At 55.5% G+C, this 133,384-nt stretch overlaps 11 protein-coding genes and 1 long non-coding RNA gene across 33 annotated transcripts; 5 read left to right on the forward strand and 7 right to left on the reverse strand.

Annotated features, from left to right (window-relative positions):
- Positions 1-2,378: 2,378 nt before the first annotated feature.
- TMEM39B (transmembrane protein 39B) lies at positions 2,379-13,165 on the forward strand. 3 transcript variants are annotated; one of them, XM_039729149.1, is made up of 9 exons: positions 2,379-2,442; positions 5,692-5,875; positions 8,739-8,958; positions 9,226-9,309; positions 9,836-9,990; positions 10,684-11,020; positions 11,452-11,639; positions 12,454-12,574; positions 12,765-13,165. In XM_039729149.1, the coding sequence occupies exons 2-9, from the start codon at positions 5,748-5,750 to the stop codon at positions 12,999-13,001; spliced, it is 1,470 nt and encodes a 489-aa protein (XP_039585083.1). In that variant the 5' UTR covers positions 2,379-2,442; positions 5,692-5,747; the 3' UTR covers positions 13,002-13,165. The 3 variants fall into 3 exon arrangements, with proteins under 3 accessions (XP_039585083.1, XP_039585085.1, XP_039585084.1); XM_039729151.1 differs by lacking the exon at positions 2,379-2,442 and adding an exon at positions 4,986-5,092; XM_039729150.1 differs by lacking the exon at positions 2,379-2,442 and adding an exon at positions 5,012-5,129.
- Positions 13,166-20,061: 6,896 nt separating this feature from the next.
- LOC120511747 (basic proline-rich protein-like) lies at positions 20,062-22,006 on the forward strand. 2 transcript variants are annotated; one of them, XM_039729242.1, is made up of 2 exons: positions 20,062-20,726; positions 20,774-22,006. In XM_039729242.1, exons 1-2 carry the CDS (start codon positions 20,373-20,375, stop codon positions 21,551-21,553), a joined length of 1,134 nt encoding a protein of 377 aa, XP_039585176.1. In that variant the 5' UTR covers positions 20,062-20,372; the 3' UTR covers positions 21,554-22,006. The 2 variants fall into 2 exon arrangements, with proteins under 2 accessions (XP_039585176.1, XP_039585177.1); XM_039729243.1 differs by having other exon boundaries at positions 20,062-20,714; positions 20,762-22,006.
- Positions 22,007-26,259: 4,253 nt separating this feature from the next.
- MARCKSL1 (MARCKS like 1) lies at positions 26,260-28,084 on the forward strand. Its single transcript, XM_039729074.1, has 2 exons — positions 26,260-27,402; positions 27,569-28,084. Exons 1-2 carry the CDS (start codon positions 27,274-27,276, stop codon positions 28,082-28,084), a joined length of 645 nt encoding a protein of 214 aa, XP_039585008.1. The 5' UTR covers positions 26,260-27,273.
- A 3,444-nt stretch (positions 28,085-31,528) lies between these two features.
- Positions 31,529-46,590, reverse strand: HDAC1 (histone deacetylase 1). Its single transcript, XM_039729177.1, has 14 exons — positions 46,478-46,590; positions 43,400-43,512; positions 42,868-42,985; positions 41,431-41,505; positions 39,986-40,124; positions 38,690-38,831; positions 37,856-37,948; positions 37,465-37,573; positions 37,236-37,376; positions 36,260-36,368; positions 36,042-36,172; positions 34,592-34,738; positions 34,445-34,508; positions 31,529-34,061 (listed from the first exon to the last, which is right to left on the reverse strand). The coding sequence occupies exons 1-14, from the start codon at positions 46,524-46,526 to the stop codon at positions 34,034-34,036; spliced, it is 1,458 nt and encodes a 485-aa protein (XP_039585111.1). The 5' UTR covers positions 46,527-46,590; the 3' UTR covers positions 31,529-34,033.
- Positions 46,591-47,372: 782 nt separating this feature from the next.
- Positions 47,373-57,771, reverse strand: LCK (LCK proto-oncogene, Src family tyrosine kinase). Its single transcript, XM_039729176.1, has 14 exons — positions 57,749-57,771; positions 57,032-57,158; positions 53,780-53,886; positions 53,598-53,679; positions 53,427-53,517; positions 53,250-53,348; positions 52,625-52,728; positions 52,400-52,549; positions 51,721-51,873; positions 50,362-50,541; positions 49,520-49,596; positions 49,271-49,424; positions 48,865-48,996; positions 47,373-47,799 (listed from the first exon to the last, which is right to left on the reverse strand). The coding sequence occupies exons 3-14, from the start codon at positions 53,879-53,881 to the stop codon at positions 47,597-47,599; spliced, it is 1,527 nt and encodes a 508-aa protein (XP_039585110.1). The 5' UTR covers positions 53,882-53,886; positions 57,032-57,158; positions 57,749-57,771; the 3' UTR covers positions 47,373-47,596.
- A 759-nt stretch (positions 57,772-58,530) lies between these two features.
- On the reverse strand, positions 58,531-60,014 carry FAM167B (family with sequence similarity 167 member B). Its single transcript, XM_039729178.1, has 2 exons — positions 59,647-60,014; positions 58,531-59,303 (listed from the first exon to the last, which is right to left on the reverse strand). The coding sequence occupies exons 1-2, from the start codon at positions 59,908-59,910 to the stop codon at positions 59,040-59,042; spliced, it is 528 nt and encodes a 175-aa protein (XP_039585112.1). The 5' UTR covers positions 59,911-60,014; the 3' UTR covers positions 58,531-59,039.
- A 973-nt stretch (positions 60,015-60,987) lies between these two features.
- LOC120511748 (myotubularin-related protein 9-like) lies at positions 60,988-67,137 on the forward strand. Of its 6 annotated transcripts, none has more exons than XM_039729246.1 (11): positions 60,988-61,605; positions 61,769-61,827; positions 62,031-62,139; positions 62,918-63,107; positions 63,648-63,821; positions 64,921-65,138; positions 65,792-65,953; positions 66,033-66,174; positions 66,252-66,472; positions 66,553-66,704; positions 66,823-67,137. In XM_039729246.1, the coding sequence occupies exons 1-11, from the start codon at positions 61,424-61,426 to the stop codon at positions 67,005-67,007; spliced, it is 1,794 nt and encodes a 597-aa protein (XP_039585180.1). In that variant the 5' UTR covers positions 60,988-61,423; the 3' UTR covers positions 67,008-67,137. The 6 variants fall into 6 exon arrangements, with proteins under 6 accessions (XP_039585180.1, XP_039585178.1, XP_039585181.1 ...); XM_039729247.1 differs by having other exon boundaries at positions 61,351-61,605; positions 62,927-63,107; XM_039729244.1 differs by having other exon boundaries at positions 60,988-61,827; positions 62,883-63,107.
- A 2,470-nt stretch (positions 67,138-69,607) lies between these two features.
- LOC120511688 (serine-rich 25 kDa antigen protein-like) lies at positions 69,608-73,711 on the reverse strand. Of its 5 annotated transcripts, XM_039729115.1 has the most exons (5): positions 73,520-73,711; positions 73,173-73,227; positions 72,880-72,939; positions 72,526-72,594; positions 69,608-70,017 (listed from the first exon to the last, which is right to left on the reverse strand). In XM_039729115.1, exons 2-5 carry the CDS (start codon positions 73,174-73,176, stop codon positions 69,701-69,703), a joined length of 450 nt encoding a protein of 149 aa, XP_039585049.1. In that variant the 5' UTR covers positions 73,177-73,227; positions 73,520-73,711; the 3' UTR covers positions 69,608-69,700. The 5 variants fall into 5 exon arrangements, 2 of the variants coding, with proteins under 2 accessions (XP_039585049.1, XP_039585048.1); XM_039729114.1 differs by lacking the exon at positions 73,520-73,711 and having other exon boundaries at positions 73,173-73,296; XR_005629803.1 differs by lacking the exons at positions 72,526-72,594; positions 72,880-72,939; positions 73,173-73,227; positions 73,520-73,711 and adding exons at positions 70,183-70,233; positions 70,958-71,326.
- Positions 73,712-74,448: 737 nt separating this feature from the next.
- Positions 74,449-76,825, reverse strand: LOC120511689. The gene is made up of 4 exons (XR_005629804.1): positions 76,299-76,825; positions 75,991-76,050; positions 75,640-75,705; positions 74,449-75,206 (listed from the first exon to the last, which is right to left on the reverse strand). It is a non-coding gene; the product is annotated as an uncharacterized LOC120511689 (long non-coding RNA).
- A 13-nt stretch (positions 76,826-76,838) lies between these two features.
- On the reverse strand, positions 76,839-91,797 carry LOC120511687. Of its 10 annotated transcripts, none has more exons than XR_005629795.1 (7): positions 91,647-91,797; positions 90,902-91,110; positions 86,973-90,061; positions 78,241-78,296; positions 77,911-77,985; positions 77,557-77,622; positions 76,839-77,083 (listed from the first exon to the last, which is right to left on the reverse strand). XR_005629795.1 is itself a non-coding variant. In XM_039729111.1 (5 exons), exons 1-5 carry the CDS (start codon positions 85,581-85,583, stop codon positions 84,041-84,043), a joined length of 288 nt encoding a protein of 95 aa, XP_039585045.1. In that variant the 5' UTR covers positions 85,584-85,613; the 3' UTR covers positions 83,827-84,040. The 10 variants fall into 10 exon arrangements, 2 of the variants coding, with proteins under 2 accessions (XP_039585045.1, XP_039585046.1); XR_005629796.1 differs by lacking the exon at positions 78,241-78,296 and adding an exon at positions 86,656-86,711; XR_005629794.1 differs by lacking the exons at positions 76,839-77,083; positions 77,557-77,622; positions 77,911-77,985; positions 78,241-78,296 and adding exons at positions 83,827-84,051; positions 85,984-86,064; positions 86,348-86,407 and having other exon boundaries at positions 86,973-88,313; positions 89,362-90,061.
- Positions 91,798-95,145: 3,348 nt separating this feature from the next.
- On the reverse strand, positions 95,146-123,603 carry KIAA0319L (KIAA0319 like). Its single transcript, XM_039729059.1, has 20 exons — positions 123,419-123,603; positions 118,933-119,591; positions 113,741-114,014; positions 111,640-111,741; positions 110,680-110,777; positions 109,490-109,577; positions 108,386-108,478; positions 107,690-107,822; positions 106,601-106,829; positions 105,748-105,871; positions 105,077-105,209; positions 104,084-104,232; positions 103,630-103,781; positions 103,317-103,455; positions 102,850-103,009; positions 100,831-100,973; positions 99,758-99,880; positions 99,174-99,264; positions 98,727-98,818; positions 95,146-96,808 (listed from the first exon to the last, which is right to left on the reverse strand). The coding sequence occupies exons 1-20, from the start codon at positions 123,558-123,560 to the stop codon at positions 96,621-96,623; spliced, it is 3,312 nt and encodes a 1,103-aa protein (XP_039584993.1). The 5' UTR covers positions 123,561-123,603; the 3' UTR covers positions 95,146-96,620.
- A 1,263-nt stretch (positions 123,604-124,866) lies between these two features.
- NCDN (neurochondrin) lies at positions 124,867-128,535 on the forward strand. The gene is made up of 6 exons (XM_039729061.1): positions 124,867-125,116; positions 125,483-126,469; positions 126,614-126,840; positions 127,016-127,240; positions 127,469-127,611; positions 127,890-128,535. Exons 1-6 carry the CDS (start codon positions 125,015-125,017, stop codon positions 128,354-128,356), a joined length of 2,151 nt encoding a protein of 716 aa, XP_039584995.1. The 5' UTR covers positions 124,867-125,014; the 3' UTR covers positions 128,357-128,535.
- Positions 128,536-133,384: the final 4,849 nt, after the last annotated feature.

Here is a 133,384-nt window from a genome sequence, read left to right on the forward strand (position 1 = left end):
TCCAGGCGGGATTTAGCCCTGGAGCCTGCCAGAGCTCATTTGAGATCCCAAAATAACCCCTCAGCAGCAGAATCAGCCAAAAATTCTGGGGTGAGGCAGGGCTGGAGATTCCTGGGAGTCTGAGTCACCTCAGCTACCTGCAGAACCTTCCCTTTCCTGCTGGAATTCTGCTCCCAGGTGCCAGGGCTCTCCTCCTCTCCCTGTTTTCCCAAAGGGCTCATCCACATCTTGTTGTTTGTAGCATTTTGGGCAAGACCCCAACCCAGAGAAAATCCCCCGTTGTTCTTGGCTCTGTTCACGTCTCCTCCCTGGAAGTGTTTCCCAACAAAATCCTGGTTTTGTCAGGCTGGGAACACCCTCCTGCTCCGTGTCTCAGCATTCCCATCCTGCCAGGCCTTTTCCCTGGGTGGGAACAGCTCCTCCAGGCTCCAGGGCAGCCCTGGGCTGTAAAACCCCAGCCTGGCTTTGCTCTGAGCTGCCCCAAACCTGGATTTTGTCCTGAGTGGGGAGTGAGCCCAAGGAAAACGCTCCAGCTGGAATTCCAGAGGTGTCTCCAGCAGCTTTCCCTGGAAGGAGCCTCATCCCCTGCCCCTTCCTTACCCCTGCTTGCCATTTTCTGTTTGGATTGTTTCAATAAAGCCAGTGGCTCCGAGCTTCATTCTTTGGGATCATGGATTCAGGGAATGCTCCGGGGTGGGAGGGACCTTCAAGCTGCTCCAGCCCCATGGCAGGGCCTCCTCCCACTATCCCAGCACTCCAGGGATGGGAATTTCCCAGCTTTTCTGGGGTTTTTATCTCCCAGCCTCACTGAAAGCACAGTGGTTTGGTCTTTTAGCTCCAAAATTCCAGCTCGGATCAGCTGAGCTGGAGAGCACAGCTGGATTATTCCCTGTCCACATCTGAACAAATCTGAATTTTATATCAGAGCAGCTGCCACGAGCAGAGCCAGGAAAAACAGCTGGAATGTGCATTTTTACCTCCTTAACCCCTCCTGCTGCTCTCCCAGAGAAAATTTGGGATCAGGGGGATTCCAGCAGCCAGGAGAGACCCTGGAGGAGGGGGAGGAGGAGGGAGAGGAGAGCAGGGAATGCTCCAGCTGGAGCTTTTGGGGAGGAAAACTTCTCAGGGAATTCCTCCTCCATGGATCAAGGAATTTCTCCCTCATGGATCAGGGAATTCCTCCCTCACAGATCAGGCAATTCCTCCTCCATGGATCGGGGAATTCCTCCCTCATGGATCAGGGAATTTCTCCCTCATGGATCAGGGAATTCCTCCTCCATGGATCAGGGAATTCCTCCTCCATGGATCAACCTGCAGCGCCTCGGCTGCGCCGTGGGTGCTGAGGGGGAGGAATTCCCGCAGGCTGGGCAGTGTCCAGGGGCTCCCAGCTGGCATGGAGATGTTTTTCCCTCCTTTTTCCCCTCGGGAAGCTCCCTGGTGTGAGCACAGCTCAGCTGAGCCCTCCATATGTTTCCATGGGAATGTTTTTCCACGCTCCTTTTGCTCCTTTTGCCAAGAGGGAGCTGATTCCAGAGGATCAGTTCGAGCTCTGTGTGCTGTGACTGGAAAGGGGGAATCTGCCAGGTTTTTTTTGGGAGTGTTGGAGAACACCAGAGCCTCCCTTGGATCCTGGGAACTCCCTTGCATCTCCAGCTGCCTGTTGGGAAACTGAAATGTAAACTGTGGCCTGATGGAGGTGTTCATTTTACCGCTGAATTTGGGATTTTACCACTGATTTTGGACCAAAAAAGGCTCATCCATCACGTTCCAGATATATTTTTTGGCCTGACTGGGTTTTTAGGGATCTCCTGGTACCTTTGGAGGATTCTCTTAAACATCAGTTGTCTGGCCACTCCTGATTTTTGATGACTCAATTTAAGTTGAAAAAACCCTCCAAGCTCTGTGACCACTCATTCCTTGGACACCTCCAGGGCTGGGCACTCCAAACCTCCCCGTGCAACCAAAAAAATACCAAAAAATCAGCAAACTTTGCCTTTGTGCAAGTCCATTCATTCCAGAGCCGCTTTTCCCTGCAGCCTAAGCAGGGCTGGCTCTCAGCTTTGTGTAACCATCTGTGCTGCAACAAAACCGAGCAAATAATTGGGGAAAAAAAACCCAAAATTGCGAAGACGCTGCAACCCCTCCAGGAGCCGCGCAGGTGTCAGGGATTACTCATTCCCTGCCATAACGATAACGGGCTGCGGGGACAGCTCTTCCTGCCGTTCCCGGGGGTGACACCGGGGGGTGACACCGGGGGTGACACCGGGAGGTGACACCGGGGGTGACACCGCGCTGGGCGTGGCCGCGTGGGCGTGGCCACACCGGGAGGGGGCGTGGCTTCCTGCGCGTTCGCGCCTCGCAGCATCTTGTCCCGCGCCGGCCGCCGTCGCGCCCCGCCCGCCATATTGTGCCCGGCGCAGGCGGAGCGGCGGCCGGCGATGGGTGAGGGAGGCCGGGCCCGGGGCAGCGCGGCCGGGGGGGAACGGGCGGAACGGGCGGGGGGAACCCTCCCGGCAGCCGGCGGGGAGCGCTCCGGGCGGCGGGCGGGGCGCGGGAGAGCCCCGAGGCTCCCCCGGGCTCGGGGAGCGCCCACGGAGCCCTCCCGGAGCCCTCCGTGGTGCTCCCGGGCGGGTCCTGAGTAACCCGGTGGGGTTTTTAGAGCCGCCGAGGGTCCTCTCGGATTTTGTGCAGCCCCACCTGTGCCCCCAAATTTCTCCCTCAGAGCTCCTTGGCCCCCAGTGTTCTCCTGCAGCCCCCCTTGTGCTCCCAAATCTCTCCCTCACAGCTCCCCCAGAGCTCCTGGGGCTCTCATTGTTCTCCTGCAGCCTCACCAGTACCCCCAAAATTCTCCCCCACAACTCCCCCAGCGCCCCTTGTCCCAAATCTCTCCCTCACAGCTCCCCCAGAGCTCCTGGGGCTCCCATTGTTCTCCTGCAGCCCCCCTTGTGCTCCCAAATCTCTCCCTCACAGCTCCCCCAGAGCTCCTGGGGCTCTCATTGTTCTCCTGCAGCCTCACCAGTGCCCCCAAAATTCTCCCCCAGAACTCCTGGGGCTCCCATTGTTCTCCTGCAGCCCCCCTTGTGCCCCCAAATTTCCCTTTTGCAGCCCCAGCTGCTCCCCCAGAGCCCCCGTGACCCCAAATTTTACCCCCAAATTTCCCTTTAGGGCCCCCACGTTTCCAGTTTCCCTCCTGGAGCCTCGTGGCTCCTTCCTGCACCCCAAATTCCCCCCCGTGTGTGCCCTCACAGCTTCCACTGCTCCTCCAGAGCTCCTGCAGTTCCCAAAAACCCCAAAAAACATCCCAAAAAACAGCAGCTCCCTGCAGATGCAGCTCTGGGACGGGGATTTTGGAGAATTCCCGAGCTCACATCAGTTTTAAAGCTCCCTTGAGATCAGTTCTAAACCTTCAGCACACATTTTGTTGCTCCAGATGCAAATTCCAAAGCTGGAAGTGATCCACCAGGCAGAGGAATGTGCCCGAGTTTCCCTCACAGCTCAGATTTCACTTGCAAAGGGGATTTTTTTATCACTGCTGTGGATTCTCCTGAGGTTAACAGGATCCAGAGGAAGTTTGAAAAGGCTTGGGATGAGTTTTGTGTGTGGCAAAGGAGCACTGGAAAAGCTTGGCCCCGTTGACCTCAGTGCCATCAAAGCATAAAGCAACAAATGCCCTAAAAATGTGTTGTTTCTTCCCATCTCAAAGAGCCAAAAAAATAAAATAACGATTTAAAAAGCTGTACCCTTCAGTTCCAACACAAAATGATACCAAAACAGCCCAAATTTCTGAAATTTTGGGGCCAGTTGTTGAGTGTGGAAAACAGGGGTGACACCACAGGGATGCAGATGGAATTCCTTGTGAAGTGATGAATTCTCAGCCCCTCCTTGAGCTGGAGAAATGTGGGAGACAGGGAAAAAATAGGTGAAGAAATTGGGATTATTATCCTGGAGCGACAGGCTCCATCAATGAAATTTGGAGAAATTTGGATTATCCTGGTGACAGCGAGGCCTGGAATACTCCATAAGAAATGCTAATTAATCCATGCTAATTAATATGGAAAACAGGGATGACACCACAGGGATGCAGGTGGAATTCCTTGTGAAGTGATGAATTCTCAGAAATGTGGGAAACGGGGCAAAAATAGGTGGAGAAATTGGGATTATTATCCTGGAGTGATGAGCTCCAAAAATTAATTCTGGAGAAATTTGGATTATCCTGGAGTGATGAGCTCCAAAAATTAATTCTGGAGAAATTTGGATTATCCTGGAGTGATGAGCTCCAAAAATTAATTCTGGAGAAATTTGGATTATCCTGGAGTGATGAGCTCCAAAAATTAATTCTGGAGAAATTTGGATTATCCTGGAGTGATGAGCTCCAAAAATTAATTCTGGAGAAATTTGGATTATCCTGGAGTGATGAGCTCCAAAAATTAATTCTGGAGAAATTTGGATTATCCTGGAGTGATGAGCTCCAAAAATTAATTCTGGAGAAATTTGGATTATCCTGGTGACAGCAAGGCCTGGAATGCTCCATAAGAAATGCTAATTAAGAAATGCTAATTAATGCATACTCACTAATATGGCAAACAGGGATGACCACACACCCTGATGATTCCCCCACAGGGATGCAGATGGAATTCCTTATAAAGTGATGGATTCCCAACACCTCAGCAAGGCTGGAGCTCCCTGAGGTGACCTGGAGAAATGTGGGAGGGCAAAAACAGGTGGAGAAATTTGGATTATCCTGGAGTGACAGGCTCCATAAATGAAATTTGGGGAAATTTGGATTGTCCTGGAGCAGTGAGCTCCAAAAGTTAAATTTGGATGATGCTTCCACCACAGGGATGCAGGTGGAATTCATTATAAAGTGGTGAATTCTCAGAAATGTGGGAGATGGGGCAAAAATTGGTGGAGAAATTGATGCCTGGAATGCTCCATAAGAAATGCTAATTAAGAAATGCTAATTAATGCATACTCACTAATATGGCAAACAGGGATGACCACACACCCTGATGATTCCCCCACAGGGATGCAGATGGAATTCCTTATAAAGTGATGGATTCCCAACACCTCAGCAAGGCTGGAGCTCCCTGAGGTGACCTGGAGAAATGTGGGAGACAGGGCAAAAATAGGTGGGGAAATTGGGATTATTATCCTGGAGTGACAGGCTCCATAAATGAAATTTGGGGAAATTTGGATTGTCCTGGAGCAGTGAGCTCCAAAAGTTAAATTTGGATGATGCTTCCACCACAGGGATGCAGGTGGAATTCCTTATAAAGTGATGAATTCTCAGAAATGTGGGAGATGGGGCAAAAATTGGTGGAGAAATTGGGATTGTCCTGGAGCAATGAGCTCCAAAATTTAAATGTGCAGAAATTGGGATTGTCCTGGAGTAATGAGCTCCAAAATTTAAATGTGCAGAAATTGGGATTGGGGAGATGGGGCAAAAATTGGTGGAGAAAGTTGAATTCTCAGAAATGTGGGAGATGGGGCAAAAATTGGTGGAGAAATTGGGATTGTCCTGGAGCAATGAGCTCCAAAATTTAAATGTGCAGAAATTGGGATTGTCCTGGAGCAATGAGCTCCAAAATTTAAATTTACAGAAATTGGGATTGACGGGGTGGCGCCAGCGAGCCTCCACAAGAACCACTAATTAAGCCCCGCTAATTACCCCCTGTCAATGTCTCCCTGCAGTGGTGAGGGCTGAGCCCAGCCCGCAGTGAGCAGCCAGGACCCCCAGAGCGCTGGGCATGGCCGGGGGACGCCGGGGGCCCAACAGGAGCTCCTACTGCAGGACCCCCCTGTGCGAGCCCGGCGCCGCCGGCGCTGCCGGCCACTCCTCGGGCTCCTCGGTCACCGGCGTGCGCTCCCGGACCAGGTAGGGCACCTGCTGGGCTGGGCTGGGCTGGGCTGGGCGTGCAGCGTCTCGGGGTCCTGGGTGTTAAAGCTCCCCCTGTTCTCTGACCTGGAAGGTCGTCCCGTTTCCTGAGCTTAAAGCTTGTCCCGTTCCTTGAGCGTAAAGCTCGTCCCATCTCTCACTCTTAAAGCTTGTCCTGTTCCTTGAGCTTAAAGCTCGTCCCGTTCCCTGAGCTTAAAGCTCGTCCCATTTCTCAGTCTTAAAGCTCATCCCATTCCTTTAGCTTAAAGCTCATCCCATCTCTCACTCTTAAAGCTCATCCCGTTCCCTGAGCTTAAAGCTCGTCCCATTTCTCAGTCTTAAAGCTCATCCCATTCCTTTAGCTTAAAGCTCATCCCATCTCTCACTCTTAAAGCTCATCCCGTTCCCTGAGCTTAAAGCTCGTCCCATTTCTCAGTCTTAAAGCTCATCCCATTCCTTTAGCTTAAAGCTCATCCCATCTCTCACTCTTAAAGCTCATCCCGTTCCCTGAGCTTAAAGCTCGTCCCATTTCTCAGTCTTAAAGCTCATCCCATTCCTTTAGCTTAAAGCTCATCCCATCTCTCACTCTTAAAGCTCATCCCGTTCCCTGAGCTTAAAGCTCATCCTATTTCTCAGTCTTAAAGGTCATCCTGTTCTCTGACCTTAAAGCTTGTCCCATTCCCCAGCCTTAAAGCTCATCCCATTCCCTGATCTTAAAGCTCATCCCATTCTCCAACCTCAAAGCTCGTCCCATTGTGACCATAAAGCTCATCCTGTTCCTTGATCTTAAAACTCGTCCCATTCTCTGATCCTAAAGCTCATCCCATTCCCTGATCTTAAAGCTCGTTCCGTTTTCCAGCCTTAAAGCTCATCCCATTCCCTGATTTTAAAACTTGCCCCATTCCCTGACCCTAAAGCTTTTCCCATTCTCTGACCATAAAGCTCCTCCTGTTCCTTGACCTTAAAGCTCCTCCCACTCCTCTCCCTTAAAACTCATCCCATTCCTCTCCCTTAAAGCTCATCCCATTCCTCAGCCTTAAAACTCATCCCATTCCTCCATCTTAACGCCCATCCCATTTCCCCCCACCTCCCCCTGTCCGGGGTTGTTCCAGCCCAGCCTTGGGCACTCCCAGGGAAGGGGCAGCCACATCTCCTCTGGGAATTCCATTCCAGCCCCTCCCCACCCTCACAGGGAGGATTTTTCCCCAATATCCCACCCAACCCAACCCTGTGGGACTGGGAAACCATTCCCACCTCACTTTCCTCTTAACTCCCAGTTCCCTTTTCCTGCATCCCATTTGTCCATCCTTGGAATGAGGATGGGTGTCCCTGAGACTCCTCAGGACTCCCAGGAGAGTTCAAAGCCCTTCAGTGACCAGGGAATGAGAAATGAAAACAGAGACAATTTTATATCCAAAGCCAGCTGGGGCTGTTGCATCCCCAGTGCCCTGAGGATGCAGGCAGAGTTTAGCCCAGGTGATGTGGCTCTGTGGGGTTTTTAGGATCAGCTGGATGCTGAGGCAGAGCAGGAGGGAGAAGCCAAGGAGCAGCAGCACAAACAGGAGGGTTTTTATTTACTCTGCAAAGAAAACATTCAGTCTGCCTCAGCTGAGGGCCCTGAGTCGGGATTTTTAGGGATACAGTTATCCAGACAAGCCATTGGGGCCATGGGAGGTGGAGCAGTGCAGCTTTGCTGGGAACAGCACACACCCAGAGCCTGATCCCAGGCAGGGCACACACAGATCCACACCCAGCCCACCTCAAGGCATCCAGAGCTCTGCTTGGTGCAGGCTCTGAAGTGACAGGACACAGGGAATGCCTTCCCACTGCCAGCTGGGATTTGAGGGAGAAATCCTCCCCTGGGAGGGGCTGCAGTGGAATTCCCAGAGCAGCTGTGGCTGCTGCATCCCTGGAAGTGTCCAGGCTGGGCTGGATGGGGCTTGGAGCCACCTGGGATAGGGGAAGGTGACCCTGCCCATGCCCTGGATGATCCTGGATGTCCCTTCCAGCCCAAAGCATTCTGTGATTCCGCTGTTTATCAGTCCTGAGGATCTCAATCACCATGAGTTTGGGAATCTGGGCATTTCAGGGAGACAGCTCAGGCTCCTCAGGTTTTCCCCTCACTCACGGCCTTATTTTAGGTTCTCCATCTCCTGTTTTAAGCCATGGCCTGATCCCCCTGCATCCCCCTGGATCCACACTCCACAGTTTAATCTGGGGATTTACAGGAACACTTTGTGCTCTGCAGTTCCTTTGAGGCCCACACCCAGATTCTTTTGCCTGTTTTTATTTAGAGATTGCAGCTCAATCTGGGAGATATTAATTCCCTTTGATCCAGAGGATCAGTCTGGGATGCTGTGCCTGCTCACACAGGAAGAGGCTCCCCTGGCTAAACTCGTTTTTCCTCCTCAGGTGAACAGAAGGTGAAGAATGAACAAGGGCTTGTGTGTAATTGCTCTGCCTTTCATGTTCAAGCACTCTTAGATATGTAAACACCAACTTGAGCTCTGAAAGCTTCCAATTAATTAAGAGAGCCACTGAGTAGCACAACACAACTCTGGGTCTGAACAACACAGGGGATTTAATATCAAATGTCCTGGGTCCAAATATTGCTTTGTGTGGGCAAATCCCTGCTCACATCTGCCTGAAATTTCTGATTTATGCCAGCCACTGATAGCTGGAGTTTCCCCATCAATCTCAGACCTGTGGAGGGGAGCTGGAGGACATTGCCCTGCTCACCCTGGCTCTTGGCTCCCCTGGCAGGAGTGGCTCGGGGACAGGCCTGTCCAGCCCCCCCCTGGCAGCTCAGAGAGTCATTCCAGGGCATTGCCCTGCTCACCCTGGCTCTTGGCTCCCCTGGCAGGAGTGGCTCGGGGACAGGCCTGTCCAGCCCCCCCCTGGCAGCTCAGACAGTCGTTCCCCTGCGGCACTGCAAGATCCCCGAGCTGCCCGTGGAGAGGAGCGTCCTGTTCGAGCTGCAGCTCTTCTTCTGCCACCTCGTCGCCCTCTTCGTCCACTACATCAACATCTACAAGACAGTGTGGTGGTACCCACCCTCCCACCCTCCTTCTCACACCTCCCTGGTAAGCACCAAAGGGCAGCTGCAGCTCCCAGGCTGTCTCTTGGAGCACTAAACCTAAAGTTTGTTGTATAATGTTTGATAAAAACTGTATCTGACCCTTCAGGGTTTCTCCTGCCAATCCCTGTTTCCCACATTTTGGGCTCTGGCTGCCTGCTTGGCGTTCTCTTGGAAGAGAGATTCTCCAAAGAGAATAATTTGGGACTTAATGTGTTGAATGTGGGTTCCTGGTGCTGATGGAACTGGAATAATTTTGGTTTTGTCCCCACAGAACTTTCACCTCATCGACTTCAACGTGCTGACGGTGACAACCATCGTCCTGGCACGGCGGCTCATCGGTGCTGTCGTCAAGGAGGTAAAGTCAGAGCTCTCCCTCCAGGGGATTTGTAAAGCTCTGTGTCCCTTTTGCCATTCCAAACCCCTCCATCCTTCCCTGAAGACCTCTGTGATCCAAGTCAGAAGCCCAGGAAAGGTTTCCAGTGTGAGGAACAGAGAGCTGAGCTCCCAGACCTGCTGGGTCTGTGTCCTTCTCTGACTGTCTGAATTTCTGTCTCAGCCAGACTAGTGACTGATTCCCTCCTCCCTTTTGCCTCTTTCCTGCTCTCTCCATCATTGCAGCTTTCCCCAGGGAAGAGTCGTGGATGCTCACTGTGGAAGAAGCATCCCATGGTGAGCAGTGCCAAGACCTTACCTAGAAACTCTCTGAGCAATGAAGCCCAAATTCCAGAGGTTTTGGGGAGCCCAGGTTCCACAGAAAGCCTCCCTGTCCTGGTGTCAGCTGGGCACTGCCATTTCCTGTTTAGCTATGATTTTCCACACAGTTTTCTCCTTTAAGAAGAGGGGATGGCCAGCTGTGCCCAGCTCTGTCCTGTGTCCCACAGGCTTCCCAGAGTGGCAAAGTCTCCCTGCCACGCTCCATCTTCCTGGTGGTCACTCGCTTCGCCGTCCTCACGGGCACGGGCTGGAGCTTGTGTCGCTCCATCATCCACCTCTTCAGGACGTACTCCTTCCTCAACCTCCTGTTCCTGTGCTACCCGTGAGTATCAGGGCTGGGGCACCCACCCAAAATCCAGGGCGAGGCTCCCTGCAGCCCTGTGGGGTTCTGAGCTGCGAGTCTGCAAGGCTTGGAGCAGCCTGGGCTTGTGGAAAGTGTCCCTGCCCATGGGCACAGAGTTTATCCTGCACCTCTCCCTCCTCTGTCACATTCTCTGGTGGTAGGACACGTCTGTGACATTGACCCCTCTTTCAACTTGACGTGAGCATTAATTATTACTCATTATTGCTGCTGAAAAGAGTTGTGTGCTTTTCCCATGGCGCTCACAAAACTCAGGGCTTTGTTTTCCCTTAGTTCCTGGGTTCTTCTGCCAGGTGAAGGGATTCAGACAGCTCCTGGTTTTTGTTACCTATCAAAAGGAAGTGTTTGGAGTGGAAATAGCTCCCTCCTCCCTGGTAAATGCAGGAGGAAACATCCCCAGAGATTTGCTGCAGGGGGAAACATCCCCAGAGATTTGCTGCCTGTGTCTGAGCTCAGAGCTCTTTTTGGGAGTTTCCCTTTGGAATCCTGGAATCCCAGACGGGTTTGGGATTCATTCAGCAGTGGCAGGGACACCTTCCCCTCTCCCAGGTTGCTCCAAGCCTTGGACTCCCCCAGCTCAGAGCCCCACAGGGGGATTTGGGCTGGTGATGCCAGTGGGATGGGGTGCAGCTGCTGAGCTCTGTGCTTTTCCAGGTTTGGGATGTACATCCCCTTCCTCCAGCTGAACTGTGACTTCCGCAAGGCCGGGCTCTTTGCTCAGGTGGCCAACATTGGCCCCAGGGACACGGGGGAGGTGACAGCCCGCGGCAGGGACTACCTGACAGTGCTGAAGGAGACCTGGAAGCAGCACACGAGGCAGATGTACGGCATGGAGGCCATGCCCAGCCACGCCTGCTGCCTGTCCCCAGACCTCATCCGCAACGAGGTGGAATTCCTCAAAATGGACTTCAACTGGCGCATGAAGGAGGTGCTGGTGAGCTCCATGCTCAGTGCCTACTACGTGGCCTTCGTGCCTGTGTGGTTTGTCAAGGTGAGGCCTGGCTGGAGGTGACACAATGAGGGAGGACAGTCCTCACTTGTGGTGACCGAGTTCTGAATGTCTGGTGGCAAACGGGGTGAGGCTGTCCCTGTGCCCTGAGGGGCTGGTGCTCCATCAGCTGGGCATGGGGAGCACCAGGAGCTGCCTCCCTGGTTTTGGTGATGTTGGCACAAATATTTTGCATGGGGAGCACCAGGAGCTGCCTCCCTGGTTTTGGTGGTGTTGGCACAAATATTTTGCAGGAATTCTCCATCCCCCATCCCATGTGGGCTCTTCCTTTCCAGGCAGGATCAACAGCTCCACGCAGAGCCCTCGTTTTTCCTGCCTGCCTGAGTGCTGTGTGTGGTGATGCCCTGGGCAGGTGAGGCTGTCCAAACTGTCCCACGGTGTCCAAACACTGTCCCACCTTGCTGTCCCCCCAGAACACTCAGTACTACGACAAACGCTGGTCCTGTGAGCTCTTCCTGCTGGTGTCCATCAGCACCTCGGTGATCCTCATGCAGTACCTGCTCCCTGCACGCTACTGTGACCTGCTCCACAAAGCTGCAGCACACCTGGGCTGCTGGCAGAAGGTGGATCCAGCCCTCTGCTCCAACGTGCTGCAGCATCAGTAAGGAATTCTCTTTTCCTTTTGCTGGCTGGGTGGGAGCTCAGCCTGAAAGTAAACCAGAGAAAAGTGAGAGCAGAGTTGTTGGCTGGCACATCCAGCAGCACAGACACTCTGGGCACTGTCCCTGCCAAGCAGAGCTGATTTTTGGCAAGGTGCCTGCTGCTCCTGGCCACGGCTACCTGCACTTTGTCACTGCCATAGTGACAATTCCAAACTGGGAGCAGAATTCCAGTACTCCTCAGTGCTGCTGGGGAGGCAGCAGAGCCCAGTGCCCCATGCAGGTGGGATTAAGGTATTTTTTGTCCCCTGTAGGTGGGATTAAGGCATCCATTGTCCCCTGCAGGTGGATTAAGGCATTTTTTGTCCCCTGCACTGGCACATCCAGCAGCACAGACACTCTGGGCACTGTCCCTGCCAAGCAGAGCTGATTTTTGGCAAGGTGCCTGCTGCTCCTGGCCATGGCTACCTGCACTTTGTCACTGCCATAGTGACAATTCCAAACTGGGAGCAGGTTCCAAACTGGGAGCAGTGCTGCTGGGGAGGCAGCAGAGCCCAGTGCCCCATGCAGGTGGGATTAAGGTATTTTTTGTCCCCTGTAGGTGGGATTGAGACATCTCTTGTCCCCTGCAGGTGGATTAAGGCAATTTTTGTTCCCTGCAGGTGGGATTAAGGCATTTTTTGTCCCCTGCATTTGGGATTGAAGCATCTCTTGTCCCCTACAGGTGGGATTGAGACACCTCTTGTCCCCTGCAGGTGGATTAAGGCAATTTTTGTTCCCTGCAGGTGGGATTAAGGCATTTTTTGTTCCCTGCAGGTGGACTGAGGAGTGCATGTGGCCTCAGGGGGTGCTGGTGAAGCACAGCAAGAACGTCTACAAGGCCGTGGGTCACTACAACGTGGCCGTGCCCTCGGACGTGTCGCACTTCCGATTCCACGTAAGCTCCCCTCTCCTCCCTGGAGCAGGGATAACTCAGCAGGATCCTGCTCCTGGGGGCCTGGACACCTCGGGCTGAGGGAGCTGGGGGTGTCAGTGCCCAGGGTGGGGTTCAGGCAGCCCAGTGCCACCAGGGTGACTCCATCCAGAGCTTCCACCTCCACCCGGCGCCTCACCCTGCTCTCCCACAGTTCTTTTTCAGCAAACCACTGCGAATCCTCAACATCCTGATCCTGCTGGAAGGAGCTGTCATCTTCTACCAGCTCTACTCTCTGATTTCCTCGGAGAAGTGGCACCAGACGATCTCCCTGGCTCTGATCCTCTTCAGCAATTACTACGCCTTCTTCAAGCTGCTGCGGGACCGCCTGGTGCTGGGCAAGGCCTACTCCTATGCTGCCAGCAGGGACTCAGAGCAGAAGTTAAATTAAAACAATTGCACTGATGCTCTCAGCCTGTTACAGAACAAAGGAAAATGAGAAACCCTCAGAGCTTTGTATTTTTGTTACCACTGCTTTTTTTTTTTTGTTGTCGTTTTCTTTGATAACTGATGTAATTAAAAGGAAAAAAAAAAAAAAACATATTTTTTTACTCCGTGCAAGTTGTTTGTGTGTTTGTTGTTTGGATCCACCTCCACCAAAAGGTTTGCTGTTGTTTGGGTGTAAGGAGGGGTTTTTTTGATGCTGCTGAGGTTTGACAGGGGTGGAGAGGGAGGAGGAAGGTGAGAGTTCAGGTGTGTTGAAGCTCCCAGCTGGGTTCCTTTAGGAGGGGGTGAACCCTCATCCCGTCCTTTGGGGGTCCCCAGGAGCTCCTGTGCCCCCTCCCCATGCTCTGTGTAGGGAAAGGTGATGTCATTTCTCTAAAATGTATATTTTTAAATGTGTAAAAGATGTGTGTTTTTAAAGATCCCCAGCTTCTGCAGCACGCTGCTTTGAGGGGTCCCCTGTGGATGTGGGGGCACGGGGGGAGCTGGGGGCTTTGAGGAGCCCCAGCCGCTCCCCTTTGCTCCTTTACCCGCGGCTCGGGTGCTCTCCCCAGGCTCCTCCTGCCCAACCTGCCCGTCAGGATCGGGGGAGGAGGAGGAGGAAGAGAGGGAGGAGGAAGAGGAGGAGGAAGGGAGGCAGCGCATCCCGAGAGCCCCGGCCCGGGGCCGGCCCCGTTGCCTGGAGCAGCGCCCGTGCGGCCGCTGAGGGGGCTGCGGGCTCCCCCTGCCCGCGGGAGGGTCCCGGGGGGTCCCAGGAGGGGTTCCGGGGGTGCTGAAGGGGTCCCGGGGGGGGCTCGGGGGGTCCCGGCCCCGGCCTTTGTTCCGGCGGGGCCGCGCGGCCGCCAGGGGGCGCCCGGCGCGCGCGCTCCCGGTCCCGATCCCGGTCCTGATCCTGATCCCGGTCCCGGTCCTGATCCCGGTCCCCTCCCCATCCAGATTCTGATCCCGGTCCCGATCCTGAACCCGGTCCTGATCCCGGCCCCGATCCTGATCCCGGTCCTGGTCCCCGGTTCCATCCTGATCCCCGTCCCCATCCCGATCCCGATTCTGATCCCGGCCCTCATCCAGGTCCCTGTCCCGATCCTAATCCGGTCCCGGTGCTGGTCCCGGTCCCGCTTCCGACACCGCTCCCGATTCATCCCGGCCACGGCGGGGGAATTCTTGCCGCTGAAAGCGGATCCTGGTCCCGGTCCTGATCCCGGTCCTGATCCCGATCCCGGTCCCGGTCCTGATCCCGGCCCCGATCCTGATCCCGGTCCTGGTCCCCGGTTCCATCCTGATCCCCGTCCCCATCCCGATCCCGATTCTGATCCCGGCCCTCATCCAGGTCCCTGTCCCGATCCTAATCCGGTCCCGGTGCTGGTCCCGGTCCCGCTTCCGACACCGCTCCCGATTCATCCCGGCCACGGCGGGGGAATTCTTGCCGCTGAAAGCGGAGACCAAACACCGGAGCGGGTCCGGGGAACCGGGACCGGGAGCAGAACCGGGACCGGGATCGGGACCGGGACCGTCCGTGGCGCCGGGGAGGCGAAAGGGGGTGTCGGTGCCCGGCAGAGCCCCGAGGGACGGCGGGGACACGGCGGGGACAGGGCGGGACCAAAGGCCACCGGAGCGGAGCCGCCGCCGTTTCAGCGCTGCCGTCAGCGGGGCAAAGGGCGAGGAAGAGGAAGGAGCAGCGGGGACAGCGAAGGCTGGAGAGGAGCCAGAGGCGGGCGAGCCCACGGGATTGTGTTTCCCTCACCCCCACCCCGCACCGGGACCGGCGGGGAGCGGGACCCCAATTCCCGGGGACACCGAGGGGCTCCGCTGCTTGGAGCGGCTGCGGAACCCCCCGAGCCCCCCGGCAGATCCTGCGCGTTTGGGGGGCACAGAGCGGCCCCCCCGCCTGTCCCTGCTTCCCGTGTGACCCCACAGGACCGAGCCCGGTGTCCGGCCGGGATTTCCAGCCGGGTGGGGCGGGGGGTGATGCCGGGGCCCCGGCACGGGGGGAGGAAACGGCCGTGTCCAGCCTTTCCCGAGGATGAGGATTTCCTTCCTCCCATTGAGCGGGGACCCTGGGGTTAGCACGCAGCCGTGGGACACTCGGCCACAGGACGGGGGGCCTGGCTGGGAATTGGGGGGCAGAGACCCCCGACACAGCCCTGGGGGCATCTCCCTTATTCCCCTCTGCCTGGCCGCGACCCCGAGAATGCAGGAGCTGGGTTTGGGGGGGCACAGGATGGAGCCACGCAGCCATTTCCTCCTCTCCTTCCCTTCTTCCCACCCCGAGAGCGCTGCGGATATTTCGGGGGCGAGAAGAAGCTGGACGCGGGGCTTCTCGGCTTTCCCAGAAACGCAGCCGGGAGCAGCTGTCACCGCCAGCAGTGACACGTCTCACTTCCCTCCCGCCGGGGCTTTCCCAGGCCCCCGGGCGGGGACCATGTCCCGGGGGAGATCCCGCTGGGAATTCCCCCGGGAGCCCCACGGAGGTGGCTCCGCTGGGGGCTCAGCTGCCGTGGTCGCCCCGGGGGTCCCGGGCTGCCCGCCGGGGGTCCCGGGCTCCATCTGCCGCTCCCCGCGGCCGCTAATCCCGGGATTAGCAGCCAGATGCCAGGGGCAGGTCTGCCGCAGGTAGCGAGGATCCCTCGGGAGGAGCTGCTGACATCAAAGTGCAGGAATTATGGCAAATCCCAGCCGAGCCTGGGGTCCCCCGGGCAGCGGGACAGCGGGGACAGGGAGCTCCATGCGCCAGGACACGTCTGGGGTGTCACACAGAACCCCAGGACAGCGGCCACGCTGGAGCAAAATTCCCGGCAGAAATTCCCTCCATGTGCACACCCAAAATGGGAAAACTTCACCCTCCTGCTGCCCGCCGGGAATCCCCTCCCGCTTCCCAGCGGATGCGGCTGATGGGAAGTGCTTGTTTTCCCCTAAAAGCCGTCCCAGCATTCCCGGGAGGCCGCGGCTCCCACCCTTATCCCAGTTCCTGGGACCTCCCAGCACCAATTCCTGTCTGGTGCCAGCCCAGCTGGGCACAGAGGAAGGATTGCTGGATCCTGGAGTTCTGGGTGATGCTGGGTGGTTGCACCCCGCATTTCTGGGTGATCCTGCAGCTCAGCCCCTCCCTGGGGACCTCCCAGTTCCGCCTCATCCATCCCAACCCCCAGCCCATCCCTGGCTGCTTCACTTCCAAATCCAGCACCCAGCAGCTCCTGATGTGGACGAGGAGGTGGAAAAGGACAGGAACATCCCCCAAAACCAAAGGTGATCCCACCTGGGCTGTGCCACCCAGAGACTGGCAGCTTTAATTCCTCCCTAATAAAGATTTTTTTACATTAATAAATCCAAATCCCCAAAGTGGTTAATTAAGGATTCATTTACCCACTGTCACCACACACCGCAGCAGGCTTGGGGTGACACCAAGCTGGAAAAAAAGCATCAGGGAGGGAAAAATATCCCAGTGCTGATCCTGCCAGCATCCCCCGGGCTGGGGGACCCCTGAGCACCCCCCCGGGCCCAGAGCCACGGGGTCGCCTCGAGACACCCAAATTTTGGAGGTGCTGCACTGAGCCGAGCTGTCCACAACCACCCCGACCTCACCCAGGGCTCACCTGGCCCAAACCTGCGCCCCACAAGCCCTTAATTAGCATACCTCATTAACAATCACACCCATGTCCTCATTTCCTCCCTCAAACAAGCCCGCGGTGGGGACCCCGGAGCTGCAGGGGACCCCGAGCTCTCCCATCCCCAAAGGCGGGCAGGGAGCGGGGACAGCGCCCCGGGGCCCCCCGGACCCCCGGACCCCCGGACCCCCCGGCTCCCCGGGCCCCGATGGCCGCTCCGAGGCGGGGGCCAGACGGAGCCTCCCGCCCGCGGTGCCCCCTCCGCTCCCGCTGCCGTTCTCCCCGGCAGCCGCTATAAACACGGAACAGCTCCGTTCCCGAGCCGGCGGGAGCAGGGACGGCGGCTCCCGCCTGGGGACACCGCGGTGACATCCTCGGCGGCGGGACGCGGCCCCCACGGTGGTTCGAGCTGAATGTTCCCGGTGATCTGAGCTGGAGGGGCTCAAAGGTGGCGAAGGGAGGCTCTGGGGGGTGTTGGGACATTTCCCAAGGGTTGTGGAGAAGAGGGGGGGCAGCGTCAGGAATGTCGCCCACCCCCCAGCGGGGTGTCCGGCTCTGTGGTGGCCCCATCTTAATCTGAGCCCCAAAAGTCCTCACGGAACTCCAGAGGAACACAAGAAACCCCAAGCCCACCCGAACCCCAGGAGTTCTGTGTCCCTGCTCAGACCCCAGCCGGGCACCCCACGGGTGGCAGTGCCACCTCCACGGCCACCACAGGGGCGTCCCAAGGGTCCCGTTGCCCGCTTTTGGGGTGTCCCACGAGGCTGCGAGTCCCGAGGTGTGGCCGGCACGGGGCACGCCGGGACCCGCCGCCCACGAGGGGCGTTCGCAGCCGGGAGCGGGCGAGTTTCGGTGCCACGGCGGGGACAACGTGCGCCGGGACAGCTCCTGGCCGGGGCCAGCCTTCCTCCCGGGCCACCGCGGTGGCCTCGGGCCTTTCCTCCGCTCTTCCTCCGCTTTTCCGCCGGGCCCGGAGCCGGGGCTGCCTTCCTGCCCCGGCCCCGCTTCCTGCCTCCTCCGCGCTCGGCATTCCCGGCTTTTCCATCCTCCCGGGGCTCCTTCCCGAGCTCCACACGGGGGGACCTGGCCTCCATGCTGTCCCCAAACGCTGTCCCGGGTCCCTGCGCCCTCCTGGAGCCCCCAAAGCCCCCGTGGGACCTGTCCCCAACGCGGGCTCCCCGTTCCACCCGCAGCTTCCTTCCAGCCCAGCGGGAAAAGCATCGACTCTGCCCCGGGGCTCCCCCGGGGAGCGGCCACCCCCCGATCCCATCGCTTTTGGGGATCTCCCGCTGACCCAGCTCCTGATCCCCGCTCAGGGGCTGGGAAGGAGCCGGAGCTTCCCCGGAGCATCCCCACCGCAAACACGCGGGTTTTGGGGAGCTGAGAGCCCCTCGGGGCTCGGGGGTGCTGCTGAGGGCAGAACATCCCCACGCTGGGCCCGAGGGTGTCCCCCAAACCCGGCCGTGCCTCAGCCCGGTGGCAGCGGCAGGACGGGACCCGCGCGGGGCCCCCCTGCCCAGGCAGCCCTGAGCAAACAGGGAAGTGAAAAATCTCCTTTTCCTTCCCCCCGCCGGGCTGGGTGTCACCGCCTTGGGGTGACCTTCCCCTGCACTCGGCCGCCTCGATCCCCCCTCTCCTCCCCGCCGCTCCCTCCCGGCTGCGGGCTGGGCCGGGCTCCTTATCTCCCTCGCAGGCTGACGCAAGGTTTGCTCGTTCTGCTGCTCCCAGAGCCCTGCTGCTCGTGGTGTCACCTTCCCCCGAGGGTTCAGCCCCCCGCGGGTCTCGCCACCCCCTCCTGGGCATCTCTCCGTGCCGAGAGCAGCCGGGTTTCCCCCCGGTCCCGGTGCCGGGAGCGGCTGCCGGCCCTCTGCTCCAGCCAGGAATAAGTGGATTAGGAGCCGATCTCGTTATCGCTGCTGGCAGCCTCGCAAGGGCCCTGGGATGGGGACAGTGACGGCGACAGGGCTGGGGACAGCGGCGGCCGGAGCCCGGCGCGGGGTGGGACGCGGCCGCAGGCGCTGAGAGCCGGGCTCGGCTGCCTGCTGCTCGCAGGGATGCGGCATCCGGGCTCTAATGAGGCGGGACGGTTAATTAGTCAGTGTCAATTTATGTTAATTAGTCGGCCGGGGAGTGGAGACACTGCTGGCTCTGCCACCTGGCTGGCACCGGGGGGACACGTGTGGGGCCGAAGGTGACAGGGCGGGGACGGCTCCGAGGGCGCTCCCAGCGCGGTGAGTCAGGGCTGAGACCCCGCAGGAAACCCCAGGGATTTCCAAAGCGCCCTGGAAAGCCCCGCGCTGGGATTTCCTCCCTCTTCCCGAGGCTCTCTGGGTGACGGCAGGCCGGGAATGTCGGAGGGGAAAGGATGGGAAGCAGGGATCCGGCCAAGGAGTGGCCCCGCTCGGGCAGGGATGGAGCAGCTGCGTTGTTTACTCAATCCAGCTTGCGCTGCTCTTCGTTCCCGGGCTTTTTTCCTTCTCCAGACAGGGCTGTGACCGCAGAAACAAAGGCAAAACTTTAATCCCGCAAATCCCCCTCTCTTCCCAGCGAAGGCCGCGGGTGTTTGTCCCTCTCCGAGGGGACGCTGGGGTCGGACCCCGCCCGGGGGCTGCCCGGGGGCGGCTCAGCCGCAGCCAGAGCGGCTAAAAATATCCCCGCGTCTTCACGGAGGTGCTGCAGCCGCAACCAGCCGTGCAAACCGGACCGAAATCCAGTCAGCCGCATGCGACAGGAGCTGGGGACGCGTCCCCCCGGCCCCGCGTGGCTGCCGGGGGGGACACGGGGTGCTGGGAGTCCGTGTCCCCCCCGCCGCCCCCCCGGCTTGCTGCCATCTGCTCCGGGTGTGTTCGAGGCGAGGAGGAGCCGCAGAAAAACCAGGTCAGGGCTGTGATGGCAGCGCCGGGGCGAGGCTGTGCCCGCCTGCGAGCACCGTGCCACCCGCCCGTGCCACCCGCGGGACACCCGGCTGGCACCGAGCCAGCGGGGACGGCCCTTTGGGATGTCCTGGCACCCCGGCGGCAGCTCCCTGCTGCCATTCCCTGCTGGATCTCGCCCCGCCGCGGCGTGCCCACACCCTGCTGCCAGCGGCCCCGTGCCACCCCCGCCCTGCCCGTGCCACCCCCGGCCCTGCCCGGCGGTGCAGCGCGACTCAAACCCCGCCAGCCCCCCAAATCTGGGCAGCCAGAGCAGCGCAGCCCCTCCATCCATCCATCCATCCATCCATCCATCCATCCATCCCTCCCTCCCTCCCTCCATCCCTCGCTCCCTCCCTTCCCGGGGGGCTCCCCGTGCCCGCCCCGGTGCCCACCCGAGCCCCGCCCGTGCCCGCGCGGTGCGGGTGCCAGCCCCCGCGGCAGCTGCCTGCATTTCATGCATTTTTAAGGAGAAGAAGGTTAGTGGGTCACTCCAGCGCCGCGGGCTGTTCTCCGCCGGAGCCGCTCCGCTGCCGAGCGCGGGGGCTGGGCCGGGGGGGCGGGCAGGTGGGCAGCACGAGCCTGGCACGGCCACCCCCGCTGTCCCCGTGGTGTCCCCGCGGTGTCCCCGCTGTGTCCTCGTGGTGTCCCCACGGCTGGGAGCAGCGGGATCCCGTCCTGCTCCCAGCAAGGAGAGAGCTGAGGGGGGGTCTCCGCAGCCCTCCCGTGGGGCTGGGGGCGCTGGGGGGCAGCGCCCCGAGGTTCGGGGTCCTGGGGAGGGGAAACGGCCGCGGCTCAAAGCGAATGAGGAGCCAGAGAGCCAGAAAAAACAGCGGCGGCTTCGGTGGCACCCGCGGGGCCCCCCGCGCCCTGCCCGCCCCTCCCGGGCTCGGAGCCCCCGGGATGGGGGCACGGGAACCCCCCGGGGGAGCCAGAGCTGGGGGGACACGGGAGAGGGGTCGGGGGGGTTGGGGTGGGGGCAGATGTGGGGTGAAGGCAGACCTGAGGGAACCCGAGTGTGGGGTGAGCCCAGAGCTGGGGGAGGTCAGATGTGTGGGGGATCCCGATGTGGGGCGAGCCCAGGTGTGGGGCGAGCCCAGACACGGAAAAAAACAGATGGGGGGGGAACACCACCCCAGAACCTGGGTGAACCCAGACCCGGGAAAAGCCGGACCTGGGTAAAACCAATGTGGGTGAACCCAGACCCGGGAAAAGCCGGATCCCAGATGTGTGCAGATGCAGATGTGGGGTGCCCCCAGGCCCTGGGTGCGATGGCAGCGCTGCGGCCCCGCTCTGCCCCGGCTCCCCCCGGTCTCCCCGGCTCTCCGCGGTTCCCCCGCACCCCCCGCATCCCCCCGCGCTGCCGTTGCCATGGTTACGGCCATGCAAGTCTGCCCGAGCTGCATCCGCCGCTGCATCCCAGCGAGCCGTGGGGGCGGGGACGGCCCCGCTGCCCCCCCCCGCCCTCCCCCACAGACCCCAAAACCGGCTGGAGACCCCTCCGGGAGCTCACCCCGAGCCCCTTCCAGCGGGACCCCCCGCGCTCACCCCGCCCTGAGAGCCGAGCGGGGGTGAGCGGGGTGGGAGCAGCACCCGACTCTGGAGGGTCCAAAACCCCTCCGTGCCCCCCATCCCCAGGGGGTGGGAGCTCATCGGGCACGGCTGGAACGCCTGGCAGGGCAAAACGCTCCCCAAAAACCGCGGCCCTCCCCCCGGAGCCACCCCCGAGCTCTCCGGGGGGAATTCTGCTGCCGGCGGTGAAGCAACGCCGGGATAAAGGGAAGGAGGGGATTTCTGATGGAAAGTTGCAGACAGCCCTGGCAGGGCCGGGATTCCCCCCCCGGGTTCTGCTCCCGGCTCCCCCCTCGCAGGGACCAGCCCCTGCCCCACCCCGCCCGCGGGGAATTTCGGTTTTCCAGGAATTCCCGGGGGTTCAGGCAGGACCTGGGGAGAGGGAGCAGCCACGGGAGCGTTGGGGGTGTTGATGCTGCAGGTTCCTGATGAGGTTTTGTAATTAATATTCCATCGGGACGAGCGGGGCGGGAAGTTCGTGGCTCTCGGGGATGATTTCAGTGCCACAAACAACACCCCCATCACCTAAACGCTCCTCAAAGTCCCTTCCGACCCAAACCGAGGCGGTTTTAGGCGCTCAGCATCCCTCCGGTGCTGCCCATGGCGACACCCAGGGTCGGTTTGGGTGTCCCTGTCTGTCAGTCCGGCCCCTTCCCCCCTCGTCCCGGGCACGCAGCGGCCTCTTCTCCCGTCAGATGTCGCTGAAAGGGAACAATGCCACGTATTGTCTGTCCCCGCTCGGCGCTATCAGCCCCGGCAGCGCAACAAAAAGCCACATTGACTCGCGGGGAGAAAGGGGCCCTCACATCCCGCTGCTCCCGGGGGAGGCAGCGCGGCCCCGCAGCGCCCGGCCCCGCTCCGAGCCCCGCTCCCCGGCCGGCAGCGGCCACCGGCCCCGGGGGTCGGGCAAAGGGGGCGGGAGGGGTGTGGGGTGGTGTCCTGCTGCCGGGGGTCTGTGGGATCTCTGGGGTCTGTGGGGTCTGTACAGTCTGTGGGGCCTGTGGGACCATTGGGGTCTGTGGGATCCGTGGGATCCGTGGGATTTGTGGGCGGGGTGGGGTCCATGGGATCCCTGGGGTCTGTGGGATCTTTGGTGTCCATGGAACCTGTGGGATCCATGAGGTCTCTGGGGTCTGTGGGATCCATGAGGTCTCTGGGGTCTGTGGGATTTCTGGGGTCTGTGGGATCCATAGGGTCTCTGGGACCCCTGGGGCCTGTGGGATCCATGGGGTCTCTGGGATATCCGCGGTCTGTGGGATCGCACCCAGCGGAAGCAGGGCTGCCCGGGGGTCGGGCAAAGGGGGCGGGAGGGGTGTGGGGTGGTGTCCTGCTGCCGGGGGTCTGTGGGATCTCTGGGGTCTGTGGGGTCTGTACAGTCTGTGGGGCCTGTGGGACCATTGGGGTCTGTGGGATCCGTGGGATCCGTGGGATTTGTGGGATCTGTGGGGTCCATGGGATCCCTGGGGTCTGTGGGATCCATGACGTCTCTGGGGTCTGTGGGATTTCTGGGGTCTGTGGGATCCATAGGGTCTCTGGGACCTCTGGGGTCTGTGGGATCCATGGGGTCTCTGGGATCTCCGGGGTCTGTGGGATCGCACCCAGCGGAAGCAGGGCTGTCCCTGTGTGCCCTGCCCAGGTGAGGCCACACCTGCAGAGCCGCCCGCAGCCCTGGGCCGGGGCCCCGGGGGGGTCTGGAAGTGCCGGAGGGATCCCAGAGACGCTCCAGGGAGAGCTGGGGGTGCCCGCCTGGGGAGGAGAGGCCCAGAGCTCCTCGCAGGGGCTCCGAGAGGGCCGGAGGGGTTTGGAAAAGGCCGGGAGTGACAGGAATGGTTCCCCAGTGCCGGAGGGCAGGGCTGGCCGCGATGTTGGCATCCCAAATCACACCCACCCCTCCCGTCCCGTGGCGTGCGGGAGCCAGGAAGCAGCACGGGAAAAGCTGCGCTTGGAGCGAGCCTGGCTTTTGTTCGCACTGTAAACTTCCCTCTGGGCCGGGAAGGATGCTCTGGAAGCTGTCCCTGGCCGGGGCAGAGCCCTCCCAGCCCCGCTCCCGGCTGGATGCTGATTCCCGGCTTTCCCAGGCAGCCCTGGCAGCCCTGCAGAGCTCCCGGAGGCAGCTCAGGGTCAGGCAGCCCTTATCAGCCGGGACAGGGAGATAAGGAATGTGGGATGAGCAGGATGCCCCGGCCAGGCCCTTGTGGGGGTTCCTGTTCTGGGCCAGGCTGGGAAAGGCCATGTGGGGGTGTTGATCCCCAAAATCTGCCAAAACTGCCCCAGACCATGGCACGTGGTGTCCCCATTGTCACCCTGGGGTGCACAGCCCAGCCCGAGGGTGGGGCTGGAGGGGTTCGGGGTTGGGGCATGGCTTTGTTTGTAAAAATCCCAACTGTGACCCCAGGAAGGGCAGAGGGGCTCCGGGATAGGACGGGAGGAGATTCCTCTCTCTTCCCTCGCTGTGACTCTCAGGCCGAGCAGGGGAGGGGGCGAGGGGCTGGGAGGGCCCGGGGCTGGGGCCGATCCCTCGGGATGATCCCACGGGAGGGGAGAAGCCGGCCCAGCAAGAGCGAGCGCGGTTGCAGGAGGCGCTGGTTGCCATGGGATCTTCACAACCAAAAATGACGGGGCTCTGGCAGACACAAGAAGGGGCCCTTTCATGGTTTCTATGGGAAGTCAGAGCCTCTCCACAGCCTCCCGGGCTGGAGCCCTGCCCAGGGCAGGAAGGATTTGGGGACACTGGTGCTGGGCCCTGCAGAATTCCCAGCAGAGCTTTGCGTGGCCCGGGAGCGCCTCAGAGGTCGCTGGGTGCCACGAGCTGTGCCCAGCTCCTGCTTGGTGCAGGGCAGAGATGCCCTGCTCCTCCTGCTGGGCCTCGTTCCCAGCAGGAATCCCCCAGCACGGAGATTTTCCTGCTGCAGCTGGGGAAGCTCGGCCCCTTCGCCCTGAACCCCCACGGGATGCACACCTGGAGCATCCCGGGCGAGCTTCCACATCCTGGGAAACCAAACTGCTGCAGCATGGAAGGGACAGCCCCAGACCCTACAGGGGCAGCCCCAGACCCCACAGGAACAGCCCCCAGACCCCACAGGAACAGCCCCCACAGGAACAGCCCCCAGACCCCACAGGAGCAGCCCCCAGACCCCAAAGCACTCTGGGCTGTCCCCAAGGGCTGTCCCCGTCCCTGCCGTGGTGGCAGAAGCCTTCACCATCCATCCAACTCTCCCTGCTGGAATTCTCTCCCCGGAGAGCTCTAATGAGTTAATTCCCTCGCTATTTATAAATCAATGTGGAAATCCCTCTGTTTTTATTCCCAGCGCTGTCGCTCGCCCTGGCTGGGCCCCTTTAACTCGGGATAAAATCCCGGAGCGGATGAGCCGGGCCCATGAATAAATAATTGCGTTAATTCCTCGTTAAGGGCTGGGAGAACGGGGCAGGACGAGGGGCTGGGCCGGTCCCTCTGTCCCTCTGCAGCTCCCGGCTCTGCCCTGCAGCCTCCCGGCGCTTAACACCCAATAAATTAATAATCAGCCGCAGTTTAAGTAGGTCTGGAAAGTGGAAAACAACATCCGCAAGGATCTGGCGTCCCCCCGGGCTGGCGGGCAGGAGCAGCAGAGATTTGTCTGCCTGTCCATCTGCTGGGGGAGCGGACAGACCGTAATCTGCAAATTCCTGCCCCTTCCAAAGCCCCGGCTGGAGCTGGAGCCGCTCCTGCCCCTCCCTGGAGGCAGAGACGGGGACAGAGCCAGCCCGGGGCTGGGGGGCACTGGTGGGCACTGGGAGGGTTTGTGCTGGGATTCAGGAATTCCTGGTGGGCACTGGGAGGGTTTGTGCTGGGATTCAGGAATTCCTGGTGGGCACTGGGAGGGTTTGGTGGTGCTGGGATTCAGGAATTCCTGGTGGGCACTGGGAGGGTTTGGTGGTGCTGGGGTTCAGGAATTCCTGGTGGGCACTGGTTTGCGCTGGGATTCAGGAATTCCTGGTTTGCTCTGGGAGGGTTTGGTGGTGCTGGGGTTCAGGAATTCCTGGTTTGCTCTGGGAGGGTTTGGTGGTGGTTGGGTTGTGCTGGGGTTCAGCAATTCCTGGTTTCTGATGGTTCCTGTCCTCCAGCATGGGGTCAGCACGTGTCCCCAGGCACACAGGGAGCTGGGAAAGGTGGGAGCTGGGGAAACTGGGGGCTGGAAAAGGTGGGGAAACTGCGAGCTGGGAAAGCTGGGAAAGCTGAGAGCTGGAAAAGCTGGGAGCTGGAAAAGTTGGGAAAGGTGGGAGCTGGGAAAGGTGGGAGCTGGGAAAGGTGGGAGCTGGGAAAGGTGGGCATTCGGAAAGCTGGGAAAGGTGGGAGCTGGGAAAGGTGGACAAGCTGCTGTGGACGTGCCTGGGCACAGCACAGGGAGCTGCAGGGCTGCCGTGGGCGCTGCGGGGCAGCAGAGCCGAGCCTGCAGCAGGGCAGGACGGAGGGCAGAGCTGGGCACGGCCCGGACCCAGCGGGAGCTGGAATTGATGAGCACAGCCCTCGGGCAGCGCTGCAGGAGAGGCCGGGATGGGAGGGACGGGGATCCCTCGGGGTGAAAGCTGCTGGGAAAGGCTGCCAGGAGGGCTGGCAGGGTTGGGGTGTCCCTGTCACCCCCAGCTCTGCCCCCGGTCCTGCCCAGCCCCGCTGCAGGTTGTGCTTCACGCATCACATCCCTGTCCCGGCGCTCTGGGACACGGGAGAGGCGTGGGGTGGGATTCTTTGTCCCCTCTGGCAACACCTGGAGAAGGTGAAGCGTCCCTGGGGCGGCTGCTGAGCCCAACCCCATAAATCCCCTTAAATCCAAGGAAACTCCTCCCCACAAGCACCGGGAACACGCTGGTGTCCCCAGCCCGGCAGGCAGAGCCACGCTGGGGCTGCCACCAGTGGGAATGGTCCAGGGGGGACGAGCTGCTGGGGCCATTCCCATGTGGGGCTGCCGTGGCTTTGGGATGGGAGATGGGAATGGGGCTGTCGTGTGGATTTGGAGGAGCCCTGAGGGGGCTGGAGCTGGTGGAGGTGGGTTTGGCACAGCCAGAAGAGGATGGGATCCATGGGATGGGGTGGGATGGGATGGAATGGGGTGGGATGGCATGGCATGGCATGGTATGGCACAGCAGCACAAGGCCTGTTTGCATTCCAGGATGAAGTGCAGGTGGGAAGAGAAGTGTGGATTCACCGTGGGTATTTCCCAAGGCTGCCGGGACACCGGGAAGGGCTCCCCTGCCCTTTTCCTGCCCAGCTGGGAACACCAGCCTGGAGCTGGGACTGGGAACAAACACCGTGTGCCCGCCAACCCCCCAGTCCCTCCCACTCCTGATCTGCCCAAAACCTCCCTGGAGCTCCGTTCCCAGCAGGGAACACCCTGCCCAGCTCCCCGGGCTGCTCGGGACGCTCCGGCCCTCACGGCCAGCCCGGCAGCCGGCCAAGGGCTTTTTATCAACTGGCACCCAAAAGTCAATAAGGAAGATGCTGCCTGTTTTAATTAACAGCAATTTCGCTCTGCCGGGGGCGAGCCATGTGCCCTGGGGGAGGGAGGGAGGCCGGAGACAAAACATGACCTTGTTGGTGCAGCACACACAGCGGGACATTGTTTTCCCCTCGGAGTCTGGCCTTGGATGCTGCCGGGCTCGTGGCACAGCTGGGTGCTGGGGACAGGGGGTGCTGCCAGCCCCGGTGGCTCCGGAGCAGCCCTGGTGGGAGCAGGGTGACTGGGAAAGCGCAGAGTTGGGGATGTGGCAGCTGGGAGCTGCCCTCGGGGAGTGCTGGAGGCTGGGGATGGCACAAAAAGGGATTTTGGGAGCCCTCAGCGGGATCCAGCGGTGGCTGCAGGGAGTGGATCCCCCTGGCACTGCCAGGGCCTGGCACGGATCCTGCGGGCCCCAGGCCAGTGCAAACAACCCAACGCTTCAGTCCCGCTTTCCTTTCCCCTCGGTTCCCCTATTCCGGGAAATCAGAGAGGAGGAAAAACCCAGAGGGGAAAAACCTCCCTGAGCGGGTGCCAGGCTGCTCGGGAGGGGGGTGTGACACGGGGCACGGCCTGTCCCCACTGCAGGACTGTCCCCACTGCAGGACACCCCGGGGATGGTGGGGCTGGGGTGAGCAGGACCCTGGAATGAGCAAAACCCCGGGATGAGACACCCTGGGGTGACAGAACCACGGAGTGACAGGACCGAGGCCAGCTGCACCAGGACAGTCCTGGGGGGGACAGAAAGGGACCGAGTGGCACCGTGGGACCCTGCTAGGGGTGACAGGGCTGGGGTGAGCAGCACCCGGGGGTGGCAGGGCTGGGGGCACGGGCACCCAAGGGTGGCAGGGCTGGGGGCACGGGCACTGCAGGGAGTTGGTGATGGGGACACGGGCACCCCAAGGGTGGCAGGGCTGGGGGCACGGGCTCGCGGCGCTGCCTAACGCGCTCCCCCCGCAGGAGAACGGCCATGTCATCTCCAACGGGGACATGACGCCCAAGGCGGGGGTCGAGGCGACCCCCCAGAACGGGACCGGCTCGGCGGAACCCCCCAAGGAGGAGAGCGAGGCCGAGGCGGGCGCTGCCGACAGCATCGAGCCCGCCCCGGCCGCCGCCGAGCCCGCGGGGGACGGCGCCGCGACCCCCAAGGACGCCCCCAAGAAGAAGAAGAAATTCTCCTTCAAGAAACCCTTCAAGCTGAGCGGGATCTCCTTCCGCAAGGGCAAGAAAGAGGCCGGCGACTCCTCGGGCTCCTCGCCCACCGAGGAGCGGGGCGGCAGCTCGGAGAGCCCCCCGGGGGGGCTGCAGCCCTCGGCTCCCCCCGAGGAGCAGCCGGGAGAGCCCCAGGATGGAGGAGAAGCCGCGGGCAGGCGGGAGGAAGAGGAGGAGGAGGAGGAGAAGAAGCAGCAGCGCAGAGGCACCCGGGGGCTCTGGGCTTTGGGGGAGCAGCGCCCTGAGGGTATCAGGGATGGGTGAGGGGCACCCCGGGGGTGACAGAGCTGCCATGAGACCCCACCCAGGAACGGGGGTACCCCCACCCCACCTTACCCCACCTGCCCCGACCTTGGCGGCCGCACGGGCGGGGAGGGGGCTCGGCGGCCGCCAGAACCCCCCGGTACCGGCGGGGCGGCGGCTCCCCCGCGCTCCCCCCGCCCTCGGGGCGGGCTCGGCCCCGTCCCGCCCCCGCCCCTCGCCTTATCAGCGGCCGGCGGGGGGCTCGCCCCACTCCCGCCCAGCGCAGCCGCCGCGGCGGGGCCGGCACCTCCCCGAGTGCCGCACCATGGGCAGCCAGGGCTCCAAGGCGGCGGCCGGCGACGCCGACACCGCCAAGGCCAACGGGCAGGTGGGTACCGGGGGCACCGGGGGGCACCGAGCGCCCCGCCGGGACGGGCGGCAGCGCGGACAAAGGAGCGGCGGGGCGGGCGCGGTGCTGGAGCCGCGCTGGAGCCCGGGGGAGCCTTGCGGCCCCCGGGGGGACACCAAAAGCGAGGAGAGCTCGAAAAGCGCCGAGCCTACAGCGAGCCCGGAGCTGAAAGAAGAATAAAAATCACTCGGGGGGTCCCGAGAGCGACCCCCGAGCCCCCCCGGTCCCCACGGACTCCGCAGCCCCGGACGGACACACGCCCCGGACGGACACACGCCCCGGACGGACACACGCCCCGCACGCGGGCGCGGTGCTGGAGCCGCGCTGGAGCCCGGGGGAGCCTTGCGGCCCCCGGGGGGGTCTCTGCAGCTCGGTGGGTACCGGGGGGATGCGGCACCGCCCGCGCCGCGCCCCGGGCTCCCCCCGGCACCGGGCGGGTCCCGTCCGCCGCCGCGCCCCGGTACCGGGAGTGGAGCGCGGGCGCCGCCCGCTGGCAGCGCGCTGGGCACGCCCCGCAGGTGTTTCTGCCTCTCTCTCCCGTGCTCCCCGGTCCCCGTAGATCAAAGCTGGTTTGGATTCCCACCGCCGCCACTCGGAGCGGTTTGAGCTGAATTCCTCGGGAAAAAGAAAAAAAAAAAAATAACAAAAATAACAACTGGGGAGGAAGATTTGGCCCGGACGCCTCTGGAGTTTACAGTTTGGGAGAAGCCGGATCCCAAATCCTGCTGGGGTCTCTCCAGGCTGTCCCCTCTCCTCCCGCTCACTGCTCCACGGAATTCTTGATTTTTTTTTTTTTTTTCGTTTTGTGGTTTTTTTCCCCTTTATTTCTCAGTTTACATTCCTGGTTCTGACTCTTCATTTCAAGTATTTCGTGCTTTTTTCTATAGAAATCGATGGTTTAAAAAGCTAATCTGGTTAGTTTTTTTTATAATATGTCCTCTGTTGGCTTAAAACCATAAAGCTTGTAAGTGCGCTGTGTTTAATTCTGCTTTTAAGGGATAACTTTTGGGGTGTGGGGTGGAGAGAAGGGGGCCCTGCCAGCTGTATAATGTGAAGCCAACGTCGTTTTGTTTTATTTTTTCTTCTCTGTAAATAATTTTTTAAACGGCCAAAAAAAAAGAAAAAAAAAAAAAACCGCCCGATTTGCAATTTTTTAACTTGTAAAAAAAAAAAAAAAGACAAAAAATTAAAAAAAGAAGCAAGAAACCCAACCAACCCAGCAAACAAAAGCTGTGACGTTTGAAAGGAATAAACGGTGAGCCCTGCGCGGGGGAGCTCGAGTCCTTCTTGTCGCGGTCGCTCCTCCAGCCCCGCAGCTGCTGCCCTTAATGAGCGCCGCGCTAATTGAGCGGCAGCAGATGCGGAGCCGCCACAAAGGACTCGCCCAGCCCAGCCCGGCGCTGCTCCGCTCCCATCCCTTGGATTTTCCCGGAAAAACCTCGGGGGTTTGACTCGGGATGAGGCGGAATTCCCCATTTGAAGCTTGGTTCCTTTAAATTTAATTTATTTGGTTCCTTTAAATTTAATTTATTTTAATTTATTTGGTTCCTTTAAATTTAATTTATTTTATTTTGTTCCTTTAAATTTAATTTATTTTTATTTATTTTTATTCTTTTAATTTAATTTTTTTTTTTTTTGGAGGGGGATTAGCTGCTGTGGGCTGAAAGGAGCACAAAAGGCGAGGCTGGCAGCAAAGATTTCCTGAACAAAGAGGGGAAAACAAAAAAGGAGGCGACAATGGAGCCTCTGTCCCTGCTGCTGTCACCTGCGCCGGGCTGGATTTTCCCGGAGCTGCTCCTGATCGGGGATTTTTCCACGGCAGCTCCTCCATTTCCTCCTTGCTCCCGATTTTCCCAGCCCTGCTCCCGCGGGTTTGGCCAGAGAAGAGCAAAAAAAATGAAATTAAATTCAAATAAAATGAACCCCAAAGCGTTGTTTGCCCTCCTGGCGAGGGCAGGGAGCTTCGAGGTGGGTGGGGATATCCAAAAATTCCGTGGTTTGTGCCAAAAAACCAAAATGAGGGGTTTGCTTCCCAAATGGAGTCGTTGGTTTCAGCAGAGGCGTGAAATAAATGGATTTTTAAACCCAGTTTTGAAGGGAAATTGGGAGCATCCGGGCTCTTCCCAAGCCTCGAGGTAGGTGGGAATATCCAAAAATTCCAGGTTTTATCTCAGGGAGCCAAAATCAGGGATCTGCTTCCCAAATGGACTCACTTGTTTCAGCAGAAGGATGAAATAAATGGAGTTTTAAACACAATTTTGAAGGCAAAGTGGGATTTGGGAGCATCCAGTCTCTTCCTCGAGGTAGGTGGGAATATCCAGAAATTCCGTTTTTTGTGCGAGGAAGCCAAAATCAGGGATCTGCTTCCCAAAGGGATCCATTTCTTTGAGCACGGGGGTGAAATAAATTGATTTTTTTACTCAATTTTGAAGGCCAAGTAGGATTTAGGAGCATCTGGGCTCTTCCCAAGCCTCGAGGTAGGTGGGAATATCCAAAAATTCCCTGGTTTGTGCCAAAAAAAACCCAAAATCCAGGACCTGCTTCCCTAATTGATTCATTTGTGTAGAGGGGTGAAATAAATGGGGTTTTTAACCCAGTTTTGTGGGGTTTGGGAGCATCTGGGCTTGAGGTAGGTGACAATACCCCAAAAATTCCGTGTTTTATGCAAGGAAACCAAAATCTGGGATCTGCTTCCCAATGGGATTCATTTTTGAGCACAGGGGTGAAATAAATGGTTTTTTTTTACCCAATTTTGAAGGGAAACTGGGAGCATCCGGGCTCTTCTCAGGCCTCAGGGTGGGTGGGGATATCCAAAAATTCCGTGTTTTGTGCCAAAAAAACCAAAATCAGGGATCTGCTTCCCAAATTGATTCATTTTTGAGCACAGGGGTGAAATAAATGGGTTTTTTACCCAATTTTGAAGGGAAACTGGGAGCATCCGGGCTCTTCCCAGGCCTCAGGGTGGGTGGGAATACCAAAAAAATTCCGTTTTTTATGCAAGAAAACTAAAATAATGGATCTGCTTCCCAATGGGATTCATTTTTGAGCACAGGGGTGAAATAAATGATTTTTTTACCCAGTTTTGAAGGATTTGGGAGCATCCGGGCTCTTCCCAAGCCTCGAGGTAGGTGGGAACACCAAAAAAATTCCGTGTTTTATGCAGGGAAACCAAAATCTGGGATCTGCTTCCCAAATTGATTCATTTTTGAGCCCAGGGGTGAAATAAATGGGTTTTTTACCCAATTTTGTGGGGTTTGGGAGCACCTGGCCGAGCTGCAGCCTGGCAGCCATTTCAGGACTGCTGGAAAAGGGGAATTCACTGGAGATCCCACTGGAATTCCAGGGTTTTGTTCCCAAAAAGGGAGGATTCACGTGGGAGGGAGGATGGAGCTCCCTGGGCTGCTCCAGCACACACAAAAAGCTGATTTTTTTGGACTCCAAAAAGATCAATTTGGGGTTTTGTGGCCGTTTCAGGTGTGCTCAGCACTCGTGGAGCTGCTGTGATTAAAGAAAGGAATTTTCATCCTCTGCATTCTGGGTGGATTCACTCAAATCCAGCCCAAAGCTGAATGAAATCCCTCCCTTCCAGCATTTTGTTATTCCCAAATTGCTCCACTCCACGCACAAACCCAGCCAGGGCAGGGATGAGGAGCCAGCTGGGATTTGGGAATAAAACTTTAAAAAAATTTCCCCCAAAATCCCCATCATGTTTTGGGTTCCTTTTTCCAGACAGAGGGAGAACCTCAAGGCTGTTCTGTGAAAAAAAAATAAATAAATCCCAAAACCCAAATAATTTACCAAGGAAATAATTTACAGAAGAGATTCAAGCTGTGTTTGAGGTGTAGGATAAATAAATAAATGTTTTGGTGGGTGGAATTAAACCAACATTCCTCAAAGGAGGAGGGAATGAATGCCTTATTTCCTTATTTTTTTCTTCCCAAATCTTAATTCCACCTGTAAGAAGAGCTCTGAAATGAATGAATGAATGAAGAAAAAAGCAGACCAGGCTCACACCAACCATAGAAATGGAGCAGTTTTATTACAAAGGTTCTGAAAATTCAAAATAAACGCATCTTTAAAAAACCACAATAGATTTTCCCCATCCCTCCCACCTCCCCCAGACACAAAGTTACACTGATCTCTCTCTTGCTTCACATAAAAACACTGAAAATCAGAGTGAAAACCTCACTCAGACCCCAAAGAGACTAAAAAACTCCACGGTGAGGAGGGGAAAAAGAAGGAATTAAAAAAATAAACCCTTTGAAAAAGAAGCTGGGTGAAGTTTTAGCAGCATCACTGGAGCTGGAACCTCAGCAGTGCTCCCGTGGGAGGGTGCAGAACCTCTGGAATTCCAGAGGGATCCCCCTGAGAAAGGAGAGCAGCGAGTGGGAACTGCCTGAAAAAACCAAAAAAAAAATTAAAAATCCGAATTTTTCCCCCTCAAAAGTTGTTTGTTTTGTTTTTTTTTCCCCTCCTCTCCAAAAAAGCTGTACAAAAGGAGAGGTGAAAGGTGCCAAAGGGGATTTGAGGGGGAGGATGGGTGGGAATGCTCAGAGCCCCACCTGCTGCTCCCTCTGAAGGCAACAGGATAAAAAGTTGGGATTTACTGGCCCTGGGAGGGGAATTCTGCTGGAAAACTTGGCTGGAAAATCAGGGAAAATTGGGTTTTTTTAAGGACACACATGAAGAAAAGCTGGCAGCCAGGCTCTGAGGGGAGTTCTGGGGTTCCAGGAGAAAAATGAAGCCAAAAGGGGAGGGATTTTCTCCTCACCCAGAGAGGGGCATAAAAAACCAGGTAAAAAATCCCATCCCTTCCCTCCCTGGAGGTGCATCCACACTCCCTGGATCCAGATCTTGGAAAACTGAACCACCCCCTGAGGGTGATTTTAATTTTGTATTTTTCAGATCTGGGCTCTGGGGCTGTTTCATTAAAAAAAAAAAAAAAAAGAAGAAAAAAAGGATTTTTCAGATTTTTTTTCAGCTGCTTCATCTCTTTCCCCAAGTTTGCTGCAGGGAGGAGCCAACTCTGTCCAAGAACTGCACAATTCTGACCCTGAGAAGTGGCACCAGCTGGCAGGTTTTTGTTTTTTGTGTTTTTTTTGTCATGGTGGAATCCAACTGGAAACCACAAAAGTCTCTCCCAGGCTTCATTTGGGAATTCTCCCATTAAAAAACACCACCAAAAATCGAGGAAAACTAAGAATTGATGGCCATCTTTCCAGCTCACCTGAAATGCAGACACTACTTCTACTTAAATTATTCTTTTCCAAGGTTATTTCAGGAGAGAGGGAAGGGGAGGAAGTGATTTTTGTGTTTTTAGAGCCACACCAAGGAGGGGCAGTGGAAGGCAAAGGGTGAAACTCCCTGGGCAGCAAAGCTGGGCTGCTCAGAATCCTCCCCTGCCTGCTCCCAGGGGAGGGCAGCAAGGAATAATTTACAGTTCTCCAGTCATTTATACAATTATATAGAAATATATACAGAAAACATATATAAAATAGAAATCCTGTGGGGAGGAGGCAACCCAGGAGCTAAACCTATGACAAGCAGCCAGCTGCAGCCACTCAGGTGGATTTTGTCTCTTCCTTCACCCTGGGGAAGCAAAAAAAGAGAAGAATTTGGCTTCAATCAACATTTTGGGTTTGGATCTAACAACAAGGCTGAAAAGTGTTGCTCATCTGGTTCATTTTCAGCTAAAATTTAATTCAATTTCATTAAATTTTTAAATATATTGCTGAAGGAAACAGCAGTGCTTTGATTTTTCAGCCCTCTCAACACCTGCAAACTTCTTCCAGTGAGGAACCTGTGACAAAGCCACCCAAATTGTCACATCAGCCCCTGAATCCCCCCAAACCCCCTGGGCAGGAGCCAGGCTCACCCCCCAAAACCTCTGGGCAGGAGCCAGGCTCACCCCCCAAACCCCTGGGCAGGAGCCAGGCTCACCCCCCAAACCCCTGGGCAGGAGCCAGGCTCACCCTTTGGGCTCTGCTGCTGCTGCTGCTGCTTTTTCCTCTTTTGCTTTTTCCTCTTCTTTCTCATCTGGGGAAAAAAAAAATAAATAAAGACACAGAGCAGTGCAGGAGGAAGAACTGCAGGCAGGAGGTGCCAGCTGTGCTGCTCACCTTTCTTCTCCTCTTCCTCCTTCTCCTCCTCTGCCTTCACACGTTTGGCTTTCTTGAAGTTGGCCACGTTCTTGCGCCCTCCCTCCCCCTCGTCCTCGGAGTCGGAGAATTCCTCGTCACAGGAGATTCTCTTGTTGGAATTTCGGACTGGAAGGGGAGGGAGCAGAGCTTGGCTGAGCAGATTTTCACCATCAGGAGGCTCCCAGCATTAATCCTCTGAGTGGAGCTCACAGAAATGGGGATTAGGCCACGGTAAAATCACTTTTTGTGGCACCTGCTGCCTGTTGAACTCATCCCTTCCCACCTGCTCCAGGATCATGGGGACAGCTCAGATTGGGCACAGGGGGATGTCTGGGCCTGAGAGCAGGTTTAGAACCTGCCACTGCCAAATCTGTGCCAAGCTGGAGAGAAAACTCCCTTTTCACTGCTGGGATCACACCCAGGGTTCTGCCAAGGGTTCTGTCCCAGCCCTCAGCAACTGCTGCAATTCTCCCTTGAAAACCAAAGGTTTTCCCATCATGGAAATCAGCTGGCAGGAGAGATCCTGCAGTGCTCTGTCCTACCAAAATCCAGCAGGGAGGTGGGAAAGGACTCACATCAGAGGGGTTAAAACAGGACTGAAAGCCCTGGGCAGAGCCTGAGTGAAGCTCCAGCTCCTCCCCGGGGTTTTGGGGGATCCACAAAGCTCCAGCCCAAGGCTTTGACTCTGGGTGTCCCCACACACCAAGGGGGCCAAATCCTGGAGTCAGAATTGGATTTAAACCCTACATCCTCCTCACAAAGAGCTCACAGAGCCTGCTCAGCTTTGGGCTTTTACATTCCCAGCACAATTCCATCCCCAGCACCACCCCCAGCACCATTCCAGCCCCAGCACCATTCCCAGCACATTTCCATCCCCAGCACCATTCCATCCCCAGCACCATTCCCAGCACATTTCCATCCCCAGCACCATTCCATCCCCAGCACCATTCCCAGCACATTTCCATCCCCAGCACCATTCCATCCCCAGCACCATTCCCAGCACATTTCCATCCCCAGCACCATTCCATCCCCAGCACCATTCCCAGCACATTTCCATCCCCAGCACCATTCCATCCCCAGCACCATTCCCAGCACATTTCCATCCCCAGCACAATTCCATCCCCAGCACAGTTTCATTCCCAGCACAATTCCATTCCCAGCACATTTCATCTCCAGCACCATTCCCAGCACATTTCATCCCCAGCACCATTCCCAGCACATTTCCATCCCCAGCACAATTCCATCCCCAGCACCACCCCCAGCACCATTCCATCCCCAGCACCATTCCCAGCACATTTCCATCCCCAGCACATTTCCATTCCCAGCACCATTCCATCCCCAGCACAATTCCATCCCCAGCACAATTCCATCCCCAGCACCATTCCCAGCACAATTCCATCCCCAGCACATTCCCACCCCCAGCACCTACCAGAAATGCGTTTTTCAGGATCATCCTCCTCCTCATCCCCACTGTCCTCCTGGACAGCATCCTCAGGAATTGGCTGCATCTGGACCCCGGGGGCATGAGGGAGCATCCTCAGGTTCTCAAAGAGCCTCTGCCTAGAGCCAGCCAGGGAAGGACACTTTGTCACCACGGGCCACCCAAGGCCACCAGCCCCTGTGAAGGGTTGCTCCCCCCAGGCTCACTTGATTTTCTCCAGGTACTCGTTGGTGTTCTGGTTGGTCATGTTGGAGGGGCTGATGTGCAGCTTGAAGTCTGGCCCAAAGTACTCAAAGTAGTCGTTGTATGGAAGCTCTGGGGGGAAATTAATGGTAATTAACACCAAATTATCAGCAGGAGCAGCTATAGCATTCAGGAATCCAAAAGGGAACATGCAGAGGTAACAGAAGCCCAGCAGCAGCATCTCCCTGAGCTCTTGGGGGGGTCTCACTCACCCCAGCCCTCAGGGGGGGTTACCATTGGGAATCTCAGTGTCCAGAGGCACTGACCCCAGCCCAGGGGGGGTTACCATTGGGAATCTCAGTGTCCAGAGCCAGAGCCCGCACTGACCCCAGCCTTCCTTTGGGGATCTTAGTGTCCAGAGGCACTGACCCCAGCCCAGGGGGGTTACCATTGGGAATCTCAGTGTCCAGAGGCACTGACCCCAGCCCAGGGGGGTTACCATTGGGAATCTCAGGGTCCAGAGCCAGAGCCAGCACTGACCCCAGCCCTGCTCCAGGGACAGTGACCACGGCCAGCACTGACCCCAGCCCAGGGGGGGTTACGATTGGGAGTCTCAGTGTCCAGAGCCAGAACCAGCACTGACCCCAGCTCTGCTCCAGGGACAGTGCCCACGGCCAGCACTGCCCCCAGCCCTGCTCCAGGGACAGTGCCCACGGCCAGCACTGCCCCCAGCCCTGCTCCAGGGACAGTGCCCACGGCCAGCACTGCCCCCAGCCCTGCTCCAGGGACAGTGCCCACGGCCAGCACTGCCCCCAGCCCTGCTCCAGGGACAGTGCCCACGGCCAGCACTGCCCCCAGCCCTGCTCCAGGGACAGTGCCCACGGCCAGCACTGCCCCCAGCCCTGCTCCAGGGACAGTGCCCACGGCCAGCACTGCCCCCAGCCCTGCTCCAGGGACAGTGCCCACGGCCAGCACTGCCCCCAGCCCAGGGGGGGTTACCATTGGGAATCTCAGTGTCCAGAGCCACAGCAGTCTCGTAGGTCCAGCAGCGAGCCACGTTGCGGATCGTGTACCCCCCTCCTCCCAGCATCAGCATGGGCAGGTTAAAGCTCTTCACAAACTCCACACACTTGGCATGGCCTGCAGTGCAAAAACAAGGTGACACTCGTGGCATAAATGCCAGCTTCTCATGGTGTCTCCTGCTGGGCCCGTGGCAGTTCAGGCCTACCTTTGATGGTGAGGTTGAAGCAGCCCAGCCTGTCCCCAGACAGGGAATCGGAGCCGCACTGCAGGACAACAGCGCTGGGCTGGAACGTCTCCATCACCTTGGAGATCACCTAAACAACAAAGGCCCTGTCACAACCCTGCCCACAGGCCACTGTCACAGCAGCACAGTGACAGGCAGGCACGTGAAGCCATCCCTGGTGCTCCCACAGCTGCCCTGCCAACACTGGGGCTCTCACACCGAGGAGCTCCCGCACAGGCCTCGATTGTTCGGGGGGAACAGAGCCCTTGGTGAGTCTTGTCCCAGAAAAAACTCAATAAAATCCCCCAGAGAATGGCCTTAAGGACAAAGTGGGAGCCACAGAGGATCCCTCAGCAGAGGAGGCTTCACTCACAGGCTTGAAAATGGCTTCGTAGGACTCGTCGTCGATGCCGTCGCGCAGCGGGTAATTGACAGCGTAGTACTTGCCTTTGCCTGCCCCGATGTCCTGTGGGGTGAGAGAGCAGAACAGAGCTCACCAGAAACCCAAATCCTGCCCCAGACTGGCAAAGGAAGCTTGGAACCCAGTCAAATCCAGAGATAAAGCCAGAGTAATTAATATTGTTAAATATTAACGATTTGCTGCGGAGATGCAAAGCAGCGGGCTGGGCTGGGCAGAGCAGTCGCTGAATCTATTCAGCCACTGAATTCTATTTTAAAAGAAAAATAAAATATTCTACAATGAAATATTATATATTTTAACATTTTTATCACTCTCACATCCAAGTGGCTTATTAAAAAGTTTTTTCATTATTGGTGCAGCACCAAGCTCTTGGCAAGGCTGAAAAAATACAAATCCCGAGTGAAAGATGAGAGGATTTAGATTAAAAAAACCCCAATTCCTGTAAAAATCCCATAAAAATAAGTAAAGAACCTTTCACCCCTGAGAACAGAAGTTCTGGCAATGTCACAAGTCACAGGTGACACTCTGAGTCACTGCAGGAAATGCCAATAAAAATCCACTCCCTCAGAAACCTTCACCGAGAGTTTGTGTCACCAAGCTGGGGCTGCAGTGACCCCAATGTCACCTCCAGGGTCACTTTTGTGAGCACAACCCCACCAGAGAGCAAAGCTCTGGCTTTAATCAATGACCACCCACCCCTGTGCCCTCAGAAAATGGGTGTCAGCCAGGGACAGGCAGGAAAGCTGGAAAAAACCCCAAATTTCCTGGGGGTTTGGTGGCTCTCACCCTCAGGTCCCCGGTTCCTGGGAAATATTCTCCATATTTGTGGAAGGACACGGTCATGACCCTGTCTGTGGTGTAAAAAGCCTCCTCCACCCCGTCCCCGTGGTGGATGTCGATGTCAATGTACAGCACTCGCTGGTGGTACCTGGGAAAAATCAGAATATTGCATTTATTCTGAGGGAAAACTGCTCCAGAGCTCGGGAAACTGGGAGCAGAGCAGGGAATTCAGGGCAGGACTTGCAGGGGAAGGAGCAGCAGGGAAGGGACAGCAAATAAAGGGATTTTTGCTGCTGAGTTTGCTTCAGATTCAGCCAATAAAGTGCATTTTTCTGCACATTTTTCTGCACATTTTTGTGCCCAAGCCTCCCACAGTGGTTTGCCTGGAGCCAGAAGCTGTCACACAGCCAGGGCTGGGACAAAGAACAGCAGCAAAAAAATGAAACATCCAAAAAGCTGCAAAAATCCTCTGCCTGCTGCTGAGGGAACCCTCACTGGTGGAATTGCAAATTCCCTGTCCCACATCCTGGATCCATGGATGTCCCTGAGCCAGGAAGGGGGGATCCCAGCCACTGCTGGAGGAGAAATAAATCCAGAGGAGCTGGGATTGATTTACAGCCCCAACAATTAGAATTTAATTAATTTATAATAAAGACTATAATTTATATAATATTTATCATAATATTATAAATGGTATATTTAAAATAATAGTATAAATATTCTAATTATGTCTAATAAATAGTGAAGTATAGAATTATATTATAGAATTATCTATATTACAATTATTATAACTGTGTATCTTATGTATTATATTATATATTCTAAACATTATGTTGTGTTATATTATAGTATATATTATATTACATTACATTATATATTCTATATATTTTATATGTTATGTAAATTTAATATATAATATGATAATTTATCATTATATCATATTATAATAGATTATATTACGTATTATATATTACATGCATTGTTATATTAATTATACATTTAAAATTACACATTATATATATAATGTTCATTTATATATTATATATTAATTATATATTTTCTATTATATATAATGCTATATTGATATATTATTATATATTTTATATTACATATATAATGCTATGTTATGTTGATATTATATCATATTAATTACATTATTCCCAAAAATCCCTTTTGATATTTTCCCCCCCAAAATCCCTTTTGCGAGAGAGTGCAGCAGAGCCCAAAAAATCACCAAAACCCCAGAATCAATGAAAAATGCAGAGCAGAAGCAGTGGGAGGGGGCAGAGGTGCTGCCCGTACTTGAGGAGCTCCAGGATGGCCAGCACGATGTCGTTGACGTAGCAGAACCCAGAAGCTTCTGATTTTTTGGCGTGGTGGAGACCTCCTGCCCAGTTCACTGCAATGTCTGTCTGCTGCTTGTTCAGCTTCACAGCACTGGCTGGGGAGGAAAGAAACCCCACAGGGGTCAAGGAACCCCACAGGGGTCCAGGAGGGAAAAGCCTGGCACTGAGCCTGAGGTGAGCTCCAGCTCCTCCCCGGGGTTTTGGGGGGGCTTCACAAACCCCCGGGGTTTTTGGGGGCTCCTGCTCCAGGGTTTGACTCTGGATGCCCCCACAAATCAAGGGAAAATGGGAAATATTTCTCAGCCTTTCCACTTTTGTCTCAGAGCAGGAAAATCCCCACAAACTCAGCACCCAGCTGGGGTCACACTGGAGACAATCTGGGTTCTCAGAGCCCTGAGCAGAGCAAGGTTTTAGCTGAGGTATGTTGGGGTTATTGAGTGAAAATTCACCCAGGCAGAGGAAGTTCTCCTCTCCCAATCCCTTCCATCAACTCCCTGCACATTCTGGAACCTCCCAGGATTCAAATAAATCAGGAATTCTGCAGCCCTGAGAGCAGGGCTGGAAATTCACCCAGGCAGAGGAAGTTCTCCTCTCCCAATCCCTTCCATCAACTCCCTGCACATTCTGGAACTTCCCAGGATCCAAATCAATCAGGAATTCTGTGGAATTCTGCAGCCCTGGGAGCAGGGCTGGAAATTCATCCAGGCAGAGGAAGTTCTCCTCTCCCAATCCCTTCCATCAACTCCCTGCACGTTCTGGCATCCCCCAGGATCCAAATCAATGAGGAATTCTGTGGAATTCTGCAGCCCTGGGAGCAGAGAGCACAGAGCTGCCCCAGCCCCTGCTGCAGCCAGTGCTGGGTGCTGCTGGCACAGGAAGCACAGGCTGGAGGTGTCACTGTGGCAGCAGCAGCCACAAAGCTCTCAGGCAGAGCACACAAACAGCTCTGCTGGGAGTGATGAGAAAAAAAAAAAATATTTCAATGTTCCAGCTCTCAAACCTTTCAGTTTCTGCTTTGCCTCATGCCCAGAGTGTTTTTTTTCAAAAACAGCAGCTAAGCCACCCTGGTCTTTCCTTCTCAGGTTGTGCCTGCTCAGAGTGAGACTTTTACAACTTTTATTTGAATGTAAAGCTCAGGTTGGTTTGTTTTTTATTTTTTTTTTTAATTCAACTGTGCTGTTGTGGTTTTGTTTTAACTCTTTTTTAACTCTTTTTTTTTGTTTTAACTCACTGGTGATGTTACAGAGCCTTCAGTGAGGTAACCCAAACTAGTGATTAACAAATGGAAAGGGAATCAACAGGCAAAGCTTGGAGAAATCTGGATTTCGTTATGAAATCAGCAACAGGTTCACAGAGACAGAATATAAAACAATAAAAAATACACAGGATTTGTGATCTTACCAACAGAGCCTCCAGCAGAGAGCTGACAGAACTCAAAGAGCCCATCAAACACAGGGCAGTCCTCCCCAACATTAACTGGAAGAGAATGGAAAAGAGTCATTAAAATAAAAGCAGAAATAAAATCCAAATTTTACACCAACATTTGGATTGGTTAAGTGGCCCAAAGTGTTAAACCAAATGCTGTGATCACATGATGCAATGGAAATGTGTGGCTGACACTTTGCACACTCCCTTAACTTCAAATCACACAGTTTTGGCTTCTCAGCACAACTGGAGTTTTAGCCTCAATACATTTTTACTGTAATTAATTCCACTATTAAAAATAGTTACTCATTACAAGAAATTAAACTTCAGGCCCTTTGATTTACTCTGCCCAAGTCTGGCATGCAAAAATGGAATTAAGAGACTGTTCATTCCCTTTCCAGCAGGTTTTGTTGAAGAAAAGCTCTGTCCTTTGCATGTTTAATTTTCACATTTTGGCTTTTTCAGGAAAAAAAACAGTGCAGAAAACACTGAGCACCAGCGAGAGCTGAGTCTTCATGAGCTGTGGCTGCTCCAGGGGTAAACAGGTCAGTTTGGGTAAAAAATCCATTTTGCTGGATGTCATTTGGTGGATTAAAGGGTATCATGGACTGGGGGAGGCTTTCAGTGTGTATTAATCATCAACCTTGTGCAGAAATATCTGTCCCCTTCAGCTCTCAGGGCGTTTCCAAGAGTGAAATGTTGTTTAAATGAAGCTTGAGCTCTCCCCACTGGTTGTCTGGGCTTGTTAGAAATCTATTTTGCCATAAAAAGCATCAGCTCAGAGCAGCTGAGACACCAAATCCAGGTTTTTGTACCATTAAAGACTTTCCATGGATTGGAGAGGTTGGAACAAGACATCAGCTCATAATTAACCTACAAAATCATCAGGTATTGATGAGTATCTCACCCTACCCCATTTCCAAGCTGCCACTGCCCTGAAAATCCTTCAGATTTGGGTCAAACTGGGGATTTGGGGCTTTTTAATTTGCTGGTTTAAATGCCCCAACTCTTCTGGCTGAAGATGAGCACTAACACAAAATCCACAGAGGTCAGAAATGGAGCAATTCTTATCACCTCCAAGCCAGGAAAGGAATTGAGGCAACGAGCAAAACCCAAAATACAACCAGGTCAAAAGATCTGATGATGAACACAAAATCCACACAGGTCAGAAATGAGCAATTCTTGTCACCTCCAAGCCAGGAAAGGAATTGAGGCAACAAGAAAAACCCTAAATACAACCAGGTCAAAGGATTTCCCTCAGCTTCTTTAGTTTGAGAGTGGAACCTGGTTTTAAATTCTTTATTCACCAAAAAATTTAAAAAAAAGCAAAGTCAGAAGAACACCAAGAGACAGAATTTTATCCCAAACTTCCAGAGCTGGGATTGCCAGGTTTTCAGCTGCAGCAGCACTCACATCTTTGCATCTGCTTGCTGTACTCAGACATGTTGTCAGGGCGGATGGACCTCAGGAATTTGATGTAATCATCGCTGTGGTACTTGGTCATCTCCTCTGCATTGGCCTTGTGAGGACGCTGCAAGGACAGCACACAGCAAGGGTTGCTCTGGGATCCATCCCCTCCCTCATTCCCAGCCCCACAGTTATCCCAGGAACTGTGGCAAGTATCAAAGCAGCAGTGCTAAGTGAGAAAAAGTGGGTTTAAAGGGCAAGAATGGCACTGCTGGGGAGTGTTACACAGGCAGATGTGGACATAAATGTAATTTCAAGGATGAAAATCAGTTTTTCAGTCTCTGGAAAACCCTCTCTGTTCTCCAGTCTCACTTTCCAGTTTTCAGTCTCCAAAGCCTCTCTGAATCCCCTCACTTCACCACTGAGAAGAAACCAGAAATACACCAACACAACTGAATGGGGTTCATTCCTTTCCTCTCAGAGAAAAGCTCCAATTAAAGACTGAAACATCAATTATGACATGCAATAATGAGCTTACATAGATCTCCATCTTCCTGTAGAGCCCATAGTTGAGCAGGAGGTTGTGGGTCATGCGGATCCTGTGGGGCTTCATGGGATGTCCTTGGCCATAATAATAATTCCCAACATCCCCTGGAAGAGAAAGGAGTTTGTCAGCAATTCCTGCAGAGGGAATCAGCAGGATTCATGGGGCTGGATCCTGGCACAGGGATATCCATGGATTCAGGGCTCTCCCCCAAATTTGAGGCAGGGAATTTGGAATTCCATCAGTGCAAGGAGTCCCTGCCCTTGGAAAGGGGCTGGAATTGGATCATTGCTGCTGGATCATCTCCCACCCCAAACCTTTCATGGCCATGGCACTGCAGAGGACAAATCTCCAAGGTTTGGGGTCAGAGGCGCCCAGGCTGAGTGCCAGGGATGTCTCCAAGGCTCCCCCTCAAATCTGAGGCAGGGACTTTGGAATGCCACCAGTGCAAGGAGTCCCTGCCCTTGGAAAGGGGCTGGAATTGGATCATTGCTGCTGGATCATCTCCCACCCCAAACCTTTCATGGCCATGGCACTGCAGAGGACAAATCTCCAAGGCTATGGGTCAGAGGAGCCCAGGCTGAGTGCCAGGGATGTCTCCAAGGCTCCCACTCAAATCTGAGGCAGGGAATTTGGAATGCCACCAGTGCAAGGAGTCCCTTGGAAAGGGGCTGGAATTGGATCATCTCCCAGCCCATTCCATGGCTGTGGCAGTGCAGAGGACAAGTCTCCAAGGTGTGGGGTGAGAGGAGCCGGGCTGGGTGCCAGGGATGTGCCAGGCTCCAGGCAGGGCTGGGAGCAGGAGCCCTGCAGTTAATCCCAGCTCAGACAGTGACTCAGCCCAGCCCAGCCGGCCTGAGCCTCACTCTGCTCCTGTTTACCCAGGGAAACGGGATCAGGGAACTCTGAACTCTGCAAACACCACCCAGCTCCACACTTCACACCCCTTTTTACTCCTTCAGATCCCCAGAGGAGTCCCAGCCCTTCCCAGCCATCCCCTGGCATTATTTTATGGGACATGGGGAACAGAGTCACCTCCCCACGTGGATTTTCTGCTCCAAACTGAGCTCCCACCTCACTGATAAATGAGGTTTTAATTCCACCTCTTTCCCAGGGGCACTCATTTCCCTGAAATTCACAGGAATTTCCCTTTCAGATTGCAGATTTGGCTGCAGGGAGCAGGAATCTCCCTCTCCCAAGCCTCATTTTCCTGGGAAAGCAGCCCAAGCTGCTCCTGCTCCTTTTGGGGAGCAGCAATCCGGTCTGGCCAGTGACTCAGAGGGCAGAATGAATATTTCATCAGCACTCTCCACCTGCAGCAGAAGCAGTTTTTCCTCCTCTGGACATGGATCTATTTTCAGGCAGGAAAAGGAGATGCCAGAAGTGCAAATCCCACATCCAGGCAAGCCTGCTGCTGGACCTGACCTGTCTGTGGAGCTCTGGGGGAATGTTCTTTCAGTAAATAGAATTTTTTTTTTCAGTGAAATACATTTTTTTTTCCCACTGAAAAAAAAAATCTATTTTCTGAAATTTCAGCAATCCATCCTGCCAGTTTTATGGATGTATTTTACTACCTCTAAATCAAGATTTAGGGGAACTTGCAAGAGATGTTTGAGGCTCTGCCTGGAAAATACAAGCAGAGAACTCAGTGAAGGTTTTAGAAAATGCCCATGAGCTGTGCAGGGGATGCCCTGGGCCAAGCCTGAGCTGCTGCTCCCTGTGCTGGGCACATCCCTGTGGATCCCTGGATGAGCTCAGGGACGTCACAGCAGATTAAGGAGTGTGAACTCAGCAGGGGTTGAACAAATCCCTCTGAGGGGGGAAATTCCACCCAAACCTTCCCCCAGCCCCTCAGGATGGCAGGAAGGACCCCAATTCCTTCATTCCCAGCAGCAGGTTGGGCTGTTTCAGCCTCCCAGGGTGGAAAAGAATGAACAAATTATTTATTTCCTCTCAGTGAAAGCAGCTTTTTACCTCTCAGCTGTGGATGGTCAAAAGCTGCTCAGAAAAGAACAGCGAAAAAGAAAAAAAAATTTAAAAAAGAAAGGCATTAAAACCTCACCACAAAGTATAGAACCCAAATTTGTGAAATTCTTGTGCAGCAAAGACCTGCAGGGCAGCAGCATTTCAAACAAAACAACTGCTTATTTCACATTTCAAATATATTTAAATGCCTTTAAAAATTATAACCCAGCAGGGCTGAAAACCTCCCATTTGAGGGGAAAAAAAATCCCATTTTTAGAGGAGAAAAAAACAGGATAGAATTTAGAAAAGCCTCCTGCACTGGGCACATCCTTAGAGAGGAGAAAAAGCAGCAAGGAGAAGAAGTTTTTATTTGATTTCAAGCTAAAAACCGTGTTGGAACAGAGGTCTGTGACCCAAGGTGAGCACAGAGCCAGTGAGAAAGGAGCAGGGGAAGGGACAGGGGCAGGACTGGGACTCCCCAGCCCCACAGGAGCCACTGCACACTGCAGAGCCAGAGCTGAGGGATGTCCTGGCCAGGAGCTCCCAAATCCCTTCTGTCCCCTCCTGACCCCAAAAGGCACCTCCCAGAATCCTTCTCCAGCACCTCAGCACCCAAAGCCTCTCCTGGCCTCGAGCTCCTGTCACCAACCCGGACTCTTCCCTGCCTTTCCCAACTCCCAAATGCCCAGATCTCCACATTTCCCTACCCCCCAGATCTCCACATTTCCCCATCCCACCTCCTTGATCTTCCAAATCCCCAAATCTCCACATTTCCCATCCCCCTGATCTTCTCCCAAATCCCTAGATCTCCAGATTTCCCCATCCCATTCCATCCCACCTCCCTGATCTTGTCCCAAATCTCCACATTTCCCATCCCCCGATCTTTCCCCAAATCCCCAAATCTCCACATTTCCCCATCCCCCTGATCTTCTCCCAAATCCCTAGATCTCCCCATTTCCCCATCCCATCCCATTCCATCCCACCTCCCTGATCTTGTCCCAAATCTCCACGTCTCCCCACCCCCCTGATCTTTCCCCAAATTCCCACATTTCCCATCCCCCCGATCTCCCCCCCCGGCGTGCCCGGGGGGAGCCCGCAGCCCCTCACCATCGTAGTAGTAGCAGACTTTGCGCTTCGTGCCCTGCGTCAGCGCCATTTTCCTGCCTCCCCTCACAGCGCCCGACCCGCCGCCGCGCCGCGCAACCACCCCTGCCCGCCCCGGGCCCGCGGCCCCGCCTCCCGCGCCGTTCCGCCCAATCGCAGCTCTTCGTTCCGCCCCCTCCCGCCTGCTGACCAATCGCAAGCCGCAGCGGCACCTAGCAAGTTAGACTGAGCGCCGGGGGTGCTTGGGCTGTACCACAGCGGCGGGGGACGGGGGGGGAGGTCCCGAGGGTCCCAGGGGCTCCCCGGGGTGGGTTGGTGCCAGTGGGGTCCATGTGCCCCCATCGGGGTCCGTGCGCCGTGAGCACCACCCCGCGTACCCCACCCCACGGCAACCCGGCCCTGCGAGACCCCCGGCGCTGAAAATGCCTTTATTTCCCCAAAATGATTGTGGGGCGGGTCCTGCAAACGCCCTGAGGGGAGAGGGAGCGCCCACAGGCAAGGGATGGCGTGGCCGGTGCTGCTGAGGGGGCTGCAGGCGTCCCCGGGGCGTGAGGGGGGCGCGGGCGGAGCGGGGTGAGGCGAGCCCTGAGGGGCCGGAGCCGGGCTGTGCCCCCGGCAAGGGCAGGGACAGCAGGCTGGGCACCCTCGGGCACCCTGTGCCACCCTCCAGCGTCCAGCCCCTCCTGAAGGAGTCCAATCTGCTGCTCCCGAGCTCTGGAGCGCTTCAAATCCTCACAGAGCGACGTCCGTGGAGTCTGTGGGGAGCACCCCGAACCCTCAGGGCTGCTGAGGGTGGCGGTGAAGAAACCCTCAAGGACGCTCCTGAGGAAGTCAAAGGTTGGGTTTGTGGGGACCCCCAAAGCCTCAGGACTCCTGAGGAAGTCAAAGATGGGGTTTGTGGGGACCCCCAAAGCCTCAGGGCTGCTGCTGGAACTGGCCCTCGGTGGCGGTGAAAAAACCCTCAAGGAGCTCCTGAGGAAGTCCAAGGTGGGGTTTGTGGGGACCCCCAAACCCTCAGGGCTGCTGCTGGAACTGGCCCTTGGTGGCAGTGAAAAAATCCTCGAGGAGGCTCCTGAGGAAGTCCAAGGTGGGGCGTGTGGGGACCCCCGGCCCCCCGAAGCCTCAGGGCTGCTGCTGGTACTGGCCCTCGGTGGCGGTGAAGAAATCCTCGAGGACGCTCCTGAGGAAGTCGAAGGTGGGGCGCTCCTCGGGGCTCTCCTTCCAGCACTGCCTCATCAGCTCGTAGAGCTCGCCCGGGCACTGCTCGGGCTGCGGCATGCGGTAGCCACGCTCCAGGTTCTGGATCACCTCGGGGTTGGTCATGCCTGGAGGGAGGGCAGCGACAGTGGGCATCAGGGTGGGTCACCCTGGGGGTGGTCACCCCTGCCAGGACCCAGTTTGAGTCACAGAGACCACCCTGGGGTTGGTCATCCCTGCCAGGACCCGATTGGGGTCACCCCATGGTGTGGGTGCCACCCCAGGGCTGGTCACCCCTGCCAGGACAACACCCAGGACCCAGTTTAGGTCACCCACATGCTCCAGGGACCAGCCTGGGGTTGGTCACCCCTGCCAGGACCAAGTTTGGGTCACCCCTGTGTCACTGGAACCACTCCAGGGTTGATCTCACCCCTGCCAGGACAATGCCCAGGACCCAGTTTGGGTCACAGTAACCACCCCAGGGCTGGTCACCCCTGCCAGGACAACACCCAGGACCCAGTTTGGGTCACCCCAGGTTTTAGTGACCACTCCACTTGGTCATTCCTACCAGGACAATGCCCACGACTCAACTGGGGTCACCCCAGTGTCACAGAGACCACCCTGGGCTTGGTCTCTCCTACCAGGACAATCCTTGTGGCACCCAATTTGTTCCACCCCCACCTTGCAGGGACCACCCCAGGCTCGGTCACCCCTGCCAGGACAATGCCCAGGACCCACTCCGGGCCACAGGCACCACTCTGGGCTTGGTCACCCTTGCCAGAACTACACCTAGCCCTCATTTTGGGTGGCAGGGACCCCCCTAAGATTGGTCACCCCTGGCAGGAGAATGCCCAGGACCCACTTCGGGCCACAGGGACCACTCTGGGCTTGGTCACCCTTGCCAGGACAACACCTAGGACTCATTTTGGGTGGCAGGGACCCCCCTAAAATTGGTCACCATTGCCCACCCACCACCCACTTTGGGTCACAGGTACCACCCCACCCTCCCAAACCCCGCATGGGGTGGGATCTGCCCCCCTTTCCACCCCTTTCCAGCCCTCCCCGGGTGTCTGCGGTGCCCGGTGCTGCCGGGCGGGCAGGGAGCCAGGCTGGCAGCGGCGTGCGTGCGGCTCTGCATGCACACACACACACCCACACCCACACACACCCCGCAGCTGCCCCAAAATCCCGACCTGGATACGGGATCCGGCCGTAGGTGACGATCTCGGTGAGCAGGATGCCGAAGGACCACACGTCCGACTTGATGGTGAACGTGCCGTAGTTGATGGCCTCGGGTGCCGTCCACTTAATCGGGAATTTGGCCCCTGGGAGAGGAAGGGAGGGGATGAAGCGGCCGGGCTGAGCTGGAATCGCGCTTTAATCCCGTGTGACAGTCCCCAGCCGGGCTCTGTCGCTGCCTGGCTTTGGTGGCCGAGCCCCCCGAGCCTGCGGCAGCACCCAAAGCCACCCCTCTTCCAGATGGAAAAGGAAAAAAACATCCTTGCCCCCTGTCCTGCCGCTCCCCGGAGAGCCGGGCTGGCTGCGGGTCCCTTCCCGATGTCCCCAAGCCCGGTGACCCCCGGGCTGGGCGGGGCTCACCCTCCCGAGCCGTGTACTCGTTGTCCTCGATGAGCCGGGCCAGCCCAAAATCGGCGATTTTGCAGCACAAAGTGTCCGAGACCAGGATGTTGGCTGCCCTCAGGTCCCTGTGGATGTAATTCTTGGCCTCGATGAAAGCCATGCCTTCAGCGATCTGGGATTCGTAATTAGGAATGAATTGTTGTTAATTAACGGCTCCAGCCCTGCAGAGCTCTCCCGGCTCCATCCCCACCTCTGCTGCCCCCTCACCTGTGCTGCCATGTCCAGGAGTTTGTTGATGCTGAGCTTGACTCCTTCCGAGGTCTTGAGGAAGTCCACGAGGCTGCCTGAGGAGAAAGCAGCAGTTCTCAGCTCCTGGGGGCCCTGGGGGGGTCACAAGGGCACTGTCCCCCCCAAAAAAAGCTCTGGGAATGTGGTCAGGAGAACACAAAAATCATTTTTGCCCAAGCTGGAGGTTGGGAGAGAGCAAAGGCAAAGCCCAGGGCTGGAGGCAAAGGAATCTCTAAAATTAACAAATTTCCACGTTGCCAGACTTTCATTTTGAGTGGTTTTGGAGCCTGCACTGGGAGGTGCTGTAGTCACATCCCTGGAGGAGTCTGAGGAATGACCTGCACAGCACTCTGTCCCTGCCAGGACAACGCCCAGGACCCACTTTGGGTGGCAGGGACCCCTCCTAAGATTGGTCACCCTTGCCAGGACAATGCCCAGGACCCACTTTGGGTGGCAGGGACCCCTCCTAAGATTGGTCACCCTTGCCAGGACAATGCCCAGGACTCAAGCTGGGTCACCCCAGCTTTTAGGGACCACCCCAGGCTCGGCCACCCCTGCCAGGACAATGCCCATGACCCAATTTGGGGCACAGGGACCACCCCAGGCTCGGCCACCCCTGCCAGGACAATGCCCATGACCCAATTTGGGGCACAGGGACCATGCCAGGCTCGGCCACCCTTGCCAGGACAATGCCCATGACCCAGCACTCTGCCTGTTTAGGTGGGGATTTTTCACAGCTTGAACTTCATCCCAAAGATCTTTTCCAGCCTTAAAACCCTGTGGCCACACCCCTGAGGAGGGGGCAGCCCCGGGTCCCTCACCCTTCTCCATGAACTCGGTGATGATGTAGATGGGCTCCTTGGTGACCACGGCGTAGAGCCGCACCAGCCGCGGGTGCTGCAGCTTCTTCATCAGGTTGGCCTCAGCCAGGAAGGCGCTGGGGGACATGCTGCCAGCCTTCAGGCTCTTCACTGCCACCTTCGTGTGCCCATTGTAGAAGCCTTGGGGGAAAAACGGGGAAAAACGGGATCCGGACACCGGGCAGCGGTGGCAGCCAGGGAGGGCGGCTCCACGGAGCATCCCCAGCTGAGGAGGAGGTGGTGGAGGTCCCAAAAGTTGGGTGGGAGGTGTGAAGGTTGGCTGGAGATGGTTTCAGGGCCCAAAACGCCGTTGTGGTGGGGCTGGAGGGGTTTTGGGGCTCAGTGGTGCTGGGGTCAGGCACTGATGGGGTGTTCAGGAGGAGAGCAGGGGGTGGGGAGCTGGGTTTGGGGTGGGAGGGGGGCTGGAGGAGTGCTGGGAGCACTGGGGGGACTTGGTGGGACAGGCAGAAGCTGTGGGAGCGGAACATGAGACCCCCAGAGGGCTGTGGGGCAGGATGGAGGGGAATGGGGAGGGATGGAGGGGAGGGATGGAGGGAAAGGATGGAGGGAAAGGGATGGAGGGAAGTGGGCTGGGACAGAGAGAAAGCATGGAGGGAAGGGATAGAAGGAATCAGGGAGGGATGGAGGGAATCAGGGAGGGATGGAGGGGAGCAGGGCAGCCCCCGTGGCTTCCCCACAGCAGCACTCCAGGAGCAGGAGGTGTTTTGTGGCTGGATCTCCCTCCAAGCCCCCACAGCTGCTCCAGCATTCCAGTGCTCTGAGCAGCTGGAGGTTGGTGCTGGCTGTGGGGCAGGATGGAGGGGAATGGGGAGGGATGGAGGGGAGGGATGGAGGGAAAGGATGGAGGGAAAGGGATGGAGGGAAGTGGGCTGGGACAGAGAGAAAGCATGGAGGGAAGGGATAGAAGGAATCAGGGAGGGATAGAGGGAATCAGGGAGGGATGGAGGGGAGCAGGGCAGCCCCCGTGGCTTCCCCACAGCAGCACTCCAGGAGCAGGAGGTGTTTTGTGGCTGGATCTCCCTCCAAGCCCCCACAGCTGCTCCAGCATTCCAGCCACAAGGGACACTCCCAGGTGGGGACAAAGCCAGCAGCTCTGTGATCCCACACATCCTCCCCGTGTCCACCAGCAGAGCAGGGATGCAGGGGTGGGAGCAAAGGGAAGTTTGGGCTGGGTTCTCCCTTCTTCCAGGACCCTCAAAGGCGCAGTCCCAGCCCGTGGGCTGTGCTGCTGCTCCGTGTGAGATCCCGGCTGGAGGATCCCGCTGCTCGCTCTGGTGCCCCCGTTTCACCCTGACTCACCCATCCAGACCTCTCCGAACTGCCCCGCTCCCAGCTTCTCCACCAGCTTCAGCGACTCCCGCGGCACCTCCCACTCGTCCTGCCACCACGGCTTCTGCGGCTTCTGCGTCCGGCAGGGCTTGCCCAGGCGGCAGCAGAGCCCATCGGAGCTGCCTGGGCCACAGGGAGGCAGAGCTGGGCCAGCGCGGGGCAGCGGCACCCGCCAGGGCTGGGCTGGGCCGCTGGGAGCAGCGGCTCCTGCTCATCCCATCCTGTCCCATCCCATTCTCCCATTACCATTTCATCTTGTCCCATATTGTTCTGCCTCATCCCATCCTGTCCCTATCCCATCCCATTCCATCCCACTCGATTATGTCTTGTCCCAGACCCATCCCAGCCTGCCACATTCCTATCCCATCCTGTCTGGTGCCATCCCATCCAGTCTCATCCCATCCGCTTCTGTCCCATAACATCCTGCCCCATTCCATCCTCTCCAGTCCCATCCCATCCTGTACCATCTCCTTTTATTCTCTCCTATTCCCATCCCATCCCCTGGATCCCATCCCATCCCCTGGATCCCATCCCATCCCATTATCCCATCCCATCCCCATCTCTTCCCGCCCTGTTCCCATCTCATTCCCATCCCGTTCCTGCCCCATTCCCACCCCATTCCCGCCCCGTTCCCGTTCCCATCCCGCACGTGTGTAGTGCTGCACCAGCTCCCTGAGGGTCCCGAAGGGCGCGCGGGGGGAGATGTAGAAGCCGCCATTGTCCAGGTTCCGGATCTTGTAGTGCTTCACCGTCTCTCCCTGGCTCTCGTCCAGGTCCCGCACGGACAGCGAGTACGAGCCTGGGGACAGGGACACCCGTGGGACCCCCGAGCCCTCCTGGGGATCCCCCGGCCCCAGGGACCCGCGGGTGGCACCTTTGGAGGTCTCGCTCTCGCGGATGAGGAAGGAGCCGTGGGTGTTGCCCGAGGCCAGGAGCTGCCGCTCGGCGTCCTTGCGGCTGATGTTCCTGAAGAACCACCTGGGGAATGGGGCGGGCTTAGGGCGGAGGGGACCCGGCCACTTTGTGGGATGCTCCAGGCTCCTTCCCAGAGCTCAGATCCTGCCAGGACACATCCATCCATCCATCCATCCATGGATCCATCCACCCATCCATCATCCAGCTCTCCATGGATCCATCCACCCATCCATCATCCAACTTTCCATGGATCCGTCCATCCATCCATCATTCAGCTCTCTATGGATCCATCCATCCATCCATCATCCAACTCTCCATGGATCCATCCATCCACCCATCCATCCATGGATCCACCCATCTATCATCCAACTCTCCATGGATCCATCCATCCATCCATCCATCATCCAACTCTCCATGGATCCATGGATCCATCCATCATCCATCAATCCATCCATCATCCAACTCTCTATGGATCCATGGATCCATCCATCATCCAATTTTCCATGGATCCATCCATCCATGGATCCATCCATCATCCATCCCTGGATCCATCCCTCCCTCCCTCCCGGCCCATCCCCACTCACGGCTCGGGCTCCAGGCTGTTCACCAAGGCCACGAAGTTGTGTGGGATCAGCCCCTCCTGTCCCGTGGTGAGTGACTGCGCCTTCCACCACTCCCCGTTCCTGCAAGGACAGAGCTCAGTGAGACCCCCGGCCCTGCCCCGGCCCCGGGGGCGCTGGGACTCCTCCGGAATTCCTCACTCTTCCAGCACGCGGAGCTTCTCCCCCTTCCGCAGCCCCAGGTCCCCGTCGTGCTTGGGCTCGTAGTTGTACAGGGCCACCACCAGCTTCTCTGTGGGGACAAGAGGAGGGACAGGGTGGCAGTGACCAGTCTGGGGGTGGCACAGCCCCCAGGCCACAGCCATGCCTCACCTTGCATGGGGGAGCACGGAGGTGACGAGGACTCGTAGGACACCAGGGGGTCTCGGACCTCGGAGCCGTTGCGGATCGGCCTCTGCCGGGGACAGGAACCCCGTGAGCCCCCAGCTCGTGGGATTTGGCCACCTCTGGGGGTGTTTGGCCACCAGGATTGGGGTCTGTCACCCCCTCCTCACCTGGTACTTGCTGTCGGGCTCGATGGGGTAATTGCAGTGCTCACAGATGTCGATGTTCTCGATCCAGTCCTCGTCGTAGTCCGAGCTGCAGCAGCAGCCCATGGTGGCTGTGGGGACAGAGGTGACACAGGGAGCCTTGGCACCGCCATCCCTGCCTCTGCTCATTCTCCAGTGCATTCCCATTCCTGCATCCATCCATGGATCGATCCATCCATCCATCCATCCATCCCACACCACTGTCCCATCCCAGCTCCCCAGCTGAGGGCATTCCCTGACTCTGTCACAAGCCGTAATTTCCCTCCTAATTTATTGTGCCTTCGTTAATTAAAACCACTGAAGGCAATTACTGCCCAGCCTGAGGCTCCTCTGTGCCTCCTGTGCCATTCTGGGGCTGGTCCCTCTGCTCTCCCTGCACATAACAACCTCCTCATTAACATCCCATTAGCAATTAACACACTCCTGCAGCTCGCCTTTAACGAGCTCTGTCTGGGCAAGCACCTCCCCGATCCTAAAATCACCTCCCAGCTGGATGTGGGCACATCCAAACCCCTTTTCCTACAAATCCCCATCCTCTCTGCCCGCTCAGCCCCCTTCCTGCTGCAGCCCCAATCCCTGCAGCACCCTCGAGGCGCAGCCACAGTGACACCGGTGTCCCCACGGTGCCACCAGGGCGTGGGCACCTTCGTCAGGAGCTCTGCATGGGCTCTGCAAATCCAGCGGGCACCTCTGGCCTTCCTGAGGGTTCTGAGTGTGGCACAAACCCCCTGGGCACCTCTGGCCTTCCTGAGAACTTTGAGTGTGGCACAAACCTGGGCATCTCTGGCTTTCCCAAAAATGCTGAGCGTGGCACAAACCTGGACACCTCTGTCTTTCCCAAAAATGCTGAGCGTGGCACAAACCCGGGCACCTCTGGCCCTCCTGAGAGTGCTGAGCGTGGCACAAAGGCGGCAGCGGCGCGTGGGCCCCGGAAAAGGCTCTTTCTGCAGAATCCCCCACGCCCACAGGGCCAGGATTTGTCCCCAACCCCTCGTCCCAGGGGCCCAGGTGTGATTTCCGCAGGGTTTTGTCACCACCAGCCACCCCAGATGTGCCACAGCCCCAGCTGTGCCCCTCTGGCACGGCAGCCACTCCACGTGGTCCCCGTTCAGTGCCCGCTGCCCGGCTGGGAGATGATTTTTTGGGATGGTTTTTTCCTCCTTTTCCTGCCTGGGAGCCTGGGATTGCACCAGCACGGCCAAAAATCTGCATTTTCCCACTTGCCAGGGGGACACAGCAGTGGGGGCTTCGTTTGGGCCTTGCAGGGGTCCCCAGGGAGGGTTTGGGGTCCCCAGGGGGGATTTCGGGTCCTTAAGGAGGGTTTGGGATTCCTAGGGAGGATTTGGGGTTCCTAAGGAGGGTTTGGGGTCCTCAGGGAAGGTTTGGGGTCCCCAAGGAGGGTTTTGGTTCTCAAGCAGGGTTTTTGGTTCCTAAGGAGAATTTGGTGTCCTCAGGGAAGGTTTGGGGTCCCCAAGGGGGGTTTGGGGTCCCCAGGGTTGCCACTCCACCCCCCAACCTGCACTTCCAGCTTTGATTTTCCAGAGCAGGATCCTCCTCCCTCGGTTCCAGAGGTGGCAGGAGCACCAGGGCTGTCCCCAGAGGAGCAGGTGACAGGCGACTTTGGCCAGGGGAACACTCAGGAGTGAGTCCCCGTGCCCTCCAACGCAGCTTTGGGCACCCAGACCCACCCTGCTGCCTGCAGCTCCTGGTGACACCCGCTTGGGGACACGTTTTGGCACCCAGGAAGGGCTTTGGTCACACTGCAGGCATGGTGACGGCGTTCAAACACAAATTTCCTTTTGCTGGCTCTTCCCTTATCACCCCCAGCACCACCAAGACTTCCTACATCTCATCTAGGTACAGCCAGGAGAGTAAAAAATCCAAAATTCACCGACATTTTGAGGGTTTTTCTGCGCAGAACCCACCTCAAGCCCAGCTTTTATGGATGAGAACAACAACAAAGCGCCCACATTTCTTATCCAGAGCGAAGGAACAGCTGAGAAATCCCAAATCTCCTCCCTGACCCCATGGAGGAGCTCCCCAGAGCTCTTCACCCCCCTCCAGCAGTGCCAGGAGCTGTTTTTTCCTCCCGGGGTGAGGAGGGAGGTGCTGCTATTGTGCCTTTTTTTCTTGCAGCCCCAAGCCACAGCGTAATTTCCACTGAGCTGCAGCAGCAGCCGTTTCACCTGCACCAGGGCCAGGAGAAAAAAAATAAAAAAAACAACAAAAAAACCCAAAAAAAGGGTGTTTGAAGTCAGCTTTTTTTTTTGGTGGCTGCATCTGTGCAAACCGAATTTCTTTGTGCCAAAGGGGCCTGGCAGGGACGTGCCCCCCGAGCGTGTTCAGGTGTCTTTGCCAGGTGTGTGCCCCTCTTTTTGGGGTTTTCTCTCTGGATTTGGGCTCTCCGTCCTGTCCCGTGCTGTCCCTTCCTCCCACGTGGCCCTGGGCAGGTCCTGCTGGTTTGTCACACTGACCCTGTGTCTGATGTCACCCTGAGCCAGCTGTGAGCCAGCTGTGAGCCCCCTGGGCGGGCACACAGAGCTGGCACAGCCTGGCAGTGCCACCAGGGACCGTGTCCCCAGGGCAGGAAGGGCCTGGCACCGAGCCGGCAGCAAAAATGGGAATTTCTGAGCTCCTGAAGCTCCAAATTCGGCACCAAAAATGGGAATTTCTGAGCACCTGAAACCCCAAATTCGGCACCAAAAATGGGAATTTCTGAGCTCCTGAAGATCCAAATTGGGCACCAAAAATGGGAATTTATGAGCTCCTGAAACCCCAAATTCGGCACCAAAAATGGGAATTTCTGAGTGCCTGAATCCTCAAACTGGGCACCAACCTTGAGAGACTGGCACCGAGCTGCTGCCTGTCCCTCAGGCACAGCCCTGGGGACAGAATTGCTGTGCCCTGGGGACAAAACTGCTTTGCCCATCCTGCTGTGCCCTGGCAATGGAGGTTTGGGAGGAGCCCTGCGAGGCCACCACCACTGCCACCCCTGGCAGGACCCCCAGGCGGGCAGGGGACATGGGGACAGCGCCTGTCCCCCCCCGGGGAGGCCCCAGAGGGATGGAGAGCCCAGCCTGGCTCCCCCATCCCCCCCAAGAACGCCCCCGAACCCCATTTCCATCCCTGCGAGGGGCGCTCGGAGAGCTCAGCTCGCCCCCTCCCCACCCCGCAGGTGCCACCCGAGCCCCCCTGGGACCCCTCCCCGGCTCTCACCTGCGGGCAGCGCGGCGAGGAGCGGCCGCTCTCACAGGGCCATGTCCCGCCCGTCACACCCTCCTCATCCTCGGCGGCCGGACAGGAGCCCCCCGGGCCGGCTGGGGGCGGAGAGGAGCCCCCCGAGCTTTGTGGGGTGCAGTGATGAGCCCCCCGAGCCTTTTGGGGTGCAGAGAGGAACCCCCCGAGCCGAGTGGGGTGCAGAGAGGAGACCCCCAAGCTGGATGGCGGGCGGAGAGGAACCCCCCGAGCTTTGTGGGATGTGAAGAGGAGCCCCCCAAGCCTTCTGGGGTGCGAAGCGGAGCCCCCCGAGCTGGGTGCGGTGCAGAGAGGAGCCCCCCGAGATTTTTAGGGTGCAGAGCGGAGCCCCCCGAGCTTCTTGGGGTGTAGAGTGAAACCCCTCAAGCCGGGTGGGATGCGGAGAGAAGCCCCCCGACACTTACGGGTGCAGAGCAGAGCCCCCCAAGCCGAGTAGGGTGCAGAGAGGAGCCCCCCAAGCCGTTTGGGGTGCAGAGAGGAGCCCCCCAAGCCTTAGGGGGTGGAAAGCAGAGGCCCCCGAGCTGGGTGCGGTGCAGAGCGGAGCCCCCCCAAGCCTTGTGGGATGCAGAGTGGAAACCCCTGAGCCTTTTGGGGTGCGGAGCGGAGCCCCCCGAACCTTTTGGGGCGCGGAGCGGAGCCCCCCGGGCCGGGTGGGATGCGGAGAGGAGCCCCCCGAACCTTTCGGGGCGCGGAGCGGAGCCCCCCGGGCCGGCTGCGCCGCCGCCGCCGCTGTCCCCGCCTCGCCCCGGTTTCCTGCCTCATGAGCAAACTCAAGAGGAGCCCGTTCTCAGCTCGCCCCCGACCGCAAGAGCGAGTGACAAACCCCGATGGCTTCCTGCCACCTCGGGTCCCCTGGCGAGGGCATGCCGAGAGCCCCGGGGCTGGCACCTGCTGCCAGCACCCTCCGTGCCCTGCGCTGTCCCCTCCGTGCCCTGCGCTGTCCCCTCCGTGCCCTGCGCCAGCCTGGCACTCCCTGCTCCACCCCGGAGTCCCCTGCTGGCACTGCCACCCTCCTCCCTGCGCCCCAGGGTCCCCCGTGTGCCGCGGGACACGGCTCGGAGCCCCCCTCGGGCTGTCCCCGCCGTGTCACCGCGGTGCCACCGCAGCCTGGGCAGCCCGGGAGCCGCGGGCACAGGGCCGGAGCGAGGGGACCCGCGGTGGCCCGGGGGGCTGGCAGCGCTGCTCGGGAGGCGGCTGAGAACCACAGCGGCATTGTGTTGGCTGCTTTGATCGAGAGAGAAGCCGCAGGCACAGGCCGGAAGCCCGGAGGTGGCAGCGGGGGATGTGGCAGCTTGGGGGGCACATTCGGGCTCTCCTCGTGTCCTGGCAAGGAGAAACTGCCCCCAAAATGATCCCCACAGCTTCCCTGGCACTCGGGGCTCTGTGGAAGGCGCATCCCCACGTGGCACCTGGAGCCGGGGCCACCTCTGGAGGCACAGACAGGGAGAAGCCACCAGCTGTCACCCTCCGCTCCTTTTATTGCGCCTCAAAGGGCCGCTCCCCACTGTCCCCGCCGGGCTGAGCCCACCACCCTCAGCGCCAGGCCCCAGAACGCCCTGGGGGGATGGTGACACTCCTGTGCCCTGGGGATGGTGACACTCCCGTGAGATGGTGACAATCCCGTGCCCATGGGGGAGATGGTGGCATTCCTGTGTCCCACAGCCTGGGGATGGTGACAATCCTGTGAGGTGGTGACATTCCAGTGCCCGTGGGGATGGTGACACTCCTGTGCCCTGAGGATGGTGACACCCATGGGGATGGTGACATTCCTGTGAGATGGTGACATTCCCGTGCCCTCAGGATGGTGCCACCCATGCGGACGGCGACACTCCGCGCCACCTCAGCGCGGCATCACCCTGTGGGCAGCACGACCTGCCCCGAGCCCCGGGAGTCCCCAAAGAGCCGCGCTGTCCCCGGGGGTCCCCAAAGAGCCGCGCTGTCCCCGGGCTGTCCCCGCAGGCGGGCGGGCTCAGCACAGCGAGAAGCGGCGCGAGTTGATGTTCATGCGGGTGACGCCGATGTGCTTGAGCGGCGTGGAGAGCAGGAAGGCGGCCTTGGGGGGGATGGTGCACAGCAGATCCGAGTCTTCCTCGCAGCCCTCGAGGCCGAAGGTGGCGTCGTCCAGCATCTCCTTGTGCTGGTGGCACGCCTGCTCCACCTTGAGCCGGTGCAGCCGCGCCCGCAGCCGCATCAGCTGCTGCGCCAGCCGCTGGTCCAGGGCCTGCATCTCCCGCTGCGGGGACAGGGAATGCCGTGGAGGGGGATGGCACGGCTGCCCGGGCAGCGGGGATGGCGCTGGGCCGGGCACAAACCCCGCCATGGGCCCGCGGTGCCACGCCGTGCCCCCCGTGCCACCCGCACGGCTCAGGCCGTGCCCCCCGTGCCACCCCCAGCGCAGCGGGAGGGGGTGACAAGCGACCCCGGCGGAGCTGTGGCACCGCAGAGCCACGAAAAACCTCGGGAAAACGCGTGTGGAGCCAGCAAGGCGGGCAGAGGACACGCTGCCACCCCGCCGTGCCCGGTGCGGTCGGGCACGGTGTCCCCAGTCCCGCTCCGTGTCCCCGTCCTGAACTCACCAGCTCCGTCCTGAGCCACTCCAGAGCCGCCTCCACGGTGGCAAAGCCACAAACGCCCCCGTCCTGCTGCTGCGGGGGGCGCCCGGGGCTCCGCGGTGCCCCCCAGCGCTGCCCCCTGACCCGCGCTTCCCACTCCAGGTACGAGGGTCTGCGCGTCTGCAGCTTCAGCTTGGCCGCTAGCGCCTTCACGCTCTCCAGGTTCTCCTGCTCCCAGCTGGGCTCCTCCTCGCCCAATTCCTTGAATTTCAGCTGGCTGAAAGCCATGTGGGGCAGAGCAGAGCGGCCCCAAAGCCCCGCTGGTGGCTGTGCCCTGAACGCCTCCCCACGGGGGAATGAAGCCCCCACCCTGCCCGCGACCACCCACCCACCCCTGCCCGGCTGCGCCCGCTCCCGGCTCTTTATCCACCCCGAGGCCGATGGGCAGGAATTTCCTTATCCAGAGGAGTATTTTTGGCTTGTTGCGTTGTTTTTTTTTTTTTTTTTTTTTTTTTTTGGTTTTTTTTTTCCCCTTTTATTTTCTTTTTTAACATCATTGTCTCCGCCTGGGAGGAGACTCCCCGTTCCCGGACGGAGCCTTCACCGGGCACGGAGGAGCTGCGATGATTTATCCCCGGGCTCAGCCGCCCCTCCCCGCTTCTGGGGGGGCCCAAAAAAGCTCGAGGAAGGAAAAAGAAACGGGGGGGTGCCCGGGGGGGGCAGCCGGGGTCCCGCACCCGGACGGGACCTTAAGGTGGAGCCGCGTCCGGATCTGTCCCTGTGCCACCTTCCCGCTGCCCGCGGGGCTCCAGGGCCAGCCGAGGTGCCTCAGGGGTCTCACCTGCGACCCCCGGGTCTCACCTGCCCGCCCCCGTCCACTGCAGCCCCCCCAGGGCAGCCCCCAAATCCTCCGCGTGCTCCCCCCGCGCTGCTCTCCATTCGCGCTGTCTCCTCGCGTGTCCCTTGCCGCGGTACCCCCGTGTCCCCTCGCTGTCGCAGCGCACGGAGCGACCCCCCCCAGCCCCCCCAGCACCCCCGGGTCCCCTCCTTGCACTCCCGGTGTCCCCAATCCCCTCCTTGCACCCCGAGCCTCTTCCTTGTCCCCCAAGGTCCCCTGCCTGCACCCCAAAATTCCCTTTTGCACCCCCAAAAAACCTCTCCTTACGGCCAGCAGGTCCCTCTTGGCACTCTGAGGTCCCCTGCTTGCACTGTGCTTGTCCCCTCACGTCCCTGCCTGTCCCCCCGAGGTCCCTGCCTGTCCCCCCAGGTCCCTGCCTGTCCCCCCAGGTCCCCATCTGCCACCCAGCCCGAGCAGGTAAGCAGAAGGGGTGGCCGGGGCAGGAGCACCGCCACCCCCACGACCCCCCACCCTCCTCCTCCTCTTCCTCTCGTGCCCCAGCCCCGGGTGTGGCTTTGGGGACAGCCGAGCCCGTGGGGACGCTGCCAGCCGGGGCCGGTAACGGGGTGCAGCCCAGCGGGGCAGGGAAGGACCGCCAGCTGCTCCCCGCCATCCCATTCCCCCCCAAAAATCCCCTGGGGCACAGCGGAGACCGCAGCCAGCTGAGCCCCCCGTGCCTCAGTTTCCCCGCTGCCCGGAGCCATGTGGCGCTGCCGCGTGCGGGAGGTGACAATGTCAACACGGCGAGGGGACAGCGCCGCGTGACGCGCAGGGAAGGGTGTTCCAGGCGGGCCGAGAGCCGCAGGATTTCCCCTTTTTTTTTTTTTTCCTTTTTTTTTTTTTTTTTTTTTTTTTTTTTTTTTTCCCCCCTCCTCCCTCCCCGGCCGGGCCGAGGCGGCGCCCATGGAGTTCTCGGAGCTGATCAAGACGGCGACAGTGGAGGACGTGCTGCTGTCGCGGCCGGGGGTGGCGGCGGTGCGGGGCACGCTGTGCATCACCAGCCACCACCTGCTGCTCTCCTCCTGCCCCCGCGGCGACCTGGAGCTCTGGCTGCTCATCCGCAACGTGGACGCCGTGGAGAAAAGGTGGGCTCGTCCCCAAAGCTGTCGCTGTCGCCGTGCCCGAGCTGGGGGATCCCCCCCTGTCCCGGGTACCCCACGGGCACCGCGCTGCCCCGCCCGGCCGTGTCCTTCCTCTTCCTCTCCCTGCTGGCGGGGCAGGGCGGGCATGGACTCCTCTCCCCCTCAGAGTGCACAATTTAGGCTGGTGCCACCCCCGCGGAGTGGCGGCTCCCTGCGGGACACCAGGTGTGGCATTTCTGCCTCTGTGCCACCCGCGCAGCCCGGCTGCGGTGCCGGATGCGAGCCTGAAATTCTGCCCAGCCCCCGGGGGGACGGGGCGGCTCGGTGCTGTCCCCGGTGTCCTCAGGCAGCCCTGCCCAGCCCCCGGGGGGACGGGGCGGCTCGGTGCTGTCCCCGGTGTCCTCAGGCAGCCCTGACCCCTCCCGCAGGGTCTCGGGCTCCTCGGGCACCGTCACGCTGCGCTGCAAGGACCTGCGGGTGCTGCAGCTGGAGATCCCGGGCATGGAGCAGTGCCTGGACGTCGCCGGCTCCATCGAGGTGAGCCCGGCCGGCCGCCCAAGGGCTGGCCGGGGGAAAAGCGCGGCCGTGTTTGCTCTGGGTCGGGCATCAGCTGGGTAAACACGCGGCTCCGGCAGCGCTGGCACACGGCGCTGGCACACGGCGACAGTGCCAGCTCCGGTGTCCCTGAGCAGGCGTGTGGTTGATGGTTTGTGTGAAAAGGATCCCGGGATGAGTGGAGAGATGAGAATCTTGACTCCTGAAACATTCAGAATCGTCGGAATATAATAAATATCATATATATAATAAATATATCATAATATAATAAACTAGAAGGCTGGTTTATTATATTATGATATTTAATATATACCATAATACATATTATTATATATAATATATATAATAATACATGTCAGAATAATATATTATATATTATATCTCATATATAATCATACTATATTATGATATATAATATATCATAATGTATATTATGATATATAATATATATCATAAGACATATCATAACAATATATGATCTATATTATGTATCATATATATTGTTATATATTATATTATTATATATATTATATTAAAATGATACATTAAAACTATACTGATAGAATAGAGAGAAAAGGATTCATTAGAAGGCTAGAAAGAACAAGAATGGAATGGAATAACAAAGGCTTGTGACTCTCAGAGTCCGAGCCAGCTGATTCTGAGGGGTTTTTTACCATTAATTAGTAACAATTAACATGCCCCAACGCACCTGTTGCATCCCACAGCAGCACATCGTTATTGTTTACCTTTCTTCCCTGAGCCTCCTCAGGAGAAAAACTCCTAGCAGAGGCCTTTTCCCAAGCCACGAATCTCTGGCCGCACAGGCGCTGTGCTCGCTGGACTCGGTGATGCTGACGTACCCGTTCTTCCACCGCCCGCCGGGCCTGCGGCTGCAGCACGGCTGGCACCGCGCTGTCCCCGAGCGCCACTTGCAGCGGGTGGCCTCGCAGGTGAGCCCGGCCGGGAGGGACCCCCACCCCGGGAGGGACCCCCGGGCCCTAAAATGATACATTAAAACTATACTGATAGAATAGAGAGAAAAGGATTCATGAGAAGGCTAGAAAGAACAAGAATGGAATGGAATAACAAAGGCTTGTGACTCTCAGAGTCCGAGCCAGCTGATTCTGAGGGGTTTTTTACCATTAATTAGTAACAATTAACATGCCCCAACGCACGTGTTGCATCCCACAACAGCACATCATTATTGTTGACATTTCTTCCCTGAGCCTCCTCAGGAGAAAAACTCCTAGCAGAGGCCTTTTCCCAAGCCACGAATCTCTGGCCGCACAGGCGCTGTGCTCGCTGGACTCGGTGATGCTGACGTACCCGTTCTTCCACCGCCCGCCGGGCCTGCGGCTGCAGCACGGCTGGCACCGCGCTGTCCCCGAGCGCCACTTGCAGCGGGTGGCCTCGCAGGTGAGCCCGGCCGGGAGGGACCCCCACCCCGGGAGGGACCCCAGCCCTCCCCGCTGATGTGGGCTCTCCCCCAGACCAGCCAGTGGCGGCTGAGCTCCGTGAACGGCGACTTCGGCGCGTGCCCCTCGTACCCGCGGGCCGTGCTGGTGCCCGCGGCGCTGGGCGACGAGGCCGTGGCCAAGGCGGCGCGGTTCCGCCAGGGTGGCCGCTTCCCCGTGCTCTGCTACTTCCACCCCAAAAACGGCACCGTGAGTCCCTCTGCCCCCCAGCCAGCCCCTCCTGCCTCTCAGAACGGGGGGTTCCAGCTGCACAGGGTTCCAGAATTTGGGTTGGAAGGGATGTGAAAGCTCAGCCAGTGCCACCTCTGTCAGGGCAGGGACACCTCTGCTGTCCCTGTTCCAAGCCCTGTCCTTCCCTGGATCCAGGGGCAGCCACAGCTGCTCTGGGAAAGCCATCCCAGCCCCTCCCAGGGAACAACTCCTAATTCCCAATATCCCACCCATCCCTGCCCTCTGCCAGTGAGAGCCATTCCCTGTGTCCTGTCCCTCCATCCTTTGTCCCAAATCCCTCTCCAGCTCCCCTGGACCTCTTCAGGCTCTCTAAGGTCACACTGGCTCTCTCTCCCCCTAGTGCCTATTCCCAGCTGTCCCCCGCTCTCCCCCAGCCCCTTTAGGCTCTCTAAGGTCACCTTGGAGCTCCTTTAGGCTCTCTAATGTCACTGTGGAGCCCCCTCAGGCTCTCTAAGGTCACTCTGGATCCCTTTAGGCTCTCTAAGGCCACCCTGGCTCTCTCTCCCCCCGTGCCCATTCCCAGCTGTCCCCTGCTGTCCCCCAGCCCCTTTAGGCTCTCTAAGGCCACCCCAGCTCTCTCTCCCCCCGTGCCCATTCCCAGCTGTCCCCTGCTCTCCCCCAGCTCCTTTAGGCTCTCTAAGGTCACCCTGGAGCCCTTCAGGCCCTCTAAGGGCACCCCAGCTCTCTCTCCCCCCGTGCCCATTCCCAGCTGTCCCCCAGCTCCTTTAGGCTCTCTAATGTCACCCTGAGCCCCTTTAGGCTCTCTAAGGCCACTCTGGATCCCTTTAGGCCCTCTAAGGTCACCCTGGCTCTCTCTCCCCACGGTGCCCATTCCCAGCTGTCCCCTGCTGTCCCCCAGCTCCTTTAGGCTCTCTAAGGTCACCCTGTAGCCCTTCAGGCTCTCTAATGTCATCCTGGAGCTCCTTTAGGCTCTCTAATGCCACCCTGAGCCCCTTTAGGCTCTCTAAGGCCACTCTGGAGCCCTTCAGGCCCTCTAAGGCCACCCCGGCTCTCTCTCCCCCCGTGCCCATTCCCAGCTGTCCCCCGCTGTCCCCAGGCCCTGCTCCGCAGCAGCCAGCCCCTGACGGGTCCCAACCGGCGGCGCTGCCGCGAGGACGAGCAGCTCCTGGGGACAGTCCTGGGCGAGGGCGAGCGCGGCTTCGTCATCGACACGCGCTCGGCGCAGGCGGCCAAGCAGGCGCGGATGAGCGGCGGCGGCACCGAGCCCAAATCCTCCTACCCGCGGTGGCGGCGGCTGCACCGCGCCCTGGAGAGGTGAGGGCAGGTGCTGTCCCCCCGTGTGACAGTGCCACCGAGCCCCACGCTGGCTCTGGCTCTCGGGGTGCCTCCCAGTGCCCCCCCAGGGGACACTCTCTGGTGGCCCGAGGGTGCTGGTGGCACTGGGGCAGTGGCCTTGGCAGCAGAGGGGACACTGGAGACGTGGCAGGGGATAAAAGGTGACTCTCGGCAGGGGACAGCCCAAGGTTTGTTCGGAGCTCCTCAGGAGCCCCACACCTCAGCGTGTAAAACAAAAGGAATGTCAGGGTTGCATTTAAAGGGTGGGAGGAAACCCAATGTGGATGCATTTGCTGAGCAATAAGGACCCTCCAGGGATGAAACCCTATGGATGGACATTTGGGATAGTGTATAAAATAATACTTGTGGGGCTGACCCCTGGCCTCGGACTAATCACTCAATGACTTGGGCCAAAAGTTCTAGATAGAGGGGACGGGATGCTGAGTGACTGACAGAGAGCCAGGGCGGGGATTTGGGGATGATCTCACCCGGGAGAGGGATCACACAGGTAGAGGGTACAAAAAGGGGTACACCATTTGGGGAAAATAAGGGCACACAAAACCAAAAGTATTACAAAGTACTACAAAGTACAAAAGCACACTAACAGCCCACGGCTCCGTGCCCTGTGGCAGGGGCCGCCCGCTGCAGGAGAGCTTTGCCAGGCTGGTGGAGGCGTGCAGTGACCCTGCCCTGAGCATGGAGCGCTGGCTGGGCCGCCTGGAGGGCAGCCGCTGGCTCAGCCACGTCAAGGCCGCCCTGAGCACGGCCTGCCTGGCTGCCCAGTGCCTGGACAGGTAAGGGGGGCTGCACCTTGCCCGTCTCACCCCTTTCCGTGCCCGCAATGTGCCCAAAACGCTGGGCTCGCCCCGGCAGGGAGGGCTGCAAGGTGCTGGTGCACGGCGCCGAGGGCACGGACACCACGCTGCTGGTGACGGCGCTGGCCCAGCTCATCCTGGACCCCGCCTGCCGCACCCTGGAGGGATTCCAGGAGCTGCTGGAGCGGGAGTGGATCCAGGTGAGAGCTGTTTTGGCAGGGTGGGGGGCCCAGCCCGGCCGGGTGCCTCACCCCAGGTCTCCATGGGGGTCCCGCAGGCCGGGCACCCCTTCCAGCTGCGCTGCGCCCGCTCCGCCTGCTCCCACGCCCGGGGCAAGCAGGAGGCGCCGGTTTTCCTCCTCTTCCTCGACTGCGTGTGGCAGCTGAGCCGGCAGTTCCCCTTCTCGCTGGAATTCGGGGAGCAGCTGCTGCTCACCCTCTTCGACAACGCCTACGCCTCGGCCTACGGCACCTTCCTGTGCAACAACGAGAAGGAGAGGTCGGTGAAGGCCAAAGCCCGCCTGTCACGGCTCAGGTGACGCTGCTGGGGACTGGAATGTGTCCCTCCTGTCCCCACAGGAGCCTGTGTAAGGTGAGGGAAAGCACCCACTCGCTGTGGGCCTGGCTGAACCAGCCTGAGGAGAAGCACAAGTACCTGAACCCTCTGTACTCGCACAACCCCTTGGTGATCTGGCCCTCCGTGGAGCCCCAGAGCATCCAGCTGTGGCAGGGTGAGTGGGATCCTCCCAAAATCCACCCCCAGCTCCCAGCTGGGCTGCCTCAGGGGCAGCTGCTGTGCCTTTCCCTGCGGGACAGGGCTGAGCTCACCCCCAGCCCCTTCTCTGCCAGGTTTCTTCCTTCGCTGGATCCGTCCCTCCCAGCACCTGGATGAGGCCTGGGTGGAGATCCAGAGGTTGGTGCAGGGAAAGAACTCCTCCCTCCAGGAGAGCACAGGGAAAAGGCTGAGCCAGCCCCTCCCTGAGCCCTCTGCTGGGACAGAGAACGGTGAAACGGGGACAGCTGGGACAAGGTGACACTGGAAATCGCCATGGGAAGGGCTGTGCAGGACACAGACCCCGTGGGCAGCTCTGGGACAGGGGACAGACCCTCCCCAGCCTTCAGCTGCCCACCCTGAGCTCGTTTCAGTAAATCTCTCTCCCAGCCCTTGCCTGTGTCCTGCTCTTCCATAAGGAAGCTGCTCCTTCCCACTGGGATTGCAGCAGTGCCCCTGGATGGCTCTGGAGCTGAAGGGCAGCAGATCACACAAAAACACCCCAGCAGATCACACAAAGAAAGCCAGATCACACCAAAAACACCCCAGCAGATCACACAAAAACACCCCAGCAGATCACAGAAAGAAAGCCAGATCACACCAAAAAAACCCAGCAGATCACAGAAAAAAAACAACAGATCACACCAAAAAAACACCCAGCAATAACACAGAAAAACCCCAGTAGATCACACAAAAACACCCCAGCAGATCACACAGAAAAACCCAACAATCACCCAGAAAAACCCCAGCAGGACACACAAAACCAGCACCCCAAAATCACACAGGCTGCAGCCTCTGTCGTGCCAGCGGCTCCGAGCCTGGAGCCAGCCTGGGAATTCTGCCCTTGAGCCCAGTTTTGAGGAAGGAAAGAGACCAAACTCCTCCTCAAAAGCCAAGTGAAGAACCTGGGAAGAGGAAAACTGAAATTGTCACAAGGCCAGGAGGGACAAAACCACAGATTCCTAAAAAAAAAAAAAAGCTCAAGGGCTTCTCCAGCACTGCTAGCTTCCCAAAGGAAAGGGAAGAGCAATCCTTGGGGTGTCAGGAGTGCTCTGGGTGAAGATTCAGCCCTGCCAGAGGGAAAAGGACCAACCTGGCCTCGAATTTGCCACCTGGTGGAGCTGGTGGTCACATCCATGGCCTCCTGCCCTCCTCCCAGCACCACCTGCAGGGGAGGGAAATCTCCCACCTTCCAGAACTGCAAACATTCTATGCAAATACCCAAGTATTTCATTTTCAGTGCTTGGCTGTTCGTTTAGCACCTCCCCTTTCTCACTGAAAATTCCCAAGGAGCAAAACTCCCTCTGAGCAGAGATCCTGCCAGGAAATCTGCAGGAAAAGCTCACCTTGGCTGTGTTATCTGCCGGGGTCAGGATTTTCACCTGCTGGACCCTGGCTAGATGTTTCTCTTCACCAGACAGAAGGAGGGCCGCTCGAGTCCTGGATCATCTCAGCTGATTCATTGCAGGGTCCAAAAGGGGTAGGAAAACACAGAGGGTAGGCTGAGGGACAGACGGTGAGTCAGAGGGACAGCAGGGACAGGTAACAACCAGCAGAAGGACACCAGGGGGAGTGCCCTGTCTTTGGGGAAGGTAAAGATTTTGTGCACAGCTACATGGAGAGGGAAAGTTTTCACAGCAGTAACTAATGGAAGATACAAAGGGTATGAGCGGGATGTGAAAGGGGGTACAGCATTCGAACCTTGGGAAAGGAATGAATTTTCCCTGACTTAGAGAATGGTGCATTCTCTAAGTCAGGGCATTCCTGAGACAGCTTTCTCACCCCTGACAACCGCACCAGGCCACTGGGCCCTGGACACGAACGCTGCCCCTTTTCCCTGGCAAACAGAACTCACCAGCCCAGGTTTCTGATGTCAGTTTGCAGGAGGCACTTGGCACTATCACACCAGCCACCGTTGCTGATGGTGGCAGAGAGGAACAGTGTGCAGGGCTGCAGCAGTGGGGGCAGGCAGAATTCCAGGCAGCAGCCTGAGCTGCCCCTTCCCCCTCAGCAGCACCACAAGAGAACCCAAACTGTGCTTATCCCGTGCCAGACTCTCACCTACAATTGTAAATCCAGTGAAAACTATACAGATGACTGCAACGGTGGCTACACTTGACCCTAAGAAGGAAAATGACAGGTGAGCAGGAGTTGGGCACTAAAGCTCCTCCCGGCTGGAGCCCCGTGCCCTGTGCTGGCAGGACAGGGGCTGCTGGCAGCAGCAGCTCTCCCAGCACCGCCCTCCTTCAGCCCTGCAGACACCCGGGAGGAGAGGGGAGAACCCCAGGGTCCCTGTGCCCCTCTCCAGTCTGTCCCACTGCAGGTCCCATGTCCCAGACCCCAGGAGCCACCCAACTTACCCATGGTGGGCTGGACGGGAGCGAGAGCTGTGATGAGTCTGCTCTAACCCTGGTGCCTTGGGAAGCAAGAACAAGAAATCTTTCCATGGGCAGCAGGTGGGGTCAGCGGGGCTTTGCTGCCCTGCACAATCACCCCCAGGTACCCTCTCCCACCCAGGAGCCCTCGGCCATCCCACAAGAGCAGAGCCCCCTCAGTCCCTGCCCAGGCTCCTGCCCGACCCAGGGCTACCTGGGCTGCTCTGCCAGTGCACGGGCTCAGACCCGCAGGGATACTGAGTTATTTATTGAGAGATAGGAGCTGGTTTTATAGCCTTCCTCAGAACCCATTATTTCCTTGTACTTTTTTTTTTTTTTCACTAAGTGACCTTTCACACATTGCCACATCAGCAACATTCTTAAAGCTTTCTTAGGGTCCTTCTATGGGGTGATCTCATCATGTTCAAGTGTCTGGCAGATTCCAGCAGGATCCTCTCCTTTGGGCATCCACCAAGGGGCATTTCTAAACACATCCAGGGATGGTGACTGAACCACCTCCACGGGCAGACAATTCCAGTGCCCAATCAGTCTTTCAGTGAAGAATTTTTTTCCTGATGTCTCACCCAAATTTCCCCTGCACTTTACCTGGATTATCCCCATCATTGGGACCACCATCAGGACCATTGTCAGGACCACCATCAGGACCATTGCCAGGACCATTGTCAGGACCATTGTCAGGACCACCCCCAGGACAATCCCCATCTTTGGGCTTGTCACTGTGATTTGTCTTATCCCAGGATTTCTCATCTGAATTTATCTTCTTCTTGGACTCATCACTAGGAGTCGTCTCCTCCCCAGATTCCTCATCTGAAATTGTCTCCTCCTTGGGTTCCTCCTCTGGAGTTGGCTTCCTCTTGGACATCTTGGCAGAGTCTCCTGCACCAAGTGACAGCAGGACAGATGTCAGCCCAATTTTGGCACCAAGAGAGAAACCTGCAGCTCGAGGCTGCTGCTGCCTCTCTCACAGCAGCACCCTGAGTCTCTCGGGCCCCAGCACTCGCAGCCCCCAGCCTGGCAGTGAACCCCAGAGCCAGAATTTACCTGCTGGGGCAGCTGCTCCAGTGGCAGCTCCTTTGCCTCTGTGTCTCACAGCTGAGAGGGAAACAAGCAGAAAGGCAGGAGGGAAAAGAGGAAAAGGAATCAAAGAGGAAGAGGAGAGGGAGGTGGAAGAGGGAAGGAAGCAGCACTGCCCGCGCTGCCCACCTGCCACCAGCACTGCCCACCTGCCCACGGTGCCCGCGGGACTGGAATGGCCCCACGGTGCCCGGTGGGCTGGAATGGTTCTGCAGTGCCCGGTGGGCTGGAATGGCTCCGCGGTGCCCGGTGGAGTGGAATGGTCCCGAGGTGGAGTGGAATGGTCCCGCGGTGGAGTGGAATGGCTCCGCGGTGCCCGGTGGTCTGCAGTGGTCCCGATGCTCGCCCCGGGGCCGCCCCGTGCCAGGCACGCCCGGGCTGGAGGCGGAGGGCTGAGCGCGACTCTTCCTCCGGGCGGTCAGACACAGCAAGGGGGGCACGGCACAGAGCTGGGGGTCCCAGCCGCGGTACCGGGGGGGCTCCAGAGCGTGGGGTCAGGCACACAATTGTCCTGTTGTGTACCGAAGAGTCACGGCACGGCAGCCAAACCAGAGCCCTGGGGGGCTGTCGAAGCTTAACCCAGCCAGCCCCAAGCACCTCGCAGCTGCCTGCTCATCACCCCCAGCCCTCCACCCCCATCGGGACCGGGGACAGAATGGAAGGGTAAGAACTAGAAAACTTGTGGGTTGAAAGAAACAGTTTAATAGGGAAAGCAAAAGCCGTGCACGCAAGCAAAGCAAACCCGGGAATTCCGTCCCTGCTTCCCGTGGGCAGGGAGGGGTTCAGCTCCTCCAGGAGAGCGGGACTCCTGCAGACGGGACAGACGCGAGAAGAGAAACGCCATCATTCCCAATGTCCCCTCCTTTGTCCATTCCTGCTGTGTCACACGGTCTGGGATATCCCATTGGCTCTGTTGGGGTCACCTGTCCCTCCCACGTCTCCTCCCAACCTCCCACGCACTCCCAAATCCCTCCCCAGCATGGCTGTGTGAGTGCTTGCAAATGCCTCGGCTCCGGGCAAGCTCAACACTAACAAAACCTCTGTATCATCAACCTCGTGTTTGGCACTAAACCAAAACACAGCCGCAGAGCAGCCCCTGGGAGGAAAATGACCCCTACCCCAGCCCAAAGCAGCACAATGACCAAGAGCTCTGAGGAGTCCTGAGGAAGAGGAGGAGAAATCAGCTCAGGGCTCCCCAGCTGGCCCTGCCCAAGCACAGGGTCCCCACCATTCCCCCAGCAAGGGGGAGCACCCCACGGAGGAGCAGATCCCCCAGATGTCACCTCCCTGCTGCCATCAGGTGTCCCCACGCCCAGGGCAGTGCAGGCAGCAGGGCCACATGGGCACCCCTGGAGCTGGACCCTGCTCCCATGGCCACCCCAGGCCCCGGAGATGGCCACTGCCCTGGGAGGCCAAAGCTCAGGGTGCTGGGGAAATACTGTGCTGCCTTGTTTACCAACACTGCTGCAGAATCTGTGTATTTGAGGTAAATAATAGAGAGAATGCAGAAACTGAAACTCAGCTGAGTGTGGGGAGAGCCCAGAGGTCACACATGGGGCACAGTGCAGATCACAGAGCACTTGTCAACCCAGTCTGTCTCTGTCACTGGCACAAGGTGATTCAAACATGGTTTATAACAAAGCCCTCAATGCCTGGATGGGAGCCAGTGGCCACGGTGAAGCCAGAGGTTGTGCAGGGGCTGTGGGAGCACCTCCTGCCCACCCCAGTCCCATCCCCAGTCTGTGCCCGGTGCAGCCCAGGCAGAGGCACTGCCCAGGTGGCCCCTGTGCCTGCAGCCACCCCACTGCTCCTCGTGCCTGGAGGCCTGGCCAGCCTCGGACCCAGAGCCCCTCAGTGGCTGGAGGCTGCTCAGGCTGGTGTTTTGGGGGGTGGCTGCCCTTTGTGGGTGATGGGATGCTCCAGGATGCAGCCGAGGATCAGTGGTTTGGGCTGTGGGGGCACCCCACCAAGGGTCTCCCCAGTCTGTGCCAGAGAGCTGGTCTGCAGTGAGCTCTGCTCCCTGAGCACACCCAACCCCTTCTGCTCTCCCTTTCCTCCTCTGACACTGCTGGGAGTGGACACAGGCGTTCTGGCCACAGAGCAGTTCCTGCCTGCACAGCCCTCAGCCCTGACTCCTACCCCAGCAGGTCCTGGCTCTTCCCACCACATTGGGGATTCATCCCTTTGCTAGATTTCAGTTGGGTTCAGATCACTGAAGGGTTCAAGGGCTGATTTGGCTCTACAGGAAGCCCAGGGTACAACTCTGTGTTCCCTCCCAGCACAGCCCAACTCCCCGCCCTCCCCACTCACCAATTCGGAGACTGAATCCAAAATACTTGAAATTCATGGAGAAGTTGATGGTCTCACCTCTTGCCAGTGCTGCAGGGAGGACAGAACAGCGTTAGGGTCCTTGCTGTCACCCACATGTCCCCCTGCCACCAGCACCAGAACCAGCCTCCCCAAAAGCACCCAGGCACCAGGGCGGGGAGTGAGGGCTGGGGGTGCAGGGACAGGGACACCCATGGGTGGCAGGAGAGGAACAGTGTGCAGGGCTGCAGCAGCGGGGGCAGGCAGAATTCCAGGCAACAGCCACAATTCTTCCCTTCCCTCTCAGCAGCACAACCAGCAAAGCTGAGCACTGCTCATCCGATGCCAGACTCTCACCTACAAGTGCAGGTCTAATCATGATTCCAATGAGGAGTGCAGCGACAAGTAGAAGAATGTCTAAGAAGGAAAATGACAGGTGAGCAGGAGTTGGGCACTAAGGCTCCTCCCGGCTGGAGCCCCGTGCCCTGTGCTGGCAGGGCAGGTTCCCTCTGGCAGCAGCAGCTCTCCCAGCACCGCCCTCCTTCAGCCCTGCAGACACCCGTAGGGCCGAACCCCAGGGTCCCCGTGCTCCCCCCACAATGTCCCACTGCAGGTCCCGTGTCCCCCACCCCATGAGCCACCCAACTTACCCATGGTGGGCTGGGCAGCAGCAAGAGCTGCACTGGGTCCTCTGTGAGCCTGGTCCTTGGAGAAAGGAGATCAACATATTTTTCTGTGGGCAGTGGGGTGGGGCTGGCGGGGTTTGGGTGTCCTGTACAATCGTGCTCAGCCACGCCTGTCCCACCCAGGAGCCCCCGGTCCCCCCCACAAGCACAGAACCCTCAGACTCTGCCCAGGCTCCTGCCTGGCCCAGAGCTTGGTGGTTGCTCCACCAATACAGCGAGGAGTGCAGCCCCCTGTCACTGTCCCCCCAGCTCAGAGAAAGGCTGCTGTCCCCAAACACCCACTGTGGGAGCACAGCACCCACACCACCAACCTGTCCTGTGTGTACTGTGCTCTGAGGGTCAAAGTGCTGCAGGGAAGATATCAACAAGCAATATCACAACAGGTAATTTCCTTGAAATTGCTCAGTCGCTGAGTTTCAATTTCATTTCCGTCAACACTTGGTGTTGCTGTCTCAGCTGGAGCAGGGCTGGGGCTCCCCCATCTCCAGGACTTTGGACCTTGGGGTTGTCTCTGCAGGGATCCTGTGGCTTTCCACTGTGGGGAACTGTGAGGAATTCTTTTAAAAACAGATTATCTGTAATGAAGTTAAGTCAACTGAGACAACATTTATCTGAAAATAATTTATTGATAAAGAAAAAAGCAAACAGAAAAAGAAGTTACCTTACTAAAATTGCTAGGAAAGACGGAGAGAGGAAAATGGAAAAGGAGGGTGGAGAGAGGAAGGCAGAGACAAAAAGCAGCAGCGAGCAGCAGCAGATCGGGGAGCGCCGTCGGGGCTCACAGGATGATGCGCTGCGGCTCCGGCCGCACACGCGGGGAGTGGACGGGAGGTGCGGGAGCCGGGACAGGGCACGGCGGGGGTCGGGCGGCACGGCGGGCTGGGACGGAGGCGGGCAGGGTGGGACACCGGTGGCTGAGGCAGGAACTCGGGGACAGAGCGGCAGGGGGTGGACAGGGACACGGGGAGGGGGGACAGAGGCCAGGGGGAGAGAGAACCCGGCAGAGCAGAAGAGCCAAAAGGCCGGCTGGAGGCAGGGCAAAAAGGACAAAAAGCGGGCTGGGGCCAGGGCAAAAAGGACAAAAAGTGGGCTGGGGTCATGGGGCCAGGGCAAAGAAGCACAGATGTTTGGCAAGCTGGACCAAAGTAAAAATGCCAGGCTCAGAGGCCCCCAAACTCAAAAAGCCCCAGAGTCACCAAGACCCAAAAGCAAAAGCACAAAAATGCCCCCCAGACAAACAGCAGGTCTCCAAAGCCACCAGAGCTTGTGGTGCAAGCCATGCCCCCCCAGGATGCTCTGGCAGCACCCCAGCAGCTCCCCCATGGCTGGTGCCCAGGGATCCCGCCCTGAGGATCCCAGACACGGCTCCCAGGAGCCAAGACAAGGTCCCAGCCCAGCAGGAGCAGTGGGGCACAGCGTGTCTGGCAGGAGCAGCTCCCCTGTCCCAGCCCAAATCAGAGAGAGTGGCTGTCCTGAGCCCCAGGCTGCAGAGATGCACCCACTGCACCCCTGGGGCTCTGCCGGCCCTGCAGGGCAGTGCCATGCTGCCCTGGGCATTTGCTGCAGCAGTGCTGGGCTCCCAGGGACTGCCAGCACTGTCAGGCTGCAGTGGGAGCCAGCCCCTGGCTGGGCAGGGGCACAGGGAGCAAGGCTGGAAACTCTGCCTGGGCAATCCCTTCCTGGAGCACGGCAAATGCCCAGCTGTGGGGCAGGAACCTGAGCCACGATGCACAACAATCACCACCACACACACCCACACCAGCAACGCACTTTTATTAAAGCTTTAAAGGCATTGATTGATCAAAGCCATCCAAATATGTTAAAGGGGCAGCTGCTGGTCAGTGGGAGCATTCTAGTCCATGCTGTGGGAAGAAATGAAGCAGGCTGCTTGGAAGGAAGGAAATCACCTTCTGTTCACTGGCCATGGTAATCAGGCTTTCTTCTTGTGGTCACCATGGCATTGGCTGCAGCCTGTGGGGCTGACCCTTTGTTTCCCCCCTGTAAAGACAGGAGAGTCATGTCCCAGAGGCATCGAGGCTGCCTGTGATGGACAAGCACGAGGCAGGGACAGCCAAAAATGTCTCTCCAGCAAGGGTCTCCCCAGTCTGTGCCAGGGAGTTGGCCTGCAGGGAGCTCTGCTCCCTGAGCACACCCAGCCATTTTCTGCTCTCCCTTTGTGCCTCTGACCAGTGCTGCCAGTGGACACGGGAGTTCTGGCCACAGAGCCGTCACCTGCCTGCACAGCCCCTGCTGCCCTCAGCCCCAACCCCTACCCCAGCAGGTCCTGGCTCTTCCCACCACATTGGGATGGTTCCCTTTCCCACTCTTAGAGCACATTCAGACCAGTGATGGCTTCAAGGGCTGCTCTGGCTTCAGACTAAGCCCATGTTCCCACCCAGCACAGCCCATCCTCCCTGCCCTCCCCACTCACCAACTTCAAAAGAGAAGGAAAAAGATCCCTTGCTTATTTTCATGGCTATCCTCTCTTTGCATAGTGCTGCTCCAGGGAGGAGAGAGAAGTGTTTAGGGTGCTCGCTGTGACCCACATGTCCCCCTGCCACCAGCACCAGATCCGGCCTCCCCAAAAGCACCCAGGCACCAGAGCGGGGAGCGAGGGCTGGGGGTGCAGGGACAGGGACACCCATGGGTGGCAGGAGAGGAACAGTGTGCAGGGCTGCAGCAGCGGGGGCAGGCAGAATTCCAGGCCAGAGCTGCCCCTTCCCCCTCAGCAGCACCACCAGAATTAAAGCCGAGCACTACTCATCTCATGCCAAAGTCTCACTTAGAAGTAGAAGTCCCATGATGAATCCCAGAAGGAATGCAATCACGAGTAGCTGGAAGTCTAAGATGGAAGATGACAAACAGCCAGGTGTGTGGGCCATAAAGCTCCTCTCAGCTGGATCCCAGCCCTCTGTGCCAGGCAGGGCAGGTTCCCTCTGGCAGCAGCAGCTCTCCCAGCACCGCCCTCCTTCAGCCCTGCAGACACCCCGGGAGGAGAGGGGAGAAGGGGAGAACCCCAGGTTCTCTGTGCCCCCCCACCTGTCCTGATGCATATCCTGTGTCCCTCACCCCACGAGCCACCCAACTTACCCATGATGGTTGGAGCGAGAGCTGCGATGAGTCTGCTCTAACCCCGGTGCCTTGGGAGGAAAGAATGAGATGTTTTCCATGGGCGGCTGGTGGGGTCAGCGGGGCTTTGCCACCTTGCACCAGCACACCAACCACCCCTGTCCCATCCAGGAGACCCTGGCCATGCCTTAAAAGCAGAGACCCCTCAGTCCCCACCCAGGCTCCTGCCCAGCCCATGGCTCCACCATGTGTAAACAAAGGAGGCATGGACTCAGACCTGCAGAGATACTGAGATATTTATCAGAGATAGGAGCTGTTTTATACCCTTCTTCAAGACCCACTATTTCCTTGTAAGTTTTTTTCACTATGTAACCTATCACATATCGCCACATCAGCAACACTCTTAGTGCTTTATTATCATCCTTGTATGGGATGATCTCGTGCTGCTCAGGTGTCAGGAAGATTCCAGCAGGCTCCGCTCCTTAGGGCGTTCACCAAGTGGCATTTCTTCCCAAGGTCAGGGCAGACAAGCTTCTCCGTGCTGCCATGGCATTACAGAGATACACTGGCACAGTTCATTTATTGTTTAACATGATTTTATGAGTAAAATTAATCTAATCCAGTTACAGTGGAAGTTGTGGGAAGGATTTCTCCTTCCAGCACCTGCTGTCTGAGGACGAATCAGCATGCTTGGAAGAAAGGAATCTTGCTTTTCCTCCCTTGAGTGGAACACAGGAAGTTGTTTCTGTGGACTGCATGCTATTGGGTGCTGCTCGGAGGAAAGAGTTATGCCATTTTTTCCCCCCCTGTAAAGACACAGAAGTGTGATGTTCCAGGAGCACTGACAACACTGCCTGCTGAGGGACAGGCGTGAGGCAGGGACAGCCAAGGACTTCTCCTGGGCAGGAGAGGCAAGGGACTCCATGGACTGTGCCAGGGAGTTGGCCTGCAGTGAGCTCTGCTCCCTGAGCACACCCAACCATTTTCTGCTCTCCCTTTGTGCCTCTGACCAGTGCTGAGAGGGGACACAGGAGTCCTTGCCACAGGGCAGTCACCTGCCTGCACAGCCCCTGCTGCCCTCAGCCCCAACCCCTACCCCAGCAGGTCCTTCCCACCACATTGGCTCTTCCCACCACATTGGAATGGTTCCCTTTGCCACACTTTGGGCACATTCAGACCAGTGATGGCTTCAAGGGCTGCTCTGCCTTCAGAGCAAGCCCAGGCTACAACCCCGTGTTCCCACCCAGCACAATCCAGCCCCCCTGCCCTCCCCACTCACCAGCTTCTAAAGAGAAGGAAAACCATCTAGTCTGTATTTTGATTCTTATCTTGTCTTTGCATAGTGCTGCACCATGGAGGAGAGAGAAGTGTTTAGGGTGCTCGCTGTGACCCACGTGTCCCCCTGCCACCAGCACCAGAACCGGCCTCCCCAAAAGCACCCAGGCACCAGAGCAGGGAGCGAGGGCTGGGGGTGCAGGGACAGGGACACCCATGGGTGGCAGGAGAGGAACAGTGTGCAGGGCTGCAGCAGCGGGGGCAGGCAGAATTCCAGGCAGCAGCCAGAATTATTCCCTTCCCTCTCAGCAGCGCCACAAGAGAACCCAAATGCTGTTATCCCGTGCCAGACTCTCACCTATAACTGTAATTCCTGTGATGACTGCAATTAATCCAACGGCCTTTATAATTCCAAGGATGACTGGAACTGGAACTAAGAAGGAAAATGACAGCTGGGCAGCAGTGTGGGTAGTAAAAAAGTAAAGCCCCCCTCAGCTGGATCCCAGCCCTCTGTGCCAGGCAGGGCAGGTTCTCTCTGGCAGCAGCAGCTCCATAGCACCGCCCTCCTTCAGCCCTGCAGACACCCGGGAGGAGAGGGGAGAAGGGGCGACCCCCAGGGTCCCTGTGCCCCCCCAGATCTGTCCCACTGCAGATCCCACGTCCCCCAGCCCACGAAACCCCAACTCACGCATGGTGGGCTGTGCGGGAGCGAGAGCTGCGATGAGTCTGCTCTAATCCCGGCCCCTTGGGAAGCAAGAACGAAATTTTTTCTGTGGGCAGCAGGTGGGGTCAGCGGGGCTTTGCTGCCCTGCATGATCTGCCCCAGCCACCCTCTCCCACCCCGCTGGCCACCCCCGCACCTTAAAAACAGAGACCCCCCATTCCCCCCAAGCTCCTGCCCGGCCCAGGGCTCGGTGGCTGCTCTGCGTGGTGGTGGCCTGGCACGTTTGTCATCTGAGTTACTTTCTCTTGGGTTTGTCACTTCTGATTTTATTCTTTTTTAGGTTTGTCACTTGGATTCTTTCACTCAGAGAGCAACTCACCACTTGCTGCACCAGCTGCGCTCAGCGCAGCTGTCAGCCCAGCTTTGGCACCAGCAGAAAGACCTGCAGCTCCTGCAAGGACAAATGGAGACGTGAACTCCCAGGAGCACCAAGGCTGCCTGCTGAGGCACCCAGCACTGGGCACAGCCAGCCAAGGACTCCTCCTGGGCAGGGAGAGCCGCCTCACCTGCTCCCACTGTGGCTCCAATGACAGTTCCAATGACACTCCCATTATCCCCTGAGAAAGAAAATGTCAGGAGGGCAGGAAGGACATGAGCATGGACAGCAGAGCTCCCCTGAGCAGTGCTGAGCACTCTGTGCCAGGCAGAGCAGTGTCCCAGAGCAGCAGCAGCTCCTCCAGCCTCCCCCTGCCTTCATCTGCCTCTGGCCCCTGAAGACCCCTGGGAAGGGATCACTGGTGGGGTGGGTCCCACTGTCCCCTCGGGCTGGGAGGAAAAGGGAGAAAGGGCACACCCCAGAGTGCCCACCCACCCTGCCCTGCCCACCACCCCCACCAACCTGGAACAGCACAGGAATCACACCTGTCACCTGCACTGCCCAGATGGCCCCTGTACCCGCAGCCACCCCATGAGCACGGAGCCCCTTGTATTTAGAACCAGGGCCAACCCATGTGTGCCTCAGACCCAGAGCCCCTCAGTGGCTGGAGGATGCTCAGGCTGGTGTTTTGGGGGGTGGCTGCCCTTTGTGGATGATGGGATACACCAGGATGCAGCTGAGGATCAGTGGTTTGGGCTACAGGGGCACCTGGAAGGCTGACAGGTCTTCCCAGGGTCTCCCCAGTCTGTGCCAGAGATTTGGCCTGCAATGAGCTCTGCTCCCTAAGCACACCCAACCCCTTTCTACTCCCCATTTCCTCCTCTGACCAGTGCTGCCAGGGGACACAGGCGTTCTGGCCACAGAGCAGTCACCTGCCTGCACAGCCCCTGCTGCCCTCAGCCCCAACCCCTACCCCAGCACGTCCTGGCTCTTCCCACCACATTGGGATTGATTCCTTTCCCACAGTTTTGGCACATTCAGCCCAGTGATGGGTTTAAAGGCTCCTTTAGCTTCAGAGTAAATCCAGGGTAAAACGCCATGTTCCACCCAGCACAGCCCAGCCCCCCAGCCCTCCCCACTCACCCTCAGAGTTGTGATCCTTTGCTGCTGCTCCTGCAAGGGAGGACAGAACAGTGTTAGGGGGCTCGCTGTGACCCACATGTCCCCCTGCCACCAGCACCAGAACCGGCCTCCCCAAAAGCACCCAGGCACCAGAGCGGGGAGCGAGGGCTGGGGGTGCAGGGACAGGGACACCCATGGGTGGCAGGAGAGGAACAGTGTGCAGGGCTGCAGCAGCGGGGGCAGGCAGAATTCCAGGCCAGAGCTGCCCCTTCCCCCTCAGCAGCACAACCAGCAAAGCTGAGCACTGCTCACCCCGTGCCAAATTCTTACCTACAGTTGTGCATCCAGTGATGAGCAGAGTGATGATTGCAACGGTGGCTACCCTTGTACCTACGAAGGAAAACGGCAGAAGGGCAGCAGTGTGGGCAATAAAGTCCCTCTCAGCTGGAGCCCAGTGCCCAGTGCTGGGTCCCTCTGGCAGCAGCAGCTCTCCCAGCACCGCCCTCCTTCAGCCCTGCAGACCCCGGGGAGGAGAGGGGAGAAGGGGCGACCCCCAGGGTCCCTGTGCCCCCCCGGGCTGTCCCACTGCAGGTCCCGTGTCCCCCACCCCACGAGCCTCCCGGCTTACCCATGGTTGTCCGGACGGGAGCGAGAGCTGCGATGAGTCTGCTCTAATCCCGGTACCTTGGGAAACGAGAACAAGATTTTTTTTTGCACAGGCAGCAGGTGGGGTCAGCGGGGCTTTGCTGCCCTGCGCCATCGCCCCCATCAACCTCTCTCCCACCCAGGAGACCCCGGCCCCCTCCCCTCACAAGAAGAGACCCTCTGCTCCAAGCCCCAGCTCCTGCCCGGCCCAGGGCTCGGTGGCTGCTCTGCGTGGTGGTGCAGCGAGGTGAGCAGCCCCCATTGCTGTCCCCCCCAGAGAAAGGCTGCTGTCCCCAACACCCACCGCTGGACCGAGGCACCTCGCATCAAGCTCCGGTGTCCGTTGTGCTCTGAGGAGCCGAGGGCTGCAGCAAACATCGAGCTCGGAGGTGTGGCCGGTCAGCTGATTTCCGAGAAATGAGCTCGCTCAGTTTCGTTTCTGGTTGCTGTTGCTGCCTGCTGCAATCCCTTCCTGGAGCACAGCGAATCCGCAGCGGCGCGGCAGAACCTGAGCCGCGATGCACAGCAAGCACCACCACACACACCCACACCAGCAACGCACTTCTATTAAACCTTTCAAAGCATTGATTGCTCAAGGCAATCCTAATTTTTTATGGGTCAGCTGTGGGTCTCTGGTGGATTTCTGCCGCTTCTCTTTCCCCGGCTGGGTGATGGTAAGAGCGGGGAGGGCGGCAGATTCCCCCTGGAGCTCCGTTGAATCCCAGGTGTCAGATGTTTCGGTGCATTATAAAACACAGGGAAGCACACGGGTCCTAGGGTAACTTTATTTGATGGTAAATCCCTTTTCCTCTCCCGGGACTCCAATTAAGGGGCAAACAAAAACTTATATGTGAGGGCAGGTCTCAGGGGAAGGTACAGTCTTCAACAAATCAAGAGAATTGGGAGTAAAAACCAGGCAGAGATCACAATGTATGAACTGATAAAATTCCAAGGGAGCTGCTAAAGTCTGGAGAAATAGAAACTAGCTGACGAAATAACTGGGAAAAGGTGGAGACAAAAGGAAAACAGCATAAAGAAAACTACCAAGTTACAAATCAAACCATGAACCTACTAATAAACAAAAAGCACAATACAACAGCTTTCCAGTTCCTGCAGTGGGGAGACACCAATCAGATCTCTTGGAAGGAAGGAAATCTGCTTCTGTTCACTAGCCATGGTAATCAGGAGTTCTTCTTCAGGACCTCATTGTATGGGCTGCTCTCTGGAGGATCATCCTCTTGTTTTTCCCCTGTAAAGACAGGAGAGTCATGTCCCAGAGGCATCGAGGATGCCTGCTGATGGACAAGCACGAGGCAGGGACAGCCAAAAATGTCTCTCCAGCAAGGGTCTCCCCAGTCTGTGCCAGAGATTTGGCCTGCAGGGAGCTCTGTTTCCTGAGCACACCCAACCCCTTTCTGCTCTCACTTTCTGCTTCTGACCACTCCCAGCTGACACGGGAGTTCTTGCCACAGAGCAGTCACCTGCCTGCACAGCCCTCAGCCCTGACCCCTACCCCAGCTCGTCCCGGCTCTTCCCACCACATTGGGAGGGATCCCTTTCCCACTCTTAGAGCACATTCAGACCAGTGATGGCTTCAAGGGCTGCTCTGGCTTCAGAGCAAGCCCAGGCTACGACCCCGTGTTCCCACCCAGCACAGCCCAGCCCCCCTGCCCTCCCCACTCACCAACACGGAGATGCAGACCCTTGGAATTTATAGTGAAGTCCATGGGCTGATTCCTTGCCAGTGCTGCAGGGAGGGCAGAGCAGTGTCCCCGGGCTGTCCCACTGCAGGTCCCGTGTCCCCCACCCCACGAGCCACCCAACTTACCCATGGTGGGCTCGGTGGGAGCGAGAGCTGTGATGAGTCTGCTCTTATCTCGGTCCCTTGGGAAGCAAAAACAACATTTTTTTGCACAGGTAGCAGGTGGGGTCAGCGGGGCTTTTCTTCCCTGCACGATCGCCCCCATCAACCTCTCTCCCACCCCGGAGACCTCGGCCCCCTCCCCTCACAAGAAGAGACCCTCTGCTCCAAGCCCCAGCTCCTGCCCGGGCCCCCAGCCACCCTTCTCCCACCCATGAGCCCCCAGCCCCTCCCCTCACAAGAAGAGACCCCCAGCCCCCGCACATGCTTCTGCCCGTCCCACGGGCCAGTGGCTGCTCCGCCGGCTCAGAGAGGTGAGCAGCCCCCCGTTACTGTCCCCCCCCCGCCACCAGAGAAAGGCTGCTGTCCCCAAACACCCACCGTGGGACCGCGGCACCTCAACGTCTGGTGTGTGTTTTGTGCTCTGAGGGAGCTAATGGTGCCCGAAAATATGTTAACCCACCCCTGCCCCTCCCGCCAAGAAGGGCAGAGGTGGGTCAACTGATTTCCGAGAATTTCTGGAATCCCTCGCTCAGTTTTGCTTTCTGTTTAAGCAAGGGATGTTGCTGCCTTTGCTAGAGCAGGACTGAGGCTGTCCCGTCCTTGGGGTGCATAGGGGCATATGAAGAAGTATGTAGGGATGGGAGGAAGAGGTGGGTTCTGCGGGGCTGGGGGCGCAGGGCACGGGGCTGTCACCCTGCCGGCCGTGTCCTCCAGCCCCAGTGAGATCCTGCAAGGAGCCAGTGGCCTTGGGGAAACCCGAGACTGGGCAGGGGCTGTGGGGAGCCCCTCCTGCCCTCCCTCAGGGCCTCTCTCCAGTGCAGCCCAGGCAGAGGCACTGCCCAGATGGCCCCTGTGCCCACAGTCACCTTGCAGCTCTTCATGTTTGGAGCCATGGCCAACCCATGTGTGCCTCGGACCCAGAGCCCCTGGGTGTCTGGAGAGTGTTCAGGCTGCGGTTTTGGGGGGTTTGGGCTGCCCTTTGAGGCTGATGGGATACTCCAGGCTCAGTGGTTTGGTCTGAGGGGGCACCTGAGGAGATGCAACTGTGAGGAGAAGGGGGCACAGCCAAGGGCCGTGTCCTGTGAGACAACACAGGCCCACATGGATGGGTGGCAGAGGTGGGCACCTGTGCTTGGAACCACTTCCAAAGGGGAATCCTCCTTGGCCCTGGCTCTTGGCTTTGCAGGGGTCTATCCTGCTGCTGCTGCTGCTGCTGTTGTGCTGGGCCAGGATGCACCAAATCATTCCCCTGCCACCCTGCACCCTGCAGGACACCCTCCACGTGTCCCTGTGCATTTGTCAGAGCAGTGGTTGAAGGCTGTTGCAGCTGGGCCAGTGTAGGGAGACAACTACCTTCCACAGCCCTATGCCCCTGCCCAACTCCATTGCAGTGATTCAGCAGCAGCAGCCAAGGCCACACGTGCAACAGCTCCCTGCGGGTGCCAAGTACAGCCTCACATCGCTGGCCCTGCTCACAGCACCCACAGGCAGCAGAGTCACTGCTCAGTGCCACCCCCAAGCTCCCTTCCTGGAGCACGGGAAATGCCCAGCTGTGGGGCAGGAACCTGAGCCATGACACACACCAAGCACCACCACACAGACATGCCAGCACTGTTCATTTATTGCTTATTTATTGCTTAATGCCAAATCATTTAAAGCAGAAGCTGTGGGAGGGATTGGACTTTCCAGCGCCGGCCATTTCAATCCGTGTGCTTGGAAGGAAGGAATCTTGCTTTTGCTCCCTTGCATTGAACATAGGGAGCTGTTTCTGTGCCAGCATGCAACCAGCTGCTGCTCAAAGGGCAGAGTGAGGCCATTTATGCTGCCCCTGCAAAGACAGAAGTATGATGTTCCAGGAGCATCAAAGCAGCCAGCAGAGGGACAGGCATGAGGCAGGGACAGCCAAGGACTTCTCCTGGGCCAGAGAGGCAAGGGTCTCCATGGACTGTGCAAGGCGTTGGCCTGCAGGGAGCTCTGCTCCCTGAGCCCATCCAACCCCTTTCTGTTCTCCCTTTCTGCCTCCAAACACTGCTGCCTGCTGCCTCCAAACACCTGCTGGACACAGGAGTCCTTGCCACAGAGCAGTCACCAGCCTGCACAGCCCCTGCTGCCCTCAGCCCCAACCCCTACCCCAGCAGGTCCTGGCTCTTTCCCCCACTTTGGGAGGGATCCCTTTCCCACTCTTAGAGCACATTCAGACCAGTGATGGCTTCAAGGGCTGCTCTGGCTTCAGAGTAAGCCCAGGCTACAACCCCGTGTTCCACCCAGCACAGCCCAGCCCCCCTGCCCTCCCCACTCACCAGCGTGGAAACGTGCACCTTCAGCATTCATGCACCCATCCGATTTCGACTGAATCTCAGTACTGTTGCTCCAGGGAGGACAGAACAGCGTTAGGGGGCTCGCTGTGACCCACATGTCCCCCTGCCACCAGCACCAGAACCGGCCTCCCCAAAAGCACCCAGGCACCAGAGCAGGGAGCGAGGGCTGGGGGTGCAGGGCCAGGGACACCCATGGGTGGCAGGAGAGGAACAGTGTGCAGGGCTGCAGCAGCGGGGGCAGGCAGAATTCCAGGCAGCAGCCTCAGCTGCCCCTTCCCTCTCAGAAGGAACAGAACCCAAATGCTGTTATCCCGTGCCAGACTCTCACCTATAAATGCACATGCAGTGACGACTACAAAGGCGATAATACCGGACCCTAAGAAGGAAAATGAGCAGGAGATGGGCACTAAGGCTCCTCCCGGCTGGAGCCCCGTGCCCTGTGCCAGGCAGGACAGGGGCTGCTGGCAGCAGCAGCTCTCCCAGCACCGCCCTCCTTCAGCCCTGCAGACACCCGTAGGGCCGAACCCCAGGCTCCCCGTGCTCCCCCCACAATGTCCCACTGCAGGTCCCGTGTCCCCCACCCCACGAGCCACCCAACTTACACATGGTGGGCTGGGCGGGAGGGAGAGCTGCGATGAGTCCGCTCTAATCCTGGTCCCTTGGGAAGCAAGAACAAGGCGTTTTTCCGCGGCCGGCAGGTGGGGTCAGCGGGGCTTTGTTGCCCGGCACGATCGCCCCCAGCCAGGTCTCACTCCCCCAGCAGACCCCGGCCCCCTCCACATAAAAGCAGAGATCCCCCAGTCCCGCCCAAGCTCCTGCCCGGCCGGGTTTCGGTGGCTGCTCCGCCGGCGCAGCGAGGTGATCAGCCCCTTGCTGTCCCCCCCAGAGAAAGGCTGCTGTCCCCGAACACCCACCGCGGGACCGCGGCACCCCTCACCACCAGTCCTGTGTGTACTGAGCTCTGAGGGGCAAAGCACGGCAGGAAAACCGATCTAGGGAGTGTCTTCGCAAATGATTTCCGAGAAATTCTGAAGCCGGTCATTCAGTTTCACTTTCTGGTTAACTCTTGATGTTGCTGCCTCTGCTAGGGCGGTGCTGGGCCAGTCTGTGTCAGAGAGTTGGCCTGCAGTGAGCTCTGCTCCCTGAGCACACCCAGCCCCTTTCTTCACTCCATTCCTACCTCTGACCACTGCTGTCAGTGGACACAGGAGTCCTTGCCAAAGAGAAGTCACCTGCCTGCACAGCCCCTGCTGCCCTCAGCCCTGACTCCTACCCCTCCAGGTCCTGACTTTTCCCACCACACAGGGGGTTTTCCCTTTCCCACAGTTTGATGAGATTTGAACCAGTGTGGAATTAAAGAACTGCTATGGCTTAGAGCAAGCGCAGGGTCCAACCCCATGTTCCCTGCCAGCACAGCCCACCTCTCCTCCCTCCCCACTCACCGACTGTCAAAATGAAGGCAGCAGCCTTGGTCTTGCTAACTCCTGCTGCAGCTATGGCCACTGGTGCACCACTTGCCACGGCTGCAGGGAGGACAGAACAGAGTTAGGAGCTTGCTGTGACGCACGTGTCCCCCTTCCACCAGCACCAGAACCCGCCTCCCCAAAAGCACCCAGGCACCAGAGCAGGGAGCGAGGGCTGGGGGTGCAGGGACAGGGACACCCATGGGTGGCAGGAGAGGAACAGTGTGCAGGGCTGCAGCAGCGGGGGCAGGCAGAATTCCAGGCAGCAGCCAGAGCTGCCCCTTCCCTGTCAGCAGCACAACCAACAAAGCTGAGCACTGCTCATGCCATGCCTGACGCTCACCTATGAATGCAGCTCCAATGATAAGTCCCACGAGGAGGCCAATGCATAAGCATTTTAAACCTAAGAAGAAAAGTGACACACGGGCAGGAGCGTGGGCACGGAAGCTCCTCCAGGCTGGAGCCCAGTGCCCTGTGCCAGGCAGAGCAGGTTCCCTCTGGCAGCAGCAGCTCCCCCAGCGCCGCCCTCCTTCAGCCCTGCAGACACCCGGGAGGAGAGGGGAGAAGGGGCGACCCCCAGGGTCCCTGTGCCCACCCAGATCTGTCCTACTGCAGATCCCACGTCCCCCAGCCCACGAAACCCCAACTCACGCATGGTGGGCTGTGCGGGAGCGAGAGCTGCGATGAGTCTGCTCTAATCCCGGCCCCTTGGGAAGCAAGAACGAAATTTTTTCTGTGGGCAGCAGGTGGGGTCAGCGGGGCTTTGCTGCCCTGCATGATCTGCCCCAGCCACCCTCTCCCACCCCGCTGGCCACCCCCGCACCTTAAAAACAGAGACCCCCCATTCCCCCCAAGCTCCTGCCCGGCCCAGGGCTCGGTGGCTGCTCTGCGTGGTGGTGGCCTGGTGAGGTGAGCAGCCCCCCATTGCTGTCCCCCCCAGAGAAAGGCTGCTGTCCCCCAACACGCACCGTGGGACCGCGGCACCCCTCGCCACCAGCCTCTGTTGTGTCGGCTGTGCTCGGAGGAAGGAAGGGCGACGCCGGATATATCCCGTCAGGGAGGGGTGGATCATTAAATATTGCAGAATTTTCGGAAGCCGCTCGCTCAGTTTCGCTTTCTGGTTAACTCTTGATGTGGCTGCCTCTGCTAGGGCGGTGCTGGGCTCTCCCGTCCCCGCGGTCCCACCCGGGGCTGTCCCCTCAGGGAGCCCTTTCGGCCCGAAGGCCTCGGCAGCTGAGGGGGAAGGCCGCGCCGGGCTGGGGCTGCTCAGGCCTGGGCCAGGGCTCCTGTGGCTTCACGGGGCATTTCCCCAGCAGGTTTGGGATCCATGAAACTGTGGAGAGCAGAGCTGAAGCGCTCTGCCTGTCTCCTGCCCACTGGGCAGTCTCAAAACCAGCCAAAGCCCCTCTCCTCACCCCCCGTCTGTCCCCCCTCAGCTGCTCCTCAGCCCTTCCCAGCTCGGGGCAGCACGGCGGCAGCGGTCCGGGCCAGCGGGTGCCGTAGCTCATGCGCCGCTGCAGCTGGTTGAAGGGGACCAAATCCAGTTGCAAGTTGATCTGGTTCCTTTTTACCAGCCCCAGGGGACGCATCGTCTCTCCGGAGGTGCCGTCTGGCCGCTGCTGGTGATGGGGGCTCCTGCTGTGGGGGTCCCAGCCCAAAAATACATACTTCTTAACATTCCATAGCACCGGCCGGCTCCATATGGGCATATGAAGAAGTATGTAGGGATGGGAGGGAGAGGCGGGTGCCGCGGGGCTGGGGGCGCAGGGCACGGGGCTGTCACCCTGCCGGCCGTGTCCTCCAGCCCCAGTGAGATCCTGCAAGGAGCCAGTGGCCTTGGGGAAACCCGAGACTGGGCAGGGGCTGTGGGGAGCCCCTCCTGCCCTCCCTCAGGGCCTCTCTCCAGTGCAGCCCAGGCAGAGGCACTGCCCAGATGGCCCCTGTGCCCACAGTCACCTTGCAGCTCTTCATGTTTGGAGCCATGGCCAACCCATGTGTGCCTCGGACCCGGAGCCCCTGGGTGTCTGGAGAGTGTTGAGGCTGCGGTTTTGGGGGGGTTTGGCTGCTCTTTGAGGCTGATGGGATACTCCAGGCTCAGTGGTTTGGTCTGAGGGGGCACCTGTGGAGCTGCACCTGCGAGGAGAAGGGGGCACAGCCAAGGGCCGTGTCCTGTGAGCCCACACTCCAGCACGGATGGGTGGCAAGGGTGGGGGCTTGTGCTTGGAACCACTTCCAAAGGGGAATCCTCCTTGGCTCTGGCTCTTCGCTTGGCAGGGGTTCCCCCTGCTGCTGCTGCTGCTGCTGTTGTGCTGGGTCAGGATGCACCAAATCATTCCCCTGCCCCCTGCATTTCCCACCACCCCCAGACTCCACATCCCCATATCTGTCCATGTGCCAGAGCAGTGGTTCAGGCTGGTGCACATGAAGCCAGTGTAGGGGGGCACCCACCTCCTACACCCCCACACCCCTGCCCGTCTCGTTTGTGGGGCCAGGAGGAGGACACAGGACTCTGGGCCCCTCTCACCCCCTCCCCACCCAGCAGCTCTGCACTGGGAAGGCTGGAGGTGCCTTTGCCCGTGGCAGGAGGGATTCAGCTGAGAGCTTGACAGTGTAAGAGGGCTGTGGGGACTTCCCCTGCCCAGCACAGTTTGGTGACAGCAGGGTGACAGAGGGGACACACCCTGACTTCAGTGACCTTCCCAGCCCCAAACCTGCAGTTGGAATGGGACAATGGCAGGTACAGGGAGTGTTCCTGGGTTCCCAGGGCTGCCCCCTCTCAGGACAGGGGAGTGAGGGGTGCGTGGGGGTCTGGCTGTGGGCAGGAGGGGCTGGCTGGACACGGCGTGGCCGTGACTCAGCACTGGGAGCCGTGGCCACACACACCGCAGCTCCCTGCAAGGAGCCCCTGGGTGCCAAGTACAGCCTCACGTCACCAGCCCAGCTCACAGCAGCCACAGGAAGCAGAGTCACTGCTCAGTGCCACCCCCGAGACACCAACCAGTGCTGTGGGGCACAGCATGACACAGAGGATGCTCTGGCAGCAGCCCAAGAGCTCCCCCATGGCTGGTGCCCAGGGATCCCGCCCTGAGGATCCCAGACACGGCTCCCAGGAGCCAAGACAAGGTCCCAGCCCAGCAGGAGCAGTGGGGCACAGCGTGTCTGGCAGGAGCAGCTCCCCTGTCCCAGCCCAAATCAGAGAGAGTGGCTGTCCTGAGCCCCAGGCTGCAGAGATGCACCCACTGCACCCCTGGGGCTCTGCCGGCCCTGCAGGGCAGTGCCATGCTGCCCTGGGCATTTGCTGCAGCAGTGCTGGGCTCCCAGGGACTGCCAGGACCAAAAACTCAGGGTTGAACTCACCCTGAAACTGCTAAGCCAGGGCTCTCACATCGCAGCCGAGTTCATCTCCAGTCACCTCGGCTGACCTTGGGCAGCCTCCCAGTGCTGGCTGTTAGAGACACCCCAGCCCAAGTGGCCCACGCAGCCCCAGCCCATGGCACTGTTCCCGCAGCCCTCGGCTGGGCTCTCCCAGTGACCTTGGAGGGCTGCACCCAGCTCCACGGGATGCTCACTGCATCCGGGCTACCTCCTGTCCCCCTGCTCCAGCCTGAGCCCCCCCTGCCTGTTCCCACCACCCCTCCTTGCCCCTGCCCTGTTCCACAGACCGGCTCTTCCCCACTGCCCTCTCTGTGCCCTGTCATCACCACCACCCCCTCTGCAGCCCTGGGTGTGCCCCCCACCACCGAAAGCATCCCTGAGCCCTCCCCAGCCCCAGCGCTGCATTTTGCAGCTGTAGACCCCGAGCCGAAACCCACCAGGGAGCTGTGGCCTGGGGCAGCCCCTCTTCCACGGATTCTCCATGCCCGCAGACCGGCCGTGAGTCCCCGGCCGGGGCAGCCCCCGGTGTTCTCCAGCTGCCCCGAGAGCAGCTCCGTGCCCGGGCAGGGTGGTTTGCGGGCACCAGACGGCTTTGCAGGGGGAGGCGAAGGAGCCGGGGGGCTGCCGGGGCCGGCCATAGTGGCACCCACGCGTCCGCAGGCACCCAACAACCCCAGCTTGGCTATAAAAGGAAGAGTCTTTTTTTTCCCCCGGCTCCGCCAGCGCCGCGTCCCTGGCCGAGCTCTGCAGCCGCTGCCCCGCAGGGGCCTTTCCAAGTTTTCCCATCCAGCGCTGCCCCCCCAGCCGGCTTCCCCCGGCTCATCCATCCCCGGCAAACCCACTGCAGCAGCTGCTGAGTGTCCTATAAAACACCAAGAGGCCCGGCAAGCAGGAGGGAGGTGGGTGCAAGGGGAGTGCTGGCTCGGGGTGCCTGGGGGAGCACCCCGGCTCCCGTCCTGCCGTCCCTCCGCCCGTGTCGGGGCGGTGGGTGCATGATCTGCTGCACCCGGCCGTGGTGGCCAGCATTTCCCTCCGTGCGAGCCCAAAACGCGATGCCGAGGTGCCCAGAAGTTGGGTTTCTCACCCTATGCCACAGGCGCGGGGTGTCCCCGCTTTGCTGGCAGAAGGAGCTCCCTGGGGAGGGGGTGACCGGCCCCGGTGCAGGGGGACACCCGCAGGCAGAAGGGCCGGCTGCTGCCCGCAGAGCCCGAGCATTCACCTCGCAGGACCCTCTGCAGCCGGGACCTGCCGCGGGCCCCATTGTCCCCCCAGCCGCACAGAGACTTTCTGCCACCCCCCGCCTGACCCGGGCTGGCCCCAGTCGGGGGGGCTGCGGTGTCCCCCTCCCCAGGGTGTCCCCTCCCCGCCCACGCCGAGCCGCTGCCGGCGCCCCGCAGCAGGAGCATCCCCGGCCCCGGCGGGCTCAGCACCGGCCGGGCTCGCTGAAGGTTAAACCTTGGCGGCGGGGAAAGCCCCGCTGCCCCCCGCACACCCCGCACCTCCCGCCCGCAAGGCCACTCACGGTCCTGGAGGTGACACCGGCCGCAGCACGCCGGGCTGGCGGCAGCGAGCTGCGGTGACACCCGGCACGAGCACGCTGCTTCCCTGCTCGCCTTGACTTTGCCACAGGACTCCTCCGGCTCGTCCGCAGGAGCTTGCAGCATCCTCCAGTTCAGCGGGAGAAGTTCCTCGCCAGGGAGGGAGGGAGGAGGGAGGGATTTAAGGCAGACCCTGCCGGGGATGCAACATCTACGGGTGCAGTTGAAGACCCCCCGCTTGCTGAGCACCCCAAAGCTCCTTCCTGGCTCTCCCCACCCTGGTCTCGGTGTCCCGGCACATGTGCCCGATTCTGGGCGATCTCTGCTGAGAAACCCTCTCCCTCCCGGACAGACAGAGCCAGGGCTGCCAGCAGCACGCAGACAGCCGGCCAGCTCTGCCACCTGCCCCACGTCCCCCGGGTGCCCGGCGGTGCCCAGAGCCGTGTCGTGGAGGAGCCGACACACACCACTGGGCCCAGCAGCAGCCCAGGGCAGCTCGAGGGCAAAACGGAGCTCGCGGAGTGCACAGAAGGGTAAAACCTGTCACCACCTCAGCCGCACGAGATGCCCATGGCCAGGGCACCCCGTGGGGATGGGGATCCCTGGGTTGCCCCAGGCCGCCCGCCTGGGGTGTCCCCAACACCCACGGGGCGGTTGTTCCAGCATCCCCAGCCGCCAAGTCCGGGGGTACAGGGCTGCTCTGCCCACCCGGAGCCCCGCCTGTCCTACCTGCGGAGAGCTGGCAGGGCAAGGGGCACCCCCTGCCCGGGGCAGGACGCTGGGAGACACCTCAGCGTGGCTCCCAAAGGGAAAAGCCGGGACCAGCAGCGTGGCATCCCTCCCGCGGCGGTCCCGGCGGCTCCCTGCCTGCCACGGCACCCTCCCCACCCCGGGTGCGCTCTGTTTGCCTGCTATTTTTGGCAGCCTCCTAAGAGCTCCTCTCAGGCTATTAATAATGAGAGTGAGAAATTCGTTTGGCCTCTCCTATATAAGGAAAGGTAGAGGCTTGGAGGCAGCTAAATATACTGGCGCGTGCGGGAGCGAGCGGGGAGCCTTTGGCACCGCGTGTGGAAAAGAGATTGTTTGAACAATGGAAAGACGGACTCACCCGGCGCACGGGGCCCCGCCTGGACCGACGGGCGGACGGAGGGATGCACGGAGGGTGGCGGTGCCCGCGGGCAGCACCCGCATCGCCCCCGCTGCCCCTCGGGGCTCTGCCTCAGCGGGAGAGGGGAGGCAGGAGCGGGGATGCTCTGCAGCTCCTCTTCGAGCCACGCCGCCCCAAAATGCTGTAAGAACCCCCAGCGGGCCAGCAGCGAGCCGGGGAGTGACGCTGGGTCTGTGCCCGCTCAGGAGGGACGTGAGGGCTGCTGGTGGCGACCGGCGACCCCTGGGACATGACCGGCACAGGGTCGGTCCCCCAGCTGAGCCCCCGCAAATCCCGGCCTCTCTCAACGCTCCTGCCCGGCTCTGGAACAACCCCGGGGGCATCTCCTGCGGCCGGGGGTGGAGGTGACACATTGTGGCATCTCTGGCACTTCTGCAGGGTGCCAGCGGTGCCACAGTGTGTCCCCAGCTCCCTGCAGCGTGCCCACACCTCGGCACAGGATAATTTACGGAGCACATCATCCCTGTAACTGTGTCCCCCCCGTGGTACGGGAGACCCGGCGAGGTGCGGGAGCTCCCGTCAGGGAGAGCCCGGCTGGAAGAAGGAAAGCAGCAGCAATCCAGGGAATCCTAATGACAGGAAGGCGCTGGGGAGCAGCGCCAAATCCACACGGTCGGAGCAAGGACAGCACATGCAGCAGGATGAGTACAAAGAGAGGAAAAACCGGGCTCCTCTGGCTCCGGAAAGAGCCTTTGGGGTTTTTTTAACTCTTCTTAGCCACGGGTGCTGCTTAGGGAGGCACAAGCGGTGCAACCCCGACCTCCCTGCCTGGCCTTGGCCGCGGTGCCTGCGGCCAAATCCGGCACCCGAGGGACTGCGGGGCTTCCCCGGCCTGCCGGGCCACCCAACACCGGGACAGCCGTGCTGGGCAGGGCCCTCGAGCTGCTGCCTTGGCCACCGTCACGGCTGCCTCCGTTTCCTGAGCTGCGAAATTCCAGCAATAAAACCCATTTCACAGATTGCGAGCCTGGGGCTGCTCTGAGGCTCCAGCCCAGGCCCTGATCCCCCCCCGGGGATGTGACACAGACCAAAAACTGCTGGAGGCAGGAGCAGCTCTTTGCCCTCAGGGCTGTGAGAAACCCCATTCCCCTCTGCTGGCGCTGCCCCGGGGCTGCTGCAGTTCTCCCCACCCACCAAGCGGAGCCCAAAGCTGGGGAGCTCAGCAGATCCGGCTCCCTCTGTCCTTAGGTGACATTGAGGGAAGTGAACTCAGAGGCCCCAGCCCACCCCATGGACCACGTGAACCACGAACAGAAGGGCAACTCTGAAGGTGAATCTCCTCCCCTGTCCAAAAAATCTGTGTCCGGTGCCGTCGGTCCCTCCTGGCAGCCACGGTGCTAAAGTGTGCTCCCTACACAGCCAGCCCCAGCAAGAGCTGGGTGGCCACAGCCATGTCCCTCAAGGGCTCCACTAATAAATGTTCCCCTGCTGCATGAGGGGGTGCTGCTATGCAGGTGTGGGGCAGATGCTGTTTTGCTTTCCTGTGAAATCAAGTCTTAGGTGAGAACTGTCCCACGAAGTGAAACATCTTTCCATTTGCAAGAACCATTTTGTTAAAACAAAAAAAATTAGTCTTGACCCAAGTAACACTGGAATCACCAAACATCGTTAACCGAAGTGCAGACAGGTTGGGCACGCCCAGCTACGCAGCAGGATGTGGAAAAGATTTAAGAGCAAACTATTTCAAAAGTAGAATTTGCCTCAAACATCTTCACCAGGAGTTGAGTATGTTGAAGGAAACAAAACTGTGTGAAGGTGCTGGTTCATCTGACAGATGTCTCAGCCTTTAACTTCCACACGTGGGCAACTTGTAGCCAGTGTCTAATTGTGAAATCATAAAGCATAGCAATGCAGAAACCTTCCTGAGCAAGGTCACGCTCACGGCGCTCGGGTAACAAACCAGCAGCAAAATTAGTGACACTGGGAGAGGAGGAGAGCGGGGAAAGGGATTCCAAACCCCCAGGAAGGCTCTGTGCACACACCTGGGGAGGGCTGTGCTCCTGGGGCATGACAGCAGACACCTTGCTCCTGCCTTTGGCCACAAGTTCCCACCTTCAGCCTGGGGGGGTCTCCTTCACCTCTGTCAGCCCCACACGTCCCTGTGCCCCCAAAGCTGGGGTGCAGAGCCTGTCCCCATTCCTGAAGGCTTGGTGGCACTGAGGGTTAACACGTGGAGGGGGAAGAGGCTGCACAGCCAGGGAATACTAATGGGAGCCAGGAATCTAGTGTGAGCTTGTGCTGTGCTGTCACAAACCTGCACTCAGAGGTGGCAAGTGACTACGAGCCACTCCCCAAAGCCCAAACTTGGGTTGGGGTGCAGCACCCCCACCTGAAGGGCTGTGACCCCACAGTGAAACACAGGGGTGAAGGAAACAACCACAGCTGAACAAAGGGGTTGGAGGTAACAGCTGCAGGGATTGTAATTCCCTCTCCTGTCACAAGCAGGGCTCACTGGAAAGCCCACCCTGGGCACTGACCCCTGCAGCAATGCCCAGTGGCTGAGCCCCCACCTGCTGCTGGGAGCCCTCCCTGGGATGGGCAGGAGCAAGGGGCTCAAAAAGCACAATCCCCAAAGATCAGAAGCAGGCAGAGCCCAACAGCTCCCCTCCCCAGCACAAAGTGCTCCCAGGTGCAGCCTCAGGGCCACACCTGGTCAATCCCTGCAGCTCCACTCTCATATTCTCAGTTTGTTCACTGACATCCAAATGAAGGCACACGCAGAGGGTGGTGTCACCCAGGAGTTAAGTGGGTGGCCATGGGACAGCCAGCACTGGGCTGTGCCCTCTGAGGAGCATCCCAGGGCCCATCCCCTCCCCGTGTGTGGTCCTGGGTGGTTTGCAGGGAAGGAGCCCTGGGGAGGGCGGGCACAGGAGCCTCCAGGAAGGGGAAGGCTGAGCCAAGCCCCAGCTGTGACATGTGCCAGACAGCCCAGGCAGAGGGTGGCCCGTGCTGTGACACCAGCAGCTGCTGCGGCCTCAGCACTGGGAGAGCTGCAGGCTCCAGTGCTGGGCCTGAGGAACAGCTGATTGCCCAAAAAATAAACTCAGCAGCAGCCACGACTACATTCAGTGAGGGAACATCCCCTCACGTTCAATAGTGTTTAATCTTCATCTAGCTCAACACAAATCAGTAGTGCAGCAATATAAATACAACTGAGGAACTTAAAGCCTTTTGGCTTTCATAGCTCAATAAGAAGAAAAAAAAAAGCCAATGAAACCAGTTTCCAGTTTTTAAATTAAACACAAAGAAAGGCAATGAACTGCCCACCCATCCCCAGAGAAGCAGTGGCATCCTTCATGCCAGCACGAGGCTGAGCTCTGCCCGAGGACAGGGTGCAACTCACAACAGCAGCAGTGAGATAAGGGAGTGGGAATGGGAAAGGACCCCCTGGCTGCCCTTGGGCTCAGGCAGCAGGGACAGTGACACGCTGTGCCACGTGCTGCTGGCACTGCCCACCACCCCTGGGTACCCAGAGCTCCCTTTTCCACCACCAAAGGACACCACGTGTGCTCTTGACACTGCGACAGGAGCACACAGGGCTCTGCAGCCACAAGGCCAGTGAGCTGCCAGCCTGAGGGAGCAGCCAGCTGGGGACTGCACAGACCAATCCCCATCGCCTGGGATGTGCAAAGTTTAAGGGGAAAAAAAATCCAAACAAAAAAAAATCCACAGTACAGTGTTCCATAACTGAGATATGGTTAACATCCAGCCTCATGGACGGCCTGGTGACCAACAGAAGGTGCTGGGGCCACAGAACATGTCACAGCTTTGGAATGAAGCCAGACACAGGTACCAAAGGTGGGTGTGTGTGCCCCCAGCTCTGGTACCAAGCAGGACTTTGCTGCAGGAGGGGGTCTCCCAGCCTGGACAGTAACCACAGGTGAGCTTTTCACACATGAACAGGCACCAAGTCCCAGCACTGCCCATGAGAGCAGCCTGACACAAACCCCTCTCCTACCTGCAAACTGCCAGAGTGTTTACATTCCCCATCCTCTACACCCCAACAGCAGCCAAGTGCACGTGAAAGGACAAGTCTACATGAAAATAGTGCTCAAACCATTAGGGAAGGTGGGAGTAAAGGAGAAGAAAGTTGTTGGACAGCACAAGTAGGCTATGGGAGCCTGAAGGGAGCTCAGAGCACAGCTCAAGGACTTGACTTTCCTTCTCAAGGCAAGTGAGCTGCAAGTCCACAGGTGCTCCCTCCACTGCAGTCTGAGGTGGCTTAGGAGGGTCCTGCACATTCACAGTTGCTCCAAGTGGTTCTGTCCTGCCCTCTCCAGATGCCAGCTCCATCCTTTTCTGACTCTTCTCCTGGGGTTCACAGTTGCCTTCTCCTCCCTTTGATTTCCCTTGAAGTTCAAATTCAAGTACAACCAGTTTTAACTGAATGAAAAGAAACCCACAAAACCAAAGTTATTTTCTGTGAAACGAGTTAGCAGCGTTGTCCTAATCAAAGAGACCTCCAAAGGCCCTGGTAGGACAGGGACGGGATGGGCCTTCCCTGCTGAGCTCCAGCCAAGGCTGCCCAAGGGGAGCTATAGGATTTCCTCCCTCTGGCTCTTGGCTTTGAGGCTCAGCTGTCCGTTGCGCAGGGAGCCGTTCTGGCTGCGCAGCAGTTTCCCTTTTTCCCGGTCAGGCCATGTGAAGATGGCTTCATCACTGTCCAGCTCGGACTCCGAGTGCATCAGGCTCGTGTTGAGGACTTGGGCTTTCTGTCTGCCACCTTGAAGGGGAAACATTCCCAGGTTAGAAATGCTAAAAACACCAGTGAGCACCTCACCTGCTCCATCCCCTCTCCTTTTCTGATCACGTCTAAGAGGCTGCAGAACCTGACTTTCCTCTGTGTGTCTCTTATTCCCTGTGATGCTGAAGCCAAAGCGATCCTGTCTCAGACACTCTGGCATGTCAGAGGGCACAACAACACTCCAAGACAGCACAAAGCACAACAAGCAGACAGGAAGGCAGTGATGTGACCAGAAGGGGCTGTGGGTACACGTGGGAGCTCTGTCTCCCTGACCTTGCTCGGGGCATTGCCTAGAAAATGCTTGGAGGGCTCACAACTGGAGTAAGAGAATATGCAGGTGTGTGAGGGAAGATCTCTGCCATCTCCCTACCCTCTCCCTATCTCCTCTCTGCTACTCCTGCCTGCAAGGGAAGAGAGATAAATTAGCAGGATGAATTTAGAGTAATGCACAAGGACAAGAGACATTTACTGATATTGTCAGCAGAGGAAATATTCAAATTTAGCTTTTCCTTAATGGAGAAATGCAACATTTCCTCTGTTAGCAGAAAGCTCCCTGGACATATCTAGCAGGGAAAAAGACTTCAGTCAGCAGCCAGCCCCAGAAGCAGCAAGATGAGTTTAGTTACCAGAGAGCAAATGGTGAGGCACATTTAGCACATTTATTGCACAGTGGACTCTGAGGTGACAGATGGCCAGATTAAAGCAGAACTGGGTGCTGAGGGAGGGAAACACACCCGGGTTTCCTGCAAGGGTATCCTGGTCCTCAGAGGAACAGCTGATCAGTCTGTCACTGCAATGCCCTCCATGCTGCTCTTGGGCACTGCTCACTTTGCTGGAACACCATTAAATGGGATAATACCAGGATGAGCAGTCATTTTCTGCTAGCAAACAAGGATCAGGGACTCTTTTCCATGCACAGTTAACACATCCCCTCCTCTAAACAAAGCCAGGACACACTCTGGTATGAAACACACACTCAGCAGCTGCAGAGCTCCCTGGCATTCAGCAGGGCTGTACTTGGCACATCCTTCCCAACACTTCCCTCTTTTCCTGGTCAGTCAGCAGGTGGCCATGGCTTGGTTCATGTATCAGATAGAAACACCCCAGCCTGAAATAACTCCCTGATCTTTGCAAAGCACTGACAAGCACTCTCAGGACAGCAGTGAGGGCAGGAAAATGCTGGCTAAGAACACTGAAGACAAATCCTGCCTTTCTGGAATGGGCCAATGGACCTGTAGCCACATGGAGCACTGAGGAGCTCATGGATCTCCCTCTGAAATGCACCTTCTTACTGGAAAACTACAGAATGAGCCAAAATGTGAAATTTTCACAGCCTGATGTGCACAGGAGCAAGAATAAATAAGATTATGAACCAGTTGTTTGTGGTGGGTGAGTAGCAGAGCAGAAATAAACCTCAATCTCTCCAGTACACAAGTATTTTGAGGCTGATCTCAGGTGTTGATCAGTTTAGTGTAATGTTTAGTGCCACTGAATTCCTGCTTTGCTGTAGAGAATGACCAAAGAATTGTATATTGGCAAGAAGGGAACTACCAGAACCCAGGGGAAAACTTCAGAGCAGGAGAAGTTACAGTCAACACCCAATTTTGGGCTTCTTGAGTTGGACTGTTCTGCACAGCTTAATGCACCCACTTCCTACTTCTGAGGTACCAAGTGGAGACATCAGGACCAGGACAGTTTCAGCCCCAATTTACAAACCTAAAAGTTAGATGACTTCATTAAATATCCCATATACAGATCTGAGACAAGCTTTCAGACCCTCTGAGACCCCTCTGTCAGTCCCTACATCACGTTTGTTTCACTGTTATTTTAAGTCCACTGAGGAAGAGTCCTCAGTCAGCACTCTGGAAGTGCTGAGCTCTTCCCTCTCATGTTTTACCTGCTTTGGGATTTGGTTTTAACTCCAAGCTTTCTTGATCCGTTGCATCCAAAATCTTGTATTTGCTTTTTCTTTTGGATTTTCCTTTCCGTCTAAAGGGGGGAAAAAGGAATTAAGAAACAGTCCATTTCCAAAAGAGCCAGAAGAAAAACAACTCTGATCTTCAAAGCTAAAGCACTTGCTGTTTAGGATTATGTTCACATTACAAAGTGAAACATTAAAATGTTACTCAGTTGCACATTTATAGGTTAATCCAAATTTTGCTTCTTAACATAACCCAGAGTTCTGGAACTTCAACATTTAACTTGAAACACTTGAGTGAGGAAACCCAGCATCCCAAGGCTCAGCAGATGACCTGCTGGGACAATGGGTTTGAATCTTTAACCTCCTCCTGGGGACACTTGGCTGTGAAAGCCGGGTACAGCAGGGGTTGGGTCTCAGTCCCACCTCTTGCAGCAGCAGATCACCATCCACGACAAGATCCCGAAGGCCACCACGATGACAAAGGATGCAATGATCACATACAGCACACTCCACTCTGCAAGCAAAACCCCAGAGATAAACACGTCTTGGCACCTCGTACAACTGACAGTGCACATTTTAGGGGACTGTTTTTGGGAAGGAAAAGGCAAGGCCTGCCTCTTTGCAGAATTAGAGGCTGGCATTTCCCACTGGCAGCACCACCAGATCCCCTTGGGAAGCTCAAGATGCAGTGTGTGGATTTGCTGGGCAGTGTTCGCTGTGTGCTGGTTTATAAAATTTGCTCTCCTGTGGCAGGACAGAGATGACAGAAGAGAGCTGTGATTTATACACCCAGAACAGACTCAACTCTTGGGGAGTGTTCACTGGGAGGCTGTGAAGGCGACTCACTCCCCTGTCAAACATCTGCCCAGAGGTGAGACAAGGGTCTGTGTCCTGGCGTCAGCACCTCAGCACAGCAAAGGGGCGACAGCAGGTGCCTGGCACGTGCCCAGCCTGGGTTTCAAACAGGGGTTTTTCTCTGCCAGGGTGCCCACCCGGGGCTCACGTACCGCAGTTGCTCTCGCCGTCCCCCATCTGCACCCTGAGGAAGTTCTCCATCCAGAACGGGTCGCACACGCAGCGCTTGGTGAAGGAGTCACAGCGCCCGTGCTCGGAGCAGTTCAGCTGACAGGCTGGGGGCCAGAACCAGCAAGGTGAATTAAATGACTCACAGGTGAGGCAAAAATGGGACAGAACAGCTCAGTACAGCCAACCCTCCTGCAGGCTCTGACCTGAACGTGGCCCCTCTGTGGCTCATTCATAGCTCAGCTGTAATCTCAAGTGCAAACGTAAGCACCCGGGCCTCCTGCCAAACTGAAACATCCCACTTCACCAGCAACATACACTTTGCCTAATAAATCCTCATTTTGATATACAAGTTATGGAATTTATAGATTAGTCAAGTAAATGTTTTTAAACACAGTTTTGATTTTCCAATTCAAACCCTGCCTGTGAGACAGACGAGAAACAAACAGATCCTTTGGAGGCACCAAACAGAACTGAAGAATGGCTTCAGAAGGCCACAAAATGGTAAGACCAGGAAGTAATGAAAATAATTACTTTACACAATTCTGGTTTCAAATCTCTAACTGATCAGCAAATGATCCTCACAGGATGGATCTCATAAAAGAAAAGCAGTGCTAATGTAAAGATGCAAAATAATGATAGAAGGGGAACATTTCCTGCAGACTGATGTTTGTGCTGCTCAGGAAACAAGTGGGTTCACAGCTACCAAGATGTGCAGTTTATTGTTTTCAGGATGACACTCATTTCAGTGGCTGTAGTCCATTAACACTATTTCAGTTTCATAAGTATCAATCTGCTTTTGGTTTTGTGAACTCTTATCTTCACAGCAACACTGCAAGTAATTATTTATAAAAAGTTGAATAGTGAATAGATGGAATTAATTGGTAAATAAGTGATTAGTGAATAGTCTAATGGACTTAATTTCTGTTTCCCATTTATTAACATGAAAGCTCCTGCAGTGAGTGCAAGTGTGTGGGTGTTTTTAGCACCCTTATTCTGTCAGGCAGCTGAAAAGAGCTAAAAGATGCTCAGTCTGTCCCCAGAGACTCTCACTTACTGACTGTGTTAATCTCCAGGGCCCGGAAGATGAGGAAGTCTGACTGTTGTTTCCTCAGCTCGTTCTTCAGCGTCCAGGCCACCTCTCGTCCTTTGAATATCTGATGGGGAGGCTGGTTCTGCACAAAGAACACCATCTTTGTGCTGGAAGAAAGGCAAGAATTATTAATTACCTACTGCTTCTCTGAACATCAGGTGGAGAGCCACACTCTCCAGTCTGTCATTAGAGGGACTTACTCAGAATCCCACATTTATTTCAAGACCAGACTCCTGGCTCTGTTTGAAAGCAGTAATGGCAGACCTGGTCCTACTGTAGGAAACCCTTCAGGATATCTGATCCATTCATATTTTCCAAACTAGGGCTATGCTGTTCTTGAATTTGCACACCAAGCAGATCTTTGGATGTTCATGCTAAGCATCAAATCCCCAAACTTTAAGGTCTTGCTGTTTTCATACTCCCTTCCTTGCTGTGGGATTCTGAGACTTTACTACAGCTGGAACTTGGGGGTCCATTTACATGCTCAGCAGTGAAAGTTTACAGTCTTTTGCAAAGCTGAGTTTGAATGCACCACATGCTACAGCCCCAAAACAACCCAGGTGTGAAGGATTCTGTATTCTGCAGCTTTACTGCATTAACTTTATGACAGAAGAACTTGTTCCTCATGGCTTGCTCACCTTGCAGAGCCCTGTGGATCCTTTAGACTCACAAAAGGATGCAGGAATACTTGGGATTTGTTATCACTAGTGAGCTTATGAGTCAATGGCATATCAGTGAAACCCTCTGAGTATGTGAAAAAGGACAAACCAACAGTCAGAGGAAAAAGCTCTTTTTTAAACAGCACAAGTTACTTTGACAGTGGAAGCAAAATGAGATGTTAAAGCCATCTGTCAGGAAACAATCTCTGCTCCTTTATAACACTTCCCACTCTTTTGTCTGCTTGAACACATAAACAGATGAAGCATTAATGACAAGAATCCCTTACTTGCCTTACTCAGGGGCGACTGGCTTGCTCAAGGCAGAGACAGAGAGCTACAGTTACAACAGAAAGTGCTGGCTCCTCTGTTCTCAGCTCTCTAGGTTTGCATGGACAATGAATTCTGATTTTCCTGCTACAGCAGGCCACGTGTACATGAAGGAATTGATACATCAGAACACTCAGCTAAGTGTAAAGTAACAGCAGATTTATTGCTGACTTGCTGTAGGACTTTAAACATGTCCCTTAAATCTTATTCAATGCTTTAGGTACTTTAAAACTACTCCCCTTTTAATAAAAACTAAGTGCAATATTGCACTTATTTCAACAGATTTCCACTCATGGCTTGTTGCCACTCTCCAGGTAGGCAATACCACCCTGACCTACACCCCTGTTCAGCAGCCAACTTCCATGTGTTTAGGGTAAATGCAGTTTTCTGTAAGCCAATTAGCAATCAAAATTAAGCTTTTTTATCTCTTCAAACAGAAATTACATTGGCTGTCAACATTTTTTATACACTAAGTTGAAGCAGTTGTGTAGGCAATAAAGCTTCTGCAGAATTAGTGGAAGATGTCCCTGCCTGCAGCTGTGTGGTTGGAAATGGATGATCCTTAATGTCCCTTTCTACCCAAACCAGCCTGTGACTATATGAGCTACCAATCTGGCATGAAGGTGAGGGGGATTGTTACACACCCTGGTGTGCTGCAAGTGTTTCAGCAAACTCCTGCACCAAGCCCTGTTACTTCTCCAGCTGCAGAACATCCCTTTACACAGTTTCCACAATTTTCAAAAAACAAATCAGATTTGTTCTTATTTTACAGGTTTGAGGTGAAAATACATCAGCAGCAGCAGTTTTCAAGGGCAATGCACCAACTCCAGAGGGGAAAGATACTCAGGACCTGCTTGGCAACTCTGATCTGAGCAGGAATATCTACGTAAAGCAACAACTCCACATTCTCCTATGATCCAATCTGCTTTCCAAAAGGCCTTGATTTTCCAAACCCTCAAGCAGCTCCTTGCTGTGCACCCTCCCAGATGAATCCCACCTTTGTTCAGTGTAGGGCTGGATCTTTTGCACGGTGATGTCTGAGTCCAGGACCCCCAGCAGCACCCCGATCTGCCGGATGAACATCCCCTTCTGCCGCTCCGTCAGCTGGCTCACGTTCACATCCAGAATTATCTCCACCAGGTTATTTTTCCTAGGATCTAGACAGAATGCAGACAGTACAGATCTTCAGAGTTTCTGTTTAGCAGCTAGGCACAAGGCAGGGTTTTAGCTATCTTTCCAGGATGTTTCTGATTTGAACACAGAACTACAGAGTGGCACTGTGGGAAGGGACACAAGTATGGGTTCACAGGTAACAGTGAGAGTCAGCCCTCAAAAACCACAGGAAAACACAACCACATCCCCAAAACCTTTGATGTTTACAGTTCTAAACTAGACTAAATGACACATTTTAATCCCAGTACAGTGTATCCAGAGGGCTGCAGGCAAATGTGGTACAGCACTCACCAGGTTTGACCTCCACCGTGGTCCTTTCCACATCACTCTCTCCTTTGGCATCTGTTACTCTGAGGTGAAATGTGTAGGTCCCTTCTACCAGATTGGACAGGAGGAGGACAGGATGATGGTCTGAATTATTTAAGACTTCCTGGAAGACAGATCAAAGCAAGTATGAGGAAACAAAGGATCAAAGTAGCACCGTGTATTGTCATATTTCAGGATATGACAGAATAACAGCCCGACAAGGAGCTTTGTATTTCCTCAGGAGCTGTCAACACCACCTTGCACTGATTTTTGTGATCCTTTACAAAAGAAAGCTCACCCCAGCTGCAGGGCTCCCCTCATCCCGGGTCCACAAGTAGCTGACAATCCCTTTATCATCAGAGGACTTCGATCCATCCAACTCTGCTGTGTTTGTGGGCAAGGTGATGACAACGTTACCAGCAATCTTTGCAATGGGTGGCTTGTTTATCTCTAAATAAACAGAGAGAAAGCACTTGGAGAAAGATCTTGTAATGCCCAATCAAAAATTACTGCATTAGGTCTCCAGTGTACTCTAGAAATCCCTGTCTAACCCTAGGGAAGAGAAGAGAAATACTGCAGGATTGAGCTGAAAATACCATTCCTCCAGAAAAGGGCAAACCTCAAGGCCACTTCAGCACTCTGCACATTGTCTCCCTCCATTCCTTACTTTTGTTGTGTCTCTGAGCACAGGTTTTGCTGAACTGTTCAGAGATAACCTGGCACTGAGCAGCTCTGCTCGTGGCTGGACGTACCTTCCTTGACGATGACGTTGACGGAGCTTTGGCTCTGCAGGTTCCTCTCATCTTTCACTGTCAGAGTGAACTCATATGTCCCAACCTGCAGGCCTGTGACAGTGGCAATGCTGCTGTTGGCATTCTCCAGCTTCACACCATCTGGACCCCTAACCAAGACACAAGGGGTTTGGTTAGTTTTGGAACTTTTTCAGGGGTTTTGATAAGTTTAAACTTTGCACAGAGCACTGGAGGCAACCTCGCTCCAAACAGGAGCCTGGAAATAATAGTCCATTATAAAAATCAAAATTATGTTCTCCAGTTACAGCAAGATAATCTAAAGAATAAGTGCAGGATCCAGAACAAAAAGCGTAATTTCTGGCAGGTTAATGTTTTGATTAATTTTAAACCAGATGAACACTGATAACAGCACTTAGGTGATGTTTACAAATAGTGGTATTTTCAGCAACTTGGCCTGTGAACTGCGCAATGAGCCAATTTTGTATTTAAAAAAAAAAAGGTGCTAAGCAATACCAGTTCTTCATTTCTAGGGCTTTGCACAGACTTTGCATTAGCAAAGGGAAAAAGCTCCTGCAAGTTGCTCATAGGCTTTTTCCTGAATTCCCTAAAGCATTTCAGTGAATTTAGAGTGGAAGAGAACTCTGCCTCCTTTAAACAAACAGCAAAAGCATCAAGTTAGGAGGCCCTGCTGTTGTTTGATTACAGGGATCAGTCTCTCCATGAGACCAAGCCCAAACTCCACTGCTGTGAAAGGAAACACAGCTGAGCCACACCACGCTCAGAGTGGGAGCCAGGCCTAGAGATGAAGGCAAAGCTATTTATCATGCTCAAATAAAACTCCACTTCCTTCCAATCAAACATAAATCCTTGTCTTATTTAGGTCACTGGTAAAGCTTGTCAGGCCCCATGTGACCATGGCTGAACACAAGGGAGGTGTGGGGGTGTTTGAAATGAAAGATTTGGATGCACAAGAGCATGGGAGGTGATACACACCGTGTTTTTTCCCAAAGATAAAAGACTATCTTCTGGTCATCCGAGCTCTTGCTGCCATCTAGAGTGGTGCTGTCCACAGGAAGAGTCAATTCTTTATCTGGACCAGCATCTGCCTTTGGGGGCTTGTTGTTCTCTGGAAAAGAATGCAGGATTTCTCAAACACCCACCATAAAGGAGAAGCTTAAAACAACACCATTAAGGTTTTCTCCATGATCCCCAGTACATCCCTTGCCCACTACCTTGTATTCAGATAAAGTGAGGTTAAAACCAGTCAAGAAATCTGATAAGCATTTCATTCACACATCTGCAACAAAATGAGACTGAAAAGTAGGAATTCTGATTTTTGCTCTCATTCTCTCAGTTCTGCTCCACTCTTCCTGCCCCTGTCCCAGGACCCAGCACTGTGGGCAGACTCAGCTGTTTGGAAATACAACCCTGCCTTTATTGTAGGAAAATATCAATTAGGTTACACTGTGTAAAATAAGAGAACAGCCCACAAAGGCAATATTCCTACAAGCCTTCTTTTGTTCATTTATCAGCAATATACCAGAATGTTCCTAAATCAGAGCAGCTTTTCTGAAAGTCACTGTAAGATCTAGAGGTTGCTGACAGATTGCTGCTCACACCAACCCCTGGAAGGGAAGCAGCAACAGCAGGTAAAGGCAGCTCACCTGGCTGGACTATCACAGTGACCTCTGCAGTGGACTGGTGCCCAGCAGAATCAGTCACTATGAGCTGGTAGGTGTAATCACCTTCCTGCATTGCAGAGAGCTGCAAGACTGGCGTCCTCACACCCTGTGAGAAAAGATTTTCATGGATTAAAACCAATCCTCATGCAGATAATGGTGGACCAGAAGACTCTGATTCTAAAATAACTATTACCAGTACATTCTAGGGGGTTATTACCAACTCCTGCCATGGGAGCAGGAGTCTGTGCCACTTCAGCATGCAGATAAATTTATGCACACTACAAGGACACTGTTGTGGGACATAATAAGAGTAATGCCATACAAGCAGACCTTTAGGGATTCAGTAGGTCCAATTCCAGTAAAATCTGTGGGGAGCCCTGTGCAAATCCCACACATTGTGAACCTGATTCATGGACTTTCTTATTCTATACATTTGAAAGTAATAATCTTTAAAAGAAAAATGATGACACAGAAACAAGTTCCAACATTTACTGTTTAGCACTGAGAAGAATCTGGCCAGTATCAGCAGAATTTAGACTCCAAGATTCAGCTCTAAAGTTCCCACCTCTCTCAATCCCCTTTCTTCAGCAGGATTTAAAACTGCATCACTCAATAAAGAAACAGGATGCCAGTGGTGAGGCTGGTGCACCAGCTCAGCCACTAAACCAACACCAGCTTCACACAGATTTAACTTCAAGCACATACTTAATCATCACACATTTGCTCTGCAGGATTCTAAAAGACATTTGCTCACACTCCATGAAAACTGGTTGGATTACAGATAAAAGCCCAGCTAGTGAGCAGTCCAGGAGGAACACTGGAGCCCTGCACTGACCTGCATCTCCATCACCTTCCCTTTGCTGTTGGGGCTGAGCAGCCACTCGTAGCTGACGATGCTGTGGTCGTCCGTGCTCTGGTTGCCGTAGAGCGTGATGGAGTTCTGGGGCAGGGTGATCACCTGGTTTGGGCCAGCATTGGCCACTGGAGGATAATCCACTGCCTTCTTCACTGTCAGGTTGGCAGTGGTGGAGTTGCTGGCACCATCTGAGTCCACGACTGTTAGACTGAAGGGGGAAAAAAGAAGTGAAAGCACCGAAGAGTGATGGTGACCAAAGCTGAATAAAGCCTTTTCTGAACAGGAACTTCCCCTAAATGTCCAATTATCAGCCTCAAAGTGATGCAAGGAATTCAAGAGTCACATCCATCTCCCACTTGAAATCTAACAACCAGTTCCAATGAGAAACACAAAAGTGCATTGCTAACCCACAAGTGGCCTGGACACAGCTGGTACCACAAAACACAACTGCTTTTTGCTAAATCTAGACCTGAACATGGATCTGATTAGTTCATGCCAACTGCTTAGCAAGAAAGCAGTGTTCAGTAAGAGGTACTCCAGGTTATTTTACTTTAAATAGATCTGCTGGTGCAGTGATGGACATCACACCAAAATACAGGCCAAAGGAAAAACACAGGACAAATACAAAAGTAAAATCAGCTACTACCTATTGCCCAGGTTGTGCATCAAACCATTAGACCTCATTCACTTATCTGAGACAAACACATTGCATTTAAAAACTGGATTTGAAGACCGCATTTCTTCCTAAGCCTTTACCCAAAGAGTTTAGATTTGACATTTCAAGAGACATTTTGTAGCACTGACAGACCAGCCATCATCTTAACCAGGGCTACAAGTCAAGAATAAGAAGTAGCTGCACAGTTTATCTCTCCTGAAGAGCAAAGCTACAAAACTTATTGAAAGTGTAGGAGTGGAGAGAGGGAACACCACAAAATGGAGTTCTCTCCATGTTTTGTGTTGGTGTTTTGTTTTTTTTATTTTTAACCAGATAAAAACTTCAGGAATCTCATATATTTCACTCTTAGGGATGAGAACTGATGGACTCTGCCAGGTGTCTGTCTGACCTACCTGAAAGTGTAATTCCCAGGTACCAGGTTGGTCAGTGTCAGTATGGGAGTGTCACTGGAAACCTTCTCCTCCCGCAGGGGACCCTTCAGCTCTTCCCAGTGGTAGCTGATAATTTTATCATCATCAGTGCTTTCTGTTTCAGTAATTGAGGAAAACACACACACACAAGGAGTTGGAAATTGCTGCTTCACAGATTCCAGATGGTCAGTCCCTACTTCTGCCCTGGGCTTAGTGGGAAAAGATATTTTTGGTTGAAGCCCAGAGCCTCTGTTATGCTCAGACACCCAGACTGTAACAAATCAATGCTAGCTGAGGCTAAGACAACCTGAATTTGTACAAAGGAACTCCTGAAAAGCTCCAGTGCAGGCCAGGATCACTGAAGGTGTCCCGTCAGTAACTTACACATCTGAAGTTTAGCCAAGAGCCCAGCAATTTTGACTGACAGTAATTTTTTTTTTTTTATTCTAAGCAGCAACCTCCAGAGCTTTTCCTTTTTTAGGAGATTGGCTCAGGCCAGTGCCCTTCAAAAGAAGCATGGAGAGGTGCTGTTGTGTGTGCTCTGCTCTCCTGGCCAGAGAGGCTAATTCTTTTCACCAAACTGTGTTTGACAGTGTCACTGTTTCTCTTAAACTTCATGCAAAAAGCCAGCCCAGCACCAAACACAAAGCCCCCCTGCTGGATGCTGCAGGTACTCACTGCTGCCGTCGATAAGAGTGGAAATGGTTGGCAGGGAGATTTCCTGGAACGGTGGGGCCACGATGGCAACAGGAGGCTGATTCACCCGGGGCTCTGCAACAACAACCCAGCTGTCACCATGACACTACAGGCAGAAAGCCCTGGCCAAGGAACTGCAAAACTATCAGCAATTATCAGTGATTTGTGCCTCCAGCACGTTCTATACCAGCCTGGGGAATCAATGCTGGCAAAAGGGGGTTCAAACAGTGAGGAGGTGAACAGCCAGCACAGCAGTGCTCTGGAAAGGCTGCACTGCTTAATTTTTTTCCTACTGGGTCAAGCACCTACAGCTTCTTGCCACAGTGTGGCTGCTGCTCTGAAAAGTGAAGGATTTTGGTGCATGCTGCCAGCTGCAAAGTCACTGCTTATAAGGAAATGATCAGCCACAGCACCCAGAAGACCAGCCACACACTCTTGCTCATTTAGGGAGTGCAAGAGCCCTTCTTTGCCCACAAAGCTTGTACAAGAAGTCTTGCTGAAGACTGCAAAACGAAGAGGTTTTATTGACACCCGTGGTTGTCTCCTTACACAGGCCACCTAAAAAGTGAGGCAGTCAGCACAAGATGCTGTATCTCCCCCAGCTCATCTGCAAACCACATCTTAAAACATGGAATGAGATTTGACTTAACCTGCCTGTGGTTGGGAATGATATTCCTTATGGACAGGAAAGAAAGGAACCTCCAAAGGAGCTTCAAAGCTCTGGCTTCTCTTCAGTTTTTGCTCATGCTGCTATAAGCTTTTTGTCAGACTGCAGCTAGTTTTTATGGAAGCAGTGGCCTTTCAGGGTGAGGTGTTTGCTGAGCACTTCCCTATCAGGATCAGAGCTCTTTTATCAAGTGGTTGGCTTGATACAGCACAGCAAAAATAGCTGTGTGTTAGCAATAGCTTCTGATCTCAGGAAATTATTTAATATATACACATATATGTATATATATATATACACATGCTGCAAGTTCACAGCACAATGAACTATCACCACACCAAACGAAATAATCCAACCCCATGGTACAGCCTTGGCATGTCAGAGACAGGTGAAATCAAGGCAAATCCAATCCCAGCACTCACTTGGATTCACTGTTACATTCACATATCCCTCTCCATGAGCATTCTCCCCATCCACAACGACTTTGAACTCATACAGGCCAACAGTAAGCTGGAAACAAACACAAAGGATTATTTACCTACGGGTTGGTGGCACCTTGTCAGGACCTATTGGAAGGTCAAGTTCCTGTGCTTTGGCACAGGAGCACCCAGGCAATTGTGCTGCAGCCTCTGCATACACAGCAAAGGAGGGTTTCCAGGCCAAAATGGTATTACAGATATTTTAGTTTACAATGGCTATGCAGAAACCAAAGACTTGTATTTCCCTCTGCCACAGGATTGCCAGTCAAGCTTTATTTTCCAGCAACAAAAGGCAAACACAGGAGAGATAACAGAGATTAGTTCAGGTTGTCTGGCCACAGGAATCTGAATTAGCAGATTGCATTTGAGGTGAAAAAGGCTGCATGTAAGAAGAAAATCTCTTCTTGTGTATTTTTATAAATGCAAGTGTTTCTTCTTTTCCTTCTAGGTGACATGAGCCAGGCAGTCACCTCTCCACCATCCACTGGATGGTGAGAACAACCTTGATACCCAAAAGGCTGAAGCCCTGACAGAGACCTGCACACTCCTTTCCAAAGGTTTGGCTCTGCATAACATCCTTACTAAAGCCTGTAGGTTTTTTTTCTGAGTGCAGTAGAATCCATGCTGCTCAGAGGAATGTCTCAAGTACAGAACTGTATATTCACAGTACTTGGAGTAATTTCCTTGTTAAGAATCCCAGGAAGTGGCAACCCTTTCCCTGTTAGAGCTTGTCTGAGAGCAGCAGCCAGGGATTGCAGGGCTCTCATTAATGGAAGCAGCAGGACTCTCTTCCAGTGGGCAGTACAAGGCTCAGACCTAAGCACACTACCACACTGCTCCAGGAATATTCCCACCCCTAGTTACTGTCAAATTGTGCCACTTGTGTGCCTTGTCACACTGCTTGTAGGCAGCTTGTACCTCCTGAAATCAATTTCTTCCTTCCCTCATGCCAGATCAATCTCCTTTTTCTTAGAGCCTCAGAAGAGGGTTTGCAGTCAAATGTTGGCTGCCTGCCCATCAGGCAATTTCCTATTCATGCTGAAATCCCATACAAGTCTTTCCTGGCTGCTGGGGTCCCCATCTTCTCCACCTGGCATTTAACACAACAGGATAGGAAGTAGCCAAAGCTTTACCTTAGACAACTTCAGGGTCTGGGAGTGCTTCTCTGCCATTACTCCACTGTAGTCTTTTGGATGAGTAATCAACTCCCACTCATAGGAATATGTGGTTCCTTAAAAAAAAAAAGGTCCAGATGTTTGTTTTCAAAGCCTGTCTTTCTGCCATGCTAAAGAACTGCAAAGGTATTAAACATTTACAAGGCACATTCTGCTGCACTGTGGAGAGATGAGACAGCTTGGGCTGTGGCTTTTTGGGAATATACCCAGGAAAAGAGACAATCTGTGCTTCTAAACTCATTTACTCTGGAATCAAAACCCATCTTTCAGCCTCTAAGGCAATAAAGAGCTTTGGAACAATCACAGCTCCAGGATAATAAGAGAGAAAAGCCTTATCACATCCTCAGATCCTACAGACACAGGAATGCCACAGGAATTTTTGAAGAGGAATGAATCAATCCCTGCTGCCACACAACATGGAACACACCTGCCTCTACAGCTCCCACTGCCACAGTGGACAGACTTAAAATAAGAACTTTAAAAATACCTGCCAACAATTTGCATGATGAAATGAGGAGTGTATAGAATGTGTTCCTCAGCAGGCAAATACCCCAATTCAGATTTCAATCACTTGCTAATACAGCTCAGTTCCTATCAGCAAATATCAAGAATGGATGCTAAAAGTCCCAAAAGTCCAGTTCTTCCTCACACCATCCTGAGAATGTGCCATCTCTGCTCCCATCTCTTCCCACAATCTCCCAAATCCACTGGCTTTGCAGCACTTCCCATTTTTTTTTTGTGCCTCACTATTTTCTCTAAGAGGCAGCACAAGGTAATAGCTGAGTATGAAAAACTTTCACAGGAAAGTGCTCTCTGACAAAAGACATTTTCAAGACTGCCCTTATTACATGCCATACATCACGACTGTTTCCCTTTTCACATCCCAAGCCCTTAGCAGAATTCCCAGGGAAGCTTTACCAGGTGGTGGTTCAGGAAGCACAAATGCATTCAGCTGAACTTCATTCTTTGGCAGGGTCACTTCAACACTGTCTCCAGCAGAAACCACCAGCTCCTTCATAGCTGAAAGAGATAAACACAGAATTGGAGAGGAACAGGGAAAAAAAACCCACCTTGGTTTCAGTTTATGGAATAAAGCCCAGCTACAAACGATGATGTATTTTATAAAGATCCTGTTCCTCAAGAGCCCTCCCATTTCAGGTTTTGCTCTCCTTGTCAATGCAAAAGCACTAATGGGGGTTTATAATTTTTAGACAAGCCCAAAATTCCTCAGTCACCTCTGTCTTTGCAGATGCTGTGCTGAAACGTGGCCCCTGGGCCCTGCACAGGGAGTCTCTTCACCCAGGTCCAGCAGGAGGGGAAGGGTTTCACTTGACAGCTTTTTGGCAGAGAACTCAGCTGCAGGCTCGTGGCACAGCAAGACAAACACTGCTGCTTCCAAACTGCAATTCCAGAGCTTCACAAATATATAAAGAATCCACAGAATTTCTTTTTTGAAAAACTGCTTGAGGGCTAAGAGAATTTTTTTTAACTTGCATAGCTGCCACTCTGGATATGGAAGCTCAAGATACAAACCTGGTCCTTTTATTTGTATTTTCTTTTCCACCCCCACTCAAGAATTTTCTTGCCATTCCATTTCAAATAAACTGACAGGTTCCTTTTAAAAACTACAGGGTAACCTTGAAAACTATAGCCAGTGACATATTTTTTCTGCTTTTTATTAGCATTGAGATAACCAGAAAGTTCAACATATTTCTTAAAAACACCTCTTGGCCTCCTCATCTCTCTCTTCCCTTCCCATTTGCTTTACATTTGTCTTTTTATTATTGGACCTGGGAATTATGCATAGAAAATATTCTTTCTTTAGTTTGACCCTGTCAATGTTTCAGAGGTATGCACAAAAAATCCAATTAAAAAAAATGGGAAAAAAGGACCTTAGATATTCAGCTATTTTCCCACCTTTATTATCTATTATTTATCTATCTTCCAATTTTAATAGCTAGTGGAATTAACCACTTTTTTTTTTCTTTCCCCTCTCAAATACTCCATCAATCTTTCACCTCCAAAGAGTTCCAAGGCAGAAAGCAATCAGATCTCATTAGGAAATAATAAAAACAAAACCCAGACAAACAGATTAAAAACCTTGGAAAAACTACTCTTTACATCATCTTTGGATTGGTTAGCAAAACCAGGAGGCCCTGACAAACCAATGAAGATGTTTAAAGCATATTTTCCAGTTTCAGCTGGGGTAAGCCCTTAAAATAAAAAAAAACCCCAAACATTAACTTGTCAGCACAAGCAGCCAATGAGCTTCCTGCCAAAACCATCTTTGGATGCAGTGCTTCCCTTACACTCTCCATTTGTTCCCTTGTAAGGGAAAGGAGCCCTAAATTCAAAAGAAATTCAGCTGTGAATGCTTCAGCACACTGCATGAAGCGAATCCTGAGACACCACACGAGCAGTACACGCCATTCCCTGTGCCCAGCCATCCCACAGGGAGAGCTCACAGCCTGCCTGGGGCAACAGAGCTGCCAAAAGGCATTTTGGCCTTGGTGCATTCTCAACAGTCTGTTTTAGGAAATACCAGTGTGAACAGAAACATCATCATGCTGCAAAGCAAAGCATGGGCTAACAGCCAAGCACTCTGTTCTCCACAGCTGAACAGTGCAGTGGCACTTCAGGGACAGAAAATAATCAGCTACACCCTTTTTTGAGCACACATTAAGATTTCTGCTCGATTTGATGGATTGCAGCATGCCAAGGCTACTGGAAAAACACTTCCCAGGACTCTGCCCTGCATCACATCTCAGCCTTCACTTTGGGAACTAAGATATCCTCATTAGCTCCCAGCTGTCCTCACGTGCAATGGTCACATGCAGATTTATGATGCTCAAGTCCCATTCCAGACCTCAGGAATTACTGGGATCCAACAGCACATGGGCTGACACAGATGCCTCAGTACTTTCTCCAAGGTAAAATAATTATCTACTATTTTTCCACACTGCTGTGGCTTGAAAAAGCCTGAGCAGGTGACATTTGCTGGAGCCCTGCAAGTCCTCACCTGGCGTGGTGGCAGCAGTGCTTGGGGCTGCAGCAGTGCTGCTCTGGCCTGTAGGAACACTGCCGTTTGTGGGGACTCCACTGGGCACAGAAGTTGCTGCCTGTGCCTTTGCTGTGCTTTTCACTGGCACGGGGCTGGCTGTGGGAGGCTGAGGGTGGGCATCATCAGGCTGCCCAGGCTTCTCAGTCTTCCCTGGAGCTGTCAAGTCCAGTGCCACAGGGCTGGAGGACGTAGCCAGCAGCGATGATTCTGGTGCAGATGTTCCTGTGTGGATCTGTAAAGGAAGAAGTTGTCTGAGTTTGACCTGAACACTGAATGGCAGTTTTAAGTTGCCTTTCTCACTGTTAGGGAGGCTGAAAAATCCCTGGTTTGTTTTTCCAGAAGCAGGAAATCTTACAGCTTCTCCTTCTCTCTTCTGAAGTGTTTCTCCATGCTCTTCCTCCAGGGCAGACAGGCCATTTCTACTCCAGCCGAACACCAGTTAACACCAGATTTAGCTACAGCATTTAAGTACCAAGGCTGTTGATGTGACAAATACAAGAGAAGATCCAGGTTCAAAACTGCAGTGAGTGGAGCTAAAAGAACAGAAAGGTGGGGTAAGACAGCCCCCAAAGACAGGGACCACAAACTGGGGCTCATTTACCCTGGCTGTGATTTCATTCTCCTGAAGCCATGCAGTTGGCCAGCATGAAGCAGGAGGATTGCAGTGGCATTTTTATGTAATACCTGAATTGTTACAGCAAGAGGAAATTTATTTTGGAATGACTCCTCAAAGCAAGGTGAGCTGTCACACAGCTCCCTGCTTGTCTGCCCCAGGAGATGCTGCTGGGCAGGGAGAGGAGCTGGAGGGCACAAAGTTTGCTCACATCCACACAGGATGAGCCACTTGATTGAAAATAATCAAAGGCAGGAACAATTTCCTTTCTTTCATCAGAAAATTCCTTTTAGCTAGCCCCATTCCAGTTCCCAGGCTGCCAGGCCATACTCCTGACAATCTACCCTCCATTGTGAAGTCCATGTGTGTAGCACGTCTTTTTTTTTAGCTAACTCTATTTTGAGAACATCTGCTAAATATTTAAAATGGAGCAATTTAGCATCTTTGACTCAGAAAGTGCTTTGGAGCTGGATTTCCCACCACTACTCCCCATTAGAGGAGTGATTAAAAGCTCATATTGGAGGAAATATACTCAATATACTTTGAGACCATGCTGTTGGCATTCAGTCCAGGAAAAAGGAACTGGGAAAACACTCCAGACCATGGTGGGCAACATCCTTGTCAGTAAATGGGCTGGGCTTCAGAAAACACTAAATGTTGCTTGTGAAAATAAAGCTGTGCTGCCCACACTGAACAACCAGGCAAGCCAGGAGCAGCAGTGAAGGCACTGAGGGCTTCTCTGCAAAGTTTTTGTTTCAGCCTTGGGCAAATAATTACCTCTCACCGTATCTCAGCTCACTTTGCTCACAGGATGTGAAACAATTGTTTGATTAACATCTGAGCTTTATGTACCAAGGAATCAAACACTATTTGTTAGTGTTAGACATAAGCTGTCTTCCTTTATTTGGTTACTTGCTAAGGGGCTTAAACAGGAGTATGGATTCTTTTGGAATCCATACAGGAAAAATCTGGCATGCTGCTCTTCCTCAGTGGCCTCGGGACAGCTGGATGTCCCAAGATGTATCATCTTCCACTCACTGACAACTGCAAAGGGCACTGACTCCCTTTCCTCAAGATAAAGTTTGAAATGCTGGCAGGAGAAAGAGGGGAACAGCCAGGCAGGAACCCAAGTGAGACAGACTCTAGGAAAGGCACAGGAGCAGAATGTTCCCATGACTTCCTACCACTATGGGAAATCACTTTTTGCTTCTCAAGAATCAACCCAGAAGGGTGACAGGAATAAAAAACACACAGGAGATCCACATTCACCTGCTGGCCACAGCAGAGCCCCCACTTTGCTTGGCAGTATTAACAGTGAGCTGAATGCTTTCTTGATTCACTTTTAATTCCCAAAAAAACCCCACTTTACAGTTAAGAGAGATCCTCTTCCTTCCAAAAATCTTCAGGAGGAATTGACAGCCAAATGTCTGTGGAGAGCTCGAATTAGATAAGCTTTGCCTGGGGCAACACAACAGTCAAAAATGCCTCTAATGCTTGCAAGCTGAGACATTTCTTATCTTTGCTCCATAACTCTGAATTCTTTAAAGCAAAGAACAGATTATTTCATTCTTGGGGATAAATGACAAGGAGACTAGAAGTTTGCCAGCTGTCCTATCTTATTAGCTTAGAAAATAGAGAGGAGTGACACATTGGCCTGAGTCAACACAGGAGCCTCAGACAATTTTGATTCCACCCCTAAATGCCTTTGGCCTGAGACAAATAACCCAGTGTCCTTGTCTGAGAGTCCCATGTCTGTTAGAGGGACTAGAGCAGCCCTGTGCATCAGAATCCACACCGAGCCCAAGTTACTTGAGAGAAAAATACCCTGGAAATTCTATTTTTTAATTTAAATAGGCCTGGTCTGAATTTACAAAATGGGCTCTTTTCAGCTTAGATGGTGTCCTTGCTGTCTGCAGTAAGTGCCACATCTGTGAAGACTCTTAAGACACTAAAATGTAGGTAATGTCACAAACCATTACAGAGTTAGTGCTGGTGGGAAAGAGAGGCATTTCCTTGTTCCTTGTGGATGAAGAACTTGCAGGAAGTGTGACAGCAACAGCCAAACAGTGGGCTTGATGTGAGGGCAGGAATGAGTTCCCTGGCTCTGTTGCAACACTCCTGCAGCCTTTTCCAGTCTGTCTGCAGAGCTGCTGCAGTGCTGCAGCAGCCCTGCTCATCAGCAATGCTACAGTTAAATACCTCTCCTGACTGGCTATTAAATGTGTGGCTATATTTTAAAATTGACAGGGAATTTTACAACGAGACAGAAAAAAACCTGAAAACTTTTTCATTAAAGTCACTCACTTTAATGAAAAAGTACCAATCTCCCTCAGTTAAGGGCTGATGAGCAGGATGCACTGTGGTTTATCCTGGTTCCACAGCATGGATACAGTGAAACCAGAAATTAATGCTCACTGCACATTAGCAAATGCTGTCCCAGATGGCTGTGGAGCCATCAGAACTGCAAGAGGAAAATTAAAACCCACAGAGGCCGTGTTTTCCCAAAACTGTCCTTTTCCTGCTCTCTGAGCCTGCAAGACCAAAGGAAAAGATTTGCCTTCCACACATTCAGTGCTCAGCAGCAGCAGAGGTGAAAAAGCACTTTGATTTCAGATGTCCTTTCCTACTTCAGGTGTTTGATGCTCTCAGGTATGAACAGCCAGTACTGTCCCCATCTTCCAGCCTCCCTAAAGAACAGCATTAAACACCCAGCCATGTGCTCCATGGCTGGGCCAAATGTAGCCCAGGAGAAATTCTACTCATGGGTGTAACTTTATTTTGGTCCCAGCTTGGAATGCCTCCCTCCTGGAAGGTCTGGCCATGTCCCAGGAACACAGCCCCCAATGTTGCATCCTTGGCTCACATTCAACTGCTCTTGGATTTGAAGGGCAAGGACGGCTGCAGAGCTGGCTTTGCATTTTGCAGATGAAGTTGGATGGTTCAATAATCCTGGAATTAGCCCAGGTGGATATTTTAATTCTTCCTTCTCCTCAAAAACTCCTTCCTAAACCTCAAAAATGCAAATGCCAGAAGTTCCATCACATCACTGTAATTTTGTAGAATGTTTTCATTTTTAAGAACTTGAATTTTATTAAGAGCCATGGACTTTCTTATTAGCAAAAATCATCAAGGAGAGTAAAAACCTTTCCCCAGCACACATCCAACAGTGCACATTAATGACAATGGAAGCAATTCCTAAAGGTGGGAAATCCTGCATGTTCAGCAACATTCACAAGCTGATTAATCAGTGTCATTTAATATTTGCAACCAGTTTACTAGACACACATTGGACAGTAATAGCAGGATAACCTGGAAAACAAAACTGCAAAAAGAACAAGCAGGGAGATGTAAAAGCTGTTCCCCAAGAGAAAGAGAAGACATCTCCTCACATGTATGACAGCTGAGAGAATGGGGTCACCATGCTCAGCTCAACTCCTAGGAGGAGGAAAGAGCAGGGAGGGTGGAAATGCTGCAGCATTGCAGGGGAGAGAGAAATCTGAGCTCAAGTCAGCCTCCAATGCTGGGGGGGTGCTGGAAAATCAAACATTTGTCAAGTTCTAGTGCCTGGTTTCACGTGTCACCCGGGCTGCCCGGGAGCTCTCAGCAGTGTCCCTTGGCTGCCTGCCACATCCTGCTCCAGGGTGGTGGCTCGGGCAGGCACAGCCCTACCTGCAACCTGATTTGAAAAATTCCGTCATTTCCAGAACCAGAGGCACCAGTTTTGTACAAAGCCAAATCCCTAAAACATGGCAAAAGCTATTTCAGGAGCAGTTTAACAAAGTAGAATTATATTTCACCATCAGGAGTGCACAAGCATTTTTGAGATAAGGCTCAAAAAATCATTTGCAGATGTAAAAATACAAACATCACTTAACAATTCAAATGTGCCAAATTCTCTGTAACATCACGATGTACTGGCTTAACACTGCATGTATTTGGAGTAGAGACTAAACTGATTTCATTCACCCAGTGCCAAGGTAAGCTTTGGAGGATTTGAGAAATTGGAGCACTCTTCAAAAAAGAGAACATTTGGAATTAAGATGCCAACTCAAGCAAGCAGACTGACATTGCAGTACACTGTCAGCTCTATGCACGACTCTATAAAATAATAGATTTAACTGCCTCGATTCAGCATTTAAATGAAAACAGCTTTTTTTCATTGTGTGGATTTGAACAGGTACTTTTACAGGTAACAGTTTTCAGCTCCCAGACAATTCCCACTGACATGTCACCTTTCCTTCTCATGTGGCAAGCACACTTGTGTGTGTGATTAGACAGAGGATAAACATTATCACAGACTCCATCCTGCCTCACCTTCCCACTTCAACACAGTTTATCCCAGCTAGAAAAGGGGGGAAAAACCTACCCCAAAACCCAAACAAAACCCCAAACCACTGGCTGTGCCTTGTTGATAGGAGGCTGAAAACTGGTAACCTGAAAAGGTATCCCATCCCTGGGCAGTTCCAAGTCAAAAATCAGCCTAAAGGCAGACTGAGGAGGGTGACAGCTGTCCCAGACAGCCCCAGCAATGACTTACCTGGGGCAAGTCACCGTCAGCATCCTGTGACCTGTTCACATTATTGCTCTTAGGAGGGAGTGGGCTTCTAGGGTTCACTTCTCTTGAATTCTGTCCATTTTTCAGCAAGTCCTGCTTTTGATTTTCTTTCTCAGGAGCAGCTCTGTCTGCCACTAAGTGCCTCAGGACCTGATCCTTCAAGAGTTCTGTTTCCTCCATTCTGCTGCCTCTGGAGTTCTCAGCCAGATCCCTTCTCAGCAGCTGCACCCTGTTGTTACCTGCCAACCTCCACTTCTGGAATGATCTTCTCAGTCTTTTCTTCCTCTGGACAGGGATGTCCCAGTCCAACCACTTGTGACTCCAAGTCTTCACGTCACCCTCCATATGGAAGTTTAACAAGTGCTCTGTGCTTTTTGATTTCTTTAAAAACACCAAAACAGAATCTGAAAAGCCAGTCTTGTTGGCCTGGCACGTGCCAGGCACGGTGCAGTTCACCTGGATGCACATATTTTCCAAGAACCAAAAGGCATCACAGGTGGGGCGCTGGCAGCAAGTGGTCTGACAGGAGCTCAGAGAATGGAACCCTTCCAGAAGCTGCAAATGGTGACCTGCCCACGATCTCAAACGGCCACCAAGCAGGATCTTCCCCAGCTCACATCCAGATCCGTTCCAGTTTGCATCTGGGAAAGAGGAGGGAAGACAAACAGACAATTCTCAGTCCTTTAAAGCAGTGATCTCATCACTATTGTTAAGATGAATTTGGGACACAGGAATAACACAGGAAAGGAACACAGGAAAGTAAATCTGACTTGTCAGAATCTCTACCTGGCCTCACTATCCAGGACTTACACAAGATTTTAAGGAACATTCTGCTCCTCCTACCTAAGCCATCACCCTTTCCAACAGGGATGGGGAAGCAGAAGTGAAGACAGAAATGTTCCTGCTTCAGAGGAGCCCACAATGCCCACACTGAGCAGCTGGAGCAAGGGCACACAGCAAGTGAAACCCAGAAATCCCAAGCACAGTTCCTCACTCTAACCAGTTATGGCCTTGCCTCTCTGCCCATAGTCTGCCTAAAGGAAAACACTGCCAACAGTGCCACTGGCTTGGTGCACAGTACAGAGGCATTTTTAACTCTTCCATGTTGATATTTGACATCAGTTGCTTATTCTGACTGAATTTGCTCCACTTGGGAAGTTGTTAACAGTTTCTAGAAAAGGGTTCTGCAAGGCAAAGCCTTGCCACCCACCCTGCCATAGTGTTTTTCATTAAAAACCCTCAAACATTTGACATAATTTCAGTTAAGAGTCAAGTCACTTCAGGTCTCAGCTCTGCAGTAAAGCAGCAACTGCTTTGCATATGGATTCTTTTTTTCTTAGCATGAACATTTTGAGTGCTTCCAGAGATCAATGGATTAAAGGCTTCCAAAATTCAGAGCTCTGCAGATTAAGGACTCCCTAAAAATAGCCTGATGACCTATGGGACTGTTACACTGTGCTGTGTTCAGCATCCAAGTGATAATAGGTCATTGGAAGATTACTTTGCAAACAGTGCTGCTGGAGTGGGAGTTGTGCAGCTGGAGAATATGCTCCAGATCTGGCTCCCTCCCTGTCAAGAATGGAGTTCTTGAACATAACACAAATGGGAAACATTTTTCCCCATTAAAATAAAGTCTGGATTTAAATTACAATATCCTGATTGAGAATGAACTCGAGTTTAGTGACCAAGTCATGGGGGACAGAGCTCCCTGTGGGTGTCTGAACCCACCACTGTGCAGAAGGGGGAGAAGAGCCTCACTTGAGCACTGAAATGTGTAAAAGAAACTCTGCAAATGTTCAACAGCAAAAGAAGGTGACATCAGCACCTTTAAAAATCTCAGCACTCTCATCACACCTCGTCAATACACAGCACTTCCTTGGAGAGAGAGCAGACAGGGAATCTGTGTGCCCAGGGCAAGAGCCAACCTGATCACACCTGGAATGCCTGGCCTGCCAGTCCCTGGCACCACTGTCACAGTCACAGGCAGGGACAAGCTCCTGGCACCAACCTGATGGGCTGGAATTAGAACACAGTATGGAATGTGTGTACACACCAAACCCATGTGTATGCACACACACTCTCTCCAGACTTGGAGAAACAATAACAAATTGAAGAATGGCATCATTCCTGTGAAGTTCAACAGGATCTCATCCACTCAGCTTTATGTTTTGCCTGTAAAATTCCCTTTCTGTTGAAGGTGAATCACCGTCGCTAATATATCCTGTGCATGAGGGAAATGTGCTGCTTCCCACACTCCTAAAACCCTTCGTCCTCCTCCTCCACCACTGCTCATCCATCTCCCTCCATGTGTCAGGCCTGGCTCACACATACCACTCAAATTAAGGCTTGATATGGAAGCAGTGAAATTCAGCAGCAGTTTCTAGTACCAGGCTTAGAACTGGGGCACACACAGAATAGGACACATTTAAAAGAAAAATGTTCCCAGGGAAGATATCCCTTGTGACAAATCACTGCATAACACAGGTATCCTCTTTATTAATCTCAAATGTAAATCCTGCATCCCCAGAAACATCTCTTCAGCATGTCAGAGCCATGACAGCCTGGATGACACAACACTGCCATGCTGAGAGCATTCTGCTTCTCTTTTAACACACTGCTAAAACAAGATCTGAATAATATTTTGGCTACATTTCATTTCCAGAACTCTGCTAATGGCCACCTGGGACATATTTCTATGAAATTAGCCAGTATGTTCTTCTGAATTGCTGTACATGGACAGCTTAAAACTCAAATAACTCTCAGGAATGACAGAAGTGAACAGGCAACTCCCAGCATGCTAGATGTGAATTTTCCACAGAGACATACTGATTTTCACTTTGCATTTTCAAATTCCATGGCCTTTGGTGGGCATCAAGCATTCAGACAACTCTACATGCCCTGGAAGAAAACAGAAGCTACACTTGCATTCATCTGTGGAAAGCAGGAACATTCCTGAGGATGAGTTCCCTCCAAGCTCAGCACCACACAAGTCACAAGACACCTGCACAGTGGGTGTGCTTAGTCACTTTTCCATACTGTTTTTGTCACACCAGTGGAGAAAACTGCTCTTCCCAGGAACTCAGGAGTTCCTGTCCCAGGGATGCAGCTCACAGCTTTGCTGAGCAGCAGGAGAATGGAACACACAGGAACAGCTTCTATTAATAACTTCAGGTTTACAGACTTGCCCAGGCAGTTAATCCTGCCTGATAGCAGATTAATGATTAAAGGCTTGCCTCTATGGACTTTTTAAACCTGCCACACAGTCAGTCAGTTATGTCAACACAGTCCCCCTTGCGTAACTCCACATGACCACGCTCATTTCTAGGAGCCATAACTCCTCCTCAGCTTCACAAACTGCGCTGCCTGAGTGACACAAACAAGCCCAAAATAACAAAAACTCTGCAATGGAAAAAGTGTCCACATCAGGGTAACTATGCCCGTGTAATTATATTTATTTCTGCACACGCAAAAGCCTTAATTTAACGGACTCTTCACTCATTTAACCGTGGGACTTGATGATCTCAGACCTGCACTGTTCCAACTTTAACAATTCTGAGAGTCCTGGCTTTAACTCTTCCAAGCAGAGCAGCCCTTAAACACACCAACACTGTCTAGAACACCCTCTAGGAGTCTCTTAGGAGCTCTAACTCCGAGCTTCCAAGAAATTACTAAAGCCAGGAAATGCAGGCAGGAAGCTCAGTTGACAAGGAAACACTCATCATTCAAACACACAACCCTCAGCAGGAACACAAACATGTTTTTCCAGGGTCTGAATTAGCTGATTAAGATCACACAGCTCATTAGCTTAATCAAATCTGCCACTGGGAACTGTCCAGGAAGGTCCAGTAACACAACAGGGATGCTGCAGCTGCCTGGAGAACTCGTCCACACAACTGGGAAACAAAGCAAACCAACCCCCTTCCCAAACCAAACATCACACAATCCATTAGAGGAAAACTTCCATCCAAGCCACTGACTTGGTTATTTACTTGAGCAGGAGGTTGGTTGCTCAAGTTTGAACAGGAAATAAAAAAACAAACATAACCATTGCCTGTAGGCAAATAAAGACTTCTGACACACTGCTCTTGGGAAGAGCATTAAACATCTTAGGGCTAAAAAACATTCCTGCCTTTCCAGGTTGGTTTCCTTAAATTAAATTATTTTCCAGATTATCACTTGTCTCTTTTGTCAAAAATTAAGGTCAGAAAAAGCTCTCTCTGAGATACAAGCTACACTTCTGAGAGCTCATTTAGTCACTGCTAAGGGTGGTGCTTTGTTTGGTTTGAAAAAAAACAAGTGCTTTGGTTTCTCAGTTAAAAAAAAAACAATTAAAAAGGAAACCAATAAAAAAACAACCCTATAAATCTACCAGCAAATAATTTCACTTTTCTCTCAGAGTATTTTAAACAAGATGGATAAAGACCATAAAAATCCATACCCACAGTCCCAAAGAGAACAGAAAATTCACCTGCAGAGGAGCACGAGGCACACAGGCAAGTGCACAGGTAGAACAGCTGCAGAATTCCCAGCTCCCTCACAGCTTTTCCCAGGCAGTATTGGGACAGGAACCGGGTGCTGATGCTGGGCTTGGCTTCCAGCCTCTTCTCCATGGCCTTTGTGGGCAGCAGCAGGGTTCTAGAAACACACAGGGTATGAAACACAAAACATCCCGTGGCAATTGAAATGCTCCTGCACAGATCCAGCCAGAGTGCAAAGTGAACAGAGCATTTGTGAAGGAAAAGGAATGTCTTATCAGCTGTGATTAGTCCAGCTGTTGCTAAGGAACTATCAATGTCTGATACCAAAATGAAATCTGTAGTGGCACAGCTCCCAGTGCTGAGTGCACAGAGCCTTTCCCCTGTGGTTTTCTCCTCCAGACCCCATTTTTCATCTGATACCACAACAGCTATTATATTATATATATTATATCCAAACAGGCATTTGGGAAATTCCAGTTTCAGGCATGCCTGAGGACCGGACACCCAGCAGCAACACGAGGGTAACCCAGGCACCGACAGCCCCGGCACATCTGCCCGGGGATGTCACCACAGGCACGGCCGTGCTGCCTGGTGCCAGCCAGAAACAGGGAAACGAAAGCACAGCAGCGCCGGGAAACTGGCAGCTAACGGCCTGGCTTGCTTCTTGTTTTGCCCCACAGATCACCAAACTTCTCTGCCTTCCTAATGCCGAAGGCTGTTTAACAGCCCCATATGCTAATTGAATGGAAATTATCTCTAGGTGATGCGGTAGGAGACCATTAATTATTTCACAGGTAATAAATAGTATCTACTTTAAGGGAGCAATGAAAGCATCATTAGGCACTAAACGACATTAAATAGGCCAGCTCTGAAGAATCCAAAGGGAACCTGGGACGGGAAATCCAATCTGCTACAGGGAATGCTGCCACAGCCAGATCCACCAGCGCCCAGAGCTTGTTACACCCCGAGGAACTGCACTCAACCGTCCGCAGCAGAGCGGGAGCACGGGGGAGGACGCAAACACGCGCCCGCCCAGCCAACAGGTCCTTGAGGAAACTTTCGGCCGGCCCGGAGCCGCGGTGCCCGCTCCCGCCCGGCCGCAGCCCCGGCACCGAGCCCCGTGGCCGGGCCGGGTGGCACCGGGCGGGGCGGGCGCGGAGGCCGCGCAGCCACAGGTGATTTGCCCACAGTTCCGCGCGGAGGCGGCGGCTTCGGGCACCGCCCAACAAGGCGGCGCGCGGTTGGCCGGCGGCGCGGAGGCGGCGCGCGGATTGGCTGGAGGGGCAGGCGGCGCAGGGGGCGCGCGCCCGCAGGCGGGGCGCCGTGAGGGAAGGCGCCGGAGCCGTGAGGGAAAGGGCTGAGGGAAGCGGCCGGAGCCGGAGCCAGAGCCAGAGCCGTGAGGGAAAGGGCTGAGGGAAGGGTCCGGAGCCGTGAGGGGAAGGGCTGAGGGAAGGGTCCGGAGCCAGAGCCAGAGCCGTGAGGGTAAAGGGCCGCAGCCGTGAGGGAAAGGGCCGGGGCCCTGAGGGAAGGAGCCGAGGGAAGGCTGCCCGCGTTCCCCTCTAGTCCTTCAGCCGCGCTTCCCGGCCATGGCCTCGGACTCCGGGGACGGGCACGCCACGCTGAAGCGGTGCCTCGGTGTGCTCAGAGACGCGAGGAACGACAGCGAGCAGTTCGCAGCGCTGCTCCTGGTAAGGAACCGTGGGATCGCCTCCGGAGAGGGCAAAGGGGAGGCCAAACACCCTGCTGAACACGGGAGTGCCCGGGGGATGCGGAGGGGTGGGGATTGGGAGCTCAGAGCAAGCTGCTTCAGAGCTTTGGGGTTCCCTTCAGCAAAGCAATTGAGCCTGGCCTTGACCTGGGAGTGGGGTCAGTCAGTGCTGCCACACTCTTGAAACACCGTGGTTGATGTCTGGATTAGCACCCGGACCAAGCGCCAGCTCAGTGGGTACTTCCCTGCTCTAAATAAAGCTGGTTTCTGATGTGCAGCAGTTCCATCCCGTACATGTACCAGTTCCTTTTGCTGTGCTCATGCTCACTGCTGTTTTGCCTCGTAGGTGACCAAAGCAGTCAGAGCCGGAGAGGTGGACGCCAAGACTCGCCGCCAGATCTTCAAGGCCATCGGGTTCACGTTCCCGACCCGCCTGCTGATCTCCCAGCAGCCCCCCGCCGGCTGCCCCCCGCACACCTTCCGCGCCCTCGGCCTCACCCTGCTGGCCTGTTTCTGCACCGACCCTGAGCTAGCTGGCCACTCCCAGATCCTGAACAAAATCCCGACCTTCAATGACATCCTGCTGTCCCCCTGCGACCCAGACTGCACATCCATGGTTGATGACGTGTACCAGTGCCTCAGCGCTGTCCTGGCCACGGCCAGGGGCCCCAGGGAGTTGGTGACCAAAGGGACAGTGTCTGCCCTGTGCCAGGCCTACCTGAATGGTGGTCACGGCTCTGAGCGTGCCCTCACGCTGCTTGTGGGGCTGTTGGCCATGGCAGAGGCCAGGTGCTGGCAGAGAGATGCTCCACAGCTCCTGGCTGTGCTCAGCAAGCTCTCCAGTGACTTCCTCAAGGCTGAAGACATGACCAAGTTTGAGCTGTGTGAGGTTCTGCCTCACTTCGTCCCCATGTCACCTCCTCTCACAGAGAGCTCGCAGGGCTCCGAGTGCCTGTGCAGGCTTTACCAAGGGCTGGCTGACGTTTTGGGCAGCAAACTCAGCCAGTCTCAGCGGGACCCCGCTCTGAAGCTCGCGGCCGGCCTCGTGCAGGCCTGTGGGGCTGAGTGGATCCCAGCAGGGAGCTCTGGCAGCAAGTTCCTGGCCCTGCTGGTGAACTTGGCTTGTGTGGAGGTCCGCCTGACCCTGGAGGAGCCAGGTGCCGTGGAGGTGGAGGGGAAGAAAGAAGTGATGGCAGCCTGCTATGTCATTATGGAGATGGGGATCCAGGAGTGCCTGAGGGAAGAGAACCCTCTGCTAGACAACGTGCAGAAAATGCAGCTCATGAGGATAATGGAGGAGGCATTTGGAGCTGTAATTTTCTACTTGAGACAGGTAATGCAGGGATTTAACAAAGGGCAGGTTGTGGGGGTGGCTCTGTGTGGAGCAAACCCTCCCTCTTGACCCACTGTGACTTCCAGACCTGTGGAATGTTGATGTACAGTGACAGTAATGTGTCACTTTGCTTTCTTCATGCAGGTTAAACAGGAGGAGCTGCAAGATCCTTTCATCTTTGCCTCTGTTCGAGTCCTTGGAGCTTGGATGGCAGAAGAGACATCCTCCCTCAAGCAGGAAATCTGTGAGCTCTTGCCTTTCCTTGTTGATTATGCCAGGAAGCTTTTCAAGGAGGGCAGCCCAGCTGTGAGTCTTCCCCAGGCAGAGCTGGTCAGCACGGAGGGCTCTGCCTCACCCCAGGATGCTCTGAGGTGAGCATTTTAAGCACACATTTGTTGCATTTTAGCACAAACCTGCTTAAATATTTTTTTCTATTTTAATTCTCCCTGCAGTGCCACTTCCATGGGGCTTTCTCCCCCGAGATGGATGTAAATGCAGGGCTTAGACCCATTCTACCTCATGCTCCCAGTTTCTTTCTCCTTCCAGATTTCTGCTACCTGGCTTTTGCCATTTGACAGCAGAGGACAGGCCCCGGGACATCCTCATTGCCGAAGGGGCACCAGCACTGCTGTGTGAGTACTTCCTGCAGCAGTGGGAGGTTCTGACCTCAGGGCCCACGGCCCCGGCGCCTCTGACGAGCACTGAAATGAGTCTCCAGACCATGTGTGGGATTTTCCTTAACCTGGTTGTGACTGCTCCGGACCTGCTCAGGTAACAGCTGTGGGAGCTGGCTCTGAGGTTGCCAGTGGGAAGAAAGGGTGTCTTGTGCATCAGGTTTGAGGATCTGTTAACCTGCTGTGCTGAAAAGGGATGTTCCTTTTTCAAACCCAATTTCATTGTACTTTTGGTGCTGTGTTTAACCTTGACATTCTGAAGTGCTTCTTCAGGGAAGCACTTCTTGACAGGGAATGTGTCAAAAAGGGTTTATTTTCTCTCTAGGCGTGACAAAACCTTTTCCTCCTTGATGGATATGTTGCTGAAGTCTCTTCCAGTGCTGCTGCCCCAGAAGCATCACCTGGTTCTGGCAGCCAATGTTGCCACTCTGGGCCTGATGATGGCCAGGATCCTGGCAGGGTCAGCAGGTAAAGGGAGTTCCTATTGGCAAAGCCCAGAGACCAGGAGCTGGGAAGTTGGGCTGGAGAAAGCAAATAGAAGGGAAACTGGTCCAGTTTGTCATTGGAAAACGATAAACCAAAAATGTTTGGGGGCAAGGGACATGTGAAACATTCAGCAGGCTGATGTGCTGGGATGAAGAGATTTCTAGGGCAGGAAGATGTCCTGTTCCACACAGCCCCACCACAGGGCCTGTCTCTGACTGAGCAACCTCTGCATTGTAACACTAATTTCCTTTTATTTCCAGCCCTTCAGGAAACACAGTCCACCAAGGAGTTTTTTGGAGCTGCCATTCTCTTCCTCTGCCAGGCCCACGTGGCGCAGGCAGAGCCCAGCAGCGATGGCCTGGCCGTGGCCGTGTCAGCCGCCTACACGAGCGCCTGGGACGACATCCGAGAGCTCTGGTTCCTGGGGATGCAGGCCTTGGCCGGCTGCGTCCCGCTGCTCCCCTGGCTGCCCCGCGCCGCCCTGCAGGCGCGCTGCCTGCAGGGGCTCACTCAGCTGCTGTCCCGCGTCGCTCCGGCCTCCGTGGATTCCGAGCTCGTCACCGCCTTCCAGGCTGTGCTGGTGGAGCTGGCCAGAGCCAGCCAGCAGTGCAGGGATGTGATCCTGTCCCACCACGGCATGGAGTGGGCCAATCTGTATGGAATGGCAGCTCTGGAGCAGTGTCTGGCCGAGCAGGGAGGAGCCAGCAGCACTCTAGGTGGGAAATGAAGCCAGACACCTGAACAACGTCTGTTCAGCACTTCTGCTGTGCTTTTTGCTGCCAGATGGGCCCAAAAAACCCATTTTCATGACCAAACTTTACAAAACTGGAGTGATGCAGCAGTGCCCAACATGATCAGCCCTGTCCACATTGGAGTGCAGAACTGCTGCTGCCTCAGAACATTTCACCATGCCCTTGCTTGACCTTTTGTGAGGCATGATCAGCCCTGTCCACATTCTTGACAGGGAATGTGTCAAAATGGAGTGCAGAACTGCTGCTGCTGCTGCTGCCTCAGAACATTTCACCATGCCCTTGCTTGACCTTTTGTGAGGATTTCTCTGTAAAAACAGACTGTTTTGTTATTAAAGACATTTTATCATTTTGTTTTCCAAACTCCTCAGTGCTGGAATTCCTTTCTGCCCGGGGCCCTGACAGGATGCTTGCTCCTCCCATTAATATGGTCACAGTTTTGTCACAGTAAGCCCTGCAGGTTTTCACCTTATTTTCTCTGAGTCCTGCACATATTAGTAACTACACATAGAACCCTGAAAAAGGCAGAAATGGGAAAAGCTTTATTATTTACTGCTAGCATTGGGAATAACTCCTTGTGACTTGAAGATTCCATGCTGCTGGATGATCCCCCAGTTCATATCCTCCACTGGTACCATCATCCCAAGCTCACATCTAGACAACCTTCCCAGCACGACTTGTTGCCTGTTTTGTCCCATCAAACACCTGCACAAAGTACATCCATGGGATTTTCTATTTGCTCCCTCTCACCGACAGGATGGGATGTACAGGGAGAAATTTCCACCCTTGCAGTGTGAAGGATTCAGGCTGCCTCTGCTCCATTTGGGGTGTGAAAGCCAAAATGAGTGAACTCCCCCTTGCTGATTCCCTGCAGACCAAAGAACGTCTTACTTTATGGAAGAGAAAGGCCACATGTACGTGGAGTAAACCTCTTGTAGCACCGGCTTTACAGCTTGGCCTTGCAGTTCTCGGGTACCACGTTATCCGAGGGTATTTCCCAGAAGCAGCGGCTGCACAGGGTGGCTGCTGAGGCTGATCCGAGCGGCGCTCCCTGCTCCCGTTTTTCCACCAGGTGTCAGCCGAGGAGTTCTCTGGGAGCTGCTGCCTCGCCGGGACCGGCTCTGCTGCCAGCCCGAGGCGCTGATCAGAACTCATTGGAGGGGGCTGTGGAATCGCCCGATCAAGGGAAAATCAAGCGCGAAGCTGCCTTCAAAGGAGGGCTGGCTCTGGGTCTATTTCTGCTTTACACTGTGTTTTTGGCTCACTGCTTTATTAGAGCGAGTGTCTTACACAACTGGAGAGGAGGCTGCTGCACAGGGAAAGTATCTTTAGATCTTTTCAGCTCAGCCCTGAGCAGCCAGTGCAAGTTGGAACAAAGACAGTTGCTGCCAGCAGAGTGGTGCGAGCCAAATTTACCAAACTGGTAAATGAGCCTCCTGGCCTTGGAAAAGAGCAGAACTTTGTGGAGCTGGGCTGGGAGAGGCTCCTGAGCCTGCCGGGAACACATCCCTGCACCGCAGGGACACACCAGCAGGAAAAGCTAGGAATACAATGCAGTGGCAGAAAAAACACCCAAACCCTCAAAGCCTTTACCTTCAGGTCTTCCCAGTCCTGTATGCTCTCTTGCCTCTGGTCAGGGTTGTGGGCTTCCCTTTAATGACAGCCACTAATTAGTGCTAATGAGAGATATGACCTGTATCACCAGGAGGATGTTCTGCTGTCCCAGTGCAGTGCTGGGCTTGCTGTGGGTGACTGATCTGGTTTGGCCGTGGTTCATTCCCGTGGGCAGTGGTTGGAGCTCCAGCACCTGACCAGAGATCCAGCCTGCACCCACAGTTTCAGCACTAGCACAGTCCTAACCCAGGAGCCTTTGGTTGCTGGTCTTTAATTTCCTGAGGCTACTGGGAGCAAACCAAGAGCCCATTCTTATCCTCCCCCATCTTAGGGAGTAGGGGTTTGGCCACCAGCAGGTGCCTGGAGAGGAGCATCTGCCCTTCATTGTCACACTCCTTGGTGTAAAGTCCCCTCAGGTGTGAGCAGGACCGTCTGTGCCCTGCCAGAGCTGGAGCCTCCCTGAGACACTGATATCTTGTCATGTGCTTGTTTCCTTGCTTGAAACAAAACACGCTCCTCATGAGCCCCTCCCAGCTCCTGAGCTGACAGTGGAAGGGGTGAGACACCCACGTTGCTCTGGGATGTTACCAGCCTGAATGCCAGTGGAGGGGCAGAGCTCCTTGAGCAGTATCATTGCTCTCTCGTCCCAGGGCACTTTCCAAACATTCTTGGACAGAGCACCCCCAAAAAGACTGTTTTGTCTCCCCAAGACTGAGTGCTAGCAGCATGAGCACTGCATGTTCAGGAGGGGAGGGCACTGGGGCTGTTGGAAGCCTCCTACCACGTGGGCATCTCCGTTGGCTCCATGTGTGCCAGTCCACAGGCCCCAGCACGCCCGGCTGGCTCAGCCCACGCGAGGGAGATGGTGCCCTGGCAGCCTGGCCAAGCCTTCAAAGGCTGCAGGATGTCCTCAGCCACCCCAAGCTTTGCAAGCCCAACCACAGGTTCTGCCCCTGGCAGTTGGCATCCACGGGCACTGATGAGCTGGTGCCAGAGAGGTGGATGTGGCATCATCTAACATCCCCTCTCTGCCAGGGTTTGAGATCCCAGCACAGAGTGGGATTGCAGCCAGCAACACCCAAAGCAAACTGTGCTTTATCTCCCATTGCATTTCCAACACCAGGACAAGCTCTCCAGGAGCAAGATGATTGTTCACTGTGCTCCAACAAAATGGACAGGGCCCCAGAGGAGCAGCTCCACATTCTGTTTCTCTTTGACAGCTTAAATATCATAATGCCATTGCAAACCTGACCATGGTATACGTTATCTTACAGCATTTATTCATCTCACCCCAAAAGCACTGGCAATAAAATTAAATATTTCATAAGGATGTTATTTGGCTGCTGTGCTGCCAGAACCCAGCGCAGCCCCTCTCTCCTGCCATGAGATGCAGCAGGGGTGCTCAGAGTGGAGGCCTGAGGAGCAAGGGGGCTGCCACACTCCCTGCCCACCCCTCAGCAGGGTCCCTGATCTCCCCAGAGCCCTGCCTGGCTCCTCCATAGCAAGGACACTCCTGAGAAGAGAATGTGGGAATTAATAGAGGCAGCCTGTATTTCCCTGAGGTGTTGGTGGGAGCTGAGCTTCTGGAGAAGAATTAGTTCATCTTTGGCTAAGGAAGAGCTCTGCTCACATACTTCAGTCTCAGTGCTCTCATCACCCTGCTCCACCAGTCCTTTTGTTGCTGACCCCCAGGAGCAGAAGTTGCTGCCTCAAGCCCCTCACACACTCCTGGCAGTGCTGGGGATCTCCTGGGAAGGAGCTCTGGGACCTTTGTTACAAAACCAGTTTTTCAGAGATTCCTGGCTTGGATCCATGTGCAAGAAGTGGTCCCTGGGGTGGAGACCTTGCCCAGATTCACAGCAGATGCTCCCTGAAGCTGGGGCGTGAGGGAGCAGCTCGTGTTGAGGTCCTCAGCAGGACCACATCACTGTTAGGAAACACAAAGGATGTTTGACAGAGCAAAACACAAGCACAGCTGAACTTGTGGTCCTTAAACAGGGATGCTAAAAAGCAGGTAGCAGGGAGCTGTGTTTGAGCCTCCTGTGCTCAGGTGACCCCAGCAATTTTCCTGGCCAGGTTGAACCACTAAAAAACCAGGCAGCTGCTGGGAGAGTGTGTTGAGAACCCCTTGTGTGACAGTCCTGGGCCCTGCCTGGGACAGCAGTAAAAGTGAATAACTGTTCATCATCAGCACTGGTGGCTTTATGAGTGCCTCCTGTCCATGAGAGGCCCAGGGTTTGGTCTGCCCTCATCAGACAGGTGCTGTACAGAGGGTCTGGGGCACTGAAGGACTCAGGTGGGTCTTGGACATCTTGCAAGGACAATTCTGCTTCTTGTAGGGCTCTGAGGGTGCTGCTGGGAGGGACATCAGGGCTGGGAAGGTGCTGCTTGTTCTCCCAGAAAAGGTGAGAGAAGGTGCCAGGCCAGGGTAGCTCCTGGGGGTTTCCAAAAGCCCAGAGTCTGGTGCAAGATCCCTTTTCTCCTTCCTGAGCACTGCTGGGGAGGACAACACTCCCCCACTGCCCTACAGCCCCACAGCTCCAGGCTGGCCTGGCCCACTGCCCCAGCCTGGTGTGTTCCCACGACCCCAGTTCACCCAGCATGTTCTGTGAGGGGCAGTGGGACAGCTCTGCCTTTTGTTTTTCCTTCCCTTTGTCTGTCAGTGCTGCAGGTTTCCTCTGCTCTGTCTCACTTTTGGGTGGAAACACAGCTTCCCTCCAAACTGCTGCAAGGGAGCATCCTCCTGCTCGCCTGCTGTCCTGTGCAGGCTGACTCAGAGCCCTTCCTGCCTGGATTTTGCACAGTTTCACCTCTTTCAGATGAATAAAGGCTCGACATTATACGCACTAGACGAGCGAGGGACATTAAGAATGAACTGGAACATAACTGCAAAATACAGCATGTCCAATCCAATTTTTCCTAGCAAATGAAATGGATCTGGCGGAAAATAAATACAGAACTTCCAGGAGCAGCGTCCTTGAAGAGCATTTGAGGGGGATGAAGAGATTTGAATGGATCAACCCTCTATACCTCTTCATATCCCTCCTCCCACCCTTAAATGCCATCTTTAACAGAAATAAATTAGAATAAACGATCAGCCCATGCCTCCTAAAGACAGGTGGCTGGGTAATATTAAAAGAAATGAATAAAAATTCATTTAATGAGCATTGTTAATTAAACCTGGAAATCAAAGAGGTCTGAGTTGTGGGAATTCAGAGGAAAAATGAAAATGAAGGGAGCTGTAGCTCGGGGCGGGAAGAGTGGAATTAAATTAACTGCAGTGTGGGGCTGTGTTTGTTGATGTCGCTCACACAGCGCGGCGTGCTGCAGCTGGGGGTGAAGGGTTTGTGCTCCGCTCCGCGTAAAACACGCGCTGCCAATGGAACGTCCCG

Source organism: Passer montanus, unplaced genomic scaffold, assembly GCF_014805655.1.
Source record: "Passer montanus isolate IOZ18808 unplaced genomic scaffold, ASM1480565v1 scaffold68, whole genome shotgun sequence".
NCBI lineage: Eukaryota > Metazoa > Chordata > Aves > Passeriformes > Passeridae > Passer > Passer montanus.

Excerpts from the sequence above, each read along its gene's own strand:
- TMEM39B (XM_039729149.1), top strand. The coding sequence starts at position 5,748 with ATGGCCGGGGGACGCCGGGGGCCCAACAGGAGCTCCTACTGCAGGACC. Across the intron at positions 9,991-10,683 it reads CTCCTGTTCCTGTGCTACCC|GTTTGGGATGTACATCCCCT; the intron begins GTGAGTATCAGG and ends GTGCTTTTCCAG. Across the intron at positions 11,021-11,451 it reads TGCCTGTGTGGTTTGTCAAG|AACACTCAGTACTACGACAA; the intron begins GTGAGGCCTGGC and ends CTGTCCCCCCAG.
- LOC120511747 (XM_039729242.1), top strand. The coding sequence starts at position 20,373 with ATGAGGAGCCAGAGAGCCAGAAAAAACAGCGGCGGCTTCGGTGGCACC. Across the intron at positions 20,727-20,773 it reads GAACCTGGGTGAACCCAGAC|CCGGGAAAAGCCGGATCCCA; the intron begins CCGGGAAAAGCC and ends GTGAACCCAGAC.
- MARCKSL1 (XM_039729074.1), top strand. The coding sequence starts at position 27,274 with ATGAGACACCCTGGGGTGACAGAACCACGGAGTGACAGGACCGAGGCC. Across the intron at positions 27,403-27,568 it reads CTAGGGGTGACAGGGCTGGG|GAGAACGGCCATGTCATCTC; the intron begins GTGAGCAGCACC and ends CTCCCCCCGCAG.
- HDAC1 (XM_039729177.1), bottom strand. The coding sequence starts at position 46,526 with ATGGCGCTGACGCAGGGCACGAAGCGCAAAGTCTGCTACTACTACGAT. Across the intron at positions 40,125-41,430 it reads CTCTGCTGGAGGCTCTGTTG|CCAGTGCTGTGAAGCTGAAC; the intron begins GTAAGATCACAA and ends TTTCCTCCCCAG. Across the intron at positions 34,062-34,444 it reads GCAGCAGCAGAGCCCAAAGG|GGTGAAGGAAGAGACAAAAT; the intron begins GTGAGCCTGGCT and ends TTGCTTCCCCAG.
- LCK (XM_039729176.1), bottom strand. The coding sequence starts at position 53,881 with ATGGGCTGCTGCTGCAGCTCGGACTACGACGAGGACTGGATCGAGAAC. Across the intron at positions 53,349-53,426 it reads AAGCTCCGCGTGCTGGAAGA|GAACGGGGAGTGGTGGAAGG; the intron begins GTGAGGAATTCC and ends CTGTCCTTGCAG. Across the intron at positions 52,550-52,624 it reads CGAGAGCGAGACCTCCAAAG|GCTCGTACTCGCTGTCCGTG; the intron begins GTGCCACCCGCG and ends CCCTGTCCCCAG.
- FAM167B (XM_039729178.1), bottom strand. The coding sequence starts at position 59,910 with ATGGCTTTCAGCCAGCTGAAATTCAAGGAATTGGGCGAGGAGGAGCCC. Across the intron at positions 59,304-59,646 it reads AGTGGCTCAGGACGGAGCTG|CGGGAGATGCAGGCCCTGGA; the intron begins GTGAGTTCAGGA and ends CTGTCCCCGCAG.
- LOC120511748 (XM_039729244.1), top strand. The coding sequence starts at position 61,424 with ATGGAGTTCTCGGAGCTGATCAAGACGGCGACAGTGGAGGACGTGCTG. Across the intron at positions 63,108-63,647 it reads TGCAGCGGGTGGCCTCGCAG|ACCAGCCAGTGGCGGCTGAG; the intron begins GTGAGCCCGGCC and ends GCTCTCCCCCAG. Across the intron at positions 65,954-66,032 it reads GCTGCCCAGTGCCTGGACAG|GGAGGGCTGCAAGGTGCTGG; the intron begins GTAAGGGGGGCT and ends TCGCCCCGGCAG.
- LOC120511688 (XM_039729115.1), bottom strand. Across the intron at positions 72,595-72,879 it reads GATTAGACCTGCACTTGTAG|CACTGGCAAGAGGTGAGACC; the intron begins GTGAGAGTCTGG and ends TCCTCCCTGCAG. Across the intron at positions 70,018-72,525 it reads TGGATTCAGTCTCCGAATTG|GAGACTCTGCCAAGATGTCC; the intron begins GTGAGTGGGGAG and ends CACTTGGTGCAG.
- LOC120511687 (XM_039729111.1), bottom strand. The coding sequence starts at position 85,583 with ATGACCGGCTTCAGAATTTCTCGGAAATCATTTGCGAAGACACTCCCT. Across the intron at positions 85,200-85,478 it reads CAGTACACACAGGACTGGTG|GGACCAGGATTAGAGCGGAC; the intron begins GTGAGGGGTGCC and ends TTGCTTCCCAAG. Across the intron at positions 84,592-84,869 it reads CACTGCATGTGCATTTATAG|CAACAGTACTGAGATTCAGT; the intron begins GTGAGAGTCTGG and ends TCCTCCCTGGAG.
- KIAA0319L (XM_039729059.1), bottom strand. The coding sequence starts at position 123,560 with ATGGAGAAGAGGCTGGAAGCCAAGCCCAGCATCAGCACCCGGTTCCTG. Across the intron at positions 110,778-111,639 it reads GCTTCCTGAACCACCACCTG|GAACCACATATTCCTATGAG; the intron begins GTAAAGCTTCCC and ends TTTTTTTTTAAG. Across the intron at positions 104,233-105,076 it reads TATCTTTGGGAAAAAACACG|GGGTCCAGATGGTGTGAAGC; the intron begins GTGTGTATCACC and ends TGTCTTGGTTAG.
- NCDN (XM_039729061.1), top strand. The coding sequence starts at position 125,015 with ATGGCCTCGGACTCCGGGGACGGGCACGCCACGCTGAAGCGGTGCCTC. Across the intron at positions 125,117-125,482 it reads AGTTCGCAGCGCTGCTCCTG|GTGACCAAAGCAGTCAGAGC; the intron begins GTAAGGAACCGT and ends TTTGCCTCGTAG. Across the intron at positions 126,841-127,015 it reads TCACCCCAGGATGCTCTGAG|ATTTCTGCTACCTGGCTTTT; the intron begins GTGAGCATTTTA and ends TTCTCCTTCCAG.